The sequence below is a fragment of the Saimiri boliviensis genome, chromosome 14 (assembly GCF_048565385.1).
Source record: "Saimiri boliviensis isolate mSaiBol1 chromosome 14, mSaiBol1.pri, whole genome shotgun sequence".
Classification (NCBI taxonomy): domain Eukaryota; kingdom Metazoa; phylum Chordata; class Mammalia; order Primates; family Cebidae; genus Saimiri; species Saimiri boliviensis.
In genome coordinates this window covers 41854790-41976685 of record NC_133462.1, presented here as the reverse complement: position 1 = coordinate 41976685, position 121896 = coordinate 41854790, and the positions used below count along the sequence as shown (strand labels likewise).

Genomic DNA, 121896 nt, shown 5'->3' with positions numbered 1-121896 from the left:
GTTCAGGCAGTTCTCCTGCCTCAGCCTCCTGAGTAGCTGGGATTACAGGCACGCGCCACCATGCCCAGCTAATTTTTAGTGTTTTTAGTAGAGACGGGGTTTCACCATGTTGACCAGGATGGTCTCGATCTCTTGACCTCGTGATCCACCCGCCTCGGCCTCCCAAAGTGCTGGGATTACAGGCTTGAGCCACCGCACCCGGCCTGCTTGTTTGTTTTTTTGAGACGGAGTCCTGCTCTGTCACCCAGGCTGGAGTGCCGTGGTGCAATCTAGGCTCACGGCAACCTACGCCTCCTAGGTTCAAGCAATTCTCCTGCCTCAGCCTCCGGAGTAGCTAGGACTATAGGCGCCCGCCACCACGCCCGGCTAATTTTTGTATTTTTTCTGAGGTTGGGTTGGGGGGGGGCGTGTTTCACCATATTGGCCGGACTAGTCTCGAACTCCTGACCTTGTGATCCACCCTCTTCCACCTCCCAAAGTGCTGGGATTACAGGCATCAGCCACCTTGCCTGGTCGAGTTATAGCTTCTAACACTTCTTGTGTTTCCTATTGCCGGGCTCAGTTTGGTGCAGAGTCCTTACAGTCCTGTCAGATCTTAAAGGATCAGTACCATTATGGGCCCCATTTTCCAGGTGCAGACTGAAGCCCAATCAGGTAACCAGTAACTTGGTCACACGGTATTCAGAACATTTTTCTTGAATGACTGAATATGTCTGTGGGGTGTTTTGTGGCCCTGGGATATAATAGGTACTCAGTAAGTTTTTATGAAGTGAAGAAATAACTATTCTGTGCGTTTTGTGGCTATTTATCCTAAGAGTTCCCCCGGGGCCTGCCCCTTCCTCTCAGCCCCGCCCCCTCGAGCTGGCAATGGCCCATCCCTGTTTCATGTTGTATCGCTCCTCTTACAATAGCCAATGGCCGACGCCCTGCTGAAGTCCCGCCTCTTGTAATGGCCAATGCCTGCACCCTACCTTGAGGCGCTTCTCTTGTGGTAGCCAACGGCTTGCAGTTCTCCTTTAAGCCCCGCCTCCTGAGGGAGTTAAGCTGTCAATGACCCGCCCCCTGCGTTGACTGATTGGCTGTCTTTATCTAAGGTATCCAATGTTCTGCCTCACTGATAGCCCCTTCTCTGGTGGCGGCTTATGTCCCGCCTCTCTCCCTTAAGCTCCACCCCTTCACTCCTTTAGCGCCTCTGTTTGTCTCCTCCCACATTTTCCCTTTCACCTCCCATAACCTCCCATTAGGTCTCTGGGTTACGCCCCTTGGGTCTGCCCGTTATCCAATCCCGTTAACTGTTCTGCTCCAACCCTTGTTCTCATTGGTCGCCGCGCTTCTCTGTCCCCCGCCTGTGGTCCTGAACGACGGCTTTGTCGGCGCGTGACGGCCGGAGGGCTGAACTTCCGGTGGCGCAAAGCCCAATAAGCGCGTGCCGGCCGGCTGCCCAGGCGGCCGCCCCCGCCCCCTCGGCGTCCGGCTCCCGCCCCCGGCTTCGCCTCCCGCTGCCGCCGCCGCCGACGCCGCCGCAGCCGCTACTGCCGCTGCCCCCGCTTCTCGCGGCCTGGGCCTCCCGCCGTCAGCATGCCACACGCCTTCAAGCCCGGAGACTTGGTGTTCGCTAAGATGAAGGGCTACCCGCACTGGCCAGCCCGGGTGAGGTCGCGCGGGAGATGGGGCCGGTGGGGGGGTGGGGCAGCGGGGGCCCCGGGCCTGAGGCAGGCGCGCACCGGGGGACAGCGGACGTCTGGCGCCTGAAGGAGCCGTGCCTCGGGGGTCTGGGGGACCTGGGGGTGTCCGGGGCCTGCAGGGACCGCGCCCCAGGGGTCTGGGGTGTCCTCGGCCGCAGGGAGCCGGGCCCTGGGAGTCTGGGGGTGTCCGGGGCCTGCAGGAGCCGCGCCCTGGGGGTCTGGGGGTGTCCAGGGCCTGCAGGAACGCCCTCTGGGGGGCTGGAGGTGTCCGGGGCCTGCCAGAGCTGCATCCCGGGCGTCTGGTGGGGGTTCTAGGTTGCACGGAGCCGCGTCTTTGGGGTCTTGGGGTGTCCGGAGCCTGCAGGAGACGCGCTCTGGGGGGTCTGGGGTGCCCGAGGCCTGCAGGAGCCGCACCCCGGGGTCTGGGTGTCCTGGACCTCAGGGAGCCGCGTCCTGGGGGTCTGGGGTGCCCGAGGCCTGCAGGAGCCGCACCCCGGGGTCTGGGTGTCCTGGACCTCAGGGAGCCGCGTCCTGGGGGTCTGGGGTGCCCGAGGCCTGCAGGAGCCGCACCCCGGGGTCTGGGTGTCCTGGACCTCAGGGAGCCGCGTCCCGGGGTTCTGAGGGTGTCCGAGGCCTGCAGGAGCCGCACCCCGGGGTCTGGGGCCCTTGGGCCTCAGGGGTCCTCGCCTAGGGGTTCTGAGGATGTCTGGGGCCTGAGAGACTCTCGCCCTCGGAGAATGGGAGTTCTGGGACTCAGGGAGCCGAGCCCTGTGAATCTAGGGGTGTCCTAGGCCTGAAGAACTGCGCCCTGGGGGTATGGGGATTTGGGGGTATCGAGCCTGAAGGAACCATCCACCAACGGTCTTGGGGTCCTGGGCCCAAGGAAGCTGTGCTCTGGGGGTCTAGGGGTGTCTGAGGCCTGAGAAATTTTTGCCCTGGGGGACTAGGGGTCTTGGATCTGAGAGAGGCGTGCCTTGGGGATCTGGGGGGTGTCTAGGGCCTGAGGTTGCCACGTCTTGGAGATTTGGGGGTGTCTGAGGCCTGAAGGAGCTGCACGCCAATGGTCTGGGGATCCTGGGCCAGAAGAAGCTGTGCCCTGGGGATCTAGAGGTGTCTGGGGCTTGAGAAACTCTCCCCGGGGGAGTCCTGGGCCTGAGGGAAATGCCCTCTTGGGGTCTGGGGGTGTCCTGGGCCAGAGGGTGCCATGCCTTGTGTATCTGGGGGTGTCCGGGGCACCAGGGCCTCAAAAAGTCACCAACAGGGTGTCTGGGAGGGTCTGGGACCTGAGGGACTCTTGCCTCAGGGTCTGGGGGTCCTAGGCCTGAAGGGTCAAGGTTCAAGTTTGAGCAGAACTGGGGAACTTGAGATTTGAGGCTAGGGGTGACATGTGATGCGGGGGGCCCCAGGCTGAAGTACTCCCTTGTGGAGAATCCCAGTTTTGAGAGGCTGGGGGGCTGACGGCCATGTGCTAGAGGTCCCGAGTTGGTGGATGCAGCCATGTGGGAAGGTTAAGGGTCAAGGCCAAGGGAACCTGGGACCCCTGAGTGAGGGACTGCGTGTGGGGGAATGGGGCTGGGGTCTGTTCACAGGTTCACTGTCGCTTGGGGAACCGGAACTTAGAATGAAGTTGGCATTGGGCCTGTTGGAGGACCCTGGGGACTGGCCCCCTGTGGGGAGGAGGATGTAGAAGCTGGTTTTGGGGAGACTTGAGGGTGGGGTGGTCCAACCCCAATGCTTGAAATGGAGACAGGCCTGGGCCCGGGGAACGGGGAGCGCATCTGAGGGAAGGGGCTGGCTGAGGGGACCTTGGGTACCCCTTTAGAGGAAGCTGGGGTCCTGAGGACCTGGATGGTTCCTGGTGACCTGGTCTGAAGGATGTCCCATGCCTGGGAGTCCCAGATATGCGGGTGGGTGAGTTCCAGGCCCTGAGAGGGGGGCAGGGATCCCAGGCTACTGTCATCTCCAGGTCTCAGGGATAAGTCTCCCAGGACTGAGATTGGTGGAATCTGCCCGGTAGGAGTGAGGAATTTGGCACGGGGTGGAAAGCTGGGGCAGCAGGGAGGGGCCGTGGAGGGGGAGGCCACACAGTGCCCAGGATGAGAACCATCCCAGGTCCGAAGCTGGCGCTGCCGCTAGGATAGGTGGACTGTGGGTGGGTCCTGGGTGAGGCAGGAGAAGCAGCAGCCCTGGGAGGCATGCCGGGCTGGTCCTCTGGTGGACTGAGTTTGGAATGCTTCTGTCGGGAGAGGGATGCTGTGGCTGGCTGCCCATGGCCGAGCCCAGGGGCCAGGGACTCTGAGGAAGTAGCCGAGAGAAGACTTGAGTGAGAGGAAAGCTGGGTGAGTGGGGCAGGGAAGATCAGGAGCCCCCAGAAGCTGGAGACACGGATGGGGAAGGAATGCGTTGGGGACTGGAGAAGCCCCTCGAGCCTGATGTGCTGGCGCAGACTTTCTTGGGAGAGACCAGAGCAATGCAACTTCACAGGGACTTGCTCCCTTTCCCAGCTCTCCTCTTCCCAGACCACTCGCTTTTCTCTCCCCAGTCCCCCCTTCCCCAGCCGGCTCTCCAAGCACCTGATTGGAAGTGAAGGGGCTGCTAGCCTCCTGTGGGGAGGTGACTGACAGCTGCCGTAGCCCATGGGCCTGCAGGGAGAGGGTGGGACTTCCTGGATGCTCAGGGCCGGCTCTTGCAGCCCACCCCCCACCCTCTGCATCCTTGGAGCTGCCAGCTGCATCCCCTGGGGGACCGCCCGCAAGCCCGTCTTTGCGGGAGGGGTCCCCAGGGAAGGTCCTGGGAGTCCATAGTTGCTGAGCCTGACCCCTCCCCCTGGTTGCTTCAGAGGGCCGGATCTGACTTTGCTCAGGTGGACCACCTGCCCTGGGGCCAGCTCTCTCCCTGGGGTCGGGGGAGATCTCTCTGGGTGGGGTACAGCTTTGCAGGGAGGGTACACAGAAGAATGCAGCTTCCTATTGGGAAGGGGCTTCTGCTTCCTGGGTTGAAGGCTTTCCTCCTCCCATGTGCTTTGCCCCAAGCCCCGTGGCTTGTTTCTTGGTGATTTCCTGGGTCATTGGGTAAAGCCTGACTGGCCTCTCACTGCAGATTGATGACATCGCTGACGGCGCCGTGAAGCCCCCACCCAACAAGTACCCCATCTTTTTCTTTGGCACACACGAAACGTAAGTGTCCCCTGCTGGGGCTTGGTTTTCTCCTCTAGTGCCTCCCGGGGTGGCCTCACTCACCTGGGACTGGCCACTGACTCCCTTTTCCAGAGCCTTCCTGGGGCCCAAGGACCTGTTCCCCTACGACAAATGTAAAGACAAGTACGGGAAACCCAACAAGAGGAAAGGCTTCAATGAAGGACTGTGGGAGATCCAGAACAACCCCCACGCCAGCTACAGCGCCCCTCCGGTGAGTACCCAGGGTGGAGCGCCAGCCTAAAGGGGGCTTCTGAGGGAAGAAGAGGCCGCCAGGTCAGGGTCTCTCCTCTGGGCGCTGTGGACATGTGGCGCTTGATCGTTCTCTGTGGTGGCGCGTTGTGGGCCCTGGAGGTGCTGAGCAGTGTCCCCACCCCATTCATGACGACAGGTGTCCCCAGACATTGCCCAGTGTCCCCTGGGTGGAGGGGGCGCAGTCAGCCCTGGTGAGAACCTCTGCTCTAGAATCAGCCCAGATTTTTTTTCTTTCTTTCTTTCTTTTTTTTTTTTGTTTTTGAGACAGTCTCACTCTGTCACCCAGGCTGGAGTGCAGTGGCAAGATCTCAGCTCACTGCAGCTTCCACCTCCCAGGTCCAAGCAATTCTCCTGCCTCAGCTTCCCGAGTAGCTGGGATTACAGGTGCCTACCAGCACACCTGGCTACTTTTTGTGTTTTTAGTAGAGATGTGGTTTTACCGTGTTGGCCAGGCTGGTCTTGAACTCCTGACCTCAGGTGATCTGCCCGCCACGGCCTCCCACGGTGTTGGGATTATAGGGATGACCCGCTGCGCCCAGCCAGTCCAAGTTTCTAACAGAGTGTTGTCATAGCTCTCATGAAACCTTTTATTTTCTTAGGAAGAGACATTTTTTCTTTGAGAACACCCCTCTCTTTCACTGTTACTGCAGATTTTAGAGGAGTGAAAAAGGCCGTAGTTTATAGATGTGAGAGTTCTCAGTCAGGTGGAAAAAACACCGAGAATCAGATGACATCTCGCTGGCAAATGGTTGTCTGGCAATATTCTGGGAAAGGAAGGAATTGAGAAAAGTAGAAACCAAATTGCTAAAAGGCCGTGGAAGGATGGGAGAAAGGTACCTTCCTCTGAGTATTTTGGGGTGAGATGGGGAGTGAGGAAACTGAGCTGGGGTTCTTTCCTCTGCTTTAGCCACACTGCTTTTGAGGTTTCTGTGAGAGGCTGGGGGCCAGGGGTAGCCCAGGCTTAGCAGGGGCGCACATGAAGTTGGTGAGGAGGCCCAGGGAACTGACCACAAGCTAGGGAAAGCTTGGCCACTGGGGAGGAAAAGGACACCCAGGTGCTCTGAGCCAAGGAAGGCAGGAGGGGCCCAGCCGTTGGCTTTTTCGAGTGGAGGATGGAGTCTCTTTGTGGTGCCTGTTCTTGCTTGCAAACCTGGGGTCTTGAGGCGGCCTGTCTGTGCCTCTCCTTCATCTCAGCCTGGGCTGGGTGGCACTTGTGAGCATTTGCTCCTGGATCCGCAGACGCTTCGGTGTTGACACCTGCCATGCGCACATGCTACGCTGGGGACTAGGAACACGGGATGAGTCAGGCACAGTCCTTGCCTTCTGGGAGCTCATGGTCCAGGACTGAGGATTCACTCAACAGATGTCTCTTGAGCGCTGAGGATCTGGTAGCCCCTTCTCAGGGGGCGGGGGCCTGCTGATGTTGCGTGTTGCTAGTATTTTACGCTAACACCCATGGTGTGTCTAGGAGACACACAGCTGGGTAGGTCGGAAATCCTTCAAGGTAGTTGAGTTTCATGGGATCTTTTCCTGGCCCCAGGTCAGGTTCTCTTTGGTTCTGTCCTGAGCTCACTACCTCCTGGTGAATCATCCCACCATCACCCCATTTAATATTTATTGGACACCTGCAGCTTGCTAAGCTCTGTAGAGAGGCCTGTCTTCGAGGAAACGAAATTAAACAAGCCCTTCACAGATCCCCCAAGATGAGAAGTAGCTTTAACTGAGGCCACTGCCGCTCTCAGCTCCTCTAGCCCATCTGTGCTTCCGAATGCAATGTGTGTTTACGGCGCAGGTTTCTGATTGGGCATGGTGGCTCAGGCCTGTAATCCCAGCATCTTGGGAGGCCAAGGTGGGTGGATCATGAAGTCAGGAGTCAAAGACCAGCCTGGACAAGATGGTGAAACCCTGTCTGTCATAAAAATGCAAAAATTAGCCAGACGTGGTGGCGCACGCCTGTAATCCTAGCTACGTGGGAGGCTGAGGCAGGAGAATTGTTTGAACCAGGGAGAGCAAGACTCTGTCTCACACACACAAAAAAAGAAAGATGCAGATTCCTGGACTTCCCCTAGAGGCGTAGATTTTAATCGTGTAGGATGGGAGCCTTGAAGTTTTACTTGCCAAGTTTTGTCCTGGATGCTTCTTATTTTTTTTTTTTTTTTGAGATGGAGCCTGATCCCGGCTCACTGCAACCTCCACTTCCTGGGTTCAAGCAATTTGCCTTCCTCAGCCTCCTGAGGTGCTAGGATTATAGGCACCCACCACCACACCCAGCTCATTTTTTGTATTTTTAGTAGAGTCAGGCTTTTACCATGTTGGCCAGGCTAGTCTCGAACTCCTGACCTTGTGATTCGTCCACCGCAGTCTCCCTAAGTGCTGAGATTACAGATCTGAGCCACCACGCCCTGTCCTTTTTTTTTTTTTTTTTTTTTTTTTCGCTACACATTCTCCCTCTGTCACCCATGATGGAGTGCAATGGTGTGATCTTGGCCCACTGTAACCTCTGCCTCCCTGGTTGAAGCAGTTCTTCTGGCTCAGCTCCCTAAGTAGCTAGGATTACAGGTGCCCACCGCCACACCCAGCTAATTTTTGTATTTTTGTAGAGACGAGATTTTAACCATGTCGGCCAGGCTGGTCTCGACCTCCTGACCTCAGATGATCCACCTACCTTGGCCAGTGTGCTGGGACTGCAGGCGTGAGCCACTGCGCTCGGCCTGTTGTGGATGCTTCGGACGTAGCCAGTACACATGCTGGCTTTTAGAAGCACAGCTTTATGGGAATCTGAGTAGTTTCTCTTTTGTTTTGAGACAGGGTATGACTCTATCGCCCAGGCAATCATGGCTCACTGCAGCCTCAACCTTCCAGGCTCAAATGATCCTCCCTCCTTAGCTTCCTGAGTAGCTGGGGCTACAGGTGTGTGCCACCACACTCAGCTAATTTTTGTTGTTGTTTTTTTTTGAGATGGAATCTTGCTCTGTTACTCAGGCTGGAGTATGGTGGTGCAATCTTGGCTCACTGCAACGTCCGCCTCCTGGCTTCAAGCAAGTCTCCTGCCTCAGCCACCTGAGTAGCTGGGACTACAGACACATAACCCCCTGCTTGGCTAATTTTTTGTATTTTTAGTAGAGACGGGGTTTCACCGTGTTAGCCAGGAAGGTTTCAATCTCCTGACGTTGTGATCCACTTGCCTTGGACTCCCAAAGTGCTAGGATTACTTTGTGAGGCACCATGCCTGGCTAATTTTTGTATTTTTAGGAAAGATAGTAGAGACGGGGTTTCACCATCTTGGCCAGGCTGAGTCTTGAACTCCTGACCTTGTGATCCACCCACCTCCGCGTTACAAAGTGCTGGGATTACAGGCATGAACCACCGCATCTCGCCTTTTTTTTTTTTTTTTGAGACGGAGTTTCACCCTTGTTACCCAGGCTGGAGTGCAATGGCGCGATCGCGGCTCACCACAACCTCCGCCTCCTGGGTTCAAGCAATTCTCCTGCCTCAGCCTCCTGAGTAGCTAGAATTACAGGCACGTGCCACCATGCCCAGCTAATTTTTTGTATTTTTAGTAGAAACGGGGTTTCACCATGTTGACCAGGATGGTCTCGATCTGTCGACCTCGTGATCCACCCGCTTTGGCCTCCCAAAGTGCTGGGATTACAGGCTTGAGCCACCGCGCCCGGCGTTTTTTTTTTTTTTTTTTTTTTTTTTTTTTTTTTTTAAGCTGGAGTTTTGCTCTTGTTGCCCGGTCTGGAGTGCAATGGCGCGATCTCGGCTCACCACAACCTCCGCCTCTTGAGTTCAAGAGGTTGTCCTGCCTCAGCCTCCCGAGTAGCTGGGATTTCAAGTATGTGCCACCAACCCGGCTAGTTTTTGTATTTTTAGTAGTGATGGGATTTCTCCATGTTGGTCAGGCTGGTCTCGAACTCCTTACCTCAGGTGATCTGCCCGCCTTGACTTCCCAAAGTGCTGGGATTACAGGCGTGGGGAACTGCGCCTGGCCAAGGGCTCATTCTTGTATCTTTCTTTTTCCTTTTTTTCCTTCAAATTCCTTTTTACCATTTCTCTGTACATTCTCATTCTTTTAGCAGCCTTAGTGCAACTAGTAATGCCACCGAGAGTGGTCTGGGTCCCATCCCCTCGAGAAGCCAGTAGCTGAAAAATGGTAGTCTGGCCTGGTTCCAGTGGCATTGTCTTTTGGTCCTCAGAGTAATCCTGAGAGTGGCCCAGGTGGGAGGTATTTGTTCCATTGATTGAGCAGAATGAGACTCAAGGGTGTGCTCAGATGGGCCGATCATGGTGGCTTATGCCTATAACCTCAGCACTGTGGGAGGCCAAGCGGGGGAGGATCACTTCAGGTCAGGAGTTCGAGACCAGCCTGGTCAACATGGCGAAACCCTGTCTCTACCAAAACTACAAAAGCTAGGTGGTCTCACGCCTATAATCCTAGCACTTTGGGAAGCCAAGGAGGGTGGATCACCCGAGGTTAGGAGTTCGAGACCAGCCTGGCCGACATAGTAAAACCTGATCTATACAAAACAAAAGTTAGCCAGGTGTGGTGGTGGGTACCTGTAATCTCAGCTACTCAGGAGACTGAGACAGGAGAATCGCTTGAACTTGGGAGACAGACACTGCAGTGAGCTGAGATTGCACCATTGTACTCCAGCCTGGGCAACAAGAGCAAAACTCCATCTCAGAAAAGAAGAAGTGGGAGCTGAGGCCAAGAGCCAGAGGTATGGGCAGGTGGGCCTGGGAGCCAGTCCTGACTCTGCCCTGTGCTCACAGGGAATCTTGACCATTGAGCTGTCCCCCTTCAGATGTCCCTCCTCTCTGAGCCTCAGTTTCCTTTTCTTCTTCTTCTTTTTTTTTTTTTTGAGACTGAGTCTCACTCTGTTGCCCAGGTTGGAGTGCAATGGCATGATCTTGGTTCATGGCAGCCTCCACCTCCTGGGTTCAAGTGATTCTCCTGCCTTGGCCTTCCCAGTAGCTGCGATTACAGGTGTCCGTCACCACATCCGGCTAATTTTTGTGTTTTTAGTAGAGGTTTCACTGTGTTGGCCAGGCTGGTCTCGAACTCCTGACCTCAGGTGATCCTCCTGCCTCGGCCTCTCGAAGTGCTGGGATTACAGGTGTGAGCCACTGTGCCTGGCCCTCAGTTTCCTCATCTTGAGGATTTGGAAGTGCTGGCCTCTCAGTGGGCTCCTGGGAGAATCCAGTGAGAAGATGCATGTTGACACGAAGCACTCTGGGGAATGGTGGAGGGGATACTTGGGAACAGGGAAGCAGAGCTGGATTTGATCTTCCCTTTTCCAATTTAGTCACCCCCCTGCGCTGATCCCTGAAGAGACAGTGAGAGAAATGAGCTGTTCCCCTCATTCTCTCAGCCGGGTGGACTGGAATTTGGCTGGTTTTGGCCTTTGATTGCTGGGTTCTTCTCTGTACCTCCAGCATTCGTGTCCTCCGGACCTCTTGGTGTGGGTTAGATTTCCTAAAACCTTTGCTGTAAGGCAGTTCGACCCCAGGATACCCAGAGGTTCCGGCTTTATCCACATGCACAATGTAGAGGAAGTCACTTCCCTCCCAGAGACTCAGTTTCCCTACCTGTGGGACATGCACGGTTTTCCCAACTGCCTGATGGGGCTGCAGAAGCACAGAGTGGGTGACAGGTGGTCAAAAGCAAGGAGGGTTTTTTTGTTTTGTTTTGTTTTTTTGGAGGCGGACTCTTGTTCTGTTGCCCAGGCTGGAGTGCAATGGCGTGATCTTGGCCCACTGCAACCTCTGCCTCCTGAGTAGCTGGGACTACAGGCGTGTGCCACCATGCTCGGCTAAGTATCGTATTTTTTAGTAGAAGTGGGGTTTTGCTATGCTGACCAGGCTGGTCTTGAACTCCTAACCTCGTGATCCACCCGTGTCAACCTTCCAAAGTTCTGGGATTACGGGTGTGAGCCACCTTGCCCAGCCAGAGAAGCCTTTTCAATGAGGAGTGGCTGTGGTCCAGGCTTCTGTGCCACGGCCGACCAGGCTTGCATCTCAGGTCTGCAGTTACTCACTGTGTGATCCTGAGCTGTTAGTGAACCTCTCTCTGCCTTTTTCCTCGTCTGCAAAATTAGGCTGCTCATTCCTAGTGGTTACATGGGGCATTGATACATCCCACAATTGGCCGTGGCTCCTAGGTTGCTGGAACTCACCAGCTCCTCCTGCGTAAGATTCTGGGGCATCAGGGGTGGGACTAGGTGGAGGGGGCCACCAGGAAGGAACCTGGGTCTCCTCCTCTCTGAGCTACTACTCCCTACCCCCAGCCCTTCCCTCCTTACCAGAGATGCTCCAAAGAGAAACCCCAAGTGTGCGAACCCTCCTCCGAAGACTCTGTGGGCGAGGCGTGGTGGAGACCCACCTCGAGAGCGTTATTACTCTCAGTGTTCTCCGTTTGGGGCCTGACCTACTTAGTCTTACCCTTTTTAATCTTGTCAAAAATTATACAGACAGGGCACTGTCGCTGTGCCACGGGCCACGATGACACAAGGGAGACAGAACGTGCTCACAGCCGAGCAGTGAGGGTGCCGCCACACCTGGTTCTGATTCTCCTGGTGTGCTGAGTGGGGACCGTTAGCCTGCATCTGTGTGCGGAGGATGGTGTGCGCCTGCTATGGGCTCCTGGTCTGGGAGGAACATGCTGAGCTGGGAGGGAGCAGGGAAACTGAGGAAGAGCCGTGGTTCCCTCCAGTGGTTCCCTCCTCCTGGCCCTCTCTCCTGACCAGCGCTGACGCCCACATTCCTCAGCCCCCACTTCCGTTCTGTCCCGGCATCACTACTTGCACTGGCATGGCCTGCACCGTGTCCTCCCTGCTCCCTCTGGCCCGGCTGCAACACCCGGGCACAAATGTGGGCCTCGCTCTGCCTGTCCTTGGCCTCACTGCCTCTGAGCCCCATGACATGCCTCTCACCCATTCTCACACCCTCATCTCCTCCGCCTCGCTCTCTCCTGGCCACCGTGTGTGCTCACTGCAACCTGTTGCATGCCATCTTGGTCATCACACCAGGAGAATGCGGCTTTTTTGTTTCATAATTTTTTTTTTCTTTTATGAGACGGAGTCTTGCTTGTCGCCGAGGCTGGAGTGCAGTGGCAATCTCAGCCCACTGCAACCTCCACCTGCCGGGTTCAAGTGATTCTTGTGGCTCAGCCTCCTGAGTAGCTGGGACTACAGGCGTGCACCACCACACCCGGCTAATTTTTGTATTTTTAGTAGAGACGAGGTTTCACCACATTGGCCAGGCTGGTGTCGAACTCCTGTCCTCAGGTGATCTGCTTGGTGCGGCCTCCCAAAGCATTTCTTTTTTTTTTTTTTTTTTTTTTTTCCGAGACGGAGTTTCACTCTCGTTACCCAGGCTGGAGTGCAATGGCGCGATCTCGGCTCACCGCAACCTCCGCCTCCTGGGTTCAGGCAATTCTCCTGCCTCAGCCTCCTGAGTAGCTGGGATTACAGGCATGCACCACCACGCCCAGCTAGTTTTTTGTATTTTCAGTAGAGACGGGATTTTACCATGTTGATCAGGATGGTCTCTATCTCTCGACCTCGTGATCCACCCGCCTCAGCCTCCCAAAGTGCTGGGATTACAGGCGTGAGCCACCGCGCCCGGCCAAGCATTTCTTGACCTCTTGCCGTGGTCTGGGCGCTGTCCTAGGTGCTCCACCTCCACTTCCACGTCTTCCTAGTCACAGGCCTCTGAGGTCAAGACAGCCATCCCCATTGCCGGGATATGGTCACTGAGGCACAGAGAGGTTGAAGTCACTTGCCCCAGGTTTAACCCTGAAGCCTGTGGCCCGAACCCAGTGCCCACCATACTCGAATCCATCTCACTCTCCTGCCTTCGTTTTTTGGCCTTTCTGGGCCTTGAAAAAGAAAAAAAGTTTCCCCATTTGTAAAGCCAGGAGACTGCGCCCTGACGTTCAGGGTCTTGCGTCTGGTGTGTGTCCTCTGGGTCACCGTCCTGATCGGGGAATCCACTCAAGACAGGTGGTGATGTGCGCTCTCTGCCCCAACTCCCACAGCCAGTGAGCTCCTCCGACAGCGAGGCCCCCGAGGCCAACCCCACCGGCGGCAGTGATGCTGATGAGGACGACGAGGACCGGGGGGTCATGGCTGTCACAACGGTGACCGCCACAGCTGCCAGCGACAGGATGGAGAGTGACTCGGACTCAGACAAGAGCAGTGACAACAGCGGCCTGAAGAGGAAGACGCTGGCGCTAAAGGTAGGGGAGGACCGTGGCGGGCTGGCCCTTCGTCCCCTCACTCTGATGCCCGCCTGGCAGCCTGCTCTCCATCCCCTGCATCCCCACCTTTTTTTTTTTTTTGAGACAAGGTCTAACTCTCACCCAGGCTGGAGTGCAGTGGTGCGATCTCGGCTTACTGCAACCTCTGTTTCGCGGGTTCAAGCGATTCTCCTGCCTCAGTCTCCCTAGTAGGTGGGATTATAGGCACCCGCCACCACGCCTGAGTAAGTTCTGTATTTTTAGTAGAGATGGAGTTTCACCATGTTGGCCAAGTTAGTCTTGAACTCCTGACCTCAGGTGATCCATCTGCCTTGGCCTCCCAAAGTGCTGGGATTATAGGCGTGAGCCACCGCGCCCCCGTCCACCTTTTACTCTGTCACCCAGGCAGGTGGCACCATCTCGGCTCACTGCAACCTCCGACACCCAGGTTCGAGCAGTTATCTTGCCTGAGCCTCCCCAGTAGCTGGGATTATGGGCAACCACTGCCACACCTGGCTAATTGTTTTGTTTTTGAGATGGAGTCTCACTGTGTCACCAGGCTGGAGTGTGGTAGCATGATCTCAGCTTACTTCAACCTTTGCCTCCAGGGTTTAAGTCATTCTTCTGTGTCAGCCTCCTGAGTAGCTGGGATTACAGGCGTGTGCCATCATGCCTGGCCAATTTTGTATTTTTAGTAGAAACGGGGGTTTCGGCATGTTGACCAGGCTGGTCTCGAACCCTTGACCTCAGGTGATCCACCTGCTTCACCCTCCCAAAGTGCTGGGATTAGAGGTGTGAGCCATGGTACCTAGCCCCTTTCTTTAATATAAGTGTTTTTCAGTATGCATTTTTTAAAAAAATTGCGTTCTAATCCACGTATCATGAGATTTTTTTCCTTCCTAAGTATGTAATCCAGTGGTTTTTAGTGTGTTCACAGAATTGTGCAATCATTACCATTATTCCAGATTTCCTTCACCCCAAAAAGAAACCTGGTCACCATCAGCTGTCGCCCTGCAGCCCCTCCTCTGGCCCCTGGCACCCACGCACCCCTTCCTGCCTCTGTGGAGGGGCCTGTCCTGGACATTTCATAGAAATGGGATCTCACACTGCCTGGCCTTTGTGCCTGCCTTCCCTCACTGAGCCTGAGGTCCTCAGGTGCATCTGCGCTGCGGCCCGGGTTGGCTCCATTCCTTTTCCTGGCTGGGTCGGATTGCAGTGTGTGGAGGAGACACGGTGTGGCGATCCCTGTGTCTGTGGCCAAGTTGGGTTGTTTCTACTTTTGGGCTATTACAGATCAGGCTGTCTTGAATATTTCTGTACAAGTTCTTGTGTGGATGTGTGTTTTCCATTCTCCTGGTATATAATATCTTCTGCCTTCTGACCACTTCTAACTATTTGGGTGCAGAAAGAAAGGACAAGATTCCAGCAGCAACTTCTTTTTTCTTTTTTTTTTTCCATTTGAGATGGAGTCTTGCTCTGTTGCCAGGGTGGAGTATAGTGGCATGATCTCAGCTCACTGCAAACTCTGCCTCCCGGGTTCAAGCAATTCTCTTCCCTCTGCCTCCCTAGTTGCTGGGTTTACAGGCGCCCTGCCACTACACCCGTCTAATTTTGTGGTACTTTTAGAAGAGACAGGGTTTTCCATGTTGGTCAGGCTGGTATCAAACTCCCAGCTCAGGTGATCTACCCACCTGGTCTCCCAAAGTGCTGGGATTACAGGATTGGGCCACCACGCCCAGCCTACTTCTAACTATTCAGGTGCAGAAAGAAACAGATTCCAGCAGCAAATTCTTTGGATAGAGTAAGGTGTAGTTTGTATTATTTTTTGAAATAACATTTGCTTTTGATTCTAAAATGATAAACCATGTTTACGGTAGATAACTTAGAAAATAGAAAAGACATAGGGAAGCTAGAAAAATACCTGTAATATAATATATGAGGAGTTTTGGAGCCAAGCAAAGATTATTTCCTTGTTTGTGTTGCACATGGCGGGGTGTGTGTCTCTGTGTGTGTGTGTGTGTGTAGAGTACAGAATAGGCAGTATACCACATAATATGTATTTGTTTTTGTTTTTGTTTTTGTTTTTTACCTAATACTGTATTTCCTTGTCATTACATATTGTTTCATTTTATTTTATCTCTGGGATGGGATCTCGCTGTGTTGCCCAGGCTGGTGTGCAGTGGTGCAGTCATAGCCCACTGTAGCCTCCAATTCCTGGGCTCAAGTGATCTCCTTCAGCCTCCCCCGTAGCTGGGACTATCAGTGGTCACCACTACATCTAGATAATTATTTATTTTTGATAGAGAAAAATACAGAAAAATATTTCTAAAAATAGTTTTGTCGCTGAGTACAGTGGCCCACACCCGTAATCCCAGCGCTTTGGAAGGCCGAGGCAGGCAGATCACGAGATCAAGAGATCTAGACCATCCTGGCCAACATGGTGAAACCTTGTCTCTCCTAAAAATGCAAAAATTAGCTGGGTGGTGGCATGTGCCTGTAGTCCCAGCTACTCTGTAGGCTGAGGCAGGAGAATTGCTTGAACCCAGGAGGTGGAGGTTGCAGTGAGCTGAGATCGTGCCACTGCACTCCAGCCTGGCGCCTGGTGACAAGAGTGAGACTGTCTCCAAAAAGAAAAAAAAGTTTTGTCTAGAGATGGGGTCTTGCTATATTGCCCGGGCTGGTTTCAAATTCCTGGGCTCAAGTGATCCTCCCACCTTGGCTTCCCAAAGTGCTGGGTTTACAGGTGTGAGCCACTGTGTGTGGTCTGTGTTTGTTTGTTTGTCATTTATTAAGACAGGGTTTCACTCTGTCGCCTAGGCTGGAGTGCAGTGGTGTGATCTTGGCTCACTGCAACCTCTGTCTCCCAGGTTCAAGCAATTCTCCTGCCTTCCAAGTAGCCGGGACTACAGATGTGCACCACCACATGCAAATAATTTTTGTATCTTTAGGAGAGATGGAGTTTCACCATGTTGGCAAGGCTGGTCTCGAACTCCTGACCTCAAGTGGTCTGCCTGCCTCACCCTCACAAACTGTTAGGATTACAGGCATGAACCACTGCACTTGGACTTACTTCTTTATTTTATTTATTTATTTATTTATTTATTTATTTTGAGATGGAGTTTCGCTCTTGGTGCCCAGGCTGGAGTGCAATGGCATGATCTCAGCTCACTGCAACCTCCACCTCCTGGGTTCAGGCAATTCTCCTGCCTCAGCCTCCTGAGTAGCTGGGATTACAGGCACATGCCACCATGCCCAGCTAATTTTTGTATTTTTAGTAGAGACGGGGTTTCACTATGTTGACCAGGATGGTCTTGATCTATTGACCTCATGATCCACCCGCCTCAGCCTCCCAAAGTGCTGGGATTACAGGCGTGAGCCACCGCGCCCGGCTACTTCTTTATTTTTAAACTAGTCCCCTTTGAAGGGACCATGTTGTTTTTTTGTTTTTTTTCTTTTTTGGAGACAGAGTTTTCCTCTTGTTGCCCAGGCTGGAGTGCAATGGTGTGACCTGGGCTCACCGCAACCTCCGCTTCCCGGGTTCAAGCAATTCCCCCTGCTCAACCTCCTGAGTAGCTGGGATTACAGGCATGTGCCACTGCACCAGCTAATTTTTGTATTTTTAGTAGAGATGGGGTTTCTCCATGTCAGTCCGGTTTATGTTCAACTCCTGACCTCAGGTGATCTGCCCACCTCAGCCTCCCAAAGTGCTGGGATTACAGGTGTGAGCCACCACGCCTGGTCTATATACAGAACTTTCTTGTCTTCCCAAGCTCAAATGTTGTCCAGTGAAACACTCCCTCTCTACCCTCCTCCGCAGCCCCTAGTGCCAGGCTAGTCTACATCCTGCTTTCTGTCTCTGTGAGCCTGGTGGCTCTAGAGACCTCCAGTTAGAGTGTGTCTTTCTGTGAGTGGCTGCTTTCCCCAAGGTTCAGGATCCCTGGCTCTGATGAGGTTCTCACAGGCTTCTTGGCCCCCCAGGGGGGTTCTAGAGCTCAGCAATTGTGGGTGATGGGCAGTCAGGTGGGGGCTTCCTGCCAGGAGCCTGGCCTTCCCGTCACTGAGCATTCAGGCGGTTCTCCTTGCAGATGTCGGTGTCAAAACGGGCCCGAAAGGCCTCCAGCGACCTGGATCAGGCCAGCGTGTCCCCCTCCGAAGAGGAGAATTCGGAAAGCTCATCTGAGTCAGAGAAGACCAGCGACCAGGTGGGCCAGCGGTCAGCTCTTGGGAGGGCAGGGAAGCGCGGTGGCCGCTGCGGGACTGGTTCAGCTCACTTCTCCCCTAGGACTTCACACCTGAGAAGAAAGCGGTGGTCCGGGCGCCGCGGAGGGGCCCCCTTGGGGGACGGAAAAAAAAGGTAATGCGCGCTTCACCGTTTCCTGTGGTCACTCGTGGGGCACCTTTGTGGTCTCCAGCACTGTCCCCTGGGTAGGGGCGTGCCCTTTCTAAAGGGGATGGGACCTGGGCTGCAGGGGACCCCAGAGGACCACGTCTGCCCTGAGCACCAGTGAAAAGTGCAGATTCCCAGTCCTACCATGGCTCACCTTGCTATGGCCGCACTGCACCCGGGAGCCCACCATCCGATTTGTAGAGGGGGATTCTGGGATGTCAGCATTGGAAGGGAGTAAGGCAGTTCTGAGGCGTCTGTATGAGAGCGAGAGAGCGAGAGGAGAGAGAGGTGTGCACTGGTGCGAGTATGAGCGTAGCGTGTGTGTGTTCTGTTTATGTGCACGGTACCCATGTGCTCTGTGTGTGTGTGTGTGTGGACTCACGCATGCATGTTTGTGATCATGTACATGTGTATGTGTGTGGTGTGTGTGGAGATTGTGGGCCCGTGTTGTGTGTGCACATGTTCCTGTGTGTTTTGGTGCCTGTGTATGCGTGTTTGTATGCTGTGCCTCCCTTCTGTGTGTGTGTTGTGCCCGTGTGTGCTGTGTTCCTGTGTGTATATATGGTGCCTGTGTGTGTGCATGTGTGTCCCTGTGTGCACAGTGTGTTTGTGTATCTTTGTGTGTGTGCATTGCATTGTGTTTTGCTGTATGCGTATGGTGTGTGTTTGTATCTTGCGTGTGGTCTGTGTGTATGGTATGTGTGTTTTTTGTGTTTGTGTTTCTGTGGTGTCTGCATGGCGTGTGTGGTATATGTTGATTGTGTGTGTGTGTGTGTGTGTGTGTGTGTGTGGTCTATGGGTCTGGTGTGTCTCTGGTGTGTATCTGTGAGTGTCTGCTGTGTGTTGTTTTGGTATGTTTGCTGTGTTGTCTGTGTTTGTGGTGTGTGTTGTCTGTGGTGTGTGTGTTTGTGTGTTTGCTGTGTGTTGTCTTTGTGTTTGTGGTGTGAGTTGTCTGTGTGGTGTGTATGTGTTGTATGTGTTGTCTTGTGTGTGGGTGTTGTCTGTGTGTTGTTTTTGTGTGTGCGGATGGTGTGCTTGTGTGTGCGGATGGTGTGTTGTCTCTGTGTGTGTATGGCATGTGTTGTCTGCGTTTGTGTGTGTGTGTTGTTTTTTTGTCTTATACATAATGTGTGGTGTGTGTTTGTGTGTGTATGGTGTCTGTTATCTGTGTGTGTAATGTGTGTGTTGTATGTGGTGTATGTGTTGTCTGTGTTTTGTGTGTTATATGTAATGTGTGGTGTGTGTGTATTTGCGTATGGTGTCTGTAGATTGTATTGTGTTGTGTGTTGTCTTTGTGTTTTGTGTGTATTATATGTAATGTGTGATGTTTGTGTGTTTGCATATGGTGTGTGGTGTGTTGTCTGTGTGTGTGTGTTGTGTGCGGCATGTGGTGTGTTTCATCTGTGTATTGTGTGTGTTGTCTGGTGTGTTGTGTGTTGTTTGTGTTGCCTGTGGTCTGTTTCATCTGTATGGTGTGTGTGTGTGTCGTCTGTGGGTTGTGTGTGTTGTCTGTGGTGTGTGTGTTTCGTCTGTGTGTTGTCTGGTATGTTGTGTGGTGTGTGTGTGTGTTGCCTGTGGTGTGTGTTTTGTGTGTGTTTTTTTGTGTTGTCTGGTATGTTGTGTGTGGTGTGTGGTGTGTGTTGCCTGTGGTGTGTGGTGTGTGTGCTTCATCTGTGTGTTGTGTGTGTTGTCTGGTATGTTGTGTAGTGTGTGTGTGTGTTGCATGTGACGTATGTTTCGTCTGTGTGTTGTGTGTTTTCTGGTATGTTGTGTGTGTCTGGTATGTTGTGTGGTATATGTGTTGTGTGTGGTGTGTTGTGTGTGTTGCCTGTGGTGCGTGGTGTGTTTCGTCTGTGTCGTGTGTCTTGTCTGCTGTGTTGTGTGTGGTGTGTTATATGTATTGTCTGGTATGTTGTGTGGTGTGTGTTGCCTGTGGTGTGTGTTTCCTCTGTGTGTTGTGTGTTGTCTGGTATGTTGTGTGTGTGTTGCATGTGGTGTGTGGTGTGTTTTGTCTGTGGTGTGTGTTGTCAGTGTGTTGCCTGTAGTGTGTGGTGTGTCTATAGTGTGTGTGTGTGTTGTCTGGTATGTTGTATGGTGTGTGCGGTGTGTGTGTTTTGTTTTGTGTGTGTGCCTGTGGGTTGTGGTGTGTGTGTTGTATGTAGTGTGTGTGTGTGTGTTGTGTATTGTCTGGTATGTTGTGTGGTGTGTGTGTTGTGGTGTGTGTGTGTGTGGTGTGTGTGTGTTGCCTGTGGTGTGTGGTGTGTGTGTTTGGCCGGGTACTCGGAGGAGGGGGAAGGTGGCAGAGCAGAGCAGCTTGTTTGGCGTGGCCTCCACACAAGATTCTGCACAAAGAAAACCGGGGTCTCAAGTACCCCCGCTCCACGACCAGGAAGAGGAGGTGAAAGGCCCAGCAGCTCCCGCTGTGCCCAGGGCCGCCGGAGAGCCGGGTTTTCACGTGGGTGGAGGTGGGTTTGTGGATGGACGGCGCCGGGAGCTGGGTCGTGAGCCGAGGCCCGCAGAGCCTGGCGGTGGCCGGGTGGCCCCGCTTCTCACAGAGGGGCTCCTCATGCTCAGGCCTGTCCCTGCTTCTCCCCAGAAGGCGCCGTCAGCCTCCGACTCGGACTCCAAGGCAGATTCGGACGGGGCCAAGCCTGAGCCGGTGGCGGTGGCGCGGTCGGCGGCGTCGTCCTCTTCCTCGTCGTCCTCCGACTCAGACGTGTCCGTGAAGAAGCCTCCGAGGGGCAGGAAGCCAGGTAGGGCCCTGGCGCTCGCCTTCTGCCTCCCTGCGGCCCTCACATCTCTTGGCAGGCCCATGCCCGGGCACACCCAGGCAGCCCCCTGGTCACTTGGAGCTCTGGGTGGGAAGGTCACCCCTCCTTCTTTTCTTGCAGCTGAGAAGCCTCCCCCAAAACCCCGAGGGCGGAAACCGAAGCCCGAACGCCCTCCGTCCAGCTCCAGCAGCAACAGGTGGGTGCGGGGGCCGGGTCCCCTCTGGTGGCTCCTCCGTCAGCTAAGGGGCAGGGCGGGCTCCCGAGAAACGGAGGTGCCCAGCGGCCCCCTCTGTCCCCAGTGACAGCGACGAGGTTGACCGCATCAGTGAGTGGAAGCGGCGGGACGAGGCCCGGCGGCGCGAGCTGGAGGCCCGGCGGCGGCGCGAGCAGGAGGAGGAGCTGCGGCGGCTGCGGGAGCAGGAGAAGGAGGAGAAGGAGCGGAGGCGCGAGCGGGCCGAGCGCGGGGAGGCCGAGCGGGGCAGCGGCGTCAGCAGCGGCGACGAGCTCAGGGACGATGACGAGCCCGTCAAGAAGCGGGGACGCAAGGGCCGGGGCCGGGGACCCCCGTCCTCGTCCGACTCCGAGCCAGAGGCCGAACCGGAGAGAAAGGTGAGCCCAGGAGGCCGGCCGGGACTCCCTGCCTTCCCTCCACACGTTTACTGAGCGCATGCCTACTGGGTACAAGAACGTGTTCCAGGTTCCGGGACACAGATCAGGAACGCAGTTCATGGGCCCAGAGACCCTGTCCTGCAGGAGGTAACGTTCACAGGAGGGAGGGGGCTGGGCACGGTGGCTCATGAGTGTTATCCCGGTACTTTGGGGTAACTGAGGTGAGAGGATTACTTGAGCTCAGTTTGAGACCAGCCTAGGCAAGAGAGAGAGACCCCATCTCTATACAAACCTTAGAACAGTGAGCCAGGCGTGGTGGTGTGTGCCTGTAGTCCCAGCTACTCAGGAGACTGAGGCGGGAGGATTGCTTGAGCCCAGGAGTTGGAGGCTGCAGTGAGCGGTGATCAGTCCACTGCACTCCAACCTGTGCCACAGAGCCCTGTCTCAAAACGAGGACAGGAGCTATACAGATGACAAGGTGAGGGTGGTGCGTGCTGTCACGGCGTGTGTGCTGCTAAGGAGGAGGGTGAAGTGTGGTATGGGGTTTCTGTTTTTTTTTTTTTAAGATGGGGTTTCATCATGTTGGTCAGGCTGGTCTTGAATTCCCGACCTCAGGTGATCCACTTGCCTTGGCCTCCAAAGTGCTTGGATTACAGGCGTGAGCCACCATGCCCGGCCTTCTGTTGCTTTTTTGAGTCCTGTTCTGTTGCCCGGCTGGAGTGCTGTGGTGCAAACTCGGCTCACCTCTACCTCTGCCTCCCTGGTTCAAGCAATTCTCCTGCCTCAGCCTCTTGAGTAGCTGGGATTGCAGGCATGTGCCACCACGCCCAGCTAATTTTTATATTTTTAGTAGAGATGGGCTTTCCCCGTGTTGGCCAGGCTAGTCTCGAACTCCCAACCTCGTGATCCGCCCGCCTCGGCCTCCCAAAGTGCTGGGATGACAGGTGTGAGCCACTGCACCTGGCCATGTTTCTGTTTTAAATAGGGTAGACCTTGAAGGTGTGAGCAGACTCTCAGGGCTTGCGTTTAGGTTTAAGTGAGGCTCTGAATGCAGGGAGGGGATCTGTCATGACTCCTGGGACGGGAAGCATTCTAGGCAGGAGAAGCAGCTCGCGTAAAGGCCCGGAGAACAGCGCCTGGCGTGCCAGAGCAACAGCAAGGTGGCCCCTGCGACTGGAGGAGAGGGAGGAGGGGAGAGAGGGAAAAGGTGGGGGGGGGGTGGCGGGAGAGGATAGGGCAGGCTGTGCAGGGCCATGTGGGCTGCAGGGAGGATTTGGGCTTTGACCCTGAGGGAAGTGGGAGCCATGGAGGGCAGTGGGCTGGGGAAGGATGGGCCTGCACTCAGGTGCTCTTGGTTGCCCTCTGGCTGCCATTATGTGCAGCTGGCAGGTGAGCATGGGAGCAGGTAGGAGACCTCCTAGGGTGGCGACTGTCCTGTACCATGTGTGGGTCTGTGGGCCCTCTTGCCCCTCTACACTCCTGGAGATTCAGGCAGTATGGTCTGAATCCAGTCTGTCCAGGATTCCAGTCTGAATCCTGGGCCCCTGGACTCCACAGGATGGTGCCTGTCGTGCCAGGCCTGCCTTCTTTGGGGAATGCAGAAAGAACGCCATCTTCTCTCTGTCACTCCCTTCGTCACAGAAAGGGGACCAAAGTCCTGGTGTGGGAGGCATTCCTGCCACAGCCAGGGCTGCTGGGCAGGAGGAGAGCAGGGGCTGCCCCTCCTCCGGGTGCTCCCCCACTCCGTGGGGCTGCCCCTCCACCGGGTGCTCCTCCACTCCGTGGGGCTGCCCCTCCGCCGGGTGCTCCTCCACTCCGTGGGGCTGCCCCTCTGCCGGGTGCTCCTCTGCTGGCTCCAGGAACCCTACGATCCACTTGGGACCTGAGAAGCCACTGCCAGGCACAGCCTGGACACTGGGTTCCCCCCTCGCCCTCCGCCATCCTGCCCCAGCACCTTGCAGCAGTGTGGAGGGTGGCAGGAAGGGTTGAACTGCCTCTGCTAGTGGGATGGGTTAGGGGTCTGGGCAGTGCCCTCTTCCCACCGCTCCAGTGCCTTTTCCTGACTGCCGTAGGCCAAGAAATCAGCCAAGAAGTTGCAGTCCCTAAGCACAGAGCCTGCCAGGAAACCTGGCCAGAAGGAGAAGAGAGCGCGGCCCGAGGAGAAGCCTCGAGCCAAGTGAGTCCTGCCCCGCCGCCTCCACACCCTGGGGGCCCTGCACTCCGCAGCCCTCCCCACTCACAGGGGCAGCCCCACCTCCCAGCTCAGCCTTGGAGCGGGATCTCGGTGAAGTTCCTGGTTCTCGGGTTGTGTGCGTTCTGTAGGAACCACTGCTGTGGGACTGGAGCCTTTCTCTACCCCAGGGGTGTCCCCCAGTGATTCTGCCCCCAGGGACACTGGGCCCCGTCTGGGGACATCTGTGGTTATCATGATTGGGGGTGCTCCTGGCATGGGGTGAGTGGAGGCCAGGGATGCTGCTCAGTGCCCTGCAGTGCTCAGGTTGGCCCCACCCCAGTCCAGCCCCAGTGTCCACAGAGCAGAGGAGGAGGGAGGAACCGGGCCTAGGGGCTTTCGTCTTGCTCTCCATGTGGTTGGGAGACAGAGCTTATCTCCCTGCTCACTTTCTAAATGGCATCTGGCCTCGGGGGGACAAACCTGCTTGAGAGAAGATGGCAGGTGGGTACGGCGGTGTCGGGGTGCAGAGCGGCTTGTGGCACTGAGCCTCAGCGATGGTTCTTCCCCCCTCCCCCTGCATGCGTGTCACCCTTGAGGGCTTTTTCCTAGCTCGCTGACTTGGGTGGACATAGCAGCCCTTGGCCACATGAATGAGGGAAAGAATCCTGGGATTTCATAAGAACCAGGGTAAAGGCTTGGCATGTGGTCAGCTCAAGGCCTGTGGCCGCCCTGGTCTGCCCTAGGCCTAGGTCGTGGTGGGGCCTTCACTTTCCTGTTTCTCAGGTTAGCTCCCAGGGCCTCCCAGGGTTTTCTTCCGCAGTGGGTTTGGGTCTCCCTTCGAGCGCCAGCCCCTTGGTGGTAGAGCAGCAGTGGCTGGGCCCGAATGAGGGGGACCGCCTCTCCGCAGGCCTGTGAAGGTGGAGCGGACCCGGAAGCGGTCCGAGGGCTTCTCGCTGGACAGGAAGGTGGAGAAGAAGAAAGGTGAGGTCTGCTGCCCAGCTATGCTCAGACCGAGTTAGCCGAGGGGAGCCGGGCAAGTCGGGGCGGGGTCGGCCTGTCCTGCCTGTCCCTAGAGAGGGTGCTCAGCACTTCCTCGGCTGGCCCGCGCAGGGGTCCCTGCAGGGGTTGGGGTGGAGCATGCAGACCTGGGGCCCCCACGACAGCTCCTCCAGCGGCTCTCCCCTGCCCGGGCCCACGTGGTGCTCTCTCCCCTGGCCCAGAGCCCTCTGTGGAGGAGAAGCTACAGAAGCTGCACAGTGAGATCAAGTTTGCCCTGAAGGTCGACAGCCCGGTAAGATCCTCAGAGCCCTGGTCACAGAGCAGCTTCGGCTCTTGAGCCAATCAGTCCTCACTGCCACCTCTTGGCGGGGCTACCTTAGAAGTCTTGGGAAACTGAGGCAAAGCCAGGGTCCTGCAGGTGGGTGGGCCTGAGGTCCGTGTTCCCATTGCTAGTGAGCACGTGGGATCTCCTGGCCAAGAGCCCTGGGGGAGCTGGTCCTGACATGCAGTGCCCAGCTTTCCCGGCAGGTGGCGCCGTGGAGGCCCCCAGTGCTAACCCCCAACATTCCCAAGTATCTGCCTGTCCCTGCAGGTCCCCGTCAACTGGGCATGCGTGGGGACTGTTCTGCAGCTTCAGCTCCCCTCAGGGAGAGCCCAGGATGTCCTCCTCTGCCTGCTGGGACCCCTGGGGACCCCGTGGCACCCCTTGGCCAGGCCATCCCCCTTACTCTCGTCCCACCCTGCAGGACGTGAAGAGGTGCCTGAATGCCCTGGAGGAGCTAGGGACCCTGCAGGTGACCTCACAGATCCTCCAGAAGAACACAGATGTGGTGGCCACCTTGAAGAAGGTATGGTGGGAACCAGAGGTGCAGGGTGCCGGCTGGGGGGCTGCCCTGGAGTGCAGGCCCCCAGGGAGTTCTTATTGGGGCAGCCAGAAGGCCGAGGGCTGTTGGGTAGAAATGCAGAAATGCCTGGTGCGGGCCCGGCATGGTGGCTCATGCCTATAATCCCAGCACTTTGGAAGGCTGAGGCAGGCGCACCATGAGGTCAGGAGTTTGAGACTAGCCTGACCAACATGGTGAAACACCGTCTCTACTAAAAGTAAAAATTACCTGGGTGTGGTGGCAGGTACTCATAGTCCCAGCTACTCAGGAGTCTGAGGCAAGAGAATCGCTTAAACCCAGGAGGTAGAGGTTGCAGTGAGCCCAGATCATGCCACTGCACTCCAGCCTGGTGACAGAGCGAGACTCCATCTCAAAAATAAAAGCTCAGAGCTGTGCTCCTGGAAGGTGCCTCTGGAGGGGGGCATTGCTGGGGGCGGGGCTCAGGCCAGGGCTAGGGCCAGCTGCACTTGGGTGAGCCAGGTCTCCTCTCTTGGTGGCCAGATTCGCCGTTACAAAGCAAACAAGGACGTGATGGAGAAGGCGGCAGAAGTCTACACCCGGCTTAAGTCAAGGGTCCTGGGCCCAAAGATCGAGGCAGTGCAGAAAGCGAACAAGGCTGGGACAGAGAAGGAGAAAGCTGAGGAGAAGCTGCCCGGAGAGGAGCTGGCCGGGGAGGAGGCCCCCCAGCAGCAGGCGGAGGAGGAGCCCAGTACTGGTAAGGGGCGGGAGGGGCGGCCCTGAACCTCGGTCTTCGCTGAAGAAACAGATGCTTTGCAGAACATTCTAGAAGGGGAGCACAGCTCTGCTCTCTGCCCTGAACCCACCAGTGTTGTGTCCCTTTAGGGGTCTCTGTGCAGACCCAGCTTTCATCCATGGGGCAGCTAGTGAGGGGTGTTCAGGCCCCACTGTGTGCTGGGCAGCCAGGGTGCAGGCCACTGGGGGCTCCTGCCGGAAGGGTGACAGGGACAGTGCATCACACACGCCTCCACCGCTTCCAGGTTCAGGATGCCTGTAGATGGGGGGCACTCCGTGCAGCGGGGACAAAGAGTCGGGGATTCTTCAGAGAGGCAGTCAGCAGAGGTTTGCTGGTGAGGGCTTTAGGGTGGGTGCCTTTGCTTGCCTGGTGGGCTGACAGGCGACGGGGCATGTCCCTCAGGGCTGCTGGGCTGTCATGGCTCCATTATGGGTGCTCAGAGCAGCCCTTTGGTGGTGAGATGGGCGCGCTTGGGATTGGGCTTCATGGCCTGGGGCAGCTGAAGCCTGGTGGTTTTTTTTTCCCCCCATGTTGGGGTCTCGCTCTGTCCCCCAGGCTGGAGTACAGTGGTATGATCACAGCTCTCTGCAACCTTGCCGGCCTGGGCTCAAGCCATCCTCCCACCTCAGCCTCCTGAGGAGCTGGGATTATAGGCCCACATCACCACACCCTGCTGATTTTTGTCATTTTTGAGGAGACGGGGTTTTTGCCATGTTGCTCAGGCTGGTCTTAAATTCCCTGGGCTCAAGCCATCCTCGAGTCTTGGCTTCCCACGTGCTGGGATTGTGAGCCCCCTCGCCTGGCCTCATCTTGCTTTGACTCTCCCAGGCTGCAGTGGTCTTCTCCCAGAGCTGCCCACGTTCCATCATTTTTTGGGCCCCCAGTTGTCCAGGCCACTGTGGCTGGGGCTGGGGCTGGGGCGGGCTGCAGGATGGGACCATGAAGAGCCCGGCCCTCCCTGCGGGAGCTCTCAGACCAGATGGGGGAGCCGAGTTCACTGCACTTGGGCAGGTGCTAGGGTCCAGGTGGCTGGGGACGCATGGGTCCACGGCACCCAGCTTGGCACCTGGTCCAGTACTCGAGGTGGAAGGGTTCTGGGGTTTCCAGGCAGATCCCAGCAGTGCCCTGAGACCCCTCTGTCCCACCCAGATCTCTCCGCCCCGGTGAACGGCGAAGCCTCTTCGCAGAAGGGGGAGAGCATGGAGGACAAGGAGCATGAGGAGGGTCAGGACTCGGAGGAGGGGCCGAGACGCGGCTCCTCTGAAGACCTGCACGAGTGAGTGTCCCGGGGCGGGAGGGCGGCCTCCTGAGAGGCTGCGGCATGACAGGAGCCGCCGGTTCCTCTGGGAAGGGTCCAGGCGTATTACCCCGACTCAGGGACCTTCCACCGAGGCAGCTCCAGGGCTGTGAGCTGCCTGCACCCAGCCTCCTAGGAAGGTGGCTTTTGGCTGAGCCTGCAGGGTAGCCCAGGTGGGCGCTCAGCACAGACACCCGGCCACCTGACGGTGCCAGTGCCCATCACTGTGGCCCGCTGTCTGGCACAAGGCGTGGAGTTCCTCGCTTACCCAGCAGCTGCCCTGTGCTGGGCCTGGATGGTCCAGCCTGGGGACCCCGGAGATGTTTGTGGTCTCTGGTGGCAGAAGACAGGCTGGTACTCGAGCCCCAGGTGCCACAAATGGAGCACACTGCTCCAGGCCTGTCCCCACTCAACCGACCCACGGGCAGGGCAGGGCAGGGCAGGGTGTTCTCACACTGCCTTCGCTGTTCCCACCAGCAGCCTGCGGGAGGGCCCTGACCTGGACAGGCCTGGGAGCGACCGGCCGGAGCACGAGAGGGCGCGGGGGGACTCGGAGGCCCTGGATGAGGAGAGCTGAGCCGAGGGCCCCAGGGCCCAGCCCTTGCCCCAGCTCAGCCCGCCGCAGGCTGTCCGTCTCCTTCCCCAGCTGGCGGGAGAGCAGAGCGAGAACTGTGGGGAAGCGCCGTGCTGTTTGTATTTGGTCCCTTGGGTTTTTTTTCTGCCTAATTTCTGTGATTTCCAAGCACCATGAAATGATGATAAAGGGTTTTTTAATGAAACAGAAATCACATTTATTGGCTTTGGTTTTCTAGCAGTGCTGGTACAGCGGGGGCCCAAGTGTGGGAACAGTTGGCAACATCACTGCGCCCGTTTGGGGACTGGGTTGAGCCATCGGGCCACCGTGTGAAGCAACTAAAAGGTGCTCCAGGCCCAGCCCACCCCCATCCCGAAAGGCCGGTGGCGGTAGAGTGGGGTGGGAGCAAGCCCTTCCCAGCAGCCAAGAGGGAGAAACCAGGGCCTCTCAGCCTTGCGCCACCCCCACCCCCACCCCCACCCCATCCCACTGTGAGCTGGGCAGAGGTGGGGAAGGCAGAAACCACGCCTTCCTTAAGAGCCACTGCCAGGGGTCCGTGGTCTCCAGCATTCAGGGGGTGTGGGCCTTGGGGGCCAGCGTCGACTCACCACAGCTGTGTCACTCATGCTGTGTGACTTTGGGCAAATCTTCCTCCTCTGCGTAAGGGGCTGTCACGTGGGCATGGCCCTTAGAAAGTCACACTGTGCACCAAAGTTTCTCAGTCCACAGTGGCTTTTCGTGTTTCTGCTCACAGTGGCCGAGTCGCCTCCGTCCCAGCAAGAATCAGGCTGTGGTGTGGCGGGAAGGGACTGCCCTTCCCTGGTTGCGGGCTTGGTGGGCCAGACGTTAGCCCCAGTCACTGTGCCTGATGGCTGCAAATGGCTGTGCCCGGCGTCCTAGCCTCCCGTGGCCGTGGGTTTCAGAGGCTGAGGAGGGAAGGCTCAGGAAGGCTCCTGATCCTCCCCTCTCATGACCCCGTCACTTGGGGCTGTTTCTGCCGTGCCACCTTCCCCAGTTTAGAGCTGAGCCGAATGCCGTGGCCTCTGGTGCACACGGTGACCAGCCAGCAGCCCCTCCACCCTACCTCCCTCCAGGTCTGGGGTTCCTGGACTCGTGTCCTAGCAGAGGACAGAAGGGAGAGTCCTCTTACCGAGTTGGTGAGTGGGGCTGCAGCTTCCGGGGGAGGCTGGGCTGGATGGCTCCTCCCCACTGGACTGAGCGCAGGGCACTCCTCACACCTGTCCCAAGCCTGCCAGCCTCCATGGCCTGGGCCAGCCGGCAAGCGCAGGGTCGGGCAGCCTTGCCAGGCAGGTGGGTCTGCCGCCGCCAGTGTCTGGGATACCCTCAGCTTCCCTGGCCCTGCTTCCTCTGCAGCCCAGTGCTTATGCTGCCCTCAGGCCCTGGGGGGAGCGGGCCGGGGAGAAGGGGCTGTGTCACCAGCACGTGACCTCCACAGCTGGTCCCAGCCCCGTCTGCTCCCTCCGTAAGGTGCAGTTCCTGTCTGGGAAACGCTCTGTGTTCTCCAGGGGCAGTTGCTGGGCCCAGCCTGGAGGAGGGTTCTGGTTCTGAGGCTCCTGGTTCTGGGCCCAGCCTCCCCAGGAGCCTCAGAAGCGCAGGGGCACGGGCAGAAGCAGCTTGTTTGCTGGTTTTTGCATTCCCCAACCCCCTGCGAATCATGCAGGCCCACGTCAGTCCCACCTCAGGCCTCCGCAAAGACCCCGTTCTGGCTGCCGTGGTTCCTGGCAGCTTTGTCCCCGTCATGAGGCCACGCGGGGGGTCGACAGAGACAGTAGTAGCCTGCCTTGGGATGACAGTGGCAGGTATTTTGGCATTTTCTGCTATCTTCTAGTACCAGGGAATGTGGTTCTTAAGACCCTCAAGGTGTGCTAAGGCCTGAGGACCCACTTTGAGTGCAGGAACAGAGTGCGGCCACAGCAGCGCATGCGCCGCTGGGAGCTGGGGAGGGGGCGTGCTGCAGGGCCGCACGAGCCCCCTACATACAAAAGGGTTGCTAGAGGGCAGAGGGACGCCGTCCTAGGCTCTGCATGCTTTCTCTTTTCGAATTGCCGGACTCGCTCCAGGCCTTCGAGGGAAGGCTCTTGGCTGGAGCTGTGAGTTACGCCGGGCTCCTAGGCTGGGAAAGGGACTGGCATTGCTGGAGAAGTGGTAGAAGGTGTGGGCAGCCTGGAGCAGGGCGTGGGTGGCTCAGGCTCGGGTCACCGCCTCCACAGCCCTTCCGTGCCCAGCCAGCTGGAGCCCTGAGGGTCTAGGGCAGGCGTCCCCAAACTACGGCCCTCGGGCTGCATGCGGCCCCCTGAGGCCATTTATCCAGCCCCTCGCTGCACTTCAGGAAGGGGCACCTCTTTCATTGGTGGTCAGTGAGAGGAGCACAGTATGTGGTGGCCCTCTAACGGTCTGAGGGATAGTGAACTGGCCCCCTGTGTAAAAAGTTTGGGGACGCCTGGTCTAGGGCTTTAGGGAACCGATCGGGGTTTGGGGCTGGGGAGAAGGTTCTAAGGCGGCTCCTCCCTAGGCAGAGCCGGGTGGTCCTGAGCTGGGTCCTGCAGGGTCTTACAACTGCTGCCCCCCAGGGGGCAGGGCGAAGGGCCCCACCAGCCAGCTGAGCCGGGGATTGTGCTGCACGCTCTCCAGTAGCTGCTCCAGCCCCTCCCACGCCTTCTGCATGTCCTCGAGGCTCTGTCCCAGGCGCTCTGCGTGCAGCTCCTTTAGAGAGCCTGCCGAGGCCACCACGCTGTAGAGCTGGCAGAGGCTGTGCCGCGCCCGCCCCACTGGCTGCTGGAGCTCGGCAGGCAGGCCCTGGAGGCTGGAGGCCAGGCCGCTGTAAGCCCGGTGCAGCTGCCGGAGGAGGCCACAGACCCTGGACAGAGCCCCAGCATCCTGCTCCTGTGGGAGGACAGCACGAGGTGAGTGGAGACCCATGGGCAGGGTAGGGGGACCCCAGCCCTGTGCCAGACCCACCTTCTGGACAGCAGCGTCCTCCACGCTGGCACCGGAGCCCTGGTCCAGACACGGCTGCCCTTCCGTAGGCGGCTGGGCCTTTTGAATCTGGAGAAAGTCCAGTGGGGAGATGATGGCTTCTTAGCACTGACCTTTCACAACATGCCCTCATTCCTCAGGGACTTAGGTGCATACAGAGTCCCGGCTTGGGTGTGTCCTGTGGCCTGGGGGCAAGGCCATGAGTTCCAAGTCAGTTGTACCATGTCGGGCGTGCTGTCTCAGAAAGAGGCAGCAGTTCAAACATCCCCATAAGGTCACGAGGGAGCACACGTAGCACAGCATCCATAGGGTCATGTCACTCCTCCGTCCTAAACCCTCGCATGACTCCCCAGTGCCATTAAGATAACACCCAACTCCTCACCATGGCCTTGCTTGGGTGGCCCCTGGGACGCCTCTGTCATCTCTGACCCACACCCCAATGCTGTCTCCACTGCCCTCTGACCACTCTGCCAGGCTTCTGCCCCAGGGCCTCTGCCCACACTGCCCGCTCAGCCCACAGCCTTGCCCAAGGCCTGCGTTCTGCCTCAGCTTCTGGGGACCCTTGGCGAAGCCTCCCCTGCCCACTCACGCTCAGTCCATTCCCGTCACAGCTGTTCCTGTCCTCGGACACAGCACTGTCTGAAGGCGAGGTGGGTGTTCATTTACTTCCTGTTTATCTGCCCCTGGGGCGGGAACTCTCAGGACTCTGTCCTTGTTGGGTGCGGTATCCCCAGCACATGGCACCTGCCGCCACCCTGTCCACAGGGCCCAGTTGTCCTTGTCATCACAACGGCTGGTGGGCATGCCGCACACAGCCAAAATGTCCACTCCAGACTGCCGTTACCCTCCCAGCCCTCACCCCACCGTCGCTGGAGACCTGAAGCCAGCCACGTATTTGGACGCGTGCCCTGGGTGGCCACCGGGCATCTCCTTTTGCCCTGTCCAAGCCCAGGCTCCTGATGTCCACTGTGCAACCCGCCCAGCATCCCCTAAGCACCCCTGCTTTCCTTGGCTGCTCAGGTTACAAACCTAACGGGTCTCTTGGGGTCATCTCTTTCTGACCTCCTACATCAGACTTGGGCAGCTGTGACTTGGAAACACCCCAAGCCCAGCTGCTTCTTAACCACCACAGCATGACTCCTCAGGCCCTGTAGCACTTACCTGGCTTCTGGCCCTTGCCCCCGCTCGGGGGCCTGACATCCTCCTCAGAGCGATCCTCTTAAACGAAACCCACCCTGGGTCAGGCCACTCCTCTGCCCAGAGCACTCCAAGCCTCCCGCCTCCATCCTGGTCGAAGCCGGGTCCTGCCCAACTGGGCCCATCCCCTCCTCACTCTGCTCCAGCCACCCAGGCCTCTCCTGGCTTTTCCTCCAACATGCTGGGCACAGTCCTGCCACCCCAGGGCCTTTGCACGGACTGTGCCCTCTGCTAACACTGCCCATTCTGACGCGCTCTCGCTGTCATCTAGACCTGACCTCGAGTGTCCCCTCTTCTGGGTGATCAGCCCCAGCACTGCCACTTCCTTATCCTGACACATTTTCCACGTTTCCAAGCATTGTCCAACGCACCATACATGCATTCACAAATCATGTCCCCCGACTACATCGTCCCCTCTTGAGGGCAGGACTGGGTTCTTGGGATCTCCAGGGCCTTCACTAGCACTTACGGGAGTAAGTGGGAAGTCATCGCACATCCTTTTTCCTAGCCCAGCATCCTTCGCATGTAGCCCTGAGCAAAGCTCTTGTCTTCCTGGTGGCCTCTGTCTCCCTTTCTGAAAAGTCCCTGGGCTGAGTTCTGGCCCAGCCTACTTTGCCGTGAGGATTGAAAGGTGAAAAAATGGGCCAGGGGCAGGGGGCTCATGCCTGTTACCTCAGCACTGTGGGAGGCCGAGGTAGGCAGGTCACCTGAGGTCAGGAGTTCGTGAAGCAGCCTGACCAACATGGTGAAACTCCGTCTCTATTAAAAATACAAAAATCAGGCCGGGCGCGGTGGCTCAAGCCTGGAATCCCAGCACTTTGGGAGGCCAAGGCGGGTGGATCACGAGGTCAAGAGATCGAGACCATCCTGGTCAACATGGTGAAACCCCGTCTCTACTAATGGTGCAAAAAATTAGCTGGGCATGGTGGTATGTGCCTGTAATCCCAGCTACTCAGGAGGCTGAGGCCGGAGAATTGCCTGAACCCAGGAGGCGGAGGTTGCGGTGAGCCGAGATCGCGCCATTGCACTCCAGCCTGGGTAACGAGCGAAACTCCGTCTCAAAAAAAAAAAAAAAAAAAAAAAAATCAGCTAGGTATGGCACACGCTTGTAATCCCAGCTAATCGGGCTGCTGAGGCAGAATAATCACTTGAACCCGCGAGGCAGGCGGAGGTTGCACCGAGCCGAGATCGTGCCACCACTCCAGCCTGGTGGACAGACTGTTCCAAAAACCCAGGCAAGGTTTGGAAAAAGCTTTGTGATGAGCTGCTGGAAGTGGGCCGCGAGGGTGTGCCCTTCCTTTGTTCCCCTACGGCATTTGGGAAACGCCTTCTAGGTGCGCCATTGTCCCGCGTGCTGGAGACGCAGCAGCGACTGTGCACCTGGGGGTGGCCGCAGCGACGTGGAGTGTCTGGAGGGTCCCCAGGACAAGCTTGCCCTCAGCACTGTGGACACTGGGGCTGCACTGATCTCTGGGGCGGGGCCTCTCTGGACACTGCAGGGCGCTGAGCAGCAGCCCTGGCCTCCACCCCGTCTCCACCAGGGGCTTCCCCCAGCTGTGACAACCACAGATGGCCCCAGATATGGACTAATGTCCCCTGGGGGCAGGTCATCCTCACTGAGAACTCTGGGTTAGACCCTCAAACTGCGGTTTGTCACAGCCCCCCCATCCCAACATCAACTGAAAATACCTCAGCCTGGGCTGCACCCAGGAATCCTGCCTCAGGGCAGCATCTCGAGGTTTCTCACAGCCGAGGGGATCGGACTGCCATCCACCAACATGCAAAACCTGTGGCTGCGGGACGCGGTGGCTCACGCCTGTCATCCCAGCATTTGGGGAGGCCAGGATGGGCGGATTGCCTGAGGTCGGGAGTTCAAGACCAGCCTGGATAACATGATGAACCCCATCTCTACTAAAATACACACAAAAAATCAGCCAGGCGTGGTGGTGCACGCCTATAATCTCAGCTACATGGGAGGCTGAGGCATGATAATTGCTTGAACCCAGGAGGCGGAGGTTGCACTGAGCTGAGACCATGCCACTGCACTCCAGCCTAGGCAACAAACTGTCAAAAAAAAAAAAAAAAAAAACCACGATCTATGACCGCTGGGCACAGTGGCTCATGGTGTCATCCCAGGACTTTGGGAGGCCAAGGCAAGAGGATTGCTGGAGCCCAGGAGCTCAAGACCACCCTGGGCCATATAGGGAGACTCAATCTCTACAAAAAATTAACCGGGTTTGGTAGTACCTACCTTTGGTCCCAGCTACTGGGGCGGCTGAGGCAGGAGGATCACTTGAGCCCAGGAATTTAAGACCAGCCTGGGCAACACAGCAAAATCTAACATCTAGTAAAAAATAAAACAGGTGGGGCGTGGTGGCTCAATGTATGTAATCCCAGCACTTGGGATCACAGGGTCAGGAATTCAAGACCATCCTGGTCAAGATGGCGAAACCCTGTCTCTACTAAAAATACAAAAAGTAGCCAGGCATGGTGGCACATGCCTGTAATCCCAGGTCCTTGGGACGCCGAGGCAGAGAACTGCTTGAACCTGGGAGGCCAAGGTTGCAGTGAGTGGAGATAGTGCCTCTGCACCCCAGCCTGGGCAACAGAGCAACACTCCATCTCAAGAAAAAAAAAAAAAATCCAGACACGGTGGCTCGTGCCTGTAATCCCAGCATTTTGGGAGGCCGAGGCGGGTATATCACCTGAGGTCAGAAGTTTGAGGCCAGCCTCACCAACATGGAAAAACCCCATCTCTATTAAAAATAAACATTTAAGGCCGGGTGCGGTGGCTCACGCCTGTCATCCCATCACTTTAGGAGGCTGAGGCGGGTGGATCACGAGGTCAAGAGATCGAGACCATCCTTGTCAACATGGTGAAACCCCGTCTCTACTAAAAATACAAAAAATTAGCTGGGCATGTTGGTGCGTGCCTGTAATCCCAGCTACTCAGGAGGCTGAGGCAGGAGAATTGCCTGAACCCGGGAGGCGGAGGTTGCAGTGAGCCGAGATTGCGCCATTGCACTCCAGCCTGGGTAACAAGAGCGAAACTCCGTCTCAAAAAAATAAACATTTAAAAAATCAGCTGGGCGTGGTGGTGCATGCTGGTTTTCCCAGCCACTGGAGAGGCTGAGGTGTGAGGATCTCTTGAACCCAGGAGGATGAAGCTGCAGTGAGCCATGATCAAGCCACTGTACTCCAGCCTGGGTGGCCAAACAAGACCTTGTCCGTCTCAAAAACAAAAACAAAAAACAAAAAACCCTATAGCAGTCCTGTGAGATTCTGCCCTCACGGGACATACCACAGCTTCTAAAGAAAACTCAGGGCCTCAGGACTGGGGAGGGGAAAACTGGATGCCAGGGATGAAGCTCAGCTCCCTGCAGTGACTAGGATGACCCCACCCCAGAGAATGATCCAGCCCCAACATCCACACTGCCAAGCGGGTGACCCTAGGCCAGAGGAGGAGAGTGGGGCCAGGGAGAGGGGAGGACCACTCTGGTCAGGGGACCCGGCCCTGGGATGCCATCTGATTCAATGTCACAACCACAGATGTCCCTGGACATGGGCTAATGTCCCCTGGGGGCTCATCAGGTCTTGTGCTGGGTCCTTCCCTGCGTACACTGCAGCCCCATGCCCTGTGGCCCCCTTAGATCCCATTCCAGCGTCGTCTGCCTCAGCCACAGCACCGCCTTTCTGCTCCTGGAACATACCCAGCTGCCTCCCTGGTAGCTTGCTGTCCTGCTATCCCTACCTTCGTGGGGGCTTTGCACAACTGTCTCCCCATTGGTCAAGACCGGGCCCAGGGGGACGGCCTTCCTGCCCAGCCCACATCCCCCTCTGCACACAGACTGTTTTGCCATCTTTGTGTCCCTACTGCCTTAGGCTTTTCTGAGACAGACTTGCTCTGTTGCCCAGGCTGGAGTGCAGTGGCACCATCTCGGCTCACTGCAACCTCTACCTCCTGGGTTCAGCCTCTCAAGTAGCTGGGACTACAGGTGTGCACTGCCATGCCCAGCTAATATTTGTATTCTCAGTAGAGACGGGGTTTCACCCTGTTGGCCAGGATGGTCTTGATCTCTTAACCTCGTGATCCACCCTCTTCAGCCTCCCAGCGTGCTGGGATTACAGGCGTGAGCCCCCGCACCCGGCCAACCCGCTGTCTTTAAGGATCTGATGTAGCTCTGCCTACCTCGCCGGGAACCAAGCCCCAAGAGTGCAGAGCCATGGCCGTCGGTGACACTGACGGACATCATCTCCTAGGCGCTCAGGAGGTACGTGCAGCCGGGTGAGTCCCGGGCAGGGGTCCTAAGAAGTGCCTTGGGGCAGGGGCAGCAGCAGGGGGAACCTCTTACCAGCTTGAAGCAGTCACGGAGCTGGGCCAGAGCGTCCCTGGCTTGGAACTGGCCATGCTGCAGATGGCTCACTGCGTGTTCAAATGCCCGCTGGCGGAAGCTGGGAGCCAGGTCACCCAAGCGAACGAAGTAGCTCCCCTGTTCGGCTGACAGCACCTTTGGCCCGGGCTGGGAGGCAGCCAGCTGAGCTGGAAAGGAAGGCATACTACTCAGTCCCAGGAGCCCCTCAGGGTGTTGGGGCTTGGGCTTTTTTATTTTTATTATTTATTTACTTATTTAAAAAAAAAGATGCGGTTTCACCATGTTGGTCAGGCTGGTCTTGAACTCCCCATCTCAGGTGATCCACCCACCTTGGCCTCCAAAGGGCTTGGATTACAGGTATGAGCACCACACCCGGCCGGGGCTTGGGCTTTATAAAAGTCAGGTGAAGCCAGGCATGATGGCTCACGCCTATTATCTCAGTATTTTAGGAGGCCGAGGCAGGTGGGCGGGCGGATGGATCATGAGGTCAGGAGTCAAAGCAGCCTGGCCAACATGGTGAAACCCTGTGTCTACTAAAAATACAAAAAGACCAGGCAGTGGCGCGTGCCTGTAATCTCAGCACTTTGGGAGGCCATGGCAGGCTGATCACGAGGTCAGGAGTTCGAGACCAGACCGTCCAATGTGGTGAAACCCCATTTCTACTAAAAAATACAAAACTTACCTGGATGTAGTGGCTCATACCTGTAGTCCCAGCTACTAGGGAGGCTGAGGCAGGAGAATTGCTTGAACTCAGGAGGTAGAGGTTGAAAAAAAAAAAACGCTGAGTGTGCTGGCAGGCACCTGTAATCCCAGCTATGTGGGAGGCTGAGGCAGGAGAATCACTTGAACCCAGAAAGCATGGAGGTTGCAGTGAGTCAACACTGCCACTGCACTCCATCCTGGGTGATAAGAGTGAGACTGTCTCAAAAATAAAAATAAAGCTGGGTGTGGTGGTGCATGCCTGTGATCTCAGCACTTTGGGAGTCTGAGGCCAGAGAAATGCTTGACCCCAGGAGTTTGAGACCAGCCTGGACAACATAGGGAGACCTGTCTCTACCTAAAATACACAGCCGTACATAGCCGGGTGTGGTGGTCCTAGATACTTGAGAGGCTGAAGCAGTGGGATCACTTGAGCCCAAGAGATTGAGGTTGTAGTGAGCTGTGAACGCACCACTGCACTCCAGTATGGACAACAGAGTAAGACCTTGTCTCTAAAAAAAGGAAAAAGGGCTGAGCACTCTTGCATGTAATCCCAACACTTTGGGAGGCCAAGGCAGGAGGATCGTTTGAACCCAGGACCAGCCGCCTCCATCTGAAGTCAACCAAATACAACCAAATAATTTTTTTTTTTTTTTTTTTTAAGTCAAGGGCTGGCCGGGTGTGGTGGCTCACGCCTGTAATCCCAGCACTTTGGGAAGCTGAGGTGGGCAGGTCACCTAAGGTCAGGAGTTCGAGACCCATCTGACCAACATGGAGAAACCCCATCTCTACCAAAAATACAGAAAAGTTAGCTGTGTGTGGTGGTGTGTGCTTGAAATCCCAGCTACTCGGGAGGCTGAGGCAGGAGAATCGCCGAATCCCGGAGGCAGAGGTTGCAAGATCACTCCACTGCACTCCAGCCTGAGCAAAAAGAGTGAAATTCCATCTCGAGAAGAAAAAAAAAAGTCAAGGGCCCCCTAGTAGCTGTGCCTGCCTCAGGGACCTGGGAATCCAGGCATCTACTCACCTTGCTCGTCCACATTCATGGGGTAAAAGATGTCACCTAGCCCCTCCAACTCATCTCGCAACATTGCCAAGCGCCGAGCTTCTTCAGGGCCGGGTGTGGTGGCCAAGGGCCCCGTGTCCTCCTCACCTGAGGTGGCCCCTTGGGTGAATGTGGCCACATCAGGTGCAAGGCCCTTGGCAGTGGCTGTGGCTTCCCAGGCAGGCTCCGGGCCTACTGTGAGCACATCTGGGGGCCTGGAGACACCAGAGAACTGGGCCTCTCTGGGGCTCAGGGCAGTCTGCTCCCCACCCCCGTCCGTGGTCCTGGCACTGGTGAGTCCACCCCAGGAGGTGGCCTGGGTACTAGGTAGCCAGTTCTGGAAGGTGTTGAGGCCAGTGTGGATGGCCCCTGTCACCACGTTCCCCGACCCCATGAGCCCAGCAGACACTGCGTCTTTGGTTCCGGTCAGCACCGTCTTGGTGGTGTCCAGGCCCCCCTGGATGGCCCCTTTGGCCATGCTCATGGCACCGGTGACCCCAGTGCAGATGGTGTCCTTGGTATCCGTGAGCACAGTCTTGGAGGTGTCCACACCAGTCTGGACAGTCCCTTTGGCCAAGTTCACTGCCCCTGTGAGCCCAGTGGACACAGCGTCTTTAGTGCCAATCAGGACAGACTTTGTTGTGTCGAGGCCCCCCTGGATGGCCCCTTTGGCCACACTGGTGGCACCAGTCACCCCACTGCAGACGGTGTCCTTGGTACCGGTTAGGACAGTCTTGGTGGTGTCCATGCCGGTCTGGATGGTTCCTTTGGCCATATTCACGGCCCCTGTGAGTCCAGTGGACACAGCATCTTTGGTGCCGGTCAGCACGGTCTTGGAGGTGTCCACGCCGGTCTGGACAGTCCCTTTGGCGACATTCACCGCCCCCATGAGGCCAGTAGTCACAGTGTCCTTGGTGCCGGTCAGCACGGTCTTGGCTGTGTCTACACCCGTCTGGACGGCCCCCTTGGCCACATTCACGGCACCGGTCACTCCACTGCCAACGGTGTTCTTTGTACCTGTCGCAATATTTTGGGTCGTTTTCAGGCCGGTTTGCACAGCTCCCTTGGCCACGTTCACGGCACCAGTCACCCCACTGCAGACGGTGTCCTTGGTACCGGTTAGGACGGTCTTGGTGGTGTCCACGCCTGTCTGGACGGTTCCTTTGGCCAAGTTCATGGCATCTCTTACCCCGCTACAGACAGTGTCCTTGGTACCTGCTGCGATATTTTGGGTTGTGTTGAGTCCAGTTTGCACGGCCCCCTTGGCCACGTTCGCCGCCCCCGTGAGCCCAGTGGACACTGTGTCTTTCGTACCCATGACCACAGACTTGGTGGTGTCCAGGCCCCCCTGGATGGCCCCCTTGGCCACGTTCACGGCACCGGTCACCCCACTGCAGACGGTGTCCTTGGTACCAGTGAGGACGGTCTTGGTGGTGTCCATGCCAGTATGGATGGTTCCTTTGGCCAAGTTCATGGCACTGGTCACCCCACTGCAGACGGTGTCCTTGGTACCGGTCAGCACAGTCTTGGAGGTGTCCATGCCGGTCTGGGCGGTCCCTTTGGCGACATTCACTGCCCCCATGAGCCCAGTAGTCACTGTGTCCTTGGTGCCAGTCAGCAGAGTCTTGGCTGTGTCTACACCCGTCTGGACGGCCCCCTTGGCCACATTTGCTGCTCCCGTGAGCCCAGTGGACACTGTGTCTTTCGTACCCATGGCCACAGACTTGGTGGTGTCCAGGCCCCCCTGAATGGCCCCCTTGGCCATGTTCACAGCACTGGTCACTCCACTGCCAACGGTGTTCTTTGTACCTGTCGCGATATTTTGGGTCGTTTTCAGTCCAGTTTGCACAGCCCCTTTGGCCACATTCATGGCACCGGTCACCCCACTGCAGACGGTGTCCTTGGTACCAGTTAGGACGGTCTTGGTGGTGTCCACACCCGTCTGGACGGCCCCTTTGGCCACATTCACGACACCCGTCACCCCAGTGCAAACAGCCTCTTTGGTACCTGTCAGCACAGCCTTACTCGTGTCCACGCCGGTCTGGATGGTCCCTTTGGCCAAGTTCATTGCCCCGGTGACTCCCGTGGACACAGCGTCTTTAGTACCAGTCAGGACAGACTTTGTAGTGTCCAGGCCCCCATGGACGGCCCCCTTGGCCACATTCACGGCACCTGTCACCCCACTGCAGACGGTGTCCTTGGTACCCGTTAGGACGGTCTTGGAGGTGTCCATGCCAGTCTGCACAGTCCCTTTGGCGACATTCACCGCCCCGATGAGCCCAGTAGTCACTGTGTCCTTGGTGCCGGTCAGCACGGTCTTGGCTGTGTCTACACCTGTCTGGACGGCCCCCTTGGCCACATTTGCTGTCCCCATGAGCCCAGTGGACACTGTGTCTTTTGTACCCATGACCACAGACTTGGTGGTGTCCAGGCCCCCCTCGACAGCTCCCTTGGCCACTTTCATGGCACCAGTCACCCCACTGCAGACGGTGTCCTTGGTACCGGTTAGGACAGTCTTGGTGGTGTCTATGCCGGTCTGGATGGTTCCTTTGGCCATATTCACGGCCCCTGTGAGTCCAGTGGACACAGCATCTTTGGTGCCGGTCAGCACGGTCTTGGAGGTGTCCACGCCGGTCTGGACAGTCCCTTTGGCGACATTCACCGCCCCCATGAGGCCAGTAGTCACTGTGTCCTTGGTGCCGGTCAGCACGGTCTTGGCTGTGTCTACACCCGTCTGGACGGCCCCCTTGGCCACATTCACGGCACCGGTCACTCCACTGCCAACGGTGTTCTTTGTGCCTGTCACGGTATTTTGGGTCGTTTTCAGCCCAGTTTGCACAGCTCCCTTGGCCACGTTCATGGCACCGGTCACCCCACTGCAGACGGTGTCCTTGGTACCGGTTAGGACGGTCTTGGTGGTGTCCACGCCTGTCTGGACGGTTCCTTTGGCCAAGTTCATGGCACCTCTTACCCCGCTACAGACAGTGTCCTTGGTACCTGCTGCGATATTTTGGGTTGTGTTGAGTCCAGTTTGCACGGCCCCCTTGGCCACATTCGCCGCCCCCGTAAGCCCGGTGGACACTGTGTCTTTCGTACCCATGACCACAGACTTGGTGGTGTCCAGGCCCCCCTGGATGGCCCCCTTGGCCACGTTCACGGCACCAGTCACCCCACTGCAGACGGTGTCCTTGGTACCAGTGAGGACGGTCTTGGTGGTGTCCACACCTGTCTGGACGGCCCCTTTGGCAGTGTTCATGGCACCAGTCACCCCACTACAGACGGTGTCCTTGGTGCCGGTCAGCACAGCCTTACTGGTATCCACGCCAGTCTGGATGGTTCCTTTGGCCAAGTTCACTGCCCCCGTGACTCCGGTGGACACAGCGTCTTTAGTGCCAGTCAGGGCAGATTTTGTCGTGTCCAGGCCCCCTTGGACAGTCCCTTTCGCCACATTCACAGCACCGGTCACCGCACTGCAGACGGTGTCCTTGGTACCCGTTAGCACAGTCTTGGAGGTGTCCACCCCGATCTGGACAGTCCCTTTGGCCATGTTCACTGCCCCCGTGAGCCCGGCAGACACTGTGTCCTTGGTGCCAGTGAGAACAGCCTTCGAGGTGTCCAGGCCCCCATGGATGGCGCCCTTAGCCCCATCCACAGCCCCCGTGACCCCGCTGGACACCGCCTCCTTGGTGCCCGTGAGTGCAGACCGGGTGGTATCCAGCCCTCCCTGGACCACTCCCTTAGCTGCGCCCACCACACTGGCCACCCCGGAGGAGACAGCGTCCTTGGCCCTGGACATCTTGGAACACACCAGGTCTTTGGCCCCGGACACCATCTGCTGAGAAAGGACACAGGTGATCAAGAGGAGGACTGAGAAGAACTTTCCACCCCAACGCCCGCCAGCCCAGCCCCTTAGGGTGCCTTGGGGCAAGGAACTGTAGGCACCCAGAGGCCCCACGTCCTCAAAGAGCGAGCTGCTTCTTTCTCAGCCCGACCCGGGTCAGCCAGACACTCATCAGGCTGTGGAGTGGCGCCCTGACTCAGGGACGAAGTCCTCATGAGCTCACAGTGCCTGCCTCTCCCATTCTCACCCCTTCCGTTCCCCTGCAATAGGCAGGCCTCGTCTGTAACAGCACATTTCGGACGCCAAGGTCCCCAGGCCTCGACTCAGCGCAAGTCCTACCGTTACGTTTCTGTTCCTCTTGCCTTTTCTCCATTCGTGACAAATGTTGAGCCTGGTGTCCTAGTGACACCAGGGACACCAAATTGCTTATTAAAATTGTTACATCAGGCTGGGTAGGGTGGCTCATGGATGTAATCCCAGCACTTTGGGAGGCTGAGACAGGCGGATCACCTGAGGTCAGGAGTTCAAGACTAGCGTGGGCAACATGGAGAAACTCCATCTTTACTGAAAATTCGAAATTAGCCAGGTGTGGTGGCGGGTGCCTGTAATCCCAGCTACTCAGGAGGCTGAGGCAGAATTGCCTGAACCCAGGAGGCGGAGGTTGCGGTGAGCCGAGATCGGCCATTGCACTCCAGCCTGGGTAACAAGAGCGAAACTCTGTCTCAAAAAAAAAAAAAAAAATTTTTTTTTCATTATATCCAGGCCAGGTGTGATGGCTGATGCCTGCAATCCTGGCACATTAGGAGGCCAAGGTGAGAGGATTGCTTGAGCCCAGGACTTCAGGGTCAGCCTGGACAACCAAACCAGACCCAGACCCAGTCTCTACCAAATTTGAACAGCTGGCCAGGTGGTGGCACACACCTGTAGTCCCAGCTACTTGGGAGGCTGAGGCGGGAGGATTGCTTGAGCCCAGGAGGTTGAGGCTGTAGTGAGAAGTGATCGTACCACTGCACGCCAGCCCGGGTAACAGAATAAGACTCTGTCTCAAAAGCAGTAGTATATTCAAGCTGGGCACAGTGGCTCATACCTGTAATCCCAGCACTATGGGAGGCTAAGGTGGAAGGATTGCTTGAGCCCTGGAGTTTGAAAGCAGCCTGAGCAACAGAGTGAGACCTTTAAAAATAAAAACAGGCCGGGCACAGTGGCTCACACCTGTAATCCCAGCCCTTTGGGAGTCCAATGGGGGCAGATCATGAGGTCACGAGTTCGAGACCATCCTGACCAACATGGTGAAACCCCGTCTCTACTAAAAATACAAAAATTAGCAGGGTGTGGTGACATGCTCCTGTAATCCCAGCTACTCAGGAGGCTGAGGCAGAAGAATCCCTTGAACCTGGGAGGCAGAGGTTGCAGTGAGCCGAGATTGTGCTGTTGCACTCCAGCCTGGGCGACAGAGCAAAACTCTGTCTCAAAAAAATAGTAATAATTTAAAAAATAAAAGCAAACAAACGAATGAAGGTGATGATGGCATAGGTCAGGCTGGAATGCAATGGCATGATCTTGGCTCACTGCAACCTCTGCCTCCTGAGTTCAAGCAATTCTCCTGCCTCAGCCTCCTGAGTAGCTGGGATTACAGGCACCCGCCACCACACCCAGCTCATTTTTGTATTTTTAGTAGAGACGGGGTTTCACCATATTGGCCAGGCTGGTCTTGAACTCCTGAGCTCAACTGATCCACTCACCATGGGCTCCCAAAGGGCAGGGATTACAGTCATAAGCCACGGCGCCTTGCCAAGGTGCTTTAATTCAGTAGCTCTCAAATGGGCGATACTGTACTTAGGGGCACTCTTGCTGATATCTGGAGACATCTGTGGGTGTCACAGCTGGGGGCGCTCCTGGCAGGGAGTGGGTGGGGGCCAGGGATGCTGCTCAACACCCTGCAGTGCCCAGGATGGCCCCACCCCAGAGAGTGATCTGATCCCAAGTATCCACAATACCGACGTTGAAAAGCCCAGAAATTATTTTCTCAGAACCCATCTCCCCACTATCTTTGGCTCGGGTGGGCACCTTGAGCTCTAGCTGGAGACACCCGGGTTCAAGTCCCAGGTTTTTACCCTCTCCCGCCCGACACTCACTGTGCTGTGTGGCCTTAGGCCAGCCACATGCCCTGAGCTAATATCCTTGTCTGGAAAATGCCGATGAAAACAGCTCCTTTTGCCAGGTACGGTGGCTCACGCCTGTAATCCCAGCACTTTGGGAGGCCGAGGCAGGTAGATCACTGGAGGTCAAGAGTTCAAGACCAGCCTGGCCAACATTCTGAAACCCTGTCTCTACTAAAAATACAAAAATTAGCCAGTCGCCGGGTGCGGTGGCTCAAGCCTGTAATCCCAGCACTTTGGGAGGCCGAGGCGGGTGGATCACGAGGTCAAGAGATCGAGACCATCCTGGTCAACATGGTGAAACCCCGTCTCTACTAAAAATACAAAACATTAGCTGGGCATGGTGGCGCGTGCCTGTAATCCCAGCTACTCAGGAGGCTGAGGCAGGAGAATTGCCTGAACCCAGGAGGCGGAGGTTGCGGTGAGCCGAGATCGCGCCATTGCACTCGAGCCTGGGTAACAAGAGCGAAACTCTGTCTCAAAAAATAAAATAAAATAAAACAAAAAAATTAAAAAAAATTAGCCAGTCATGGTAGTGGGCACCCGTAATCCCAGCTACTTGAGAGGCTGAGGCAGGAAAATTTCTGGAACCCGGGATGCGGAGGTTACGGTGAGCCAAGATTGCACCACTGCACTCCAACCTGGGAGAAACAGTGAAACTGTGTCTCAAAAAATAAAAATGAAAGAAAAAGTGCTTATGTTACTGTCGCTTCGGTCACACCATGTCAGGCACAGCCCTGCATAGCCTGGAGCCTTGCGTGATTACAGTGAGGAAGCCACTGCACCCATTTCACAGATGCAGAAATAGAGGCTCTGAGGGGAAGCTCCACCTGGAATCCCCAGGCTGTCTGCCATCCTTCAGGCAGACAGCAGCCCCCAAGATGGCAGGAACAGAAATGTCCCAGGAGGGGTACCCAGAGGGTTCCTGTGACATCAGTCCTGCCCTGCCCATGCCTCTCACCTTTCCCGAAGGCTGCAGCTCCTCTGTCCATTGAGCCGTCTGCTCTGGGTGGGCAGCTACTGTGGGGACACGGGCCAGTCAGGGAGGGCGAGGGATACAGGTTAGAATCATCTACTCGGCCACCCATTGCGCAATAGCCAGGCCCAGCCTGAAAGGTCAGGAATGTTTCAGCCACCCTGCCAGGGACAGCAGGAGGTGACATCCACAGCTACCAGCCAGACCTGTCACCACCACCCCCAACCCCACTGGGGGCTCCCCCAAGCCCAGAGCCACCGTTCCCTGGAGAAGCCTCCATGGAGCTTCCTGTGCTCGGTGCTGGACACCCACCCTGAGTCCTGGGGTTCACATAGCCTGAGATGGGGGAGCAGCCCCTTGCCAGGGCCGGCCAGCCCCGCCCCTGCCGCAGCTGCCTGCTGCCTGTTGCCAGGCCGAGGTATGTGGAGCAGAAGTCAGCTGCCTGGGGCTCTGGGCCCAGAGGGAGGCCCAGCTTGGGCGACCGCCCCAACCCTGGGTTCCCTGTCACCGTCCCCGATTGCCCAAGGTGAGCCATAGGAGGCTGGGGAGCCCCCAGGCTGTGACCCCAGGAGAGCTGCTGCCTCTCCCAGGGAGCCTGGATCTCACTCTGATGAGCTCAGATAGGCAGAGCACCCAGCCTGATCCATGGCACGTCAGAAACGGGGGGCAGAGTGAAGAAATGGCAGAGGGACCGAGTAGGGGGCACTGCAGGGAAACAGGCTAGGTTGAAAGCCCATTTTGGCTGGTTACACCACCTTTGGCCACTCGTCCCCCCATTTGTGCCTCAGTTTCCCCATCTGGTACTAGATATCATAGTATCTGATGAGAAAACAGACAAATATGTAAGGCTCCCCAGACGGCCGGAAGTCCCTGCCTGGGGACCTCCTTCTCCTGGGTCCATGTGCAGAGTCCCCCCGGCAGCCCCCACCGGGCCGGCCACTCACCCTCAGCCTGTGGTCGGGCAGCCTCGGCAGTAGGAGCTCCCAGGGTGTCGGCGGCTGACCGGGCTCTCACTGAGCTGTGCGCGTTGGCCACCAGGTTCCGGGCAGAGCTGAAGCCAGGCAGGGACCCAAAGAAGCTGCCCAGGGTCTGCACGGGGGCGGGGGGGGGGGGGTGTGCAGGATGAGCCGGCCAAGCCTTGGCAGTGACGGAGATCAGAGGAACCATCCATCCATCAGCCCAGCACCGCCCCAGCCCCCTGCTCCCGGGTGACCACAGGAAAGTGTTTCACTCAGCCTCAGTTTCTGCACCTGGGCAATGGGCAGGCACAGCCTGCCTCCCACACACAGAGGAAAAGATCGTCTACCCCATCTCCAAAAACCTTTTCCTTCCAGGATCCCCACTGCACAGATGGGGAAACTGAGGCTCAGAGAGGGGCGGGGCCGAGGCCGGCCCAAGGTCACCCACTGGGGAAGGGGCTGACGTCTGCATCGGTCCCCCACCTGCAGCTCAAGTCAGGAAGGGAGAGGTTGGCATCATGGCTCCCAGAGCCCTCGCAGGCCCACCAGGGAAGCCCCTCTCCAGAATTGAGCCCCCAGGACTGTGGAGGTTGCCTTCCTGGGCTCTGGGGCATCTCTGAGCCGCAGCAAGGATCTGCCCCCACTTTCTTCTGTTTACCTTGCCCTTGGGTTTGGGGGGATCCCGGCTCCCTTCATCTGGAGCAGACATAGTGAGAGCGTGAGAAGCTGGAAGGGAGCAGAGAAGGCGCGTGAACTGGGGTTCCCAGGCCTCCCGTCCCACACCCACTCCCTGCCAAGGGCCTGAGCCACCCTGACACCCACCCTGCAGGCCTGGCCTCGCCCTGGTGTCACTGAGGCAGCCACAGCCCTACTCACCTGGACTCCTCAGGGTCCCACAGAGGACGGACCGGCCAGGCTGGCAGCTGGCTCTACCCTCAGCTCCCTGGCCTTATAGGGTCCGGGGCAGGCGCAGGCCCAGCCGGCAGGGGCAGGCAGCCAATGGGCCCGGGGCAGGCGGCCTGGGTGGTCACGTGACCACCTACCCAGCCCAGCGTGGGCCCCGGGCCCAGCACCTTTCCCCTGTTCCCTGCCCATGACTTACACCAGGCTGAGTGACTCACGGGCCAGCTGGACTCCCTTCCTGGGCCCCCAAGGGACTGCCCGCGTGTCGTCTGGCCTCCAGTTCCAGCCATGAGGTGGGTGTAGTTCAGATCCCTGCTGTGCCAGGATGCCCCAGCTGATCACCATCTTTGTGCCTCAGTTTCCTCTCGTACTCTGCACCGTGTTCCGTGACATCCAGCTTCCTCCCCACGCTGTCTCTCCCAGGTTCCTCCTCTCACTTCATCCCAGCCACACAGGCCTCCTCGCCAGGCCTCCAGCACACTTGGCGTGGATCTGCCTCAGGGCCTCCACATGGGCCGTGCCCTCTGCCTGAAACACTTCCCCCTCGGGTTCCCATAGGGTGTCCTCTGCCCCACATCTTGAATAGTGCCCAGCATACATTCGGCGCTTAATACATATTTGGTTCAATGGAGCAACAGAGAGTGGTTATGAGTCTGAGATAAGGTTGTGGACTGAACACACACTTCCTTCGCGCTACGCAGGCAGAAGCGGGGTCTCGGGGTCTTGGCAAGAAACGGGGTGTCCTCAGTGTGGAGGGGAACCCGTCACTCTCCGAAAGGGACTTGGACCAAAATGCAGACCAAGATGGAGCAACAGCTGAGCTGGGGGGCACCCTGGGAGTGGAAACCCATCCTGCGGGGCTTGGGACAACGCAGGGAGGCTTCCTGGAGAAGGCGCCCTGTGCAAGTAAATGGTGAGGACCGGATTCAAACCCAGACCCGGAACCCGCATGCTGAAGCCAACCTATGTGCTGGCCTGACTGTGGGTGGGCGGGCAGAGCAATGGCCGTGACACCCACCCTGGGCTGTATCCCCCTCCTGCCTTCCCCTCCTGAGACAGGGTTCCTAGCCGTGTGCTATTGGGGGTGAGAGGGCACACCCCATGGGTGACTCTGGGCACCAGGCTGGGAGGAGGGAGCGTCCAGCCACAGGATCTGATGATTCCCAGGCCATCCGTCTCCTCGGAGCCGACACTGTGTTTGCCAAACAGGGAGGGGACAGAAGAGGGGTTGTCCCCCAGCCTCCCTCCCAGCCGGTGCTCTCCGAGGGCGGCTGGGAAAGCTCTGGGTGCCCCTCCCCCCTCCAAAGGGTGGCTACAGCCCAGTGGGGGGGGGGGGGAAAAGTAATCATTAACATCCCAGCCAGGACCTGCCTCTCCTCTGCCTACCACCCTCTGTGGCTCCCACCTTCCCAAGGTGGAAGCCCAAGTCCCCTCCCGGCAGCCCGCTAGGCCCTGTGTCATCTGCCTCGCCCCCTCTCCACCCTGCTCCAGCCACACAGGGCTCTTCACAGTTCCTGCAACATGCCGGGCCGGAGGAGTCCCTCGAAAACACACGTGACTATGGCTGCTGAGCCCCACACGCCGCCTCAGGGCCTCCTGTGGGTGGTTGCCTTTGCCTCCAGCACCCTTCCCCACTTCCCTCACCTCCTTCCAGATCATTCCTCAGACAGCATCTCCTCAAAGAGGCCTTCCTGGATCCCCTCTCCCATTAAAAAATATACACCTCAGGCCAGGCGCTGGGGCTCATCCTGTAATCCCAGCATTTAGGAGGTGGAGGCAGGAGGACTGGCTTGAGCCTAGGAGTTCGAGACCAGCCTGGGCAACAGAGCGAGACCCCATATCTATAAAATTTATATTTTTGAGACGGAGTTTCACTCTTGTTGCCCAGGCTGCTTGCAAAGGCGCGATCTCAGCTCACTGCAACCTCCGCCTCCCGGGTTCAAGGGATTCTCCTGCCTCAGCCTCCCGGCTATATGGGACTACAGGCATGCACCCCTATGCCCGGCTAATTTTGTATTTTTAGTAGTGACAGCGTTTCTCCATGTTGGTCAGGCTGGCCTGAACTCCCAACCTCAGGTGATCCGCCTGCCTCAGCCTCCCGCAGTGCTGGGATTACAGACGTGAGCCACTGTGCCCGGCCCCCAAAAATATTTTTAAATAAAAATTAAATGAATCATTGGGCTGGGCAAAGTGGCTCACATCTGTAATCCCAGCACTTTAGCAGGCCGAGGCAGGTGGATCACCCGAGGTTAGGAGTTTGAGACCAGCCTGGCCAACATGGCAAAACCCCGTCTCTACTAAAAACACAAAAAGCAGTCAGGCGTGGTGGCGGGTACCTGTAACCCCAGCTACTCGGGAGGCTGAGGCAGGAGAATCGCTTGAACCTGGAGGTGGACGTTGCAGTGAGTCAAGATCATGCCACTGCACTCCAGCCAGGGTGACAGAGCAAAACATGTCCCCCCCCCCAAAAAAAAAAAAAAAAAAGATCCCAGAGCTTGGCTCGACCCATTCTCTTGTCCTCACCTCTGCTCCAGTGAAGCCGATTTCCCTACTGCTGTGCCTTTCCTTAAGCTGTTCCCTCTGCCAAAATGCCTGTCCCTGTGTGCTGTCCTGATCATCTTCAACAGGCCTGGCCCTCCAGGAGCCCCCAGCCTCATGTGGGAAGAGAGGGCAAGGCTGCCTTGTGGCTACAAGTCAAGGTGGAAAGGGCAAGAAACCTTGAGAAGTTGTCCAGTGGAGGACTGGAGGAGAGAAGTCTCCAGCTGGGATGGAGTCCGGGAAGGCTTCCTGGAGGCAGCGGCACTGGGGCTGGGCCTTGAGGATGCATGAGACCTGTCCAAGGAACGGATGGGAGGGTGGCAAGGGCATTCCAGGTGGCCGCATAGCCTCAGCAAAGGCCCGGAAGTGGGAAAGTGCTCCCTTCGATGGGATTAGAGCCAAGTATACAGGCCAAGCTGGAGGGTGAAGAGTTTGGTCTGTGGGCAGCGGGGAGCTATGGGAGCTTCCGGAACAGGAGCAGGGAAGTGGATTTGGCTGGTGGAAGCGGTCGGGGATCCCAGAGCCACCCTCTGGACCAGGTCCCAGGGAAGCAAGGGGCCACCCTGACCTCACACTGCACCTCACCATGGTTCCCATCACCCCACCCAGCCTTGGGGGAGTCTGAGCAGCAGCCAGAAATGCGGTCAGAGGACAGGAGGGGCCCCCTGAGACTGGCCCGTGGCCCTTGCCCTGCCTCTGTCTTCTCTCCGTGGCCAGCGCAGCCAGAGAGACCACACAGCCAGACTGGCTCCCGCAGGGCAGGGGAGGCAGGGGGAGAGCTGCCCCCTCCGATTCCTTCCCCTTCTGTCCTGCTCCCTGCAATTTCCACGAAATTCACCTGGACCAAGATGAGAACAACTTCCACGAGACAGAAGGGGCAATGCTCTTATTTTTAGAGACAGGATCTCACTCTGTTGCCCAGGCTGGAGTGCAGTGGTACCAACTTGGTCAACATGGTGTAGCCCCGTCTCTACTAAAAATACAAAAATTAGCTGGGCATCGGGGCGCGTGCCTGTATTCCCAGCTACTCAGGGGGCTGGGGCAGAAGAATCGCTTGATCCCGGGAGGCAGAGGTTGCAGTGAGCCGAGATCACACCACAGCACTCCAGCCTGGTGACAAAGCAAGACTTCATCTCGAAACTAAACGGAACAAAAGCAATCCTTCCGCCTCTTCGCCTCTGCCTCCCAAAGTGCTGGGATTACAGGTGTGAGCCATGGTGCCCGGCTAATTTTAAGCAGCAATGCTTACCCTGCGTGGGCTGAGCAGTAACAGTGGATCCCAGACAGGATGACAGGCAGGTCAGAGGGCAGCAATCCTCCACATCTTGCACCCTGGCTCCGCACTCCCCCTTCTCCATGTCTCTGCAGTGACACACCTCTGTGGCCCCCAGCCCCCTGGGACTGAGACCCACCCTGGCCGGAACACACGCAGGGACCTTTGAACATCAGAAAGCACCTTTATTCAGGGACATATCCCAAACAGCGAAGCAAGTGGGTGTGGCAGGCTGAGCAACACAGCCCCTCGGCATCTTTGGGGGACCCATCTGTCCAGGATATAAAAACTAGGAGAGGAGGGGGGCTCACTTTTTAAAGTTCCAAACAGGGCAAAATGTGCGTTTCCCTGTTATTTTTTTTTTTATTATTTTTTTTGAGACGGAGTTTCGCTCTTGTTACCCAGGCTGGAGTGCAACGGCGCGATCTCAGCTCACCGCAACCTCTGCCTCCTGGGTTCAGGCAATTCTCCTGCCTCAGCCTCCTGAGTAGCTGGGATTACAGGCACGCGCCACCATGCCCAGCTAATTTTTTGTATTTTTAGTAGAGATGGTGTTTCACCATGTTGACCAGGATGATCTCGATCTCTTGACCTCATGATCCACCCGCCTCGGCCTCCCGAAGTGCTGGGATTACAGGCTTGAGCCACCGCGCCCGGCCCGTGTTAAGTATTTTTTTTTTTTTTTTTTTTTTCTCCCTTGAGACAGGGCCTTGCGCTGTCACCAGGCTGGAGGGAAGGGGCAGAATCATGAGTCACTGGAACCTGCAACTCCTGAGCTCAAGCGATCTTTCCGTCTCGGCCTCCCAGAGTGCTGTGATTACAGGTGTGAGCCACCACACCCAGTCAGGGCCCACTTTTCAAGGCCCCAAACAGAAGGCATGGGGCACAATGTGTTTCTTGGGGAGGTTTTGATTTTAGACGGGATCTTGCTGTTACCTAGGCTGGAGTGCAGTGGCATAATCTCTGCTCTCTGCAGCCTCCGCCTCCCGGGTTCAAGTGATTCTCCTGCTTCAGCCTTACAATTAACTGGGACTACAGGTGCGCACCAACACGCCCGGCTTTTCTGTATTTTTAGTAGAGACGGAGTGTCACCATGTTGGCCAGGCTGGTCTCGAACTCCTGACCTCAGATGATCCGCCTGCCTCGGCCTCCCAAAGTGCTGGGATGACAGGCAGGAGCCACTACACCCGGCCTCTTGGAGAGGTTTGGATGAGCTTCATGGAGCCAGGGAGGAGGACCCAGGTGAAGAACCCAGCTCGTGCCTCAAGTTGGCCTGAATTGGGTTTGAGGCCCTGCTTTTCCTGGGACTCTGTCCATGTGTCCAAGGAAAGAATGAGAGAGTCCAATATGAAAAAGGTGGTTGGGGATCCTAAATTCAGCCCTATTCTGCAGACAGGTCAAGGCCAAGGCCTCGTGCTTACACGTGACCATCAGGGGACGGCAGCGATCTCGGCTTGCAGGTGGCCTTCCCACTGGCCCACGGGTCAGAAGTCCAGCTCCGGCATCAGGGTGTGCTTGACCGGGCGGCTGGGGGCCTCGGGCTCCTGCTCACAGATGTCCCCGGCGCTGCCCACCCCGTCCCTGTCCCCATCCCCGTGCTGGGCCTCCCAGGCTCTCTGCTGGGCCGGCCAGTCCAGGTGTGCCCAGCGGGGGTCAGGGCCCCCAATGACCTCATCCACCTGGGCCTCCAGATCCGGCAGGGGCTCAGATCGCTCCACAAGGATGGGCGCGAAGGGTCCCACCAGCCAGGGCAACGGCACGGCCTGCACCACCAGCTCCAGCAGCTCGTCCACACAGGCGTGCGCCCGAGCCACACGACCCCGGCCCTCGGCCAGCGCGGCCGCCGGCACATCCCCAAAGCAGCGGGCGTCGGCGAAGGCGGTCTGCAGGGCGTCCACGCTACGCCGCACTTCAGCCACCTTCTCCTGGGCACTGGGGGGTAGGCCCCGCACACTGAATTCCAGCGCCTCTACCGTGCCCTGAAGCTCCTGGGTCAGGCTGCGGGATAGCACCAGCGTCTCCAGCTCTGCCTGCAGGGGGCGGGGACCTCAGTTTCCCTGACGGAGGCCCAACAGGACTGCCGTCCTGCCTCAGTTTCCCCAATAGACCCACAGTGGGACTGTCAATCTGTCTCACTGACCTCATGGTCCTATCCCCCACGGACACAGAATGTGACCCAGCTCTGCCTCGGTCTCCCTCATAAACATAGAATGGGGCCGGGTACGGTGGCTCACACCTGCGATCCCAGCACTTTGGGAGGCTGAGGTGGGTGGATCACCTGAAGTTAGGAGTTCGAGACCAGCCTGGCCAACATGGTGAAACCCCATCACTACCAAAAAACCAAAAATTAGCTGGGTGTGGTGGTATATGCCTGTAATCTCAGCTACTTGGGAGGCTGAGGCAGGTCAATCGTTCAAACACAGTAGGCGGAGGTTTCAGTGAGCCAAGATGGTGCCACTGCACTCCAGCCTGGACAAGAGCAAAACTCCATCTCAAAAATAAAACAGCCGGGCGTGGTGGCTCAAGCCTGTAATCCCAGCACTTTGGGAGGCCGAGGCAGGCAGATCACGAGGTCAGGAGTTCAAGACCAGCCTGGCCAACGTGGTGAAACCCCATCTCTAACTAAAAATACCAAAAAACAAACAAACAAAACTAACTGGGTGTGGTGGTTCATCCCTGTAATCCCAGCTACTCGGGAGGCTGAGACAGGAGAATCGCTTGAACCCAGGCGGTGGAGGTTGCAGTGACCTGCCATCATGCCATTGTACTCCAGCCTGGGCAACAAGAGCAAGACTCCGTCTCAAAAAAAAAACAAACACAATGGGAACTGAACCCTGCCTCAGTTTCCCCCCATGGACACCCCAAGTATCTGAGCTCAGCACTTGGTTTGAGATAGCTGGGTTCCTGGCAGCACTGGGCTGACCCATAACTCCTCGCTCCCCCTCCCTCCACAGCCTGGTGGCAGACACCACCTCACCTGGCGCACTGGAAGTCTCACCTGGCTCCGGCGGCCGTTCTCCGGAGGGCACTGGCTCCAGTGCCCCCACAGCTCATGCACCTTCCCGGGGCGGGCCGGGGTGGTGGGGGTCACCCCGCACTGCATGTGGTCTATCTGCAAGGACAGAGATGGTGGACAGTGTTCAGGGCTGGGGGATCTGAGGGTGGGGATGGGCCCAGGACCAACCCTAGCCTGGATCTGGCCTGAGTAAGCACTGAGGAGACAGAAGCAGGTCGTGCAGAGATATGGGAAGGGCTTGGGCTTGGACCCCAAGGCAGGTGGGAGCCATAGAACGTTGTGGGCAGAGAAGGGATAGACCTGACTCAGAGGCTCACAGGTGCCCCCTGGTGGCTGCTGCGATGGGAGCAGCATGGGAGGATTCTGACAAAGAGGGCACTGGAAGAGGATTTTTTTACAAAAATTCTTTAAAGCAGAGTTTTGCTCTTGTTGCCCAGGCTGGAGTACAATGGCGTGATCTTGGCTCACCACAACCTTTCCCTCCCGGGTTTAAGCAATTCTCCTGCCTCAGCCTCTCGAGGAGCTGGGATTACAGGCACGTGCCACCACGTCTAGCTAATTTTGTATTTTCAGCAGAGACGGGGTTTCACCATGTTGGCCAGGCTGGTCTCAAACTCCTGACCTCGTGATCTGCCCGCCTCAGCCTTCAGTAATCTGTAAGTGCTGGGATTACAGGCGTGAGCCACCAAGTCCAGCTGGAAGGCTTTCTTCTGACCTACCCTGACTTGCTATAAATTTCAGCTCCTCCTTCCCCTCTTCCATAAAACCCCTCCCTGACTCCCCAGGCAGAGTCATGACACCCACGGGTTCCTCCAGGCCCGGGTCCCCCAGCCCTGAACACACGCAGCCGGAGATAGCTGCACCCAGCTCCGCCTCCCCCATCAGGCTAGCACGGAATCAGGTATTCAGCTGGCGCTCAGTCTATACCGATTGGCTTACACCCGGCAGCAGGGGCGGTAGTGGGCTCTCACCAGCTCGAGAGTCTCCTGCAGCTGGGCCAGTGTGTCCTGGGCGCGGTGTTTGCTCTGCCTCAGTTTCCCCAGAGAGTGCTCATAGGCCAGGTGGCGGATCCGCGCTGACAGTGAGCCAAGCCGCACAAAATAGCCCTGCTGTCTCCTCTGATCTTCCACTGATCCCACTTCCGGGCCCTCAGCCTCAGCCGCCAGTGCCGCTGGAGGACAGGATGCCAGGGACAGAGCGGGGTGAGCACGGCCCATCCCCTCCACATCCGCTCGCCCGCCTCCAGGTCCAGAAGCCAGTTTCCCAAATTCACCGCTCCTCTTGACTGACATCAACCCATTTGGTCTTCCCCAAACACTAAGGTGTAGGTGCCTTCTACACAGGAGGGAAACTGAGGCAAGGAGAAGCAAGGTACCACAAGGCACCACAGAAACAGACCTCGAGTGGAACCCAGGCACACTGGCCCCAAACTGCTTAACCATTTTCTTTTTCTTTTCTTTTTTTTTTGAGATGGAGTCTCACTCTGTCCCCCAGGCTGGAGTGCAGCAGCATGATCCTGGCTCACTGCAACCTCAGCCTCCCATGTTCAAGCGAGCCTCCTGCCTCAGCCTCCTGAGTAGCTGGGACCACAGGTGCGCACCACCACACCACCACGCCCAGCTAAGTTTTGCATTTTTAGTAGAGACCAGGTTTCACCATGTTGGCCAGGCTGGTCTTGAACTCCTGACCTCAGGTCATCTGCCCGCCTCGGCCTCTCAAAGTACTGGGATTACAGGCGTGAGCCACCGTGCCCAGCCTCTTAACCATTCTCTTCAGTGGCCTTTTAAGAATATAGGTTGGGGGCCAGGCGCGGTGGCTCAAGCCTGTAATCCCAGCACTTTGGGAGGCCGAGGCAGGTGGATCACGAGGTCAAGAGATCGAGACCATCCTGGTCAACCTGGTGAAACGCCGTCTCTACTAAAAATATAAAATATTAGCTGGGCATGGTGGCGCGTGCCTGTAATCCCAGCTACTCAGGAGGCTGAGGCAGGAGAATTGCCTGAACCCAGGAGGCGGAGGTTGCGGTGAGCCAAGATCGTGCCATTGCACTCCAGCCTGGGTAACAAGAGTGAAACTCCGTCTCAAAAAAATAATAAAAATAAAATAAAAAATAAACTACAAAAATGAGCCAGGCATGGTGGTGTGCACCTGGAGTCCCAGCTACTCAGGAGGCTGAAGTGGGAGGATCATCTGAGCCCGGGAGGCTGAGGCTGCAGTTAGCCAAGATGACGCCATTGCACTCCAGTATGGGCAATAGAGTGACACCCTGTCTCCAAAAAAAAAAAAAAAAAAAAAAAAAAAAGTATGAACTCATCTATCACAATACCACATTAAAGAAAACTGCCAAGTCATCTGAATACATGCCCCCAACAAGCAGGTCATTCTGTCTGCCGTCCAGCCATGTCCAGAAACCTGAGAAGCATGGGGGGAAATCTGCACTGCAAAGCAAATTTCATCCAAGGACATATACATGGCATGAAGCACACGTGGTCCCTCTCCAGGTGCTACACCCGCTTCAACCAAAGTCCCTTAACCTGGGTCTGACATCAAACGCAGCTGAGGCCGGGCACGGTGGCTCACACCTGGAATCCCGGCACTGTGGGAGGCTAAGGCAGGTGGATCACTTGAGGTCAGGAGTTTGAGACCAGCCTGGCCAACATGGTGAAAACCCGTCTCTACTAAAAACACAAAAATTAGCCAGGCTTGGTGGTGTGCGGCTGTGATTGCCTGGGTAACAAGAGTGAAACTCCGTCTCAAAAAAAAAAAAAAAAAAAAATATATATATATATATATATAGGTTGGGTGCAGTGGCATGCACCTGTAATTCCAGCACTTTTGGAGGCCGACATGGGAGGGCTGCTTGAGCCCAGGGAGGGTTGCTTTGAGACCAGCTTGGGCAATACAGCAAGTCCCCATCTCTAAAAGATAAATATGGAAATTAGCCAGGGCTGGACATGGTGGCGCATGCCTACGGTCCCAGCTGCTTGAAAGGCTGAGACAGGAGGATCACTTGAGCCTAGGAATTCAAGGCTGCAGTGAGCTGGGATCACACCACTGCCCTGTAGCCTGGGCAACAGAGCAAGACCCTGTCTCAAAAAAATTTTTAATTTAAAAAAAGAATGAAAAATAAAAAATAGCCGGCCGGGCATGGTGGCTCATGCCTGTCATACCAGCACTATGGGAGGCCAAGGCAGGCAGATCACCTGAGGTCAGGAGTTCAAGACCAGCCTGGCCAATATGCAAAACCCTATCTCTACCAAATACACAAGAATTGGCCAGGTGTGGTGACCCACACCTGGAACCCCAGATCTTTGGAATGGTGAGGCGGGTGGATCACCTGAGGTTGGGAGTTCCAGACCAGCCTGACCAACATGGAGAAACCCTGTCTCTACTAAAAATACAAAATTAGTCAGGCATGCATAATCCCAGCTGCTCACCTCCACCTCCAGTGTTCAAGCAATTCTTCTGCCTCCGCCTCCCGAATAGCTGGGATTACAGGCATGTGCCACCACACCCGGCTAATTTTTTATTTTTAGTCGAGACAGGGTTTCTCAGGCTGGTCTCAAGCTCCCAACCTTAGGTGATCCGCCTGCCACGGCCTCCCAAAGTGCTGGGATTATAGGCGTGAGCCGCCGTACCCAGCTAAAATCTGGTTGTTACATACATGGAAAGAATGAAAATATTTAAAACACACTGCATGGGCATTTGCGGGGGGGGGGCGGGCACAAGTTTGAGACCTCAAGTCTAAAAACTCTATTCCCTTAGGATCTGGGTATTCTGACTTCCAATGGGATGCAGGCTGGGGGCTGTAGACATGACTGGGAGAGAATGACAGGCCTGGTTTCCAGTTGTGTGTGTTTCCTGCTTATCTGCTGTGTGTCCTTGGGCGAGTCTCACACCTCTCTGATCTGTACCACCGGGGCATGGGGGCTGGGACAGGAGGACCCGGGTTAGGGTCGAGGGTGTCATCCTCACCCAGCTCCTCCTCCGTCATGGGCAGGAAGTGATCCACCAGCTCCTCTGATTTTTCCAGCACGACATCCATGGCGTGGCTCACGGAGCGCTTCAGCTCCACGCTCCAGCGCCGGCCGCGCCGGGCCAGGTCCACCACGCCCGTGACACCGCTGGTCACTGCGTCCTTGGCTGAGGTCACCACCTGGAAGGCAGGGCCCCCACTCCAAGCACCAAGGACTCCAGCTCCATTTCTGCCACTCCAGTTCCCTGAGGCCGGGACTCAAAGATCCTGGCTCTGTGCCTCAGTTTCCCCTATAAAATGGGTAATAAAACCCTTCCCTCACAGAGGGTGTTGAGGGTGTTACCTGCCCTTACTGGCACTATATATGCAGGTTGCAATTATCTTAACCTGGCTGTTTTTTCTCGAGTTCACTAAAAGCCTGGCTGGCACCATCCCGCCCTCCCTCCCGCCTCTCCTCTGGCCTGCCACCCCGGAGGTCCCCACAGCCGGTCACCCAGGGTACCGTCTCTGAAGGTTGCTGGAGAAAGGGAAGCTTCTCCTCCAGCTTGTCCAGGCCCCTGCAGGCGAGACTGTTCACGGTGGCCACTGAAGGGAGACAGGCAGGGAATGAGACAGGGAGGGAGATAGGGACACGGCGAGAGTTGTAGAGGAGGGAGTACTCGAGACAGACGCAGAGACAGAGAAGGAAGAGACCAGGAGAGACAGGGAGACATGAAACGCAAGGATGGAGAGGGGACCGACACGCGGATGAGGCCTTACACCAAGAAGCCACTAAGACGCTGGGACAGATACCTGTAGTCCCACAGAGAGACTCTAGGAGAGGGAGATAGGGAGGCGGCTTAGACCTTCCCTAGGCGAGACTGGGGCCCTGCTGGTGTGAGTGCGCCGTGGGCTTGGGCGCTGCCTCCTTTGCCCTCCTGCCTGGGCCCTGCCACCCACCCCGTTCTCCCAGCACCAAGGTGACTTTTCAGCCCTGCCCAGCTCAGATGGCCCAGCGGATGGACTCAAGGTCCCAGACGCCGGCTGAGAGGGAGGTGGGGAGGTGCTGGGCTGGGACCGTCAGGGGACCGCCTTCCTGGGCCAGACTAGAAACCAAGGGCCCTTTTGTCCCCTGCCTGTCATCAGCTCGGGGGTCCAGAGATGCGAGAACTGCGAGGCTGAGGCTGCGGGGTCGGGACAGGCAGAGGCAGGCACAGAGGGGAGGGAGCCTGCAGGGACAAAGGGACCCGAGGCACGTCAGGCCGACTGTTGAGGGAAGACAGGCAGACGGACGGAATGGGGACGAGAGGGGGCACCACCAGTGAGCAGATGAGGAAGGGAAGAGGGCCTGGGGATCAGATTTATTTATTTTTTTTTTTTGAGAAGGAGTTTCACTCTTGTTGCTAAGGCTGGAACGTAGAGGTTCGATCTCGGCTCACCGCAACCTCCGCCTCCCGGGTTCAAGCCATTCTCCTGCCTCAGCCTCCCGTGTAGCTGGGATTACAGGCACACGCCACCATGCCCAGCTCATTTTTTGCATTTTTAGTAGAGAAGGGGTTTCAGCATGTTGGCCACGCTGGTCTTGAACTCCTGACCTCAAGTGATCTACCTGCCTCTGCCTCTCAAAGTGCTGGGATTACAGGCATGAGCCACCACACCTGGCCACATTTTTTAAAGTTGTTTTTTTTTTTTTTTTTTTTTGAGATACCGGGTCTCGCTATGTTGCCCAGGCTGGTCTTGAACTCCTGGCCTCAAGCGATCCTCCTACCTTGACCTCCCAAAGTGCTGGGATCATAGGCATAAGCCACCACGCCCAGCTGGTGCTGAGATTAAAGAGGGACATAAGAGATTGAGGAGAGGTGAATGGCTGTGGGACAGGTGGTTAGGCCGAGGACGACACCAGGAATGTCATGCAGACAGACCAAGGTAGACGGGACACGGGGACAAGCCACAGCTCCCAGGGACACACGGGTCGGGGCACTCACGCTGGGGCTGCAGGTGCTCGAGCAGCGGCTGGGCGTGGTCCAGGGCACGGGTGGTCAGGCCACACACGCACTGCTCAGCCAGGCGGCAGGCGGACCCCAGCAGCGGATGCCTGTCCTTGGCTGAGCTGTAAGCATCGCAGACCACAGTGCACGTGGCCCTGACCAGGGGCAGAGCCGCCACGCGCTGCACCACGTTCTGTGGGAAGGGTCAGCATCAGGGGGACCCTGGGGGAAGTGGGGCCCCAGCCACACCTCAGCCCATTTCCCCTCTCTGGGCCAGGACAAGGGATGGGAGAGAGGGCGGATAGAGGGCTGAGCACCCCGCCATGTAGAGGAAGTGGAGGCACGTGCGTGTGAGAATGTCACGGGTCCTGCGCTCACGGGGGCCTCTTCTCATGGAATACAAGGAACGTCACAATTTTTCTTTTTTTCTTTTTTGAGACGGGGTTTCACTCTTGTTGCCCAGGTTGGAGTGCAGTGGCGTGATCTCAGCTCACTGCAACCTCCACCTCCTGGTTTCAAGCAATTCTCCCACCTCAGCCTCCCAAGTGGCTGGGATTATACAGGTGCCTGCCACCACACCTGGCTTTTATTTTTTTTATTTTTTAAAATTTTTTTAAGTACAGACAGGGTTTCACCATGTTGGCCAGGCTGGTCTCAAACTACTGACCTCTGGTGATCCACCCGCCTGGGCCTCCCAAAGTGCTAGGATAATAGGCATGAGCCACTGCATCTGGCCACAGTTTTCTTCAATAGAGACAAGCTCCTGTTCTGTTGTCCAGGCTGGAGCACGAGGACTCGAGCACAGCTGACCGCAACCTCAACTTCCCAGGCTCAAGCAGTCCTCCTGCCTCAGCCTCTGAGTAGCTGGACCTACAGGTGCACACCACCACGCCCAGCTGATTTCATTTTATAGAGATGTGGTCTTGCTAGGTTGCCCAAGCTGGTCTTGAACTCCTGGCTCAAGTGATCCTCACCCCTCAGCCTCTTAATATGTTGGGATTATAGGCATGAGCCACTGCACCTGGCCAAATACTATATATTTTTTGATCTGCATTTGGTTGAAAAAGTCTGCATACCTCTGCCTCCCAGGTTTGAGATTCTCCTCCCTCAGTCTCTGGAGTAGCTGGGATTACATGCCCCAGCCACCACAGCAGGCTTTTTTTGTTTGTTTGTTTTTTGGTAGAGACGGGGTTTCACCACGTTGGCCAGGCTGGTCTTGAACTCCTGACCCCAGGTGATCCGCCCATCTTGGCCTCCTAAAGTGCTGGAATTACAGGCATGAGCCACGACGCCTGGCCAGACCTGAACACTTCAAACCCGAGTTAAAGGGTCGACTGTTATCTGTCTGCTCCAGGAAGGTCATTAGAGTCTGGGGTTTCAGAGCATCTCCCCTGGAGCACAGCGACCTCTGTTCACTTCTGCTTCAGTCACCTCCAAGCATGTCAACCTGGCCTTTGTTTCCCCAACTATGAAACATATATACATTTTTTTTTTTTTAAAGTAGAGACGGGGTTTCACCATGTTGACCAGGATGGTCTCGATCTCTTGACCTCGTGATCCACCCGCCTCGGCCTCCCAAAGTGCTGGGATTACAGGCTTGCGCCACCACATCTGGCCATGTTTTATTTTTTAAATGGAGTCTTGCACTGTCACCTGGGCTGGAGAGCCAGGGTGTGATCTTGGCTCACCGCAACCTCCGCACCTGGGTTTACATGATTCTCCTGCCTCAGCCTCCTGAGAAGCTGGGATTACAGGTGCACACCACCACACCTGGCTAATTTTTTTTAAAAAAAAATTTAGTAGAGATGGGGTTTCACCATGTTGGCCAGACTGGTCTCGAACTCCTGACCTCAAGTGATCCACCCACCTCAGCCTCCCAAAGTGCTAGGATTACAGGCATGAGCCACTGTGCCCGGCCCTGAAATGCGTTTTTAGGGTTGTGATAGGGTGTTCAAGGAGCCAATATATGCGAAACTCTTGGAACTGTGGCTGACACAGTGATTGTTGCTCTATTATTACTGTGTTATTGACGGCGCCATGATGGTGGACGTGGAGACAGGAGGATACAGGTGGAGACCCACGGATGGGAGAGGGAAAGGGTTGGGCAGGGGCTACAGAAGCTGGCTGGGTGTCTTTCAGACCCACTCCGGTCCCAGGGCCTCATGAAGCCCCCTCCAGGAAATGCCCCATCCCCCGCTCCATGGTCCAAATTTTAGGAGTCAGGTTTTCCCAGCAAGGAGTGGAGTGGTGCACGATGCTGGACCTGCAACGCTCCTAGAAGGGACTGTCCCCCAGGATTCCTGTGTCCCCGCTCCTCAGAGGGGCAGTCCTTACCTGCTGGTCCTGCTCCCATACGCTGGGTCTGGGGATCTGAGCCGCCTCATCTTCGGACATCGTGCTGCAAACAGGGTCACCCTGAGGGGCAGGATGGAGTAAGGGGACACCTGCCCAGGCCTGGGACCCTGTCAAATCGGGCTCTGTGACTCGAGCAAGTCTCAAACCTCTTGGGGCCTCAGTTTCTTCATTTGCATAATGGGGTGTTCTGCGGGGCCCAGACAATGCGTGCCCAGGGCTCTGTACACAAAAGGTGTACAGTAATGAGCCTCAGGCAAGGTGGGGTTGCTGGAGTGACTCAAAGCATGGTTTTGGGGTGAGAAAGACCTGGGTTTGAGTCCTACCATTAACTGCTATGTGATTTTTATTTATTATCTTTTTTTTTTTGAGATGGAGTTTCGATCTTGTTGCCCAGGCTGGGGTGCAATGGCATGATCTTGGCTCACTGCAACCTTTGCCTCCTGGGTTCAAGTGATTCTCCTGCCTCAGGCTCCTGAGTAGCTGGGATTAACAGGTGTGCACCACTTCATCCAGCTAATTTTGTATTTTTTGTTTTAGTAAAGACAGGATTTCTCCATGTTGCTCAGCCTGACCTCAGGTGATCTGCCTGCCTTGGCCTCCCAAAGTGCTGGCATTACAGGCATGAGCCACTGTGCCCGGCTATTATCATTTTAAAGACAGAATATCTGTCATCTAGGCTGGAGTGCAGTGGCGCAATCTAAGCTCACTGCAACCTCCGCCTCCCAGGTTCAAGTGATTTTCCGTCATCAGCCTCCCAAGTAGCTGGGATTACGCAGGTGCCACCACACCGGCTAATTTTTGTATTGTTAGTAAAGGGTTTCGCCATGTTGCCCAGGCTGGTCTCAAACTCCTGGGCTCAAGTGATCCACCTGACTCGGCCTCCCAAAGTGCTGGGGTGACAGACTCCACTGCACCTGGCCTGCTGTGTGATTTTTGGCAAGCACCTCCACCTCCCTGGGCTGTTTTCTCTTCTGTCAGATGGGGGAGACCCCTGCTACTCCTGCGGCCCCCGCCTGGGCCCAGAACTGCACAAGCACCCCAGACAGGGGTGGAGGTGGTACCCGCTGAGTCCTAGACCCCTCACAGCTCATTTGACAGACAGGGAAACTGAGGCAGGCAGCATGTCCATGCTGGGCCCAAGGTCACTCAGCCAACCGGTTGGAAGGGGGAGCTCGACCTCAGGCCTCAGACTTGCCGCCTGCGGGTTGCCACCCCGCGCCCTCTGAGGCCTGGTCCCCGCCCAACTAGGTCCTGGGCTTCGGCCAATTGTGCCAAGGGTCCCAGCCACCTGCTCTGGCCCGTCGTACCCGTCCCACGCCGCCGGACCTTCGCCGAACCACCCTACCCGGAGCTCCCCTCCTGAGTGCGGGGGCGCTCCTGGACGCTGCCCTCAGGGCACTCACCTGGGCGCTTGCGGCTTCAGACCCCAGGCGTCTCCGGCGACCCCAGGCTCAAGTCTCCGCCCCCACGCCGGCCCCGCCCACCTTATAGCTGCACGGGTGGGTGGGGCCTCCGGGAACCAACCAATGGGGAGAGGCCCTGAGGGGGCGTGCCCGAGCGCGTGCCCGGGGGGGGCGTGGCGCCAGGTTTCCCTCGCTCTCGCCCTCCCCGTGGGCTCGCCCGGTGCTCTGCGTTTGCCAAAGATTGAGGTAGTATACTTTCCACGGCTCACTTTGGTCACCTGTCACTCACTGCTGTTGCCATGGACACAGTCCATGCGCTCACAGCCCCCGTGGCCTTGCTAAGTGACCGTGGCCAAATCCTCAGTGACTTTCTTTCTTATAATTATTATTTACCGATTTTTGAGACTGGATCTTGCTCGGTTGCCCAGGACTGGAGTGGAGCGGTGTGATCATAGCTCACAGCAGCCTTGCCCTCGCAAGCTCAGGTGATCCTACCGCCTCAGCCTCCTGAGTAGCTGGGACCACAGGCACGTGCCACCACGATGGGATATTCCTGTGTTGACCAGGCTGGTCTTGAACTCCTGAGCCCTAAGTGATCCTTCCACCTTGGCCTCCCAAATTGCTGGGATTACAGGTTAAAATAATATGTAACCTGTACAGCCTCTTTTTATTTCTTTTTTTTTTTTTTTTTTGAGAGGGAGTTTCGCTCTTGTTGCCCAGGCTGGAGTGCAATGGCGCGATCTCGGCTCACCGCAACCTCCGCCTCCCGGGTTCAGGCAATTCTCCTGCCTCAGCCTCCTGAGTAGCTGGGATTACAGGCACGTGCCACCATGCCCAGCTAATTTTTTTGTATTTTTAGTAGAGACGGGGTTTCACCATGTTGACCAGGATGGTCTCGATCTCTTGACCTCGTGATCCACCCGCCTCGGCCTCCCAAAGTGCTGGGATTACAGGCTTCAGCCATCGCGCCCGGCTCTTTTTATTTCTTAATTTGCCCCTTCACTAAGCCAGAAGCAGACCTGCGCTTTCCCTAGGATGCCCGTTTTACAGATGAGCAAGCTGAGTCTTAGAGATCACAAACCATTTTCCCTGGCCACCCCAGCAAGTGAGGGACCCTATTCAAGCCCACCCCTGCTGGACCCCAGAACCCTGCCTTTCATTCCTGTGCCTGGAATGACCACAGACGTCGGCATGATCTTTTTTTTTTTTTTTTTTAAAAAAAAAAAACACAGTTTCACTGTAGCCCCAATCTGGAGTGCAGTGGCAGGATCTTGGCTCATTGCAACCTCCACCTCCCAGGTTCAAACAATTCTCCTGCCTGAGCATCCCAGGTAGCTGGGATTACAGGCATGTGCCACTATGCCTCGCTAATTTTTGTATTTTTAGTAGAGACGAGATTTTGCCATGTTGGCCGGGCTGCTCTCAAACTCCTGACCTCAAATGATACACCTGCCTTGGCCTCCCAAAGTGCTGGGATTACAGGTGTGAGCCATCACCCACCTAGCAATTTATTTTTATTTTTATTTATTTTTAATTTAATTAATTTTTTTTTTTTTCAGATGGAGTTTCGCTCTTGTTACCCAGGCTGGAGTGCAATGGCGCGATCTCGGCTCACCGCAACCTCCGCCTCCTGGGTTCAGGCAATTCTCCTGCCTCAGCCTCCTGAGTAACTGGGATTATAGGCACACGCCACCATGCCCAGCTAATTTTTTGTATTTTTAGTAGAGACGGGGTTTCACCATGTTGACCAGGTTGGTCTCGATCTCTCGACCTTGTGATCCACCCACCTCGACCTCCCAAAGTGCTGGGATTACAGGCTTGAGCCACCGTGCCCGGCCTATTTTTAATTTTTTAATTTTTTTTGAGACGGAGTCTCACTTTGTTGCTCAGGCTGGAGGGCAGTGGTATGATCTCGGCTCACTGCAACCTCCGCCTCCCAGGTTCAAGTGATTCTCCTGTCTCAGTCTCCCAAGTAGCTGAGACTACAGGCATGCGCCACCGCACACCAGGCTAATTTTTGTATTTTTAGTAGAGACTGGGGTTTCGTCATGTTGGCCAGGCTGGTCTCGAACTCCTGACCTTCAGTGATCCACCAGCCTTGGCCTCCCAAAGTGCTGGGATTACAGGCGTGAGCCACCACACCTGGCTGTCATTATAGGCATGAGCCACTGTGCATGTCATTTTTCAGGGAGCTGGGAAAATGGGTCATGCCCCCATGTCCCAGGGTCCCCCAGATCTGATTGCAGCCCCACATGGCCAATGCTGTTATCAGCAGGTGGCCCCGGGACCCTGCCCATCCCTTCAGCCCCATCCCACCCCTGCAACCTTGCCTGGGGCAGGTGCCCCCTTAGATGATCTGAGGCCAGCATGACAAATTGTTTGGAGACCTGGGCAATCTGGTTTAACTTCAACCTTCTCCTGGGATACCAGCCCTGGCAGGAATTCACTGGTAAAATGACACCTGGGCGATGGTCAAGGTTTTATTTGCAGTGAGGTCCCAGGATGGGGGCAGGGAGAGGAGAAGCCACAGGCCACTGATCCCAATTGCCACCCACTAGGGAAACCATGTCACACCCCAGGCCCTGGGCCATACCTCTTTTCCTCCTTCACTCTGGAGTCCTAGGAAGTTGATTTGGGAAGATTCTAGGAACATAGTGAAAGCTGATTCATCCAGTCCAGTGTTCAAGAGTTATTTACTAAACCCTTTAGGTCTGAGCCCGAGCTAAGTGGGACAGCACCGGACCCTGCACTCCGAGAGCCCCTGACTTAGGGAAGACAAAGTCAGAGAAAGGCAGCCCCAGTGTGGCTGGGGCTCAGCCACCGGGAAGGACAAGGGGACTGGGAGACCCTGGAGGCCAAGAGAGCTGAGAAATAGGAAACGGCATTCCAGAGAGAGGACATACCCTGGGCACGGGTCAGGAGGCTGGGAAGCCCACTGTGTGGTCTCGGAAGCACGGGTGGGTGAAACGGGGCCCCAGCCACAAGGGACGGCCCCCACATCTCACCTTTAAAAGGCGGGATTATTTGCTAAGTGGGTTGTAGCGTTCTCCCAGACCCCCGACCCTCAACCCCAGCCCCAGGTCTCACTGGGCCAGCTCGGCCACTGCCAGGAGCGGCTGGCCCTTCACGGCTTCAGGCCCAGCACAGCGCGTGTCACCCTGGGAAAACATCTTGTCTTTTTGGGCCTTCAGCCAACGCAAGAGGTCACTCAGGTTCCGGTCACAGATCCAGGGGTTGCTGGAGATGTCGAAGCCGTCCCGCAGATCCCGATTTGACTGTCCTAGGGATGCCCAGAGCCCCTCGGGCACGCTGGCCAGCGAGTTATTGGAGAGGTCCAGCATGTCCAGCTGCCGCAGGCCCTGGAAGGCACCGGCTGCCACCCTAGCCAGCTTGTTGCAGTTCAGAAAAAGGTAGCGCAGGTCTGGCTGGGGCACGAGAAGGCCCTTTTCCAGGACCTGCAATCTGTTGCCTTCTAGATGGAGCCGTTCTAGTTGCAGAGGACCCCTCAGAAGGTCAGGTGGCAAGGTCTCCAGCTGGTTCTCCCCAAGGTCAAGGATGCGTAGGAGGGTGAGGTTGGCCAGCAGCCCAGGGGGCAGTGTCTGGAGGCGGTTCCCAGACAGATCCAGATGCCTCAGGGCCTTCAGGCCGTGCAGCCACGAGGCCTCTAGGACCTCCAGCTGGTTTTCTTTCAACACCAGGGTGTCCAGGGCGGCTGAGGCCTGGAAGAGGCCCGGGAGCAGCCTGGTCAGGGCGTTTCGGGTGAGATCCAGCACCCGGAGCTGCGGTACTTGCTGCAAAAGCTCGGGTGAGAAGCCCTCCAGCCCGTTCGTGGAGAGGTGCAACTCTCGGAGCTTGGAGGCGTCCCGGAGGAGGTCAGCCGGCAGCTGTGTCAGGTTGAAGAACTCCACCGCCAGGTACGCGGTGTCGGCTGGCAGGTGGCTGGGAATTGCGGCAGGTGGTTGGCAGGAGATGGAGGTGCCATTGTCTGAGTGGAACACCTGGCAGGCTTTGGGGCTCAGGGTAACCCCCCAGGCTGAGGCCACCAACAGCAGCAGCAGGAACAGGGTTCTAGAAAGATGAGGCTGAACGCTCCCTGGGCTGCAGGCAGGAACAGAAGACGGTTACTAAACCATAGTGAGAACAAACCCAGCTAGATGAAAATACACCCCGAACCTCCCCACTGCTTCCCAGCACTGCGGCTACCAGCCTGGACTATGCCGCCTTATCTCTCTCTCTTTTTTTTTTTTTTAAGATGGAGTCTCCCTCTGTCGCCAGGCTGGAGTGCAGTGGCATGACCTCAGCTCACTGCAACCTCTGCCACCTGGGTTCAAGTGATTCTCCTGCCTCGGTCTCCTGAGTAGCTGGGACTACAGGCGCGTGCCACCACGCCCAGCTAATTTTGTATTTTTAGTAGAGAAGAAGTTTCACCATGTTGGCCAGGCTGGTCTCGATTTCATGATCCCGTGATTAACTTGCCTCGACCTCCCAAAGTGCTGGAATTACAGATGTGAGCCACCACGCCCGGCCACTGACGCCTCTTCTCTTGCCTGGACTAGAGTAGTTGCTTCCTCCTCCTCTCCCAGCTTCTACCCTGACCCCCAACAGCTGCCAGGAACAGCCCCTGTTCCAGGGAGAATTACAATTCTAGGACAGTTGAGTTTCTGAGTGTAACTCCCACATAATATGAATACACTTCCCCACTGCCCGCCTAGCCCCCATGGGCTATTAATTCTTCACAGTCCAACTTGCTAGTTTTTTCTGATCTGGCTTGTTTTCTGGGTCAGTCCTTGTCTCCCTGACTCTACGTTTTGATGTGAACTCCTACTCATCCTGTGAAGCCCCAGCTCCAATGCCCTCTTTTCCATGAAGACTTCTCTGCTCTAGGTCTCTTTCTGTCCAGGCTTGACCAATTGAGTGCCTAGAGGAAGATGGAGCTGGACACAGGTAACCGAACCATGTTCAGATTCGTGCTTTTGAGACAGGGTCTCACTCGGTTGCCCAGGCTGGAGGGCAGTGTTGTGATCATATTCACTGCAGCCTCTAAACATGAAAAGTGTGTCCTGCTGTGGCCAGGTCTGAAGGTGGGCATTTGGCCTTGGGAAGGGGTGGTTTATACTTAGCACCATAACCCTTGGAAGCCTGGGGGTTGCCACCCCGCGCCCTCTGAGGTCTGGTCCCCGCCCAACTAGGTCCTGGGCTTCCCCTCCTCCTCCAGAGCTTTTCTGGCCCAGCGGCCATCATACACGACCTGGACAGCGTTGGTCACTGTGGCCCCAGGCCTCTAACAAGAGGCCTCTCCCGACTTCCTCCTGCCTATGCCCACCTGGGCCTCTGCAGGAGTGTGTGTGTGTGTGTGTGTGTGTGTGTGTGTGTGTGTGAGAGAGAGAGAGAGAGAGAGAGAGAGAGTGAGCGAGCATGCACCAGTCTGTCTATAGTTCAGGTTGATCTGCCACGGCCTCCAGGACTGTATCTGCCCCCTGTGACTTCAGTGGGTCAGCCGGAATGTCCTATATCTTCACAGGGCCTGGCACTCAGACCTGCCGAGGACAGGTAGCATGGGGACCTACCTTTGGGGTCGCTGTCTGCTCCAAGAGAACATGGTAGCTCTTCTCTTTTCCTTCTGGGTTCTCCTGGCCTGGGGAGGTGGCCTTATACCCGCCTGGACTGGGGGCAGGGGAGCCAACCCTGGGGAAGTCCCCACCCCTGTCCAGTTCCTGATAGGGGGTGAGCCTAAGCCAGGCAGGGGAATGGGAGGGGTCAGGATTACAAAATTGCTTCCTGGAAATTGTTTCCTGCTCAGCCCTGTTTTGACCCTGCTTCTAAAGCCCAGCTTTTTCTTTCCTTGTCTCCCGATTTTTGGGGGGGCATCCAAGAGTCTCTAGTTGCATCCTCACTTCCCAACCCAGAGTTCAAGGATCAAGGTTTGCAAGGCATCGTCCCTGGGGAAAGGACAGCTCTTTGAGCAAGAGGAGCGATTTACCGTAAACTTGAGCAACCAGGAAGCTCACTGAAAAGAAGAAAAAAACTCTTGTCTTGACTTCACCGTATGCTGATCTTGTTTTTTTTTTTTTATAAATGAAGTCATTTAAAAAATACAATTCAATAGTGACTAATGCCAAACGTCTCTATGGTCTTTGGACAGTGGCTTGGGAGGAACCAAACCTGCTTCTGAATTTCAGCTCTGTCATGAACAGCTTTGCTTTGTGACCTTCAGCAAGTGACTTAACTTCTCTTGGCCTCAGTTTCCCCATCTGTGAAGCTGAATTCAAATCTCCGAGGGCTCCTTCTGCTCTTTTTTTCTTCATCTGAATCTGACATCCATGCTATTGTTTCCTTTCTTCCTCATTTCCTATTAAATGCATTTTTGGGGGGCTACGAATTTCCCTTTGAGGCTAGCTTTGGCTGCATCCCCAGGATTTGGCTACCGAGCACTTGCATTCTTGTTGAGTTCTAAATATTTGAGTATGATATGTCACCTTTATCTGCACCTGTGACTAATTTTTTTTTCCTGGGACAGTATTTCATTCTGTTACCCAGGCTGGAGTGCAGTGGTGAGATCTCGGCTCACTGCAACCTCTGCATCCCAGGCTTAGGCGATACTTCCCGCCAGCCTCTCGAGTAGCTGGGACTACAGGCAGGCACCATCATGCCTAGCTAATTTTTATATTTTTAATAAAGACAGGATTTCGCCATGTGGCCCAGGCTGGTCTCGAACTCCTGAGCTCATGTGATCCACTGGCCTTGGGCTTCCGAAATGCTGAAATTACAGGTGTGAGCCACTGTGCACGTTTTTTCTTTTTTGAGACAGGATTTCACTCTGTCATCCAGCCTGGAGCACACACTGGTACAATCAGCTCACTGTAGCTTTGAACCCTGGGCTGCAGGCCTCCCAATAGCTGGGACTATGGGCATGTGCCACCATACCTTTTTTTTTTTTTTTTTTTGAGACAGAGTCTGTCACCCAGGCTGCAGTGCAGTGACACGATCTCAGCTCACTGCATCCTCCACTTCCTGGGTTCAAGTGATTCTCCTGTCTCAGCCTCCCAAGTAGCTGTGACTACAGGCACATGCTACCATGCCCAGCTAATTTTAAAAATTATTTCTATGTTGCCTAGGCTGGTCTCGAACTCCTGGGCTCAAGGGATCCTCTCAGTATCAGTCTCCCAAAGTGCTGGGATTATAGACGTGAGTCACAGCACCTGGTCTGTCTTGTGCCCTGCCCTGTCCCCAGGGCCCAGCCATTAGTAGGTCTTAATCAACATGGGCTGAGAGGGAGGAAGCCTTGTGAAACATAGTGACACGGTGACAAACGATTCCTGAAAATGGAATCAGCTCACATCCCCTGCTTAAAACTCTCTGGTGGCTTCTTGTCCCACTTAAAACTCATAAGGCTGGGAAAGGGGCCTGGGAGAAAATTCTAGAGATGGGGATGGTAATAGCTGCATAACACTGTGAGTATACGTAACACTCTGGGGCTGTGCACTTAAAAATGGTTAAAATAGGTCTGGCGCGGTGGCTCACGCCTGTAATCCTAGCCCTTTGGGAGGCTGAGGCAGGAGGATCACGAAGTCAGGAGGTCGAGACCATCCTGGCCAACATGATGAAACCCCGTCTCTACTAAAAATACAAAAAAATTAGCTGGGCATGGTGGTGCATGCCTGTAATCCCAGCTACTCGGGAAGCTGAGGCAGGAGAATTGCTTGAACCCAGGAGGCGGAGGTTGCGGTGAGCCGAGATCGCGCCATTGCACTCCAGCCTGGGTGACAGTGAGAGACTCCATTAAAAACAAAGCAAAGAAACAAGCAAAAAAAGGTTACAATGATAAATATAATGGTATGTGGCATATGTATTTTCCCAACATTAAGAAAAATTCAGCCGGACACAGTGGCTCACACCTTCAATACCAGCACTTTGGAGGCCAAGGTGGGCGGAGCTCTTAAGCCCAGGAGTTTGAGACCAGCCTGGGGAATATGGCAAAACCCTGTCTTTACTAAAAATAGAAAAATAAGCCAAAGGTGGTGGCACCTACCTGGAGTCCCAGCTACTCAGGAGGCCGAGGTGAGGATGGCTTGGGTCCAGGCGGTCCAGGCTACAGTGAGCTGTGATTGGACCATTGCAATCCAGCCTGGGCAACAGAACGAGACCTGGTCTCAGGAAAAAAAATAGTCTTTTCTCCTGTGAGGCCCTGCCTGTCGGGACCCCTTTCCTACCTCCCCGCCCCCATTCCCCCTCGCCCACCCTATTCCAGCCACATGTGTCTCAGGGCCTTTGCACAGGCTGTTCCTGCTGTCTGGAACGCTGTCTTTGTAGATCTCCCAGCCGTTTCTTCTCAGCTTTCTGATCTCAGTTTGAATGACACTCACCTCTTCAGGGAAGCACTCGCTGATTAATCCCCAGACCTCCCATCGGCCGCTATTATTGCTTTTGTACCAGCAAATTATTCTTTTCTTTCTTATACATATCACTAGCTGAAGATGAGGTTTTGGGTTTTTTTTTTTTTTTTTTTATTTTTAGAGACGGGGTCTCACTATGTTGCCCAGGCTGGAGTGCAGTGGCTACTCACAGGCGCGATCCCACTACTGATCAGCACGGGAGTTTTGACCTGCTCCATTTCTGACCTGGGCAGGTTCACCCCTTCTTAGGCAACCTAGTGGTCCCCTGCTCCCAGGAGGTCAACATATTGATGCCAAACTTAGTGCAGATACCCGATCGGCATAGCGCATACAGCCCAGAACTCCTGGGCTCAAGAGATCCTCCAACCTCAGCCTCCCGAATAGTTGGGACTGCAGGCACATGCCACCGCGCCCGGCTGTTTTTGTTTTTTTGAGACAAGAGTCTCTGTCACCCAGCCTGGAGTGCAGTGGCGCAATCTTGGCTCACTGCAACTTCCGCCTCCTGGGGTTCAAGCACTCTCCTGCCTCAGCCTCCCGAGTAGCTGGGATTACAGGCAGGTGCCACCATGCCCGGCTATTTTATTTTATTTTATTTTTGTATTTTTAGTAGAGACAGGGCTTCACCATGTTAGCCAGGATGGTCTCGATCCACCCACCTGGGCCTCCCGAAGCCCTAGGACTACGGGCACAAGCCACCAAGCCCAGCTAATTTTTAGTAGAGACACGGTTTCACTATACTTACCAGGCTGGTCTTGAACTCCTGGCCTCAAGTGATCTGCCTGCCTTGGCTTCCCCAAGTGCTGGAGTTGCAGTCAAATGGAATGATTTTTATTTTATTTTATTTTTTCAAACTAGACTGTGAATTCCATAAGAGGGGCCCTTCATCCCCAAACAGTACTTGGCACATAGTAGGGCCCTTCATCCCCAAACAGTACTTGGCACTAAATATTTGCTGCAGGAACAGTCAGAAACTGGTCCGTGAGCTGCGCGTACTGTAATCCCACACCAGTAATCCCAGCACTTTGGGAGGCTGAGGCAGGAGGATCACTTGAGCTCAGGAGTTTGAGACCAGCCTGGGCAACATAGCAAGACGCTGTCTCTAAAAATTAAATTAGTAGAAACTGGTGGCTGGGAGCGGTGGCTCATGCCTGTAATCCAAGCACTTTGGGAGGCCAACGTGGCCAGATCATGAGGTCAGGAGTTCGAGACCAGACTGACCAACATGGTGAAACCCTATCTCTATTTAAAAATACAAAAATTAGCTGAGTATGGTGGTTCGCACCTGTAATCCCAGCTACTTGGGAGGCTGAGGCAGGAGAATTGCTTGAACCCGGGAGGCGGAGGTTGCAATGACCTTAGATCGCACAAATGCGCTCCAGCCTGGGCCACAGAGCAAGACTCCACCTCAAAAGAAAAAAAAAAAAAGGAACTAGCCGGGCGCGGTGGCTCAAGCCTGTAATCCCAGCACTTTGGGAGGCTGAGGCGGGTGGATCACGAGGTCGAGAGATCGAGACCATCCCGGTCAACATGGTGAAACCCCGTCTCTACTAAAGATACAAAAAATTAGCTGGGCATGGTGGCACGTGCCTGTAATCCCAGCTACTCAGGAGGCTGAGGCAGGAGAATTGCCTGAGCCCAGGAGGCGGAGGTTGCGGTGAGCCGAGATCGCGCCATTGCACTCCAGCCTGGGTAACAAGAGCGAAACTCCGTCTCAAAAAAAAAAAAGGAACTGACTCCTACGCAGATGAAGACGGGACCCCCAAGTCTCCATTTTATTTTTCTACACTCAGCTCCCCAGATTTGTTTTGACTAAGCCTTTTTTTTTTTTTTTTTTTTTTTTTTTTTGGAGAGTGTCTTGTTCTGTCACCCAGGCTGGAGTGCAATGGCTTGATCTGGGCTCACTGCAACCTCCACCTCCCGGGTTCAAGCTATTCTCCTGCCTCAGTCTGCTGAGTAGCTGGGATTACAGGTGCCCGTCACCACACGTGGCTAATTTTTTTTTTGGTATTTTTAGTAGAGAGAGGGTTTTGCCATGTTGGCCAGGCTGCTTTTGAACTCCTGACATCAAGCGAGCCACCTGCCTCGGCCTCCCAAAGTGTGCTGGGATTACAGGTGTGAGCCACCGCACCCCAGCCGGCCTTGACTTTTGAAGGTGCCCTCTACCTGTGCCTCCCCCCACCAGAAGGCAGAGCAGAGCCAGAGTCGTGGGGGCCGGTGGTTGTAAACAGAGTTTTATTGATGGGGAGGGGGCTAGGGGAGGCAAACTCCAGAGAGGGTGGAGGACCCAGCCGGCCACGTGGCATGCATGGTCAGCTGGCGGTCAGAGAGGGGAGCTCACAAGAGGACGGGTGGCGTGGGACTCTCTCACCACCCTGGGGCCGTATTTACAGGGGGGCCCCACCCGCCTTCGCCACCCCCCAGGCCCCCAAGCCCTTTAGACAGCTGCTGCCAATGTGACTTCTGGGCAGACCCTCCCCGTGTCCCCTGCCTGAAACCCCAGCATTGCCCCCGCTTCCCTCTGCAGAGTGGTGGTGGGGGGGCGGGGAGTTCAAACTCCTAACCGGCACCTCAGAGGCCCCCGGCCTTCTGGAAGCCCCAGCATCGGATCAGCCAACGCCCAGACCGCTGGGGCCACCACACTCGCTCGTGGACACACACCCCGCACGCGTGGCCCACCCGACACACACGCCCACAGAAGCCCTCGCTGGCACACACACTCACGCCCATCTCCCCGGCCCCTTGCACACGAACACAGCACGCACACGCACGCACACCCACACACGCCAGGGGCCTGGGTCGGGGAGGGACCTTTTCAGGGGTTGGGGAGGGCTTGGGTCTGCAGCTGTGGGCTCTGCGCTGCTCACCCGGCCTCCAAGCCTCCCCGGCCCGCCGTCACCCCGAGAACAGAGTTGTGCAATTGGTTAGAAAACTGCAAAAGAAACCCAAAACTGCAAAAGAAACCCAAAACCTACGCGCGTAAGGTCAACCTCAAATCCATAGCGAAGTCCTCCCGCCCACCCACCCCCAAACCGTCTCAGCGTCCTGCGGCCCCGGGTCGGGGGAGGGCGAGCTGGTTGTGCTTCCTTGTGGCGGAGGGGGCCCCCCACTCCGCGGGTGGGCCGGGGGGCTTGAGCACCCACTCGGAGCTGCCCCGGGCCCGGCGTTCTGGCACCGTCTCTCGCTCCTGGTTCCCGTGGCTGGCACTGCCAAGGCATCGGGGGTCCCCGGCCTAGGGCACGGGGGGCGCAGTCCTGTCCGTCCCCCCATAGGGGAGGAGATGGCCCAAGTCCGTGCCGGGCCGCGCGTGGCAGCCCCGGTGGCGGTCCCCAGGCCGGGCCTCGCCGCTGTTGAAGGTGTGGGTGCGGCGCAGGGCGGCGGCCGGAGGGCCGTGGGGGCCCGGTGGTCTCCGCAGGCTGCCCGTCGGGGGTGGGCTCCAGGGCCGCGGGAGGCCATCGGCGGCTGAGGCTGGGTCCAAGGGGCCCGTGGGCGCCGACACCACCCTCCTGCGGTCCGGGCTGGCGTGGGGAGTGAGTGGGAAGTCGCCGTGGGAGGTGCGGCCGGGCCGGGCAGCATAGAGGCGCGCGTCGGGGGTCGGATCCCCTGGCGCGGGGGACTGCTCGGGGGCCCGGGCGGGGGCCAGCAGCAGGAGGGAGGACGAGGCGGAGGCCGGGAGCAGGGGGTGGCCGTGGTCCCAGGCGCGGGGGCCCAGGGCGTGGGGGTGCGGGTGCGGGGTGGGCAGGCGCTTCTGTGGCAGCGGCGTCTGCTCGGGCGTGGGCAGCAGCCCCGAGTCCAGGTCGTGGGGCCCGCCCTGCAGCAGCGTGGCCTTGGCCCAGCCGTTCTGCATCAGGGGCGCCAGCAGGGCCTCGGGGGGGACCCCGGCGCCACCGCCGCCGCCCCCGCCCCGGCCCCCGGGGCCCTGCGCCCTGCGCTCGCCCAGGCGGCTGACGCTCAGCACCGCCTCGCCCGCCCCGTGCGCCAGGATGGCCTCCTTGTCCTTGCGCCGGGCCAGCTCCCGCCGCTCGCGGAGACCTACGAACCAGCCCACGCTGAAGCCAGACACCACGGCTCCCACCACGAAGGCCGCCACCGACGATGTCACCAGCAGGTTCACGGACACCAGCCCCGCGCGGTCGTCAGAGAGGCTGGCCCGCAGGAGTCCTGGGCGGGGAGCGCCGGGGTGAGGGGGGCCTGGCGGGCCGCCCTGGGCACCCCTCCTGCCCCCTCGGGCCCTCTATCTTCTACTTTATTGATTTCTTTGACAGAGTCTGGCTCTGTCCCCCAAGCTGGAGTGCAGTGGTGCAGCTCACTGCAACCCTGCCTGCGGCTACCCTGTTTGCTTTACTTTTTTACTTTTAATTTTTGAAAAGGAGTTTTGCTCTTGTCGCCCAGGCTGAAGTGCAACGTCACCATCTCAGCCCACTGCAACCTCCGCCTTCCGGGTAAAAGGGATTCTCCTACCTCAGCCTCCCCAGTAGCTGAGATTGCAAGCATGTATCACCATACCCGGCTAATTTTTTTTTTTTTTTAAGTAAAGATGGGGTTTCTCCATGTTGGTCAGGCTGGTCTCGAACTCTCAACCTCAGGTGATCCACCGACCTCAGCTTCCCAAAGTGCTGGGATTACAGGTGTGAGCTACTGCACCTAGCCACCTTGTTATTTTATGAAAGACAGGATCTTGGCCAGGCACAGTGGCTCACATCTGTAATTCCAGCACTTTGCGAGGCCGAAGTGGGCAAATAACCTGAGGTCAACAGTTTGAGACCAGCTTGGCCAACACGGAGAAACCCCATCTCTACAAAGAATACAAAAGTTAGCCAGGCGTGGTGGTGCACACCTGTAATCTCAGGTACTCGGGAGGAGGTTGCAGTGAGCCGAGATTGCACCACTGCACTCCAGCCTGGGTGACAGCAAGACTCTGTCTCAAAAAAAAAAAAAAAAAAAAAAAAAAGGCGGTCTTGCTCTGTCGCCCAGGCTGGAATGCAGTGGCCTGATCACAGCTCACTGCAGCCTCCACCTCCCTGGGGTCAAGTGGTCCTCCTGCCTCAGCCTCCAGAGTAGCTGGGACTACAGGTGAGCACCACCACATCTGGATGATCTTAAGGTTTTTTTTTTTTTTGAAACGGAGTTTCGCTCTTGTTACCCAGGCTCGAGTGCAATGGCGCGATCTCGGCTCACCGCAACCTCCGCCTCCTGGGTTCAGGCAATTCTCCTGCCTCAGCCTCCTGAGTAGCTGGGATTACAGGCACGCACCACCATGCCCAGCTAATTTTTTTGTATTTGTAGTAGAGACGGGGTTTCACCATGTTGACCAGGATGGTCTCGATCCCTTGACCTCGTGATCCACCCGCCTTGGCCTCCCAGAGTGCTGGGATTACAGGCTTGAGCCACCGCGCCCGGCGGTTTTTTTTTTTTTTTTAGAAACAGGGTTTCACTATGTTGCCCAGGCTGGCCTGGAACTCCTGACCTCCAGTGATCCTCCTGTCTCAGCCTCTCAAAATGCTGGGATCGCAGGCATGAGCCTCCACATCTGGCCCCTTCGGTCCTATAGAAGTTGGTCTCTGCCTTCTGTTGTCTCTTCATCCCTGTCAAAGCCTGTCCATTTCTTGGTGTCTCTTTGTCTTCTGGGGTCTCTGTTCTTCTCCCATCTCCCTCCCCAAGAAATGAGACCTCCCCACATCTTTCTTTCTTTCTGTTTTTTGAGGCAGAGTTTTGTTCTTTGCCCAGGCTGGAGTGCAATGGCGCGATCTCGGCTCACAATAACCTCCGCCTCCCGGTTCAAGCGATTCTCCTGCCTCAGCCTCCCGAGTAGCTGGGATTACAGGCGCCCGCCACCATGCCCGGCTAATTTTGTATTTTTAGTAGAGACGGGGTTTCTCCATGTTGGTCAGGCTGGTCTCGAACTCCTGACCTCAGGTGATCCACCCACCTCGGCCTCCCAAAGTGCTGGGATGACAGGCGTGAACCACCCCACCTGGCCAACTCCCCACACCTTTCTAAAGTCAGTTGGAATCCAGTTTCCCCCCCCACCCCCCCCAGAGGGTTCGAGGGTCTCCCAGCGTCCCCTCTCCCCTCCCTTGTGGTGGGGGATGGGGGTCTTAGCTTAGCCTGCCATCCCCCCCCCCCACACTCACCTGTGCAGTCCCCTAAGCCTGAGGTGCTGGCCCCGGACACGTCCTGTTCAAAGGCGGCTCTAATGGGGAGAGGAGGCACCATCAGGAGAGCTCTGTCTCACAGTCAGACGCCAGGGGGATCATGGGCGGGTCCAACACCCTCTCCACCCCCTCCCTCTCCCGAAGTACCTGGTGCCTGGGCTGAGGAAGATGCAGGAGCCATCGGGGGCCCACCCGCAGTAGGGGTCCTGACTGCCGATACAGTTCCTAGAGCAGACCAGAGACCAAATAGAACAAGTGACCAACTCCCTCACACAGCCCCGGCGGGGACAGCAACCTGTGGGCCCTGTTCTAAGCACCTGCTTTTTAAATTTTTATTTTATTTTGTTTGGTTTATTTATTTATTTATGAGAGAGAGTCTTGCTCTTGTTGCCCAGACTGGAGTGCAATGGTGTGACCTCAGCTCACTGCAGCCTCCACCTCCGAGGTTCAAGTGATTCCCCTGCCTCAGCCTCCCGGGTAGGATTACAGGCACCCGCCACCACGCCCGGCTAATTTTGTATTTTTAGCAGAGACAGGGTTTCTCCACGTTGGTCAGGCTGGTCTCGAACTCCTGACCTCAGGTGATCTGCCTGCCTCGGCCTCCCAAACTGCTGGGATTATAGTCGTGAGCCACCACACCTGGCCTTTAAAAAAAAATTTTTTTTAAGTTTTTAAAGTAAAACTGAAATGTTTTTCTTTAAGAGACAGGGTCTTGTTCTGTCACCTGGGCTGGAGCACAGTGGCACAGTCACAGTTTACTGCAGCCTCAACCACCCAGGCTCAACCGGTCCTCCTGCCTCAGCCTTCTGAGTAGCTGCAGCCAGAGGCGTTTGCCACCAGGCCCAGTGAATTTTTGCTTTTTTTTTTTTTTTTGAGACGGAGTTTCGCTCTTGTTACCCAGGCTGGAGTGCAATGGCGCGATCTCGGCTCACCGCAACCTCCGCCTCCTGGGTTCAGGCAATTCTCCTGCCTCAGCCTCCTGAGTAGCTGGGATTACAGGCACGTGTCACTGTGCCCAGCTAATTTTTTGTATTTTTAGTAGAGACGGGGTTTCACTATGTTGACCAGGATGGTCTCGATCTCTTGACCTCGTGATCCACCCGCCTCGGCCTCCCAAAGTGCTGGGATTACAGGCTTGAGCCACCGCGCCCGGCTTTTTTTTTTTTTTTTTTTTTTTTTTAAGGGATAGTCTCACTATGCTGTGTTGCCCAGGCTGGTCTTAAACTCCTGGGTTCGAGCAATCTTCCCACCTTGGCCTACCAAGGTGCTGGGATGACAGGCGTGAGCCACTGTGCCCAGCCCCTGCCTCTTAGCAGCAACTCCTGGCGTCTTCAGAACAAATCGGAGTGCAGGGCACTGTTCACTGCCCATTTTACAGATAAACAAACTGAGGCTCGAGAAAGTCAATGTTTGCCCAAGTGGCAGAGCTGGGTGGCAGCCCAGGCATCGTGCCAGAGATTGTGCCCTTGGACTTGGAGCTGCCGGGTCATTGTTACAATAGCGGCGGGCAGGACGCAGGGTCCCCCGCATTGACAGCAAACATGGATGGCACGCATCCCAGCTTTGCTCCCGTTTTAGAGGCAGGGAAACAGCCCCCCGCCCTGGTCCCTGGTTCTCCTTCCCCTGCTGTCTCCTCCTGGCAGCAGCCACCAGAGGGCACCAGTGAGCACCTGAGTCAGGGCCGTTCCCTCCTCTGCCTGCAACCCTACATGGCTCCCACCTTTCTCGGGGTCAAAGCCCACGTGCTCCCAAGACCCACGGGCCTGCACTAACTGCTCCGTCCCCTCCCCCACCAATCCTCCTCTCTTCCCGCTCTCTTCCTTGCTCACTCTGCTCCAGCCACACCGGCCCCCTCGCTGTTCTTCCAATACACCAGGTGTGGTCCTGCCCCCGGGCCTCTGCACGGGCTGTGCTCTCTGCCCAGCTCAGTGACTAGGACACTGTTGGGCTTTTGACGGGAACCCTTCCCTCCCTCCGTGAGCTCAGCCTCCCTTGCTTCCTGCCCGCGGCTGGCCTGGGGTGGACACTCACTTCATACACCCCGAGTACTGCTGGCAGCGGGCCACGGGCACTCGGACCACGCAGCGGGGGAAGGCAGCCAGCAGGCCCCCGGACGCTGCGTCCAGCTCCAAGCTCAGCAGCCGCTGCCCTGCCTCGCCACCGCCGGGCCGTCCACACCTGGGGACAAGCAGAGCGGTGAGGCTGAGGGCACCTGCCCATCTCCCCTCCTGCCGGCGAGCCCTCCCCACCTTTGCCCGGACTCACCTGTCTGGCCGGTAGGTCTCAAACTCCTCCAGGAAGACACTGAGCCCGGATGTCCCTGAGGTGCTGGCATTGGGCTGGACAAGGAACTTGAGGACGGTCCCTGCCTCGGAACCCAGGAAGACAACGGTCTGGTTGCCCCAGGGGCCAGCTCCCACGTCCACGGCCACTCGAGTCAGCTGGTGCCTGGGGGACAGTGCGGGGAGGGGTCAGGCTGGCCACGTATGCCCCAGGAGCCCCCGGCCACCACATGCCACCAACATGAGCATGGGCCTGGTTATCCAGGTGCACCCAGACGCTGACACACCAACACAGGCCACAGCTATACATCTGTGTGTACACGGACGCCACTCACACGGTGAACACACAGGCACAAGGGCATACTCGCCAAAAACACAACCCCTAACCAGACTCTCCCTGGCCCTGTCTCTTTGGTTGAAACAGAGTCTCACTCTGTCGGCCAGGCTGGAGTGCAGTGGCGTGAGGTCGGCTCACTGCAACCTCCGCCTCCTGGGTTCAATCGATTCTCCTGCCTCAGCCTCCTAAGTAGCTGGGACTAAAGGCGTGTGCCACCATACCGAGCTAATTTTTTTTGTATTTTTAGTAGAGTCAGGGTTTCACCACTTGGGCAGGCTGGTCTTGAACTCCTGACCTCAGGTGATCCACCCCCACTCAGCCTCCCAAAGTGTTGGGATTACACGCGTGAGTCACCATGCCAGGTGCCCCTTTCTCCTGATGCGTATGTGTGTCTGTGTACCTTTCAATCTCTTTCTCTGTCTTTTGTCTCTCTTTCCTGTCTCTGTCTGTCTGTCTCTGATTATCTTTCTCCTGTCTCTGTCTGTCTCTGATTGTCTCTCTCCTCTGTCTCTGATCGTCTCTCTCCTGTCTCTTTCTGTCTCTGATCGTCTCTCTCCTGTCTCTGTCTGTCTGTCTCTGATCATCTCTCTCCTGTCTCTGTCTGTCTGTCTCTGATCATCTCTCTCCTCTCTCTGTCTTGTCTCTAATCGTCTCTCTCCTGTCTCTGTCTGTCTGTCTCTGATCATCTCTCTCCTCTCTCTGTCTGTCTCTGATCGTCTCTCTGCTGTCTCTGTCTGTCTGTCTCTGATCGTCTCTCTCCTGTCTCTGTCTGTCTGTCTGTCTCTGATCATCTCTCTCCTGTCTCTGTCTGTCTGTCTCTGATCATCTCTCTCCTCTCTCTGTCTTGTCTCTAATCGTCTCTCTCCTGTCTCTGTCTGTCTCTGATCATCTCTCTCTCTCTGTCTGTCTCTGATCGTCTCTCTGCTGTCTCTGTCTGTCTGTCTCTGATCGTCTCTCTGCTGTCTCTGTCTGTCTGTCTCTGATCATCTCTCTCCTGTCTCTGTCTGTCTCTGATCATCTCTCTCCTGTCTCTGTCTGTCTGTCTCTGATCATCTCTCTCCTGTCTCTGTCTGTCTGTCTCTGATCATCTCTCTCCTCTCTCTGTCTTGTCTCTAATCGTCTCTCTCCTGTCTCTGTCTGTCTGTCTCTGATCATCTCTCTCCTCTCTCTGTCTGTCTCTGATCATCTCTCTGCTGTCTCTGTCTGTCTGTCTCTGATCGTCTCTCTGCTGTCTCTGTCTGTCTGTCTCTGATCATCTCTCTCCTGTCTCTGTCTGTCTGTCTGTCTCTGATCATCTCTCTCTTGTCTCTGTCTCCCACTTTGTTCTCCTGGTATATATCTGTCTACCTTTTTTCTTTCTGTGAGATGGAGCCTCACTTTGTTGCCCAGGCTGGAGCGCAACAGTTTGATTCAACTCACTGCAACCTGCGCCTCCTGGGTTCAAGCGATTCTCCTGCCTCAGCCTCCCGAGTAGCTGGGATTACAGGCACCCACTACCACACCGGGCTAATTTTTGTATTTTAAGTAGACACGAGGTTTCTCCATGTTGGCCAGGCTGGTCTCAAACTCCTGGCCTTAGGTGATCCGGCTGCCTTGGCGTCCCAAAGTGCTGGGATTACAGGCATGAGCCACCGCACCCGGCGACCTGCCTGTCACCGCCTGATCTTTCTCTATCTCTCTGTGTCTCTGTCTCCAGCTCTCCGGGCAGCGTCGGAAGCTGTGGGCTCACCTGTGCTGAGTTTCTGGCTCCTCTAACCTTCCCTCTACCCTGTACTCTCTCTTAGCCATGCCCTGCCCCTCCTGACCTCATCAGGGTCCTCACGATCCAGGGCGCATGGCCCAGCGAGGGCACCGCCTCGTCCATCAGAGGGTGGGTCTTGACGAAGTTGAGGATGTCATCCGGCAGGGCGCTGGAGGCATTGTACTGCGTTCCGGGGGCCGCGCAGCACCCAGGCCTGGGGTGACATGGGTGCAGTCAGGATGAACGTAAAGGTCTTCATAAAGGGGCCTGATACACCAGGGGACCCACTGCCTTACCCAACGGGCCTCGATTTTCTTTCTTTCTTTTTTTTTTTTTTTGAGACGGAGTTTCGCTCTTGTTACCCAGGCTGGAGTGCAATAGCGCGATCTCGGCTCACCGCCACCTCCGCCTCCTGGGTTCAGGCAATTCTCCTGCCTCAGCCTCCCTAGTAGCTGGGACTACAGGCCTGCGCCACCATGCCCAGCTAATTTTTGTATTTTTAGCAGAGACGGGGTTTCACCACGTTGACCAGGATGGCCTCGATCTCTTGACCTCATGATCCACCTGCCTCAGCCTCCCAAAGTGCTGGGATTACAGGCTTGAGCCACCGCTCCCGGCTCTTTTTTTTTTAAAAAAAGATGGGGTTTCACCATATTGATCAGGCTGGTCTCGAACTCCTGACCTCAGGTGATCCACCCACCTCAGCCTCCCAAAGTGCTGGGATTACAGGCGTGAGCCACCGCACCTGGCTCTCTCTCTTTTTTTTTTTTTTTAAATTTTTTTTGTTTTTAAGAGACAGGGTTTCACCATGTTGGTCAGGCTGGTCTTGAACTCCTGACCTCAGGTGATCCGCCCTCCTCGGCCTCCCAAAGTGCTGGGATTACAGGTATGAGCCACTGTGCCCGGCCTCAATTTTCTTATTCTTTTTTTTTGAGACAGAGTCTCACTCTGTCACCAGGCTGGAGTGCAGTGGTGCAATCTCAGCTCACTGCAACCTCCGCCTCCCGGGTCAAGTGATTCTCCTGCCTCTGCCTCCCAAGCAGCTGGGACTACAGGTGCCTACCACCATGCCAGATACTTTTTATATTTTTAGTAGAGACGGGGTCTCACCAGGTTGACCAGGATGGTCTCAATCTCTTGACCTCATGATCTGCCCACCTCAGCCTCCCAAAGTACTGGGATTACAGGTGTGAGCCACCGTGCCCGATCTCTTTTTTTTCTTTTTTTTGTTTGAGACAGAGTCTCAATCTGTCACCCAGGCTGGAGTGCAATGGCAAAATCTCACTCACTGCAACCTCTGCCTCCTGGGTTCAAGTGATTCTCCTGCCTCAGCCTCCCAAGTGGCTGAGATTACAGGCATGCACCATTACACCTGGCTAATTTTTGCATTTTTAGTAGAGACAGGGTTTCGCCATGTTGGCCAGGCTGGTCTTGAACCCTTGACCTCTGGTGATCTGCCCACCTCAGCCTCCCAAAGTGCTAGGATTATAGGTGTGAGCCACCGCACCCGGCCTCAGTTTTTCCCATCTGCATAACGGGTACAGCTGAACTCAGCATCAGCTAAGTAACCACCCGGAAGCCCCAGCCCTCGGCCCTGGGGACCAGGACTTCATCTGGGCACATGACTCGGGATGGAGGGGATTCTCACCGGGGTCGAGGCACCTGATCCTCCGGCACCGGCGTCCAGATGGACTCGGGTGACTTCTGCTCTCGGAAGCGCCCTTCAAACACAGCTGCCACCTGAGTCATGTCAAAGGCGCAGACAGCCGAGCCAGGGATGCTGAGGGGTCGGGATGAGAGAGTGTCGTCAGCCCAGTGGGAGACCCCACCTCAGAGAGGCGTGTGCAGGAGCCTCTGTCCCCAGAAGCCAGCAAATCTCCAGTCTTCCGGGGCCAGAGATGTCCCCTGCCCCTCCTCCATCTGTCCAGCACAGCCTCTGCTCCCGAGTAACCTCTCAGATTGGACCACAGTGCAGTGTCTCCGAGGCCACCCCCTGTCCAGGCCCCCATCCCTGTTTCACTGGACGTCCTGCCTCTGCACTGCCACTGTTAGAACCCATGAACCCATTCCCCAGCAGGCGTTTTCCTTTTCTTCAGATGGAGTTTTGCTCTTGTTGCCCAGGCTGGAGTGCAATGGCGCGATCTCGGCTCACCGCAACCTCCACCTCCTGGGTTCAAGCAATTCTCCTGCCTCAGCCTCCGGAGTAACTGGGATTACAGGCACGCACCACCATGCCCAGCTAATTTTGTATTTTTTAGTAGAGACGGGGTTTCTCCATGTTGGTCAGGTTGGTCTCGAACTCCTGACCTCAGGTGATCTGCCTGCCTCAGCCTCCCAAAGTGCTGGGATTACAGGCGTGAGCCACTGTGCCTGCCGCTTTTTTATTTTTTGAGACTGAGTCTTTTCTTTCCTTTTTTTTTTTTTTTTTTTGAGACGAAGTTTCGCTCTTGTTACCCAGGCTGGAGTGCAATGGCGCGATCTCAGCTCACCGCAACCTCTGCCTCCTGGGTTCAGGCAATTCCCCTGCCTCAGCCTCCTGAGTAGCTGGGATTACAGGTGCGCGCCACCATGCCCAGCTAATGTTTTGTATTTTTAGTAGAGACGGGGTTTCACAATGTTGACCAGGATGGTCTCGATCTCTTGACCTCGTGATCCACCTGCCTCGGCCTCCCAAAGTGCTGGGATTACAGGCTTGAGCCACCGCGTCCGGCGAAACTGAGTCTTGCTCTGTCACCCAGGCTGGCGTGCAGTGGCGTGATCTTAGCTCACTGCAACCTCCACCTCCCGGATTCAAGTGATTCTCCTACCTCAGCCTCCTGAGTAGCTGGAAATTACATGCACCCGCCACCACGGCTGGCTAATTTTTGTATTTTTAGTAGAGACAGGGTTTCACCATGTTGGCCAGGCTGGTTTCGAACTCCTGACCTTAAATGATCTGTCCACCTCGGCCTCCCAAAGTGCTGGAATTACAGGCGTGAGCCTCCGAGCCTGGCCTCCCAGCAGCCTTTTTAAAAACGCAAATCTGATTTCATCCCTCTTGCTCTTCACTCCTTCATGGCTCCCTCGTGCTCTCGGGAAAAAGTCCAGGCTCCTGCCTGCAGCCCGCAAGGCCTTGCCCGATCCGTCCCATCACTTCCCTGCCTCACGTCCTCCATTCTCCCCTGGTTCCCTTCCTACACAGGACCTCTCGCGATTACTTAAATATACCAAACTTGGCCGGGCGCAGTAGCTCAGTTCTGTAATCCCAGCACTTTGGGAGGAGGCTGAGGCGGTCAGAACACCTGAGGTCAGGAGTTCGAGACCAGCCTGGCCAACATGGTGAAACCCTATCTCTACTAAAAATACAAAAATTAGCTGGGTGTTGTGGCGGGCACCTGTAATCCCAGCTACTCAGGAGGCTGAGGCAGGAGAATCGCTTGAAACCGGAAGGCAGAGGTTGCAGTGAGCCAATATCGTGCCACTGCACTCCAGCCTGGTGACAGAGCGAGACTCTGTCTCAAAAAAAAAAAAAAAAAAAAAAAAAAAAAAAAAAAAAAACCCAAAAAACAAAAAAAAAACAAACTCACTGCAGCCTCAGGGCCTTTGCACGTGCTGTTTCTCCAACCTTGAACACCGTTCCCACTTCCTCCATCTCACACCCAAAGCCTACCTCCGATGTCCACTCCTCCAGGAAGCCCTCCCTGCTCCTCTCTCCAAAGGCAGAGGATAAGGATATCTTTGGCCCAGTTCTGATCAAAGGGACTTAGAGGGTCAGTGTCAGCTTGTCCCACCCCAGCCTGGGGCTGAGGCCTCTCAGGGGTCTAATCCAGTCGTGCCCAACCTAGGACCCAGGGCGTATCTGGGGTGTGAAGTCAGGCCCTTTCTGCCCATGCCCATGCCCATCAAACACTCCCAGTTTGCTCCCATTGGTGGGCTCTGACCTGTTGCTGGGTGTGGAGAAGACCGCCAGGACCACGGGCCGGCCCCCCAGGCTGACCACGCCCGTGACAGCCTGCAGCACGTTGAAGTAGAAGTGGGAGTCGCCGGGCACAGAGCAATTGAGCCGCGCCTTCAGGAAAGACGTCCACTGCTTCTCCAGCACGCGGGGGGAGCCTCCCACGTCGTTCTTGCACACTCGGGCCACGCGGGACACCACCACCTGGGTGTGACAGTGGACAGATGGGGGCCTGAGCCTTGTGGCCTGGGAAGGCCTGCCCACAGGCTGTGCCACCCACCACCCAAGCTGGGATCCAGGAGTCTGGCCCTGACTCTGGTGGGACCCCGGCCAGCCACCGTTCCTCTCTGGGAACCAGCTTCCCTGGCAGAAATCCCCGGTAGGAATGACGATGATGATGATAGCAGCAGTGACGATCATCACTGCTTCCACTAAGAGCCACATTTTATTCTCATATCTCTTACGCTCTTTCCGAGGGGGCTACTGATACCCCCATTGTATATATGGGGAAACTGGTAAGAGGCACAGATTAAAGGAAGTGACCGGTCCATGGTCACAATAGGAGTTAGCGGCAGTCTGTGCACTTCAGCACTGCCTGGTTGCCTGGATGGAGGGATGAGTGCACGAGCAGATGGATGGATGATACAATGGAGGGATGAGTGGGCGGTGGATGGATAAATGAATATATCTGAAGAAGGATGGGAGTTAATGGAAGAGATGAATGAGGACAAGGTAATCAAGTAACTGGTCGGTAAGTAGATGGATGGGTGGGTGGATGGATGGACAGATGGATGGAGAGAAAACTAGGTGAACGGATGGATGGGTGGATGGATGGATGGATGGACGGATGGATCAATGGGTGGATGAGTGGATGGATGGATGGATGGATGGATGGATGGATGGACGGATGGGTGGGTGGGTGGATGGATGGATGGACGGATGGATCAATGGGTGGATGAGTGGATGGATGGATGGATGGATGGATGGGTGGGTGAATGGATGGATGGATGGGTGGATGGGTGGGTGGGTGGGTGGACGTATGGATGGGTGGGTGGATGGATGGGTGGGTGGATGGATGGATGGGTGCGTGGGTGGGTGGATGGATGGATGGGTGGGTGGGTGGATGCATGGATGGGTAGATGGATGGATGGATGGGTGGGTGGGTGGATGGATGGATGGATGGATGGGTGGATGGATGGATAGACAGGTGGATGGATGGATGGATGGATGCGTAGATGGATGGATCAATGGGTGGATAAGTGGATGGATGGATGGATGGACAGATGGATGGATGGATGGGTAGATGGATAGATGGATGGATCAATGGGTGGATGAGTAGATGGATGGATGGATAGATGGGTGGATGGATGGATGAGTGGATGGATGCATGGATAGATGGGTGGATGGATGGATGGGTGGGTGGTTAGATGGATGGATCAATGGGTGGATGAATGGATGTATGGATGGATGAATAAGTGGATGGGTAGATAGGTGGATGGATGGGTGGATGGATGGATGGATGGATAGATGGATGGATGGGTGGATGGACAGATGGGTAGATAGATGGATGGGTGGGTGGACAGATGAATGGGTGGGTGGGTTGATGAATGGATGGATGGATGGATGGGTGGATGGATGGATGGCTGGATAGATGGATGGAAGGGTGGGTGGATGGATGAATGGGCAGGTGGGCTGATGAATGGATGAACAGATGGATGGCTGGATGGGTAGATGGATAGATGGATGAATGGCTGGATGAGTGGATGGATAGATGGATGGATGGATGGGTGGATAGATGGATGGATCAATGGGTGGAAAAGTGGATGGATGGATGGATGGATCAGTGGATAGATAAATGGGTGGGTGGGTTGATGGATGGATGAATGGATAGATGGATGGGTGGGTGGATGGGTGAGTTGGGTGGGTGGATGGTTGGATGAGTGAGTGGATAGATTGATGGATGGGTGGATGGATGGGTGGGTGGGTGTGTGGATGGATATATAAATGGATGGAAGGATGTGTGGGTGCTTTGATGATGGGTGGGTGGATGAGATGGATAGATGGAAGGGTAGATGGATAAATGGATGGGTGGATAGACTGGTGGATAGATGGACAGATGGATTATGAAAGACGGATGGATGGATGGGTGAGTGAATGGGTAGATGGATGAATGGATGGGTAGGTGGACAGACTCGCAGATGGATGGATGGAATGGATGTGTGGGTGGATGGATGGATGTATAGGTGGGCGGGTAGGTAAATGGGTGGATGACGGGTGGGTGGATGTGTGGGTGGATAGATAAATGGATGGATGGGTGGTGCATGAATGGATGGGAGGATGGATTGGTGGATGGATGATGGATAGGTGGATGGATAGTTGGACTGATGGATGGATAAGATTGAAGGGTGGCTGAATGAACTGATGGGTGGATGGATGCATGGATGCATGGATGGATAGATGGATGGATGAATGGGTAGTAGGTGGATGAGTGGGTGGGTAGGCAGATGAGTAGATGGGTGAATGGGCTCATGAGTGTGGGTGGGGCTAGAGTCAGCTGGGTAAGTGGGAGGGTGAGCAGGTGGATGGACAGGTGAACAGGAGCAGCACCAGCTGTATCTGACTTCCAACTCAAGCCCCTCACCCGAGCTGAGTGCTCCATGGCTGCTCATAGATGCCTTCGGCCTCAGGGCCTGATCGTGGCTGGAAGGGAGGCCCTGGGGACCGGAAATGGAGGGCAGGACGCTCTCACCCATGTAGGGATTCATGAATCCACCTCCGCCCTCCCCTTCACATGATCAGAGCCTCCCAACTCCGTGCCCCACTGCACCAGCCTCACCTTCTCCAGGTAGTTAAACTCCATTGCAATCTCCCGGAAGAAGAAGTAGACATGGCTGCCCCACTCCACTGCATGGACAAAGTAAGGCTCTGCAGAAGAGGAGGGGTCAGAACTCAGCCCCTGACACGACAGAGGGGGTTTCTGGGGCTGAGAACTCACTGGCTTTTATGGTGAAGGGGGGACTTAGGCTGGTTACCCAGGCAAAATGAAACAGACTCAAAGTTTGTTTTTTTGCAGGGGAACGGAGGTCAGAAGCCGAAAATCGCTGTGTCTATTGCCGCAAATGGCAACATCAACTATTTTTTGTTACCTTCCTCCCTCATGTGTTGAAGAGCTCAGTCCTGCTATATCTTTTCTGGGGTTCCATTTTGGGCTTCTAAGCCACCCACTTCTAGCGGGTTCTACTTTAGATCCAACTAAACTTGTTCCTCTAGCTTTCTAGTCTTCAGAAAGGCCAACGGATTCCAAAGATGTGGTGGAAATGTCCCCCACAGAGCCTCTGGGACTCTTACTCTGGTGGGGGGATTTGATGAATGTCAGGTTCTGGACCCTGCCAGGTCTGGACCCACTGCCCTTTCTGGTCTCACCTTTGAACCACTTGGAGTCGTGTTTCACGGTGCGCAGGGTGGGCCGATCCCCGAGGCTGCGGTAGATGACGGCATCGATGGCTAGGAAGTCGGTAACGGTAGCTGTGAAGAGCATCCCCTCTGGATGGGTGGGGAAGGCAGGCAAGAGGTGAGACCGCAGAGGCCAGGGGCTGCGTGGGTCGAAACTCGATTTTCTGACTGAGCCCTGAGCCTAGGGGAACCCCTGTCTCCAGACTGAGCCTGGATCCCATCCAAGCCCCACCTCCACCCAAGCCCTGATCTTAACTCAGCCCCGAACCCACTGGGCCTCAATCCCAGCTGAGCCCCACACCTGGGCTGAGAGTCTGTCCATGTCACAGCTGGGACAAATGGTCATCCAGCTGCTTCTAAATGACCCAGACTCCGGAGTAGAAAATGTCAGGTCGTGCCTGTGGCTGGGGCTGATCAGATGGAGGTTGGGGGTACTTACCAGAGAAGAGGGCGACATTGGCGTGCTTGGGGTCGTACGGGCAGCGGGCCATACCGCTGATGTTGTCTCCCACAGGCTGCAGGGTGTCTATCTGCAGGGACCATGGGGTGTGACTGACAGATCTCCTGACCCCGCCTAGCAGCCCCTGGTTCCCACAGCTCCCCCGGCTCCCCACTCCAAGAGGAATCCCGGTCCAACATGGATTACTGTGTGGCCTTAGTCACTTAACCTCTCAGGGTCTCAGTTTACTGACCTGTAAACGGGTTTAAGAGTCGATCCCTAATTAGTCCTGTAACTGGCTCATTGACTAAGTAGCTACGGCTTCCCTGACCCCTGTACAGGCCTCATGTGGACAGCGCTGACCCTCTTGAACTTCAGGGGAGGAGGCAGGGAGAGTACACCCAGGAAGTCTTCCTGGAGGAAGTGACACGGCCTGGGGAAAGGCCATGGCCAAGGGCAGTCGGGAGAGCAGAGGCCTGGAGGTCGGACCTGGGGCGCATGGATTCTGGAGACTCACGCTGTAGTTGGCGCACACCGGGTTGAAGGCGTTGGAACCGCACACAAAGAGCGTGGACTCGTCCCGAAGGAGCAGCACCTTTACGAAGTTTCGACACTCGCCCTGGGGTGGAGGACAGGAGGGAGGGGGAGCGCGATGTGGGCGTGGCCACGGGCGTGGGCGTGGCCATGACCGGGGCTGTGTGGGGCGGGGCTAGGGCGGAGGGCCCGTCTGTGGTGGGCGTGGCCAAGGCAGGGGCTGAACCTAGGAATGGCTGGGGACGCCGCGCGGCAGGCAAGGCCCGGGTGGTGGGCGTGGTCAGACTATGGGCATAACCATGGCAACAGCAGAGTCCTAGCAGGGATGGAGAAGCATCCACTCTGGGCGTGGCCAGGGCCGATTAGGGTGGGGCATGGGCGTGACCAGAACTAACTGGGGGCGTGGTGGGCAGTTACGGCTTATTGGGGCCAGGTTGGGAGTGCGGCCAGCGCGCGGGAGGTGGGCGTGGCCTGGGCTTACTTGGGCGGGGCCAGGGCTGATATAGGAGGGGCCGGGAGGGGGCCTTAAGGATTGGGTGGGGTGTGAGCATGGCCAGGGTTGTTTGGAGCGGGGCTGGGGGTTGTGTTAGGACTGACTGGGGCAGGGGTGTGGCCGTAGCCAGACCTATTTGGGGCGTGGCTACGGCTAATTATGGCCAGGTTCGGGGCCTGGCTGGGATCAATTGGGTAGGGAAGTAGGCGTGGTCATGGCCAGCTGGAGCGGTTTGGGGGCGTGGCCAGGGCTGGTGGTTGGGCGTGGCCAGGGCTGATTGGGGCTGGGTTGGGGCGTGACCAGGGCTGGTGGAGTGGGGCGGGCATGGGCAATGCCAGGGCTGATTAGCGGTGGCCGGAACTGAGCCCAGGCCTGCTCACCTCCTGTTTGCCCTTCATCCGACACACTTTTATGTCGCTGGGGTTAGATCTCCAGGTCAGCTTCTGCAGACAGAGAGAGCTGGTGAGGGGGCACCCGGTCCCAGCAGCCCTAAGTGCCCCTGCTGTGCAGGGCCGAGTCACCCAGCTCCCCGGGGCAGTGTCGCGTCCCCCTGGGCCTGCCCCTCCACTCCCACCTGGACCCTTTCCTCACCCTCTGGTATCGCAACTCCGTGGACGTGGGGGGCTCCAGCTCCACCCGGTAGAGGTTGTCCCTGGGGGAGGGGCATAGTTAGTGAGACACCGGAGCTCCGCTACCCTGCCCCATTCCATCCTTCCCACTACCAATGTGGTGTGCACGGTGGGGGGGGGGCACGCAGGGACAAGTCAACGTCTCTGACACGAGCAACTCCAAGGCCGACCACAGCCCTCCTAAGGGCCCCAGCACCCTTCACACCCTGCCCTCCACCTCCTGCCCCACGCGCCCCACAGACTGCCCCCAACACCAAGACCCATGGCTTTAGGTCAGGTGTCCCACTTGGCCCTTCCCAGGCGCCTACCAGCCTCTTCCCCTCACCCCCATGCCGAGGAAGCTGCCCTGGTCAATGTCATTGGTGACCTCGTATGGTTAAAGCCAGTGGTCACTTCTTCATCCTCCTCATCCTCTCCAAAGCATCTGATCTGTCCCAGAAGCTCATCCCTAGAAGCCCGGTGACCTCACACTCATTTCTCCCCTCCACAGCTTCCACGTGGTCCAGCCTCATCATTCTGCCCTCCACAGCTTCCACCTGGACAGCCCAGTCCCGTCCACCCTGGTCCCCTGGCTTCCACTCTTGCTCCCCCCACCGTCTAGCCTCCCAGAAGCAGCCACCAGAAGACGCGTGTGAGCACCTGAGTCCGGTCCAGGCCTTCCTCTACCTATAACCTTCCGTGGCTCTCACCTTCCTCCAATTCAAAGCCTAAGGCCTCCCAATGGCCCACCAGGCCCTGCACGACCTGCCCCGCCCCCTCCCGCCCCTCCCCTCCTCTCTCTGTCCCCCTCGCTCATTCTGCACCAGTCACCCAGGCCTCCTCGCTGTCCCAAGCAATACCTGTCCCCAATGAATAGCGTTCTATTGACCCGCAGGACTCGTTGGATGTTGAGGTCTTCAGCACCTTCTGCGGGGGTCAGGCGTCCGGGCCCGCTGCCCACAAACACTGGATAGTGGTTCAGGTCTGAGGGAGGGAGTGGAGAGGGGTGTGAGCCCGGGCTGGGGTGAGGAGGGGGTGCCTGAGGTCATGCCCTTTCTAGGGGTGGCTCTTGTCGTGGTTGAGTCCCCAAATGAGGGCAGCGGACCCAACTGGGAACCCAGACCTTCCCACGGGACTCCCCCCGCCCAGGACACCCCCGTACTCACAGTCCCTGGGGGCCACGCTGAGTGGCGGCGGCTCCTCGGGAAAGAGGCCGTGGGCGCCCCCCAGTAGCAGCAGCAGAAGCAGCAGGGCCCGGCGGGGAGCGGACGCTCGCGGGGTCTGCATGGCGAAGGGTCAGGCGGCAGGAGGTGATGCCTGTGGACGAGGGGGCGGCGAGGTGAGCTACCTGCAGTCCCGCTCGCGGCCAGAAGAAGGCGCGCGAGAGCCGCAGCCGCTCCTTCAAATCCCAGAAAAATTCCCCACGGAGATAATAATGAACAACAATAATAATGCCAATAATAATACACAGCACTGATTTAATCATCAGAACTACTTTATGGCCACGTGTGCGTGAAAGCCCAGGAAACGACTTCAAACAAAAATGCATTCGGTAATTAAAAACTAATAATAATAATTATAATAATAGGTACAGTATCCTAAAACATACATTTAAAAATTCAATCTCAAAATACATGCATAAGAATTCTTAAAATTAAAACACAGAAATATCAAACTCAAAGGCTAAAAAAAAAGTCAAAGGCTCTTGGAATCTTATAAGCCACAAGCTGGCTGGGTGCAGTGGCTCATGCCTGTAATCCCAACACTTTGGGAGACCGAGGTGGGAGGATCACCCAAGGTCAGGAGTTCAAGACCAGTCTGCCTAACACAGCGAAACCCTGTCTCTACGAAAAATGCAAAAATTAGCCAGGCATCGTGGCATGCGCCTATAATTCCAGCTACTGGGGTGGCTGAGACGGGAGAATCCCTTGAACCCAAGAGGCAGAGGTTGCAGTGAGCCGAGATCACTCCACTGCACTCCCGCCTGGGCAACAGAGTGAGACTCCATCCAAAAAGAAAAAAAGTCACAAGCCGGGAATGACGGTACTACAGAACTACAGAATATTCCCACAGAATATTCGGGCCTCTGCGACCCTGGTAGCTCTGATGTCCTTCCCAGGTACAGCCCTGTCATCGTCCCGTTGCATACCTCCAAGACAGGCACCTCACTACCTCTCAAGGGGACCTGCTTCCCACTCCCATTCAAGGTAACTTTGCAGAAACTTCCAGGTGTCTGGAGTGGAGACCCTCTCCCACCCAGGTAATGAAATGTAAGCAGAATTCACCCTCTGAACCCCTTGCCCTCCATGTCTGAAGGTCCCAGTTCAGGGGACCTCCTACCAGAAAGGGGTACAGTCCAGGTCCCGGAGCCTCGAATGAGCAGCTCAGCAGCCTTGTCCTTCTGGGAACTCTTGGGCAAGTTCCATGCCCATTTTCCTCTCTGAGCAGCTGGGGTACCCCCCAAGCCCTGCCCTGGCCTTGTGGCTCAGGGACTCTGAGACCCAGGAGGTGACAGTGATTGGGGAAGATCGGCCCTGGAGCGCCTGCCTCCTCCAAAAACAGGAAGACCTTGCGTAGAGCAGCAGAGCTTCCTCTCCGCGACCCTGAGCTTCCAGGATTTGTGACTCAGCGAACGCCCGGATTCCACGTGTGTTCAGGGCACGACCCTGTTTCCGTAAGAGTTTCCTTCCCTGGCTCCTCCCCTGCTCTACAACCTCCTGTGGCTCCCAAGGACTTCTGAGTCCAGGCCCCAGCCTTTCCCTGCGATTCAAGGCCCCTGACCTCGGACCCCGCTGCAGCCTACCCTCCCCTGATGCCACTGGCCCGTCTAGTCCCCTAACCCAGAACCTCCTTAAGAGTCCTGTCTGCCCTGTGCCTTTAAAAAAAACAAAACAACAACAACAAAAAAAAACGCCAGGCATGGTGGCTCATGCCTGTAATCCCGGCACTTTGGAAAGCCGAGGCAGGTGGATCACGAGGTCAGGAGTTCAAGACCAGACTGGCCAAGATGGTAAAAACCCGTCTCTACTAAAAACACACAAATTAACTGGGCGTGGTGGTGGGCACCTGTAATCCCAGCTACTTGGGAGGCTGAGGTGGGAGAATCACTTGAACCCAGGAGGTAGAGGATGCAGTGAGCAGAGATGGCGCCACTGTACTCCAGCCTGGGTGACGGATCCAGACTCCATCTCAAAAAAAAAAAAAAAAAAAAAAAAAAACATGGTTAGGCCGGGCACGATGGCTCATGCCTCTAATCCAAGCACTTTGGGAGGCCGAGGTGGGCAGATTGAGGTCATGAGATCAGGGCCAGTCTGGCCAACATGGTGTGCTGGTGACATCAAGAATGTGGAGCATGACCAACTCAATATACCTCTGACGGCTATATGAGCAAACAGTGAACTGGCCGCTGTCTGGCAAACTGTGTCTGCCGCCAGGAGTGTTGAGGACAGTCACGCTCCAGGCCCCGGGCTCCTGGAGGTTATGTACCTGAACATCTGGAATCTGTCGGACAAGGGAAGCAGTACCTATGATAAATCAGGTAGCTGACCCACAGCTGCCGCCTCCTCCCTCGTGCCTGTAATCCCGGCACTTTGGGAGGCTGAGGAGGGTGGATTGCCTGAGCTCAGGAGTTCAAGACCAGCCCGGGCAACACAGTGAAACCCTGTCTCTACTAAAATACAAAAAATTAGCCGGGCGTGGTGGCATGCACCTGTAGTCCCAGCTATTCGGGAGGCTGAGGCAGGAGGATTGTAAGAATCCCGGCAGAGGTTGCCGTGAGCCGAGATCGCGCCACTGCACTCCAGAGTGAGACTCCGTCTCAAAAAAAATAAATAAAATCAAATTTTAAAAATAAATGTGAAGGGCTGTGAAAGCTCAGGGTCTTTCACAAGCCCAGGTTGAGGCAATGCTCCTGCCTCACTCTCCCGAGTAGCCAGGATTACAGGCACCTGCCGCCACGTCCAGCTAATTTTTGTATTTTTTTTTTTTTTTTTTTTTTTTGAGACGGAGTTTCGCTCTTGTTACCCAGGCTGGAGTGCAATGGCGCGATCTCGGCTCACCGCAACCTCCGCCTCCTGGGTTCAGGCAATTCTCCTGCCTCAGCCTCCTGAGTAGCTGGGATTACAGGCACGCACCACCACGCCCAGCTAGTTTTTTGTATTTTTAGTAGAGACGGGGTTTCACCATGTTGACCAGGATGGTCTCGATCTCTTGACCTTGTGATCCACCCGCCTCAGCCTCCCAAAGTGCTGGGATTACAGGCTTGAGCCACCGCGCCCGGCTTAATTTTTGTATTTTTAGTAGAGACGAGGTTTCGCCATGTTGGCCAGGCTGGTCTCAAACTCCTGACCTCGCGAGCCACCCACCTCAGCCTCCCAAAGTCTTGGGGTTACAGGTGTGAGCCACTGCACCCAGCCAAACCTCTTGTCTTTGTCTTTCATTCCACATTTGTCCTCCTTTGTTGATGAGATTAACTACGGTAATGGTGAAACCCCACCTCTACTAAAAATACACACACACACACACACAAATTAGCTGGGCGTGGTAGCGTGCGCCTGTAATTCCAGCCACTCAGGAGGCTGAGGCAGGGGAGTTGCTTGAACCAGGGAGGTGGAGTTTGCAGTGAGCTGAGATTGCACCACTGCACTCCATTCTGGGCAACAGAGTGAGACTCTGTCTCAAAAAAAAAAAAAAAAAAAAAGAAAAAAGAAAGAGAAAAATGGTTAAAATATATGTAACATAAAATTTGCCATCTTAACCAATTTCTTTTTATTATTATTATTATTATTATTTGTTATTATTTTTTTTTTTTTGAGACGGAGTTTCGCTCTTGTTACCCAGGCTGGAGTGCAATGGCGCGATCTCGGCTCACCGCAACCTCCGCCTCCTGGGTTCAGGCAATTCTCCTGCCTCAGCCTCCTGAGTAGCTGGGATTACAGGCACGCGCCAACATGCCCAGCTAATTTTTTGTATTTTTAGTAGAGACGGGGTTTCACCATGTTGACCAGGATGGTCTCGATCTCTCGACCTCGTGATCCACCCGCCTCGGCCTCCCAAAGTGCTGGGATTACAGGCTTGAGCCACCGCGCCCGGGCTCTTTTTATTTTTATTATTATTGTTATTATTTTTTGAGACAGAGTCTTGCTCTGTTGCCCAGGCTGGAGTACAGAGGTGCCATCTTGGCTGACTGTAGCTTCTGCCTCCAGGATTCAAGCAATTCTCAGCCTCCCAAGTAGCTGGGATTTCAAGTGCCTGCAACCACACCCAGCTAATTTTTGTATTTTCAGTAGAGACAGGTTTTGCCATGTTGGCCAGGCTGGTCTCAAACTCCTGACCTCAGGTGATCTGCCTGCCTCGACCTCCCAAAGGGCTGGGATCACAGTTGTGAGCCACCAAGCCTGGCTCTTAAACTTTTTTTTTTTTTTTTTTTTTTTTTTGCGGGGGGCGTGGATGGAGTCTTGCTCTGTTGCCAGGCTGGTGTACAGTGGCGTGATCTCGGCTGACTGCAACCTCCACCTCCCAGATTCAAGTGATTCTCCTGCCTCAGCCGCCTGAGTAGCTGGGTCTACAGGCGCGCGCCACCGTGCCCAGCTGATTTTTTGTATTTTTAGTAGAGATGGAGTTTTCACCATGTTACCAGGATGGTATCCATCTCCTGATCTCATGATCAACCCACCTCAGCCTCCCAAAGTGTTGGGATTATAGGCGTGAGCCACCAAGGCCGGCCTCTCTTAACTTTTTTTTTTTTTTTTGAGGTGGAGTTTCACTCTTGGTGCCCAGGCTGGAGCACAATGCCACAATCTCCACTCACCACAACCTCCACCTCCCAGGTTCAAGCAGATTCTCCTGCTTCAGCCTCCAGAGTAGCTGGGATTACAGGCATGTGCTACCATGCTCAGCTAATTTTTGTATTTTTAATAGAGACAGGGTTTCTCCATGTTGGCCAGGCTGGTCTCGAACTCACGACCTCAGGTGATCCACCCGCCTCAGCCTCCCAAAGTGCTGGGATTACAGGTAAGAGCCACCGCGTCCGGCCTCTTAACCATTTTTAAGTGCACACAGGTCACTGGCATTAAGAACTTCCTATGTTACTATTACTAAATCTTTTTTTTTTTTTTTTGAGACGGAGTTTCGCTCGTTACACAGGCTGGAGTGCAATGGCGCGATCTCAGCTCACCGCAACCTCCGCCTCCTGGGTTCAGGCAATTCTCCTGCCTCAGCCTCCTGCGTAGCTGGGATTACAGGCACGCACCACCATGCCCAGCTAATTTTTTGTATTTTTAGTAGAGATGGGGTTTCACCATGTTGACCAGGATGGTCTTGATCTCTCGACCTCGTGATCCACCCGCCTCGGCCTCCCAAAGTGCTGGGATTACAGGTGTGAGCCACCACGCCCGGCCACTATTACTAAATCTTCTAAGAAAAAAAAAAAGAATACCCACATAATTGTGCGACCATCAGCATCATCATCTCCAGAACTTTCTCATCCTCCCAAACTGAAACTCTGTCCCCATGAAACACTCATTCCTCACTCTCCTCCCCAGCCCCCGGCACCTCTCTTCCTATGGTCTGTCTCTGAACCTGATGACTCTAGTTACTTCCCAGGAGTAGGATCACACAGTCTCCTTTCGTGTCTGGCTTCTCTCCCTGAGCGTGATTGCCTCAAGATGCGTCCACGCTGTGACCCGTGTCAAGACTTCCTTCCTTTTTTTGTTTTTGAGATGGAGGCTTGCCACAAAGTGGCCTGATCTCAGCTCACTGCAACCTCTGCCTCCCGGGCTCAAGCGGTTCTCCTGCCTCAGCCTCCCGAGTAGCCAGGATCACAGGTGAGCGCCACCACGCCCAGCTAATTTTTGTATTTTTTAGTAGAGACAGGGTTTCACCATGGTCTCGATCTCTTGAACTTGTGATCCTCCCAAAGTGCTGGGATTACAGGCATCAGCCACCATGCCTGGCCATTTTTTTTATTTTTTGGTATTTTTAGTAGAGGTAGAGTTTTGCCATGTTGATCAGGCTGGTCTTGATTTCCTGGCCTCAAGCAATCCACCCACTTTGGCTTCCCAAAGTGCTGGGATTACAGGCATGAGCCACCGCTCCCGGCCTCCTGCCATTATTATTATTTTGAGATGGGGTCTCGCTCTGTTGCCAGGCTGGAGTGCAATGGCACGATCTCGGCTCACTACAACCTCTGCCTCCCGAGTTCAAGCAATTCTTCTGCCTCAGCCTCCAGAGTAGCTGGGACTACAGGCGCGCGCCACCATGCCCGGCTAATTTTTTTGTATTTTTTAGTAGAGACAGGGTTTCACCATTTGGCCAGGCTGGCCTCGAACTCCTGACCTCAAATGATCCACCCATCTCAGCCTCCCAAAGTGCTGGGATTACACATGTGAGCCACTGTCCCCGGCCTCATCTTGTGTTTTATTGGAATCATATGTAACTCTAGAAACTCTTTCAACGTGTTTAAGGAGGCAGGGTCTGGCTCTGTCGCCCACGCTGGAGCACAGTGGCGCAGTCACCACTCACTGCAGCCTCGAACTCCCACGCTCCAGCCATCCTCTTTCCTCAGCCTCCCAAGTAGCTGGGACCATAGGTGTGCATCACCATGCCTGGCTTTTTTGGGGGGGTGGGGGTGCGTGGGGACAAAGTCTCGCTCTGTCGCCCAGGCTGGAGTGCAGTGTATGATCTCGGCTCACTGTAACCTCTGCCTCCCAGGTTCAAGTGATTCTTGTGTCTCAGTCTCTTGAGAAGCTGGGATCTTGTGCGCTGCCATGCCCGGTTAATTCTTAAATTTTGTGAAACGCTTTGGGAGGCTAAGGCAAGAGAACTGCTTGAGTTCAGGAGTTTGAGACCAGCCTGGGCAACACAGTGAGACCCTTCCGCTCTGCCCAGTCTCGACAGAAAATAAAAAATGAGCCAGGCATGGGGAGACATGCCTGTAGTTGCAGCTACTTGAGAGGCTGATGCAGGAGGATCACTTGAGCCCAGGGGTTCAAGAATGCAATGAGTTACCATCAGGCCACTGTACTCCAGCCCGGGCGACCCAGTGAGACCCTGTCCCAAAAAATAAAAATAAAAAAATAGCAAAAACAACAAAACCCTAGGGAACACAAAGCACTTGTTAGGTGCCAGGGATTGTCCTAAATACTTAAATTAATTCATTTAATCTTCAGAACATCCCCAAGGGGTGAGTGCTCTTTTTTATTTTTATTTTATTCTATTTTAATTCATTCATTAATTTTTTTGAGACAGAGTCTCGCCCTGTCGCCAGGTGCCAGCCTGGAGTGCAGTGGCGCAATCTCGGCTCCCTGCAACTTCCGCCTTCTGGTTTCAAGCAATTCTCCTGCCTCAGCCTCCCAGGTAGCTGGGATTACAGGCGTGCGCCACCACGCCCAGCTAATTTTTATATTTTAGTAGAGACGGGGTTTCACTATGTTGGCCAGGATGGTCTTGATCTCTTGACCTCGTGATCCACCCACCTCGGCCTCCCAAAGTGCTGGGATTACAGGCGTGAGCCACCACGCCCGGTTTTATTTTTGTTTTTTGAGACAGAATCTCGCTCTGTCACACAGGCTGGAGTGCAGTGGCATGATCTCGGCTCACTGCAACCTCAGCTTCCCGGTTCAAGAAATTCTCCTGCCTCAGACTCTCGAGTAGCTGTGACTACAGGTGCCCACCAGCATGCCCAGCTAATTTTCGTTTTTTTTTTTTTTTTGAGACGGAGTTTCACTCTTGTTACCCAGGCTGGAGTGCGATGGCTCGATCTCGGCTCACCGCAGCCTCCGCCTCCTGGGTTCAGGCAATTCTCCTGTCTCAGCCTCCTGAGTAGCTGGGATTACAGGCATGCACCACCATGCCCAGCTAATTTTTTGTATTTTTTTAGTAGAGACGGGGTTTCACCATGTTGACCAGGATGGTCTCGATCTCTTGACCTCGTGATCCACCCGCCTCGGCCTCCCAAAGTGCTGGGATTACAGGCTTGAGCCACAGCGCCCGGCCTAATTTTTGTATTTTTAGTAGAAATGGCATTTCGCCATGTTGCCTAGGCTGGTCTCGAACTCCTGGCCTCAAGTGATCCACTCTTGTCAGCCTCCCAAAGTGCTGGGATTAGAGGCATGAGCCCCCGTGCCTGGCCTGGTGAGTTCTCTTAATAGGCCTCTTAACCAGACAATCTGAGGAACAGAAAGGTAAAGTCATTTGCTTAAAGTCAGGGCTCAGTGGAGCCCACACTAGCTTCTGCTCCATTAATTTTACTTATTTTGATAATAACACCGAACTGAACCCCGAACGTTTATTCCGGGGTGTCCAGGCCACTTCACAACCCACCCTGTCTACCTGGCCTCAGTTTACTCCCTCGATCCGGGGTTATCGGAGGCCAGTGCACCTCCCCCTACCCCCGAGCCCATCTGCTTCTCGCCATGAAACTCGAGGAGCCTCTGCCAGCAGCCGCTCGGCGCCTGCCTGCCTGCGGGGACCTGGCCCCCCCACCTGCTGGGCTTCGGCTGCCGGACACCTGGCCGCAGGGAGCCACCAGGCTGCCGGGTGCATCCTGTGGCGTGCGGGCTTCTCCGGGACACCCATGCACACGTGTCTGGGCGCCCCTGGGGGTTGGGGGAGCTCCCACCTGCCACCCCAGGGACTTGCATGCACGATGTGGGGGCGCGTTGTGGGGTTGAGGGGCCAGAAAGTAGCAGCTCCCTCCAGGAGGCCCCCGGCTGTCACTCCAGCTCTGCAAACACGAGCCCACTGCGCAGATGTGGAAACTGAGGCTCGGGGATGGAAACGTCCTCGGGGACCCCCGAGTTCTGCTCCTCTTCCTGGGAACTCTGTCCTCTGGTGGCCCCCCATGCCCCATGCCCGCTGCCCTCCCTTCCACCTTTCCGCCCTGCCCTGTGCCCTCCTCAACCGCCAGGTCTCTCCCTCTTTCTTTTTTTTTTTTTTTTTTTTTTTTTTTTGAGACGGAGTTTCGCTCTTGTTACCCAGGCTGGAGTGCAATGGCGCGATCTCGGCTCACCGCAACCTCCGCCTCCTGGGTTCAGGCAATTCTCCTGCCTCAGCCTCCTGAGTAGCTGGGATTACAGGCACGCGCCACCATGCCCAGCTAATTTTTTGTATTTATAGTAGAGACGGGGTTTCACTATGTTGACCGGGATAGTCTCGATCTCTCGACCTCGTGATCCACCCGCCTCGGCCTCCCAAAGTGCTGGGATTACAGGCTTGAGCCACCGCGCCCGGCCCAGGTCTCCCTCTTTCTTTTCCCTTCACCCATGCACCTCTTGGGCAGCCTGGTCCACTCCTGGGGCTCTCCACCCCATTCATTTGTCCCTGATGAAACCCACAGTCCTGACTCTAGCCGGGCCTCCCCCAGCTCCGGGTTCAGGACACAGCTGCCCCTCAGCCTCTCCAGGCACGGGGCTCGTGAAGTCTCACCCTCAGCCACGCGGGGTGCCCTTCTTCCCCAGCCCCACCCGCCGCTGTAGCTGCTGTCGCCCCGCCATGGGTCTGAATTTCCTTGGGGAACTCTCCCCACACCTGCTGTCCTCCAGGCCGGCGTGTCTGGGCTGTTCTTGGCCCCTGAGGCTTCAGCAGAAGTTTTAGGATCTGCTTGTGAGTTTCAAGACAAACCACGAAAAAAAACAAAAACCCTAACAGGGTTCTCGCTGGGGTGGCGCTGAGGCTACTGATGCGATCAGGGTGAACGGATGGCAGATGTACCCCAAACGCTGCTCTTGCGTCCTCTGTCTCAGCTGCTGATGGCTTAGGCCACACCTGGGGCTCATCCCCCGGCTCCCCCTCCACACCCCATCCCACCAGCCTCACAGCCAGGGCTAGCCACTCCTGTGGCCTCTGCCTTCGAGTATATGCAGAACTGTCACCGCTTCCCGTCCATACCCTGGCCACTGGCATCCCACCTGCCTGGCACAGCCCAGCCCAGCCCAGTCCCCTCTGCCCTGGTCCCCAGGCTGTCCTCCCCGAACCAGCCACCAGAGGGCGCCTCTGAGCACCGCAGTCAGGTCTCCCTCCTCTGCCCTTAGCTCTCCATGGCTCCCACTCACCTCCGGGTCAAAGCTGGAGTCTTCCCTGCAGCCCACAAGGCCCTGCACGATTTGCCTCACCCCCTGTCTACCCTCCCCTCCTCCCTCTCTCCCACTCCTCACTCGGCTCCAGCCACACCAGCCTCCTTGCCGTTCCTCCAACAGGCCAGGCATGGTCCTGCCCCAGGACCTTTGCACAGGCTGTGCCCTGTGCCAGGAACACTCTTCCCCCAGATACACACACAGCTCACTTCCTCACTTCAGGTCACCTAAGAGAGGCTCCCCACCCTGGCCTTCCTGGAACCCAGACGCCTCTGCCTCCCCATGTAATGCTGTCCTCTTCCTCCCCCATCACACTCAGGCCCCCTGTGCTGCTGCCGTGGGCATCACTGTCAGAAATGCAGAATCCCAGGCCCAGGCCCGCTCACCCAGGCCTGCACCTGAGCAAGATCTTGGAAGGACCCATGTGCACTGCAAAGTCTGAGAGGCGCAGCTTCACGTGTGGATCCCCAAATGAAACAATCCCTGGAGCTGGGCGCGGTGGCTCAGCCTGTCATCCCAGCACCCTGGGAAGCCGAGGTGGGTGGATCACGAGGTCAAGAGTTCGAGACCAGCCGGGCCAACATGGTGAAACCTCGTCTCTACTGAAAACACAAAAATTAGCTGGGCGTGGTGGCGTGCACCTGTAATCCCAGCTACTTGGGAGGCTGAGGCAGGAGAATTGCTTGAACCCGGGAGGCGGAGGTTACAGTGAACCGAGATCTCGACACTGCACTCTAGCCTGGGTGACAGAGTGAGACATCGTCTCAAAAAACATAATAATAATCAATAAAAGTTAAAAATTCATTGCTTGCTGTACGTGAATGGATGAAGCATCAGCATTGGGAGGTGAACTCTGGTCTGCCCTCTCAGCTCTGCTGGTGTTCCCCACGCCCTCTGCAACATGCACACGGGCTCACATGCATGTGTGCTCCGTCCATGCATGGCTGTGGGTCTATGTGTCCACGGCACGGCACGGCGTCTCTGTGTCCACACAGGCACAGCTGTCCACACATGTGGCTGTCCCCAGGCCTGTGTGTCCAAGCGTGCACACGCAAAGGCCAGAAAGTGGCTTCCTAGACTGCACCCACCATTCATGACTTTCTGGCCGTCAAACCCTTCCTGAAGACCTCCAGTGAGTTGGGTGGCTTACGCCTGTAATCCCAGCGCTTTGGGAGGCTGAGGCGGGTGGAACGCCTGAGGTCAGGAGTTCGAGACCAGCCTGGCCAACATGGTGAAACCCCGCCTCTATTTAAAATACAAAAATTAGCTGGGCATGGTGGTGGGCTCCTGTAATCCCAGCTATTTGGGAGGCCGAGGCAGGAGAATCACTTGAGCCAGGATCGCGCCATTGCAGTCCAGGCTGGGCGACAGAGTGAGACTCTGTTTCAGGGAAAAAAAAAAAAAAAAAAAGACCCCAGTGAACCAGGGTCACCATCTACAAGCCGACCTGCCCCGCCCTGCTCAGCCCAGTCTCAACAGCTGATTGGGGAAACTGAGGCCCAGAGAGACATCGGCAGCTGAAGAAGCCCCAGAAGAAGCGCTTTGGCTCCAGAAGCGCACAGCCCAGCTTCAAACCCCGGCTCTGCCTCAGCTGTGAGACTGCACACAGTCACTTCCCTTCTCTAGGCCTCAGTTTCCCCATTTGTACACTGTGGGTGATTTAAAAAATCACTCTGGCCCTCAATGTTCAAGGACACCTCCCGCCCTGGGAATGACTGGAACCTTCTCCTTGCCCTCAGCTACCTGTGTGCCTTTCCAGTCCCTCCCTCCAGACCTTGGCTCAGACTGTCCCCTCTGTGGGGGGACCTTTGTGACCTTCTCAAGGCCCAGCCGCCCTCCCAACCCCCCAGACATAGTAACCTCACTCCGTCCTCAAAGCCCTACAGCTGACTCCTGCTCAACAGTCAAGGACATGCATGCATGTCCCCTCCTCCAGGAAGCCTTCTCTGACTGCCCTGGCTGGGCCTCAGTTTCCCCGGGCTCCCCCAGCCACAACCACTCCCAACACATCTTCACTCAACCGCCAACCTGACAGCAACTGTGCCCAGCTTTGCCTCCCTGTACCCCAAATTGGAAGTCATCCACTTCCTCATCGGATTAGTAAATATTGGGCACCACCTGTATACCAGACGGCTGTGTTTCAGGCATGGGGACACAGCCGTGACTGAGACAGCTGCAGAGCCCTGCCCTTATGGGGCTCCCAGTCCCGTGGGGAGACAGGGTACACCACACACACTACCCAATATTGACGCTCGATAGCCTTCTGACAATAATGAGCATGGCCATGAAAACGTGAGGAATGACCATGGGAGGGGAGATTTGAGCCGAGCCCTGAGGGGCGAGGGGGGGACCCCGGGACAAGGTGGGGAAGGTGCTCCAGGGAGAGGGAACCTCAGAGGAAAAAGCATGGAGACTGGAACCACTAGAGGAAGACACGGAAGGTCCAGGTGGACGGAGGGGCTGGCGTGTCACAGAAGGGACTCCTGGGGCTCCCCGCTTCAGTGAGACAAGACACTCAGCCTCGCTTCTTGTTTGTTTTTAAGCGCAGGGTCTTGCTCTGCCGCCCAGGCTGAGGACAGTGGCGCCGTCACAGCTCACTGCAGCCTCAACCTCCCTGGCTCAAGCAATCCTCCTGTCTCAGCCTCCTGAGTAAGCTGGGACCACAGGCGTGCGTCACCACGCCCAGCTCACTTCTGTACTTTTTGTAGAGACGGGGTTTCGCTCTGTTGGCCAGGCTGGTCTCGAACTCTTGGCCTCAAGTGATTCTGCCACCTCGGCCTCCCAAATTGCTGAGATTACAGGCGTGAGCCACAGTGCCCTGCCAGCCTCTTATTTTTTCTTGCCCATAAAATAAAGACATTAGTAGCCGGGCGCGGTGGCTCAAGCCTGTAATCCCAGCACTTTGGGAGGCTGAGGCGGGTGGATCACGAGGTCGAGAGATCGAGACCATCCTGGTCAACACGGTGAAACCCTGTCTCTACTAAAAATACAGAAAATTAGCTGGGCATGGTGGCGCGTGCCTGTAATCCCAGCTACTCGGGAGGCTGAGGCAGGAGAATTGCCTGAACCCAGGAGGCGGAGGTTGCGTTGAGCCGAGATCGCGCCATTGCACTCCAGCCTGGGTAACAAGAGCGAAACTCCGTCTCAAAAAAATAAAATAAAATAAAATAAAATAAAATAAAAAAGACATTAGCTCAGGGCCTGGCACACAGGCATTCACTTTAGGTTAAAGGACGTTGCTGGCCTTGCTGTGTGACCTTAGGCCAGCTACACACCCTCTCTGGGCCCCTCTGTTCCAAAAGAAAAGACAGCGATCCCGGGCAGGCTTGGAGCCTCCGTTTCTCCATCTGCCACAGCACAAGGGACGGGGGTGGGGTGTCTCTCTGCAGTTCCATACAAGGAGCTCCCGATCTGCCCAGCCGCCCCAGGATTCCGGCTACGGGGCCAGCGTCCCCAGGGGGATCTAATAACCTGGCCCCGGCAGCCGGGCCCCACTGCCGTCCAGGTCTGGTTACGGGCTCTGCTTACAGCTGCCCCTCCAGCTGCCTCGGCCGCCCCCGTCGCAGCCCAGCCGGGCTCTGGGGCTGTCTAGGAACTTGGCAAGAAGGTCGGAGGAAGTCCCTGGGGTCCGGGCATGAGGGGTGGGGGCAGAAGAGAGAGGCCCCGTGCCCTGCTCCTACTGGATGTCAGTTAACTGCTCCCTGCCCAGCCTGGGAGGCGGCTTGTGAACCTCCTCTCCCCTCTTCTTTTTTTCTGAGGCAGAGTCTCCATGCGTCGCCAGGCTGGAGTGCAGTGGCGCGATCTCGGCTCCCTGCAACCTCCACCTTCCAGGTTCAAGCGATTCTCCTGCCTCAGCCTCCCGAGTAGCTGGGACTACAGGCGTGCGCCACCACGCCCGGCTAACTTCTGTATTTTTAATACAGATGGGGTTTCATCATGTTGGCCAGGCTGGTCTCCAACTCCTGACCTCAGGTGATCCTCCCACCTCGGCCTCCGGAGATGCGAGGTTTACAGGCGTGAACCACTGTGCCCAGCCTAAGCCGCCGCGCCCAGCCTCCCCTCCACTATGGCCCTTCCTTCCTGAGTCCTCAGCTTTCAGAGCCTCAGTTTCCCCATCATCGAAATAAGCATGACAACCACCCCCATCGGCTTCTCAGGGGGGGTAACACATGAGAGGTGCTTAATTAACTGTCGTGGCTGCTGTGCCGACGTGGGTTAGGATCCTCCCGTCTCTGAACTTGTTTCCTCCTCAGAAAAATGAGGATGAGAATATCGGCTCTACAGGGGCGGGGGTCTGTCTCAGTTACTGCTGTGACCCCAGTACCCAGCATGGGGCCTGGCACACAATAGGTGCTCCACAAATGCCAGCCACGAACGTCCCAGGAAGAGCCCTCCCTCATAAAATAGTTGCAAGGAGGCAGAGGCCAGGCACGGTGGCTCACGCCTGTGATCCTAGCACTTTGGGAGGCCGAGGCAGGTGGATCACCTGAGGTCAGGAGTTCAAGACCAGCCTGGCCAACATGGTGAAACCCCGTTTCCACCAAAAATACAAAAGTTAGCCTGGCGTGGCGGCTGGCGCCTGTAGTCCCAGCTCCTCAGGAGGCTGAGGCAGGAGAATCGCTTGAACCTGGGAGGCGGAGGTTGCAGTGAGCTGAGATGGTGCCACTGCACTCCAGCCTGGGTGACAGAGCAAGACTCCAACCCATTTAAATAAAGAAAGAAAGAAAATAGTTGCAAGGATAGGTTCATTCCAGACTTCTTTAAACACCTACTATGCACTAATACGGGTGGAGTCTCAGTCATGCTCGCTAGGGGTCATGCGTGTCCAGGGCTTGGCACAGAGCCGGGCATGCAGGACCCACTCAATTAATGCCGAGTATCTCTTTTGCAGAGGATGGGACTCAGAACATTCAACTCACAGCAGGCCAGGAGAGCAGGGATTCAAGATCAGATTTGGGAAGACCACACCTACTATGTGCCATGCATTTCCCATGTAGGAACTCGCTTTCTGCCTGCATCAAGCCTCCGAGACCAGCACCCTCATCCCCATTTGCAGACGGAAAAACGGACGCACAGAGAGGTTAAGCCACTTTGCTGAGGTCACATAGCACATTCGGGTGCCATGGATGCAAAGGTGATCTTGCTTCTGGCATTTTTTTTTTTTTTTGAGACAGGGTCTCACTCTGTCACCTGGCGTGAAGTGGTGCGATCTCGGCTCACTGCAATCTCCACCTCCCAGTCCCAAATGATCCTCCTGACTCAGCCTTCCAAGGAGCTGGGACTACAGGTGTGCACCACCACACCCAGCTAATTTTTTGTAGAGAGGGGGTATGATGCCCAGGCTGGTCTTGAACTCTTGGGTTCAAGCAATCCTCCTGCCTCAGCCTCCTGAAGTGCTGGGATCACAGGGGTGAGCCGCTGCATGCGGCTGCGTCTTGCTGACATTTACCAAGCGCTCACAATGTGCTATTTGCCCATGCAAATAGCACACACCCTAAATTTTTTTTTTGAGACGGAGTCTCACTCTGTCGCCCAGGCTGGAATGCAATGGCGTGATCCTGGCTCCCTGCAACCTCCACCTCCCGGGTTCAAGTGATTCTCCTGCCTCAGCCTCCTGAGTAGCTGGGATTACAGGCACAGGCCACCACACCTGGCTAATTTTTGTATTTTTAATAGAGACGGGGTTTCACCATGTTGGCCAGGCTGGTCTCGAACTCCTGACCTCAAGTGATCCACCCGCCTCAGCCTCCCTCCCAAAGTGCTGAGATTACAGGCATGAGCCACCACGTCCAGCCAGCCGAAATATTTCACAGATAAGCACAGACCCAGAGAGAGGCTGTCCCTGTCCTCAGGCCACTCGGGAAGCCGGGGTGCGGGAGTCCAGGCAGAACCTTCACTGGGGACATGGATGTGTCTCGGGGGCTCCTGGCCCGGGTGGAGAGGGGGCTCCTGGGTAATTAATTTTAATCACTGTTTTGAAATTGGGCCACCAGGAGGCAGGTCGGAAACAGCAACTTGTAATTAGGAATGGGTGGGGGGGTTTGGGAGGAACATTCAGAGGAAATTAAAGTGTCATTTATACCCAGCGGGTAATTAAGGGGCTGGGCGGGGCGGTGGCTTGAGGGAGCTGGGGCTCCAAGGGAATCCAGGCTGGGGCATCGGGCACCCAGAGATTTCAAAGCAGTTTGGGGACGAACAGGTCCTGCTTTTCAAACCCAATTTGGAGGAAGTCCAGGGGGGGTGGGTCCTGTGCCTGGGACCCAGTTGTGGGGTTCAGAGGGGAATAAGGCTCTGCTGTAGGGACTCCACTTAGGGAGGACGAAGAAAGATGGCCCCTGCCTTTGGAGGCCTGATCTAGGGACAGAAAATGAGGAGCCTTCCCCTCCAACTTGGGGTTCTGGGTGCCCTTCCCCTCATTGATGAACTCCTCCCCCAGAATTCCTCCTGTCACTGCCCCTCCCCAGAAGCCGGGGGTCCCCAAGTGGCCACGACCAGTATGAGAGGCTGGAGGGGGCCCCTGCTGAGAGAAGTGGTATAGAATGGGGGTGGGGGGGGTCCCAGAGAGTGCCAAGTGCTGCTGGGAACGGAAGACCTGGCGAATGAACTTGAAGAAGACAAAGGCGGGAAATTGGTCCCAGGGGAAAGGCCCCCGGGGTCAGAGCGGACCACAAGTCCTGGTGAGTCAGGGCTCAGGAATGGTGGAGGGGCTGGCGGAGTGACATGGGCGCTGGGGGATGGGGCTTGAGAACTGTCAAGACTGTGAAGAACAGTGTTGGAGGGGAAGGGGCCCCGGGTTCGCTGGGTCACCCTGGAGAACCTGTCACCCCCATCTGTCCCTCATTTCTCCCCAGAGCCTGAGGCTCCAACCTTCCGAGAGACAGCGGCAAACACTTACGGGGCACCTACCCCGTGCTCCCAGCCCTGTCCCTCACTTAGCCCGGCAGGGTAGGTGAGAGGGGCTCTTCTGCCCATTCCACGGGTGGGAAGACTCGGGGACAGGGTGGACAAGCGATGGGCCCAAGCTGGCACAGCCCGCACATGGTCACGCCGGGATGTGAGCCCAGGCCCGGGGGTCCGGACCCCGCGCTCTTCACCACAGCATTGCCCTGCCCCAGAGAAAGGGGCCTTCGGCTTCTTCAAATCCATCGCAGCAAGTTCTGCGGGAGACTCCAAAAATCTGTCCCCAGCCACCCACGCTGTCCCCTTCTCTTACCCCAGCAATCATCACCAGCACCTGGTCCTCAGTTCCAGCCTCCTCCCTCGCCTGTCCTCCCCAAAGCTGCCACCAGAGGGAACCAAGAGTCAGGTCCGGTCCCTCCTCTGCCGGCAGTCCTCCATGGCTCCCACCTCCCTGGGGGTCACTGCCGCCCACAAGGCCCTGCAGGGCCTGCCCCGTCCCCTCCTCGCCCTCCCCTCCTCCCTCTCTCCCTGCTCCAGCCACTCCGGCCTCCTTGCTGTCCCTGCAACCTGCCGGGCGCGGTCCTGCCCCAGGGCCTTTGCACGGGCCATGCCCTCTGCCTGGAGAGCTGCTTCCCAAGGTCTCTGCATGACCATCTCCTTCTCATCTTCCAGGTCTCAGCTCAAATGTCGCCTCCTCAGAGACACCCTGCGTGACCACCTCAGTGAACACAGCCCCCGCCGCCGGAGAGCTGTTCTCAGCCACTTCCTGGATAACCGCCTTCAGGGCACTGACTACACCTGCTTTACCTTGTTCCTTTCTCTAGTGCCCCTCCCCCCCCCCATCCAGCTGGGAATTCGTCAAGGGCAGAACGCCGTCTGCCTTGGTCATTGCTGGGTCCACGGCACTGGCACATAATAGGTGCTCACTAAACATCGGTCCGCTCTCACAGCTCCAAATGAGATCGTGGCCAGAACCCCCAGGTTTCTGCTTTGCCAAGTTGTCCCTGTTTCTGGAGTCAGAAACCCAACAGAACTATAGCTGGCACTCTGCCCACGCCCTCTTGTTCAAATGGCCAACCCTAAGGGAGGCAGAATAGCAACCCCTGCTTTGCAGAAGGGGAAACTGAGGCTCAGAGGCGGGGAATGAATAAATGAGAGAAGAGCCTGATCCAATCTCAGTCTGATCCCAAAGTCAGTCTGATCCCAACGCCATGGCGGCCTCTAAGGCCGAGAATTCAGAATGGCTACGTCAGCTTTCCCTGGGGGGAAGTCCATGGGCTTCAGGGAAGGGAGGTTCTTCTGCAACCATCAGAAAACATGTGGCCGCCCTGGTGAACTCCTACATATCCATCCTGTCCCTAGCTACAATGCCCCTTCCCGGTACATCTTCCCTGATCCATGAGGCAGAGTACAGCTTTCCCTAGCCCCAGTTGCTCCCGCTGCCCTAGCCCTGAACCCACATAGCACAGGGGACAATGCTTGCCCCTGTTTCTCTTCCCCTGGCCTGGAAGCCCCTCCAACTAGATACCAGAGTTAAGTTTACCTCTCTGGGGGATCCCAGCATCCCCCAGCACAGGGCACAGCACATGGAGGCCACTGGCTGCATTTGTTGACTGACTGATTGACCTGATTGCCTGGAACCAGGGCCACCTGAGAACCCACACTCCTCCGGGGGGCTCCTGTATTGGGGAAGTTCTCTCCTAGGTCAGCCCTTGGAAGGCTGGCTTAGCCAGACCAAGGTGCATCCTGGGAAATGTAGTCTAGAGTGGGCCTTACCTCCCAGTGGGGCCCTGGGGTGGCCACCTTTGGACACTGGGGCCAGATGGAGAAGTGGCATTGGGGGTGGCAAGTAGTGGGGCCCCATGTCACTGCCAAAGAGCCCTAAGGGTGGTCTCCAGCCTCCCAAGTCAAAGTCACTTACTTTCTTTTTTTTTTTTTTTTTGAGACGGAGTTTCGCTCTTGTTACCCAGGCTGGAGTGCAATGGCGCGATCTCGGCTCACCGCAACCTCCGCCTCCTGGGTTCAGGCAATTCTCCTGCCTCAGCCTCCTGAGTAGCTGGAATTACAGGCACGCGCCACCATGCCCAGCTAACGTTTTGTATTTTTAGCAGAGATGGGGTTTCACCTTGTTGACCAGGATGGTCTCGATCTCTTGACCTCGTGATCCACCCGCCTCGGCCTCCCAAAGTGCTGGGATTACAGGCTTGAGCCACCGCGCCCGGCCTTCTTTTTGTTTTTTTGAGACGGAGTCTCACGCTGTACCCCAGGCTGGAGTGTAGTGGCACGATCTCGGCTCACTGCAATCTCTGCCTCCTGGGTTCAAGCGATTCTCCTGCCTTAGCCTCTGAGTAGCTGGGATTACAGGTGCACGCCACCATACCCGGCTCATTTTCGTATTTTTAGTAGAGACAAGGTTTTGCCATGTTGGCCAGGCTGGTCTCGAACTCCTGAACTTAAGTGATCCTCCTGCCTCGACCTCCCAAATTACAGGCGTGAGCCACCGTGCCCGGCCCCAAGTCACTTTCTTACTTGTCCTAATGTGTGCCACTTCATCTGGATGTCCCTGGAGGAGAGGTGGGGAAGTACTGTGATAATGAAAGGCAACTGTGTGGTTTAAGGTCTGGGTTCCTCTGGCCACCCACCCGACCCCAGCACCACCATTCATGACGGTGAGGGTGTCTAAGACGAATGGTCTGTTCTGGGATAATTCAGCCAGAGAACATGGGGCTGGTGGCTGTGGCCTGAGTCTTGGGCTGCTTTGAGCCTCAGTTTCCCCACTGCTGCTACATGAAGACAGGGAGGGGAGGAAACGCACCACCATGGCCAAGACAAGGCCACAGCCCAACCGAACCCCAGCTGAGAACCTGCAGCCCCGTAAACACCTGAGAACCTCAGGACCCTGGCCTCTTAAACACGACAGCGGTTCAGAAAACCCACAGTACCTGGAAATTGAAAAAAAAAAAAAAAAAAAAACAATCCAGAAGGTCACTTGGGCCTGACCAGTATCAGGATTATTTCTCCAGGATTCTGGAAAGATGGCCGTCCAACCCTGCTGGCCTGCCTCCCAGGAGGGGCGGCTCACCACTCCTTCCAGCAGCACACCTGGTTTCCAGGAGCCTCTCTGCTCTTAGTCATCATTCCTCGAGATCAGAAACGTGACCTATGCACCCCCGCCCCCCGACCCTATAACCTTCCATGGCTCCCTATTGCCCTTGGGATAAAGTTCGCTCCCTGGCTTGGCATTCAAGGCTACTACCTACCTACCTCTCAGTCCTCTTAAAGAGTCCAGCCACTCAGAGCTCCTCTGACATACCTTGCCACAATGATCCTTGCTGTTCCCTCTGCCTGCAATGCCTGTCCCCTTCTCTGGGCTGAATCCCTCTCATCCTTCAAGCCCGGTGCCAGCACTCTCTCCTTGGGGCAGCCTTCCCCGCTCCAACCTGTCCTGACCACTTCCCTGGACGTTTCTCCCTCCAGTATCTCCCTTTCTGAGCCCACGTGACAGGGCCACGCCCAGGGTCAGCTCGGGACACCTTCTTTCCCAGGAGACGGGCAGTGACAGGTGACATCCTTCAGCCCCGGAGACCCAGCTCACCTGTCCCGCAGGCTGACGTCATGGTCACCTTTCCAAGGGCAGTTTGATTTCTATCTTCTAAGCCCAACCCTGATAACCCCAGCAAAGTCCAGCTGCCAGCCCGGCGTGGCCACTGCAGAGGTGACACACACTTCCAGCCCCTTCTATGCCCGTCGGACGGAGGCGAGGACTGAGGTCTCAGGGGGAAAGGACCCTCCTGGGGGGACTCGATACCTAGGCTTGGAGACAACTCGCCACCAAGCAGAGGAGGGGAGAGGGACCCTAAGATCCTGTGGGGGGCTCAGCCCCAGTGGAGTCTGGTGGGGGAACCAGAGGCAAATGGGGCCGGTACAGATCGAGACAGTCTCAGATGACCCCTCCCTGCCTCACCTCCCCCCGCTTCGGTCCAAAATCAAAGAGCATCTCTTTGGAAGACAGAAGCCCAGAGAACACTAGGCCACACAGCCAGGTCTCCTGTCAAAGCTCCAGGTCTGAATTCTGTACAGCCCAGAGTCAAAGGGAGGAAGGGAGGAGCCGGGCTTCAGGGCAGCCCTCCTCGAGCAGCTAGGATGCAGGGCAGCTCTTCGGTTTCAGCGGCCTCCTTGGGCCTCAGTTTCCCCACCTGCTCTTGGCAATGGGCTGGTTCAGAGCAGACCAGAGGCTGATGCCAGACGGCCCACCTACCCAGTATCCGAGGCATCTCTGTGGATGGCAGTGACTCCCACACAACTTCCCAGAGAGTTTGAGACCCCCTCCCACGTGGGTCCCGACTCAGCCTTGGCCCCAGCACCCCCTCCACCGCCACTGCCTGGACTCTCCCTAGGTGGAGTTTAAGGCGATGGTGCAGGTAGATCCTGAAAACCGGTCTCTTGGGACGTGGGAGGGGGCTTGGGAGCAGGGGTCCTGAGTTTTGACTTTGGAGAGGGAATTTGGACCTTCTGACAAGCTGAAGGAATGCAGAAAAACAGAAATGCAGTTTTGCAAATGGGGCAGGGACCCCTTCAGTCATCACAGCCGGGAGTCCCTCCTCCCTCGGTAAACCCAAACCCAGACCCCCAAGGCCTCAGCGCACCCCAGTCACTCCAAGCCCCAGTTCCGCTGCAGTCTGGGGGTCAAAGATGACAACCTCAGGTAGAGGATGTCAAAGACCTCCGCAAGAGAGGGCCACACGGGGGCGGGGAGCGAGGATCTGAGAATCCCTCCCCCAACCCCAGGACTCCGGGGAAACGCTCCTGGCTCCAGCATTAACCCGGCCGGGGCAGAGGTGGAGGATCACGACGGCAGCGCCCCCTCTGGGAGGTGCCCCAAACTCTGGGGGCGCCCAGAGGCGGAGAGCAGGAGGCGGGGGGCACGTGACCCCCGCCCCGGGGACCAATCAGCGCCCGCGGGAGGGGGCCACACTCGGCGCCCCCCACCCATCCCGGCGCGCTTCAAGAGAGACGTTTTCTTTGTCCTTTTGTCAGCTCTTGGGGGGCCCCGAACCCCCAGGCCCCCACTGCAGCGGGGGGGATACGGGCCGGCCGGCCCTCCCCCGCAACACCACTGCGACCCCCGCCCCGCGGCCTGGACCCCGGCTCGTCCTGCTCTGGGCTGGACAGGAGGCCGGAGAGGACTCGGGCGCCCAAGGTGCGGCGGCCGGGCGCGAAGTGGGGCGGAGGGGCCTCTCCGTGCCGGGACCCCCACAGCAGCCCCGGGTCGCCTCGACTTGGCTCTCAGTTCCCCGCCCCCCAACGCCACCCCTCACCCTGGACCAACAGGCCCCCTGCCTGCCCCGAACCCCCCACCTGGGCCCCAATCCAGCTCCCCAGCGGGGGCAGCCGCGAGCCTCAGTATTGTGTCTCCTCCGGGCCCCCCCCCCAGGACAAAATCTCCACCCGCTGCGGAGCCGACAGAACCCCCAACCTAGCCGCACAGCCCCCAGTCAACAATCCCATTCCCCCCGTGGCGGTGCCATTAGGCACCCCCATAATGGAGCCTCAGGGAGCGCCCCAGGCCAAAATCCAGCCCCTCCAAAGCGATGCCACCGGTCCCCCACTGGACCCCTCCCTACGGCCAGCGACCCCCTCTCCAATCCGGTCCCCTCCCCAGTTGCATGGCTGAGAGATTCACCCCCCAACCCGCGTTCTAGCGCTCCCCAAACCCCCTCCCCGGCCCCAAATCCGTCTCCTCCCAGTGGCAGGGCCCGCAGGCCCCCCAATCCTAGCGCCCGACCCGGCCACCCCAGCCAGCCGTTCGGCCCCCCAGCTGCGTGCTGACGGACGCCCCCATCCCCGCGCCTCCCCCAGCCCCCTCCGCAGACGCCCCGGGGCGCTTACCTCGGAGCCGCGGCCGCCGCGAGTGCGCGGGCGGGAGGCGCGAGGGCGGGAGGGCGCGGGCTGGGGGGGTCCGTGCGCGCACCTGTCCCGGCCGGGGCGTTCAGCCCGGCATCCCCGGCTGGGGAGGGGGCTGGGGGCGCGCGCTCTCCCCACCCCCGGGCCCACGGGCTGCGCTGGGGGAGGGGGCTCAGCCCCGGCCCCCCGCGCGCTGGCGTCGGCTCCGGGGGGGGCGCTGCGCGGCGGCCGGACCGGGGGCGCGCCGCGGCCGCATCTCCTCCGCCCGCCCGGCCGCCGCTGCGACTCGCGGCTCTGCCACCTCCGCCCCCCCCTTTTCAGCAACCCCCCCCCCACCTCCCCAAAGCCGGGCTGGAGCCGCGCAAAACCCGGCCTGGAGCAACCGCGGCGCGGAGCGGAGGGCGGAGCCTGTGGGAGGCGTTTGGGTGGGTTGCGGTGGGGGGAGACCCAAGGGGGTCACCCTGCTTTGGTCCCGGTGGCGGGCTTATTAATTGAGCCACCCCAACTTCCTGTCCTGGTCCCCTCTATTCAAACTCGCATCCCCAGGATCCAGTCCCAATCACACCGGCCCATGGGTCAATGAGGCTGTCAGGACCCCTGCGGTCTGGGTGGCCACCTTCGTAGAGGAAATCGGTCCTTCAATCCACAAGCATTCCACTTAGCAACACTCACTTGACGCTTCAGGAAACTGAGGCACAGGGAGGTCTTGTCCAAGGTCACCCAGTTAGAGAGCCACGGGGGGATTCGAACCTGAGCAAACTGGCTGCAGAGATCTCGGCGGCTCACAGCTCCTGGACCTGTCCCTCTCTCGCCAGCGCCCAGTGGGGCCTGGCCCAGAAAGTTCTTCGATGACTGCAGATGCCCCCATGAATTTGAGACCCCAGGATAGAGCCTGGAGTTTTCAGAGACCTTCCTGTAACCTCCCCGGCCCTCTGAATGAATTCAGGACCACAGGGCCCCTCTCCGAGCCTCTGTGCACCTCTCTACCCAAAGTAGCTCCCCATGTGGATGTGACCCTGGCCATCTCCCGCACTGGACTGCGTCCTGTCCTGGTCGCTCTGGCCTCTCTCTATACAGATGCTCTGTGAACGCTTATTTTTCTTGTCTTTTCTGTTTTTCTTATCGTTTTCTTTCCTTCTTTTTTTGAGAGAGAGTCTTGCTCTGTCCTCCAGGCTGGAGGGCAATGGCGTGATCTTGGCCCACTGCAGCCTCTGCCTCCTGAGTTCAAGTGATTCTCCTGCCTTAGCCTCCTAAGTAGCTGGGATTACAGAGCCACCACCCCTGGCTAATTTTTGTTATTTTTAGTAGAGACGAGGTTTCACCATATTGGCCAGGCCTGGTCTTGAACTCCTGACCACAGGTGATCCACCCAACTCAGCCTCCCAAAGCACTGGGATCACCGGACCTCTTTTCTGTTTTTCTATAATTTAGACCAGGCGTCCTCAAACTTTTTACACAGGGGGCCAGTTCACTGTCCCTCAGACCGTCGGAGGGCCGCCACATACTGTGTTCCTCTCACTGACCACCAATGAAAGAGGTGCCCCTTCCTGAAGTGCAGTGGGGGGCCGGATAAACGGCCTCAGGGGGCCGCATGCGGCCCGCGGGGGCCTTAGTTTGGAGACGCCTGATTTAGATAGATAATAGAGGAGTGGGGGAGAGAGCGGATAGATTTTTGTTGTTGTTGTTGCTATTTGTAGAGACTGGGGTCTCCTTACATTGCCCAGGCTGGTCTTGAACTACTGACCTCAAGCGATCCTCCCACCTTGGCCTCCCAAAGTGCTGGGATTATAGGCATGAGCCACTGAGCCCGGCCAAACACTTTATTGTTATGTAACTCATGACTTTGTGTGCTGGGGCCACTACGCCCCGTCCCTGGCTCCCCGCCATCCAGGGGGTCCAGGCAGGTGGTGTACTGGCTTCCAGCAGCCACTCAGTGGGGACCGGGTGTCAGGACTTGAATCCTGCTCCCCAGGCCACTCTAGGCCCAGGGCAATCTTCAGGCTCCTCGGCACCCATGGAGACAGCCTGGGTCTTCCAGGTCCTGGGTAGGTGCCCAGGGCCATCCTGGTGACCACAAATCTCCGAGAGCAGCCAGGCCTTCCTGCCCGTGGTTTTGCCCTTCCTGACTTCCGGCCGCCCTAGCATCCCAGGCAAATCAGCCAAGGCACCTGCTGGTGTCCAGCCCCCACCCCAGATGCGTCCTGCCCACTGGAGGCCACTGAGGCCTCAGCTCTGAGGCTTTGGGTCTAGAACCTACGTCCTCCCACCTACACCCATGCCCTGCAATGTGCCCAGCCCCCAGCATCCCCTCCCTCTCCTGCCTTCTTGTCTGTGCCCAGCTGGGCAGTTCTGCACCACATTCATTCAACAAACATTTATTGAGCACCTACTGTGTACCAGATCCTGGACTGAGCTGTCAGCGAAATAAACCTGCCTCCTGCCTTCTGTCTCGCCCTGGGAAACAGAAACCAGTGAGCACAGAACCAGAACTGCAGGCTGAGACAGACGCCGGGGGTTCAGGACTGCGAGGAGGTGACGTGGGGGCCTTAGAGGGACCAGAGGTCCAGGCACAGGGGTGGGGGCAGGGGGTGTGCAGGGAGGGTGCTCCAGGCAGACAGACCTCAGGGACAAAGGCCTTGAGGGAGGCCCCACCCCCACCGGTGGCTCAGCTGCCACCCAGGCTTCTGCGACCATGAATGGGTCTTTCATGTCCTGAACCGGGGCAAGGTCAGGCCGGGCCTTTCCCTCCTCCCGCACAGGGCTCCTGGCTGTCTGAGGCCTGACCTGGAGGACAGTGGCAGGATGGGCCAGGGAGGCCCAGGGCAGGACAGGGCCTCGCCCGAGGTCACCAGAGCCAGTAGCGCCCTCCCCGCTGTGGGACTGTGAGCAAAGCCCCACCCTGCTGGGCCTCAGTTTCCCCAGCTTGGGTAGGCGCATTGGCAGCGCAGCGCTCCCGTCCTGCTCCGACCGGGTGGATTCCAGTGCGGGTTTTGCGGGCGCCAGCGGCCACCGACACCTTCCCAGTGCGGCCCCGGCTGCGGCCCGGGTCCGAGGGTGCCCGGGGAGACCTGGAGGAGGTCAGGAGGCCTTCGGGGGGCCCGGGATGGGGTGAGGCTGATCCCGGCCCCTTATTGCCTGGCGCCTGCGGGGCAGGGAAGCCCCACCCCAATGCTTGCCCCGTGAGGGCCACCCGCCTACCGCCCTGCTGTGTGACTCCTGGGGGTCCCTGTCCCTCTCTGGGCCGGGCTGGAGTCTGGCTCACGGGCAGCCGCTTAAAGAGGTCGCCTGAATTGCCCATGGCCCCCAGCCTCAGTTTCCCCGGCCAGCTGCAGGCCCTCTTAAAGCCCAGGCTGGGGGTCCTCGCTCCGAGGTTGCAACCCGGGTCTCCGCTCAGGCCAGGGAATCCCCTGGGGGGGCTCCGAAAGGGCAGTTCCGATTGGCTGGGGCCACGTGTGACGTCAGGACCTCCTAGACGCCCCCTCCCCTAGAGGCACGTGGGGGCGGTCGCGGCGGGGGAGGGGCCCGGGGTCCGAGCGGATTCGGGGTGTCCCCCTAGCTCAAGCCAGCAGCTGGGCCGCGCAGACGCGATTCTCCTCGGACAGATTTTTTCCCTCGTCCCAAATCCCCCTCCGGCCCCCCCAGAACGGCAGCTGCTCAGGCAGCAGATGCGCCGGCTAAATCTGCCCAGCTGGTCCTCCGCGGAGCTCACCGCCCGGAGTCCCGGGGCTGGGGGAGTAGAGGCCGCGTGGTCCTGACCCTTCCTCGCTCCCTGTTCTTTGACCCTTGCCTCTTGGTGGGATGGCGGCGGTGGGGGGTGGGGGGTGGATTCTGTCGAGGACCCCTTCGCAACCTCCAATACCCTCCGGGAGCTTCTGAGAGGTTTTGGGGGAGGCTGGTGTCCAGAGAGGGTGGAGCCCTTTCCAAAAACCACACAGCACCCCCGGGTCTGCCGCCCAAAATATGCCCTGTATTGCTCATATAGGAATAATTGTAATGATGACCTGACATGTTAGTGCTCTGCTATACGCAGCCCGACGATGCTAGGATTCCGTTTTCAAGTGTGGAAATAGACACCCAGAGAGCCGTGATTTGACTGATCTCGCAGCCAGGAAATGGTGGAGCCAGGATTTGAACCCCAGCTTTTTTTTTTTTTTGAAATGGAGTCTTGCTCTGGGGCTCACCTGGAGTGCAGTGGCCTGATCTCGGCTCACTGCAACCTCCGCCTCCCGGGTTCAAGCGATTCTCCCGCCCCAGCCTCCGTGGTAGCTAGGACTGCAGGCGACCACCACCAGACCTGGCTAACTTTTCTATTTTTAGTAGGGATGGGATTTCACCATATTGGCCAGGCTGGTCTCGAACTCCTGACCTTGTGATCAGCCTGCCTCGGTCTCCCAAAATGATGGGATTACAGGCGTGAGCCCTGCACCCGGCCTGAACCCCGGTTTTTAAGCAGAAGTTGCTGCTGTCCTGGAAGAATTCCCAGTGGCTCAGGCATCCCCTAATCAGAGGGATCTTAAGGAAAGTGAGTGTAACCGGGGGTGAGTGAGAGAGGTCTCTTAGACCTCTTCCCTGCCTCCTGCCTGGTTCCCTTGACCCTGACATGCACTGTCTCCCTGCTTGCTTCTTCAGCCTAATCATGATTGTCACTGAAGATCCAGGAGGGCTTCCTGGAGGAGGAGGCAGCTCCATTCTGAAAAGTCAAGGGTACAACTTTATTAGGACAGCCAATGTCCCTGAGTGTGTATGTTTTGCCTTAGAGCTTTTACTGTCCCAGGGCCTGTACACTGCATGTCCCCTCTGCCTGGTGCACCCTTTACCCAGATGTCCAAATGGCTCCTTTCATCACCCACCCCAAATCTCAATTCAGATGTTTCCCCAGACTCCCCTCATTTCAGTAATCACTCTGCAGTGAGCTAGAATTCCAGCTTGGGTAACAGAACAAGACCTGGTCTCTAAACTAAATACATAAATAAAAAACAATGGGCCGGGCGCGGTGGCTCACGCCTGTAATCCCAGCAGTTTGGGAGGCTGAGGCAGGCAGAGCTCCAGGTCAAGAGATGGAGGCCATCCTGGCCAACATGGTGAAACCCCGTCTCTACTAAAAATACAAAAACTAGCTGGGTGTGGTGGCGGGCACCTGTAATCCCAGCTACTTGGGAGGTTGAGGCAGGAGAATCTCTTGAACCCGGGAGGTGGAGGTTGCAGTGAGCTGAGATCGCACCACTGCACTCCAGCCTGGTGACAGAGCGAGACTCCATCTCAAAAAATTAAAAATTAAAAATTAAAAAAACCCTCCTCATCTCCCGTTACCCTATTTTGATGGCTTTGCTGAACTTTTCACCAATAGGACTTTTTTTTTTTTTTTTTTTTTTTTTTTTGAGACGGAGTTTCACCCTTGTTACCCAGGCTGGAGTGCAATGGCGCGATCTCGGCTCACCGCAACCTCCGCCTCCTGGGTTCAGGCGATTCTCCTGCCTCAGCCTCCTGAGTAGCTGGGATTACAGGCACACGCCACCATGCCCAGCTAGTTTTTTGTATTTTTAGTGGAGACGGGGTTTCACCATGTTGACCAGAATGGTCTCAATCTCTCGACCTCGTGATCCACCCGCCTCGGCCTCCCAAAGTGCTGGGATTACAGGCTTGAGCCGCCGCGCCCGGCCGGGACTTTCTTTTAATGCATTTCCTTGTTTATATTCCAATTCCTCCCCAAGACAGTGAAATCCCCAGGTCTGTCCAGACTCCGCGCTGTGTCATGAGGCTGAAAACACAGCCAAGCACACAGTAAGCATGCGACGAATGTGGTGAATGAATGAACCAATGAATGAATGAATCACTGGGAGTCTGAGATTTCAGCAGGGCCCGCCTTCATTGTATCAAAGGGGAAACTGAGGCGCAGTTGATCACAAAATGAGACCAGGGTCACTTATTTTTCTCTTTAGCAAAATAGGACATAGTGGTGGCCACCTCCCCGGTATGCAGCAGAGGGACCCACGGAAATAAAAACCTCAGAAGCACTTACTAAGCACCCACTGTGTGCACTGCCCAGCTCCAGGTGCTTTGCGTATTTTGAATGGTGTCAAGGACCTGAACCCAGGATGCCTGGTCCCTAGTCAGCCTGAGTTCCTTCCACCTGGCTGCCCACCCCCCCACCCC

General features: G+C 56.6%; 5 protein-coding genes across 14 annotated transcripts; 1 reads left to right on the top strand and 4 right to left on the bottom strand.

Annotated features, from left to right (window-relative positions):
* Nucleotides 1–1440: 1440 nt before the first annotated feature.
* HDGFL2 (HDGF like 2) lies at nucleotides 1441–28040 on the top strand. Of its 2 annotated transcripts, none has more exons than XM_039465621.2 (16): nucleotides 1441–1650; nucleotides 4785–4861; nucleotides 4955–5093; nucleotides 13176–13376; nucleotides 17462–17578; nucleotides 17659–17730; nucleotides 20360–20516; nucleotides 20655–20730; nucleotides 20834–21143; nucleotides 23216–23319; nucleotides 24224–24297; nucleotides 24537–24607; nucleotides 25062–25163; nucleotides 25701–25914; nucleotides 27103–27229; nucleotides 27731–28040. In XM_039465621.2, exons 1-16 carry the CDS (start codon nucleotides 1579–1581, stop codon nucleotides 27825–27827), a joined length of 2010 nt encoding a protein of 669 aa, XP_039321555.2. In that variant the 5' UTR covers nucleotides 1441–1578; the 3' UTR covers nucleotides 27828–28040. The 2 variants fall into 2 exon arrangements, with proteins under 2 accessions (XP_039321555.2, XP_039321554.2); XM_039465620.2 differs by having other exon boundaries at nucleotides 1442–1650; nucleotides 27728–28040.
* A 50-nt stretch (nucleotides 28041–28090) lies between these two features.
* Nucleotides 28091–48269, bottom strand: PLIN4 (perilipin 4). Of its 5 annotated transcripts, none has more exons than XM_039465610.2 (8): nucleotides 46947–48269; nucleotides 46729–46796; nucleotides 46056–46200; nucleotides 45097–45155; nucleotides 38118–41970; nucleotides 36371–36558; nucleotides 30804–30890; nucleotides 28091–30728 (listed from the first exon to the last, which is right to left on the bottom strand). In XM_039465610.2, the coding sequence occupies exons 2-8, from the start codon at nucleotides 46777–46779 to the stop codon at nucleotides 30396–30398; spliced, it is 4716 nt and encodes a 1571-aa protein (XP_039321544.1). In that variant the 5' UTR covers nucleotides 46780–46796; nucleotides 46947–48269; the 3' UTR covers nucleotides 28091–30395. The 5 variants fall into 5 exon arrangements, with proteins under 5 accessions (XP_039321544.1, XP_039321547.1, XP_074240872.1 ...); XM_039465613.2 differs by having other exon boundaries at nucleotides 45097–45152; XM_074384771.1 differs by having other exon boundaries at nucleotides 38118–41967; nucleotides 45097–45152.
* Nucleotides 48270–50948: 2679 nt separating this feature from the next.
* PLIN5 (perilipin 5) lies at nucleotides 50949–63559 on the bottom strand. 4 transcript variants are annotated; one of them, XM_039465622.2, is made up of 8 exons: nucleotides 63502–63559; nucleotides 62078–62158; nucleotides 59741–59936; nucleotides 58279–58361; nucleotides 57776–57956; nucleotides 54772–54971; nucleotides 53783–53896; nucleotides 50949–52814 (listed from the first exon to the last, which is right to left on the bottom strand). In XM_039465622.2, exons 2-8 carry the CDS (start codon nucleotides 62135–62137, stop codon nucleotides 52269–52271), a joined length of 1380 nt encoding a protein of 459 aa, XP_039321556.1. In that variant the 5' UTR covers nucleotides 62138–62158; nucleotides 63502–63559; the 3' UTR covers nucleotides 50949–52268. The 4 variants fall into 4 exon arrangements, with proteins under 4 accessions (XP_039321556.1, XP_039321557.1, XP_074240870.1 ...); XM_039465623.2 differs by having other exon boundaries at nucleotides 62078–62141; XM_074384769.1 differs by lacking the exon at nucleotides 59741–59936.
* A 2409-nt stretch (nucleotides 63560–65968) lies between these two features.
* Nucleotides 65969–69186, bottom strand: LRG1 (leucine rich alpha-2-glycoprotein 1). The gene is made up of 2 exons (XM_003938819.4): nucleotides 69069–69186; nucleotides 65969–67599 (listed from the first exon to the last, which is right to left on the bottom strand). The coding sequence occupies exons 1-2, from the start codon at nucleotides 69098–69100 to the stop codon at nucleotides 66585–66587; spliced, it is 1047 nt and encodes a 348-aa protein (XP_003938868.3). The 5' UTR covers nucleotides 69101–69186; the 3' UTR covers nucleotides 65969–66584.
* A 4918-nt stretch (nucleotides 69187–74104) lies between these two features.
* Nucleotides 74105–116053, bottom strand: SEMA6B (semaphorin 6B). Of its 2 annotated transcripts, none has more exons than XM_039465619.2 (17): nucleotides 94208–94666; nucleotides 93034–93184; nucleotides 92728–92851; nucleotides 91851–91911; nucleotides 91640–91702; nucleotides 90750–90851; nucleotides 90233–90323; nucleotides 89764–89883; nucleotides 89177–89265; nucleotides 86327–86544; nucleotides 84055–84186; nucleotides 82471–82620; nucleotides 80312–80494; nucleotides 80078–80224; nucleotides 78194–78271; nucleotides 78026–78084; nucleotides 74105–76052 (listed from the first exon to the last, which is right to left on the bottom strand). In XM_039465619.2, exons 2-17 carry the CDS (start codon nucleotides 93152–93154, stop codon nucleotides 75124–75126), a joined length of 2667 nt encoding a protein of 888 aa, XP_039321553.1. In that variant the 5' UTR covers nucleotides 93155–93184; nucleotides 94208–94666; the 3' UTR covers nucleotides 74105–75123. The 2 variants fall into 2 exon arrangements, with proteins under 2 accessions (XP_039321553.1, XP_039321552.1); XM_039465618.2 differs by lacking the exon at nucleotides 94208–94666 and adding an exon at nucleotides 115729–116053 and having other exon boundaries at nucleotides 74619–76052.
* Between the last annotated feature and the right edge of the window lie 5843 nt (nucleotides 116054–121896).

Bases quoted from the DNA above. Each gene is read 5' to 3' on its own strand.
- HDGFL2 (XM_039465620.2), top strand. From the start codon at position 1,579: ATGCCACACGCCTTCAAGCCCGGAGACTTGGTGTTCGCTAAGATGAAG. The intron at 13,377-17,461 runs GTAGGGGAGGAC...TTCTCCTTGCAG, and splicing joins GGAAGACGCTGGCGCTAAAG to ATGTCGGTGTCAAAACGGGC. The intron at 27,230-27,727 runs GTGAGTGTCCCG...TGTTCCCACCAG, and splicing joins TCCTCTGAAGACCTGCACGA to CAGCCTGCGGGAGGGCCCTG.
- PLIN4 (XM_039465610.2), bottom strand. From the start codon at position 46,779: ATGTCTGCTCCAGATGAAGGGAGCCGGGATCCCCCCAAACCCAAGGGC. The intron at 46,201-46,728 runs GTAAACAGAAGA...GCCCCCGTGCAG, and splicing joins CCCCCAAACCCAAGGGCAAG to ACCCTGGGCAGCTTCTTTGG. The intron at 30,891-36,370 runs GTAAGAGGTTCC...GACTTTCTCCAG, and splicing joins TCCGTGACTGCTTCAAGCTG to ATTCAAAAGGCCCAGCCGCC.
- PLIN5 (XM_039465622.2), bottom strand. From the start codon at position 62,137: ATGTCCGAAGATGAGGCGGCTCAGATCCCCAGACCCAGCGTATGGGAG. The intron at 57,957-58,278 runs GTACCCTGGGTG...CCTGCCTTCCAG, and splicing joins TCCAGCAACCTTCAGAGACG to GTGGTGACCTCAGCCAAGGA. The intron at 54,972-57,775 runs GTGAGGATGACA...CCTGTCCTCCAG, and splicing joins CATGACGGAGGAGGAGCTGG to CGGCACTGGCGGCTGAGGCT.
- LRG1 (XM_003938819.4), bottom strand. From the start codon at position 69,100: ATGTTCTCTTGGAGCAGACAGCGACCCCAAAG. The intron at 67,600-69,068 runs GTAGGTCCCCAT...TCCTGCCTGCAG, and splicing joins AGCAGACAGCGACCCCAAAG to CCCAGGGAGCGTTCAGCCTC.
- SEMA6B (XM_039465618.2), bottom strand. From the start codon at position 93,154: ATGCAGACCCCGCGAGCGTCCGCTCCCCGCCGGGCCCTGCTGCTTCTG. The intron at 80,495-82,470 runs GTCAGGAGGGGC...ACTGTCCCCCAG, and splicing joins ATCGTGAGGACCCTGATGAG to GCACCAGCTGACTCGAGTGG. The intron at 80,225-80,311 runs GTGAGTCCGGGC...GCTTGTCCCCAG, and splicing joins GAGACCTACCGGCCAGACAG to GTGTGGACGGCCCGGCGGTG.